Source organism: Solanum lycopersicum, chromosome 8 (genome assembly GCF_036512215.1).
Source record: "Solanum lycopersicum chromosome 8, SLM_r2.1".
NCBI classification, from domain to species: Eukaryota; Viridiplantae; Streptophyta; class Magnoliopsida; order Solanales; family Solanaceae; genus Solanum; species Solanum lycopersicum.
In genome coordinates, this window is record NC_090807.1 from 56198091 (window position 1) to 56342269 (window position 144179).

Sequence of the window (144179 nt, forward strand, 5' to 3'; positions counted from 1 at the left end):
GGGTTATCGGGTGAACGAGGGTTCGCCATACTCGTACCAATTCATCCCTCCTCCTCCACTGTCGAGACATCCATATCTGCGGCCGCCTCCGCCGGATTCCTTGTATCCACAGCCTCCTCCTCCTCCACCTTCTCCGACACCGTGCCCACCTCCACCTTCTCCTCCTCCTCCTTCATCTTTTACTCAACCGTCTCAGCCACTGTTCTCTCCGCTAGTAAATCGGTATCAACCTTCGTCCCCTCCTCCACCTTCTGAGCCACGATTCCGTCTGCTTCCTCCTTCTTCGTGTCCTCACCCACCTTCTTAGGCTGTTCGATTTAAACAAACAGCTCCATTGCCAGTGAAAAATTCCAACGAGACTAGGGAAGAGAAGAGGTTGAGGAAGAAGAAGGAATTTGAAAAAGTGAGACAGAAACAGAGAATAAGGGAAGCACAGAACAGAATTGTGGAGAAAACGAAGTTGATATTTTTTGGTATGAAGGGTCATGGGTCAATTAGATCAGACAGAAATATTGCCCCTTTGCCAAGTGGTGGCATGACAGGCAACCTGTTGAAGAAGAAGCAGCTGAAGTAAGATGTTAATTCTGTATTTATAATTGTCAGCCATATTAATATGTTCCAATTGTTCTATCTATTGTCTGTTCCACTGGAGATTTAAGTTTTCAAGCATGCTAGTTGGTCGTAACTACTCTTTAATTTAGAATGCATCTACAATGTTACATACCGCTCGCGATATGCTTTGGTTTACCTTGCAATTAGACAGTAAGCATAGATTTAAGGGTGAATGTACTTGTCACTGGACTGTTGAAAATGGAAGAAGAGAATAGAGAAAGGAAGAAGAGAGTAGAGGAAGATAATATATTTGATCGTTTTCTCATTGATAGTACTATGAATATAAGTAATTGATAGATACAATCATAAGACGACACATGTTTGCTTCTTTAACAGAATTTAGGGCTGATAACATTGTAGATGCATTCTAAATTTTCTGTTCCGCTTTAATTTAGAATACATCTACAATGTTATATACCACTATATGCTTTGATTTACCTTGCAATATAATGATAAGCATATATTTTGGGGTTAACTTTAGACGTAAATTGGACAGTCCATCTTTTATGTGTGAAGTTGGTATTACTCTGTCAATGTTCGTCTTCGCAAATGTTCTGTTTTCTTATAGTTCTAAAATTTTCCCATATCCATACTGGGGCGGGCAATTTTTGCTAGCGGGAGACCTTTCGCTCCAGTTGAGTACAAAGGGAACGTCTTCGTGTCTGGTCAGGTCTGAAATGTTACAAAACATATGGCTTTACATATTTCCTAAATACATTTAAATTTCATAACATTAGGTATTCAATTTCTCTCTAGCGAAATAACGCATACATCTTCCCTGGTTTGGGTCTGGGGCTAATAATATCTGGTTCTATTCGTGTTCATGATGACATGCTCCTGGCAGCCTTTAAGTTGTGCAAAATGTTGTTCTACTATTTAAGATAATATCTGGTGCATTCGCGTTCTGATCAACTTCTATATCTCGATTTTTTTCTGATAATAACTTCTGTGCATATGCTGCTGTAAACGTTTTCCTTGAATTGGAATCCTTGATACCTTTACACCAAGGTGGTGCCTTTAATCCTCGTAAAATCTTACATTTCTATCTCCAAATTCTTTCATCTGAACAGCAGAAGCTTTAGCAGCAGAAACAAATCAAGAGAACTTGGAGAAGGGATTAATATACCAACCATTTGCCAACACAAGGAAGATTTCAGCTCACATTGCAGCCAAAGCATATGAACTTGGTATTTTTCGCCTCTACAATCTTGTCACTAGAGAACTTCATCACTCTTTTTTCAACATGTATCTATCAAATATAGTATTTATGTTCACTTCTTGTTGCTCAACAGGCTTGGCCACTCGTCTACCTCAACCGCATAACCTAGTAGCATATGCAGAGAGTTGCATGTACAGTCCAAGTTATCGTAGCTATCGCTAAGTCAAGGAAAATATATAAAATTAGTACTCATTTTTCATAGCTTTGAATATTAGTATACTTATGGTGATATGATGTTTTCAACAACCACTAATTTAGGAGGAATATATAGACAATTTTTTAGTTTTGTATTGGCCACCACTAACATCTTTTGTGTAATTCTGACCCATTGAGTCAGCACAGGGCACTGGCATTGGACTCTTAAAGTTATATTTCGAGTATGAAAAGAATCATGTTGAACTGAGATGAGTTCTACAACCTACAAAATTCAAATTTAGTTACTGCTACTCCAAACAAACAAAAAAAGACTAATTTTTTTTCCTTAAACTATTCGAAATGGGACAATTTTAATTAGATAGTCGTTGAGTCACTTGAATAGGTGCAGGGATATGTTGATGAGCAATTTACTGAGTTGGAAGAGCTACAAGATGATGTTACTCCTAACTTTGTGGAAGAAGTTGTTACTTTGTTTTATAATGATTCAGCTAGGTTAATCCATAACATTGATCCATCAATGTAAGTTTTAATTTTCTCTTGAACATATTTAATGCACTGATTAATTAATATAAATATTTAATTTGTTGGATATTTAAGGGCAGTAGTTCAAGGTTAGAAATTAACAAGAGGGTTATATGATAAAACTAGATGTAAATGATAACTTGTTAAACAACTTTTTTCATGATTAATTGTATGCAGCATTGGAGCCGAGAAAGTTAAAATTGAATGTACGAAGTTCATGGAATATTGCCGAGCTGAAAACGTAGAAGGGTAATTAATCATCATTAATATAAAGAATTTTTTACACTATCAATATAATTTATATGTATTAACATGTTACGATCAGTTAAATTAAAAAAATCAATATCAATTATCCAAACATTAATCCTGTAGAACGAACTTGTTGTAATTGATGGCTTGCAAGATGCTCTTACATGACTATTGGCTTATCTAGAATTTACTTAAATATGGTTATTTACAAGTCGATATTTTTGTGAAAGATAAAGAATATATCATAAAATATTCACGCATCACAAAATTGTATACTAATCATGTTTTATCGAGGCATATATTTTTTTCTTTTCATACCTCATCGTGAGATTACGTGATTAATTTTTTCGTTTATTTTAACTTCACCGTAAATTAAAATAGATGTAGAAGAACTTTTCAGCAATTAAAGAGAGAATATAAGGTACGCAAAAGGAAGCTAGAAGTTTATTATAAGGTAACAACAAGTATACTCGAATTATTTATGCTAATTAGTTGATTAATTAAAATGAGTGTGATGAAATTTATTATTGTATATATGTGGTAATGCAAGACAAGTTGTACCAACTGAAACGACGTCATATCGCCCAAAGTAACTATGTTAGAGATATAATCTAAGTGACACCATATGCAAGTTGAAAATGCATAATTCCTTGTGAAATGTAATAATAAAGGGAAGAATTTGTATAAACATTAATTAGAGTTTATTAATGAACAACTTTCACGTATAGCAAATATAAAAATTATATTTGTATGTTATAGTTTTAATTAAAATTTGCTAGGGAGCATCGGATTGTATAACTTGCTGGCTCCTCTTTAGATTTGTATAATTTCGCTAGCATGTCATTTGTGTAAATCGTTGTCAGCCTCTCGTTTGTATAAATCATTGGCAGCAATTCAATTTTATGTGTTTGTACATAAGCATAAAATTTGAATTTGTATGTAATTGCATCAAAATAAAACGTTTGTATATCAAATCTCTCTCACACACACTCTCACTCACTATGTACAAACATAAATTATACATTGTATTTTCTATAATTTGTGTTTGTATAAAGAGACAAGGACAACAGAGAACAAGGTGGGAAAATATAAGTATTGCATAATTATACATGTATTGAACAAAAATATATGTATATCGATGTGTATATAAATTTTTCTCTCGCTTTATATAAACATAAACACAATTTATACATTTGTGTTTGTTTAAAGCGAAAGCGGCGAGGGAGAGACTGGTGAGCGAGAGAGGGAGAGTGGCGAGGGAGAGATTGGAGAATGCCGGGAGAGAGAGAGGGAGAGTGGCGAGCGAAAATTTCAGGGAGAGACGAATTGACAATAGTTTGCTATGAGATACAATTAAATTAAACTGTAGTTATATTATTTAATTTAAATTAACAATTTGCTATTATATATAATTTGCCCTTTATTAATTAGAGTTAAAATCTTATAATATGTTGTGAATTCATGAGTTTAACATTTGAAAAGTAAGGTCCATATATTACTTTTGACTGTTTTTTTCTTTGTATAGCACGAAATGTTTAGCCCATAAAACCACATTTGGGCTTAATTGAGTGATACTTTAGATTAAATATTGTTATTTTAAAAAGAATGGAAAATTATATATAATAGCAAACTAATAACCTAAAATAAATGGAATAACTAGGATTTGATTTAATTGTGTTTTATAGCAAACATTAGCTAAAATTTGCCAGCGTCTCTCTCCCAGAAATCTCGCTCGCCTCTCTCGCTTTACACACCGAAGTGTATAATTCTATTTCTGTTTTGTATAAAGCGAGAGAAAATTGTATATACACATGCAAAAATATATATCTTCGTGTTATACACTTAATTATACAATTTACAAACATTTTACTTCAAATATTGCAGAGAAAAAGGCCAACAAATTATACAATTGCAAATTATACAATTGCAGTGAAATACAATTTTCTCTAGCTTTATACAACAGAAGTGTATATATTGTATTTCTGTTTTTGTATAAAGCGAGAGAAAAACATATATCTTCTTGTTATACACTTATAATTATGCAATATACATACATTTTAATTCGATTTAACTGTATGCAAAACAATTTTTATAAAAATATTGCAGCGAAATAGGCAGCGAATTATACAATTGTGCATTATACAATCGTAGCGAAATAGGATAGCGAATTATACAATTCCAGCGAAATAGGCCAGCGAATTATACAATTTAGGCCAGCGAATTATACAATTGTATATGTATAGCAAATTATACAGTTTTATGTTTGATATGGAGCGCAATTATGCAAACTTTGCTATAGCATACAAATATGAATTTTTTGTTTGCTATATGTGAAAGTTGCCCTAAAAAGAACAACATTAGAAATTAAGTAGTTTTAATATGAAATTACAATTTATCCTTAAGTTAGATTGTAATTACATTAATCCCTAAAAACTAAAATAAACGAGACACATAATATGTAGCTTGGATACATTAAAAACTAGCTCTAATACATTATAAAATAAACTAAATTACATAATATGTAGGTTGAACACATTATAAAATAATTTAGAATTAGGAGAAATACGGAATTTTAGAGATTTTTAGAATAGAAGAGAATATTGAAAAACAAAGGAAACATAAGACGTGTATAACCCAAATTTAATTGAACAAAACTTTGTTGAAATATTTTCTTTTTATTTGATATTCATATCATATAACAGTCATAATAAAAAAATTAAAATACTCAACTTTGTCATTTAGAGCTGATATACCCTTTGTTATGAAAGTGGCTCATATATACCCCTACTTGTAAACAAATGGCTCATATATGTCCTTTTCCTCTAACGGAAATGAAAAAAAAATAATTTTAATCTAAATTTATATTATTTTTTTCTAAAAAATATAATCCCATATGAGTAAATTAATCCTCGCCAAACATATCTTTTGACTTTTTTTTTGTTTCAATGACTAATTTATAATTATTATTTTGATAATCAAATTTTATTTATGTTTCACTAATATTCTTGTAAAACTTATTGTAGATGTCCAAATTTTTTCTTCGAATACGAAATTAAATTACAATAAACAAAAAAAAGTTTAATTTTTTATTCTTTAAACTAAGGAATGAAAGAAAAAAATAAGAATAAGAAATTCAAATAATTATAATAAAAGAAGTCAAAAAATAATTTATGTATGAAAAAAATTAAAATATACCTTGAACTTTGATAAAAGAAATATATATACCCTAAATATTTTTAAAAAAAATAGAAGTAATAAATATAAATTTAAAACTAATTTTTTAACTTTCGTTAAATGAAAGGTATATGTGAGCCATTTTGTAACGGCAGGGATATATGTGAGCCGTTTGTATAATGGTAAGGGCATATATGAGCCACTTTTATAACGAGGGATATATCAGCTTCAAATGACAAAGTTGAGGGTATATCAGACCCTTTTCCCTTCTTCAATAGACAGAATGAATTTCCAACAGGCTAATGAACAAATTAATATATTGCAAGAATTATTGCGTGTGGGACATGATTTGGTTAAAGATCTCAATTTTTATATTATAGTTAATGTTTTCTAACTCCTGATTTATCCTCAATACTAGAAGTGGTTTAATTAAATTGGCCTTTACTTTACTTTTTCCTAAATTAAAAAACATATTGCAAGAATTATTATAAGTTAGAAACTTGAAGATCATCTTTTCTTACAAAAAAATTATCTTTTCATCTTATTACCTCATTCAAATTTCGAGAATTAAACTTTTAATTTTAATTATAAATTTTAATTTATAATATTTAATTTTTAAAAAATAAAATTTACACATTTAAAAAATTAATTAAAAATCTATAAGTCACAAGGGTAAGGCTAGGAGTAGCAGAAGGGTAACGTTAACAACATAAGCAAAATACAACATTTTTTTTTCATGTTATACTCCAACCATCTAGAAAATGAATCCTTAAACCATGTCTCTGAAACTAACTCTTGATTGAGAAGAACTATTTTTTTTCAAAAATCTATCAATCTCAAAGCAAAAGAATCAACAACAAATTATTGTAAAAAAATAACTTATAGAGAAAAACTTGTCAATTTACACAGAGATAATAGGAGTAGGACTTTAATTTTGGAGTCTTATATTTGGTTAAGAATTGTGTTAGGGAAAATTATTTGTTTTTAAATTCAATTTGAAAAGAATGAAACCGGATGACAAAAAAGGTAGTTAAGAAAGGAGGTGTGGCCAAATGAGGCGGCAAAAATGAGTTTTAATTTGGGAATGATTCTTTGCAACAAATCACTTTTTTATATATATTCTTTGGAATTTCTAAGAAAGTGAAATTTGATTGAGATGAAAAAGGAAAAAATGGAAAAACTTTTCCGCTATGGCTTAGAAGTGGAACGAGAAAGCTTTTGGATTTATTTTTTAGTAGAACTCAGATTTAAACTTAACACAAAATTTTGATGACTTTTTACTTTTAGGGAAAAGATCAAATTGACTATATGGATCATGCAAGATATATTAAGGATCAAAATAAGGCAACCCCCACATATTAGAGACCATTTATATGATTTTCTCAAAGAAAATGCTTTAAATTTTAAGTTAAAAAATATTAAGGACCATTTTGATCATTTTCTCATAGAAAAGGCTTCAAAATTTTAAGCAAAAAATTGTTGCTTCCGCTGAAAATCGAACTGCGCAAAGATTCGCGCATTCAACCAGTGTACCCATAGCAAATTTCGGTTGTTAAGGTGCACAATTTAATATATGTTTATTTTATCAACTGTCTATACATATATATACGAGTTTTTCAAAAAAGTTACCGGATGCACGTGCACCCTCATAAGTGCATGTGGGTCCGCCCGTGAGGAAGAACACTGCTCATCAACAAGGAACCAGATGGAGTGCTAAAGAGTCTTGTTGTATTTAGAGCTTAGATGCTTCCGCTGAAAATCGAACTGCGCAAAGATTCGCGCATTCGACCAGTGTACCCATAAAAATTTTTGGTTGTTAAGGTGCACAATTTAATATATGTTTATTTTATCAATTGTCTATACATATATATATACGATTATTTTAAAAAAGTTATCGGGTGCACCTGCACCCTCATAAGTGCATGTGGGTCCGCCCATGAGGAAGAACACTTCTCATCAACAAGGAACCAGATGAAGTGCTAAAGAGTCTTGTTGTATTTAGAGCTTAGTGTCTTATGCACTTAATGTAATGACCTGTTTAGTCGTTTTGAGCAGCAGATTTTATTTCTGGAAAAACAGGCTGAGGCGACGGACCCCACGACGGACCGTCGCAGGGTCTCGTTTCAAAACACTTAGAAAAACTGAAAATTGGGTACTGAAATCGACTCTCTGAACTTCGTAACGGAATGGCAGGACGGACCGTCACAGATTCTTCAGAGAAATTGAGTCTCTGAACTCTGTGACGGGCAGCAGGACGGACCGTCGCAGGCGCGACGGGCCGTCACAGACTGCGAAATTCCAGTCTGGGTCGGATTTCTTGATACGTTTTAAGGGACGTTTTTGACTATTCTTGCCTTAATTATAAAGTTAGTGGGTTAATGTTGATAAGCCTAATTACTTGGGGGTTAAAAGAGACAGAAAAAGAAAGAGAACGAGTAGAGAGAGAGAGAGAAACGAAGAGGATAGCAAGGATTTTGAGAAGATAACTTGTTGATCGCAATTCTTCGGTGGAGGTAGGTTATGGTTTCTCTTACGATATTCGTAGTAAACTCTTAATAGAGAATGATATGTATTGATAATATTGTAAACCCTGCTATGTGCTTAATTGTATGCTTGCATGAATGTAATTATATAATTGTGATTATATAAGCATGATGAAGTTATTGAATCCCAAATCTTGCAAAATCTTAATCTCTTTGTTAATAATGAGGCCTTGGTATAAAAGAAGGCGTGATGAACTAAAATAATGGGATTGATGATGCCTTGGTAAGAAAGAAGGCTTGATGAATTGATGGAAGGAGATTAGGGGATCGGGTTTCACGAACCGACACGTAAAATTAGGGGATCGGGTGTCACGAACCGACACGTAGTATTAGAGGATCGGGTGTCACGAACCGACACGTAGAATTAGGGGATCGGGTGTCACAAACCGACACGTAGATTTAGGGGATCGGGTGTCACGAACCGACACATAGATTTAAGGGATCGGAGTGTCACGTACCGACACAAGAGGATTAATGAATATTGAGGGAGCGGAGTGTCACGTACCGACACAAGAGAAATAAAGATAATGAATCTTGAAAGATGTTAATATACTCAATCTAATGAACATGATTCCCAAATGAGTATGGTATCGAGGCTTGAGTCCTCATGTGTGAACTTGACGGTAATTGTTAATGATATAGTATTTGTTGATTGCTACATGTTGAGTATCATAGTTGATTTTATGATATTACTTGGTATATATTGATTTCTATTTTGAGTTGGCCGATGATATCTACTCAGTACCCGTGTTTTGTACTGACCCCTACTTTTATGTTTTCTTCTTGTTTATTTGTGGAATGCAGCAAATGTGCCATCGTCTTCAACTCAACAGTAATTCAAGCCAGTCTTACTACATCGGAAATTCAGGGTGAGCTAATGCTTCTAGCTTGGACTGGATCTTCTTCTTCAAGTCTTGATGCCTTGAACTTCCGGCATGGACTAGCTTCTTATGTATTTTAGCTTCTTAGAAACTCTTAGAATTAGTAGTTTAAAGTAGATGTTCTTGTGGTGATGACTTCCAGATTTTGGGGAATAATAGATGTTGAATTTTAGAAGTTAATGAATTGGTCTTTATTTAATGAGTTTAAGTCTTCCGCATTACTTTCTGTTGATATTATATTGAAATGTGAAGGTTAGATTGGTTGGTTCGCTCACATAGGAGGGTAAGTGTGGGTGCCAGTCGCGGCCTGGATTTGGGTCGTGACACTTAAATTGTAAATCTGATCATAATCTACAAAGGAATCAGATTGTTTTGGTTTGTTGAAAAACCTAAGTTAGTTGTGTCCAATTGATTTAGTGGGCAACCTTGTGTGTTGCTTAGTCAAATTCTAAGTCATCCGGAGTGTGGTGATTTAGTGGACAACCTGCGTGTTGCTTAGTGAATCCTAAGTTGTCGAGTAGTGATAGCTTAGCGGGTAGAGTAAAATTTGCTTTGGCTCTTCAAGCAATAGAGTTGTTGCTTGGTTGTGAGATTAATAACTTCTTCTCACTTGGTTGTAATCGGATTTCACTTTTGCTTGTGAAGACTAGTGAAAACGATTGAAAATCATGTGTGATAGGTCATGGTTTACTCCCTTGAGCAAGGAGGTTTTCACGTAAACTGCTTGTGTTGTTTTATGTGTTTTCCTACTTTTTATTCTTATTTCGAGTGTGTCAAGAGACTTGGTCCATTGATCAGTGTATGCACGTATTCTAACAAGGAGATGGGAAATTCTCCTCTGATATAGTTGGTTTTCAGGTCTATCAAATATACAGGCTTTTGAGTTCACATAGGATTGGTGGAATTGTTCACATCTTGAATAGAGATGCTTGTAACAGAACCATTTCTGCAGCCTATACCATACCAACTGCAGTGTGAGGAATTGGAATCCCATAATTTCTGAAATCCCCATAGTTGGTTCAGCTCCAACATAATGTTCTTCTCCTTTTCGTAGATGTCACTCTGTAAACAGCCCTGGAAATGTGTTAAGGCAAGTAACGAGACAATGAAAAGGTAAACTTGTTTCCTGGGAAATGAAAATGTAGATTTTACAACATGAATATGATCAATTTTCATGGTTCCTTTGGTTTGATTGTACTCTTTTTGTGAAGTATATACTACCTCATTCTCTACAATTTCTTTGTTGTATTTTTATTTTTCCAAGTGTTTGATTGGATCATTAATTAGCTTTGAAGAAACCGTGTATCATTATCATACAACACAAGTCAGTGAACATGTTATGAATGTTGTAGTCGACACTGAAACGAAAGTGTTAAATTTTATAAAAGAAAAGAAACAAAAGTTGACTTGACTGACCTTTGTGGCCAAGAAAGAAATAGCAAAGCAAGAAGATCTTTGCCTATACCAGAAAATGATGATATGAAAGGAAACATTCTCCACGAAATATTTTTCAATTTTTTCATGTTTGATTGACTTAAATGTTTTTGAAAACATTTTTTCAAAACTATTTTTCAACCTCACACCTCAACTTTCTACCCTAACTCGATATCTATTCTCCATACTAATGCGGGATCCAACTCCTGATTCTTGATTTGAGACTCGATTTCCTATCTCAAATGGAGACCCTACTCTCTGAGTATATCGCTGTAGTAAGTAGTAATTAACTACCTCATTATTCCCTACAACCTCTTAGCTTTGAAGAAACCGTGTATCATACATCACAAGTCTGTCAACATAGACAAAAATTATAGCTGACTGTGAATGGTAAATGCCAGCAAAGTTGACTTGTTATTTGTTAATTGGTTACACATGCTATTCCTATTCCAGTCCCCACCCCCAATGGGCGTTGCATTATCTTTTTTATTTGCTTGCTGTTTCAAGGGACAGCTACTAGGTTGACTTGACTGTTCGTGTTCCACACAAATTTTATTATTGAAGTCTTTATAAATTCATAACCAAATGAAAAGGGAAGCATTGGTCAGGAGTTTCATGCAACAATGACATGGTAGTGACACAATAAACTCTTGGAGAAAAGAACATTACCAATAATATGTGAGCTCAACAACCTTACCTTCATTGATCTCTCCAACAACATCATTTCAGGAACTATACCTGTAGGCCTGAAAGATTGCTCAATGTTGCAACATTTGGACTTGTCCAAGAATTTTCTGAGCGGCCGCATACCAGGTGAGTTATTTGGGATGAAACAATTACTCAGTTTGTATCTTAATGGTAACATGTCTGGTGAGATACCAAAACGAATATCATCTCAACTGGAAAATATTGATCTTTCTGAGAATCACTTGAACGGTTCGATACCAGAAGATATTGGGAACTTGAAAAATCTTTTGAAATTAGATCTGTCACATAATTCTCTCAGCGGTTCGATTACAAGCAAGTTATTTCAGTTGCATAATTTGCATCACCTGTTGCTAAGTTCCAACTACTTGTCCGGTGTGATACCTGATGAAATGGACTTGTTTAGTTTGTATGATATGGATCTTTCACATAACCAATTGACTGGTTCTATACCAAATGAACTTGCAAATTCAGCTGAACTGGATGTTTTGGATTTATCGTATAATCAGTTACAGGAGATATTTCAAAAAGTATAGCACATCTTAGGCCTAGAAATACTTTAAGGCTTTGTTCCAACAAATTCTCAGGAAGGATTTCTTCTGAATTTGTTAAGCTAACATATGAAGTGAATTGCTTTGATGAGTCCAATCTTTCTTCTTCATCCAACAATCGAAAACTTTTGAGATCACAACACTTGATTATTCCTATTGTAGGAGTTGGGGTAGTTATACAGTTATCATGGATCTTTTACAGAACAAGAAAGCATTGGTGGAAAACAAAGAAGCACGATGTCAAAGATGACATGAAGTTCATTTCATTTCAGAAGTTGAAGGTGACTATAGAAAACATTTTATCTAGTTTGAAAGATGAAACCATAATAGGAAATGGAGGATCAGGGAAGGTCTATCTAGCTGTGATCGACCAAACAGGCAATACTTATGCTGTTAAAAGCATCGGGCATGGAGAAAAATCAGGTGGAAGACCCCAAAAGGAGTTCCTGGCAGAAGTTAGAACACTTGGTAGCATTCGACACAACAACATTGTCAAGCTCATGTGTTGCATCTCAAGTTTAGACAGAAAGCTTCTAGTCTATGAATGCTTTGAGAAACAAAGCCTCGACAAATGGCTTCACAGAAAGAAAAGTGCAGTATCATTGGGTCAAAGTAGTACCCCGGCCCTGGATTGGCAAAAGAGATTAAAGATAGCCACTGGTGCAGCACAAGAACTCTGCTATATGCACCACGACGGTACTCAATCCAGGCAGGGTTACGCAGACTGTGACGGCCCGTCGTGCCTGCGACGGTGTTGACACCCAATTTTTGACCCGCGTCGGTATAAATTAATTATCGAGCTTCGTGAGTTTTTCAAATTATTTAAGTTAATTAGTTTTATAAATCTTGAAAATATATATATATATATATATATATATATATATATATATATATATATATATATATATATGTATGTATATATGTATATCTTAAATTTAGAAGGTATTCTATTAAACTAGTTTACTTTAAATCACAACTATATTTTGAATCATTATTTTATAATTTAAATAATTATGTTAATAAATAATTAGGCTCGTTAATAAATTTATATCAATTTCATTTTAAATCGATTGACTCCTCTTAAATTTGACTTGTTTTCCCTTTTTATTCTCTTTAGAGCCGAAATTGGGCCCTTCTCCAACCTACCAGCCCACTCCAATTTCCCCCCCTCTCCTTTCCAGCCGCCCCAGGCCCAAAGAATGAGCGGCCCATTTCCCTTTCCCCTTGTCAACCCCACCTCAATTCTGAGGCCCACTCTCTATCCAACAGCACAAATTTCCCTCAGCCCAAACCCTTTAAATCTTTACCCGACCCAACCCATTCGACCCGATCCGACCCATCCCCCTTCTTCTTCCCCTTTCCTTCGTCCCAACAATTCCCAAAAAGACAGAAAAAATGTCAAGAACAGAAAACCCAAAAAAATGCAGAAACAACAGACCCCCCCAAAACGGAAATCTCCCTCCCCAAGATGCGACCTGTCCTCGCGTCTCTCCCTCGCGTCTCTATCCGTCTCTCTCCCTCTCTCCCATGCGACCCCTCCTTCCCTTTCTTTCCCCATAATTCCCAGAACAGAAAAACGCCAAAGAACCCAGGAAACGCAGACAAAAACGCAGAGGAAGCAGACTCCGAAAACGAAAAAACTTCCCTCTCACACGTGACCTCTCTCCCTCATGCGTCCCTCTCTCCTCTCCTCTCGCCAGTACGCCGCGTAGCCTGTCAGTGCTTTCGGCTGTGGCAGACCTGCTCGTCCTTGCGACAATGAGACGAGGACACGTCGTTTGCAAGGACGATAGCCTCAATTCGAGCCGTCCAACGATGTCATTCTTCAGAGGTTTGGCAGCCTTTGGTACAAAACCCAGCTGGGGGAGGATTTTGAATTTCGAATTGAGGGGGAGAATTTTGATTTTGCCCCAAACCTTTCCTGAAATTCCCCCGCCCTCCTAACCCCTAAATCTTCTTCCATATAAACCCCACCCCTCTTCCGAAAAAGGGGTTGGCGATTCTGAGGTTAGAGATTTTCATCGAAAAAAATTTGGAAAATCAGAACTTAGGTCGGACATTTTGGTTTGAGAATTTAGAGTGTTGGAATTTTGTGAAAAATTTTGAGAAGCTTTTGTGTTTGATCCTGCTCCTGTTGTCTAACCATGAAGAACAGTTGAGAAATTTTGAGAGAGAGTTCTCTTTCTTTCTCCGCTCGCTCTAAAGAAATTTACGGACAATAGTAGACTCCGCCTGTGTTCCATTCGTCTCCCCTCGCTTTGTCTCGTCGTCTGGATTGCTGTCGAGTTCCCCCTTTTGTCTGAAGCTGAGTTCCGTTCGAGTCACCTGTGACGTGAAGTTGTCGCTCTTCAGCTCGTCGTCCCTGTTCGCTGCCTCAAAGAAGGTATGTTTTCCATTTTTCTATCAGTTTTCTAAGCGGAACTCGAAACTGTGGTTTGTTCGCTGAAAATATGAGATGTTACACCTTGCTCGCTCATTTGAATCCGCAATGTATCATGCGTCATAGCTCTGTCTCATTTCGATTTGCTCGTCATGTGTTGTTTTCTATTGTTATAAGTTTGCCGTGGTAGAAGTCTTATCATGTTGGCCTTGACTTGTTCGTTTTGGAGAGCCACCGTTGAATGTTAGTTCGCATGCTTTGGCGTTTCATCGAGTTTAGCTTCTGTTAAGTTTCAGTTTTGTTTAAGTTGGAAATTTTCATGGTATAATAATTTTCTGGGAAGGTTTGCTAAATATGAATGAATTCTCCTCTTTCCCTCAAGTAGTTTTGTGATGCCAAGATTGATTTTGAAGTATTTTCCTTAGGTTGAGTTCTTTGTCTAGTCATGATGTGGCTCTGTATGTGATATTTCTTCTTATGAAATTTTACTCACGGTCTGTGTCTATGTGTTCTTCCATTTGCTTAGAATGTGTTACTCTTTTACTTATTCGCCTCGATTAAAACCTTCATTCATTTATCTTCTCGAATCATTCGTCTAGGTCGAAGTAAACTACTGTAGGTTGTGTATACGTCCTTTAGCTGGTATCACGATCGATTTTTCCTTTTGCTGTCGTTTTTTTTGTTAGCATGTGAGTTTAGGTATATTACAGTTGTGTCTGTTGCATGACTCTCTTGTTTGATTGCCTCAAGTGTGATGTTTTGCTGACTGAGTATCATATGCTTTTTTTCCTTTCAATATTTTGAATCTACTATTGGTCTAGGATTAGAAGGCTTTGAAGCCCAAATGTTTTGAGGAATGGGTTACTGTTTAGAGTTAGTTTTGTTTACAAACTTGGTTTTTTTAGTCTGGAGATATCCATATACTTTGGTTGTTACTTTCGATATTGTTAAGTCCTTTGTAGATCATAGAATGTATGCAACCATGATTATGATTATAGCTAGTAGCGTGCGCATTTTTCTATTTATCTTTCTTCGCTTTTATATATGGGAGGTGCCATGTTTGGATACTTGGGTTTCCTCTTAAACTGAACTTTCTTGCACATTATTTATTGCTTAATGGTCTGAAAGTTTGTTTAGTTCGAAACATGTTTCGCTCGCTATTAGTTTGTCGTCTCAAACGCTAATGTATTTTCGTTTGGTTTGCATGTAAAATTCCTTTCGAGCCTTCAGGACTCCATTCTCTTTATGCCTTCGGAAGAGCTGTAAAGGCTCAAAATTCTATCATCCGAGTCAATTCGTCAAAACCGGCGTAGGAAGTTAAATTCCAATTTCAGGGAGATCGTGGAAAATCCGAAGAAGAGGAATTAGAAGACTTTCCTTTTATTCTTTGTATTTTTGTATATTTTTATTTGTAATGGGCATAAGCCCTTGCCCCTTTTATTTTTCTTGTAATTATTTGTTTGTTTAGATTAGGACAGGTACAAAATGGGTCAAAAACCCCAAAAGCAGGTGGGTTCGAGTTTCGGCCAAGGCGAACAGCATCCGAAACTTGGACCCGAATCTCTCCCTCTCTCTCTCTCTCTCTTATTTACTTGCCTATGTGTGTGGTCTAAATGTCGTTAGTGTTAGGATTAGAAAACTCCAAACCCCATCGACGCCTTCTATTTTATCAAACTTAAAAAATAAAAAAATTGAATCTCCAAACAATGAATATTTTAACTTGTAGAATTAGCCTAGATAAAAATCTTAAGAAATTCAATTGCAAAAGTTAACAAAAATAGTCAAATAAGTTAATCGCTGGAAAACCGTGTTTAACGGAGTGTCTTAGGTGCCTTACACCTTCCTAAGACACTAATATGAATTCCGAACCCCCTTAAAAGTGTTTCAAAACAATTTTTTCTGTTTAAGTTGTTTAGAAACAAGTTTTCTTGATTTTTCTTAAAAATTAAGTGGCGACTCCTAAAAGTCGAAAATACCCTTAAAAACAAACAAACTCTTTTCGAAATCAATTTTTTCGATAAGACAAAAATGGCGACTCCGCTGGGGACGTTTTGGAGGATTCTAACCCTAAGACTAACTTATTTGACTACTTGTAATTAATTGTTTAGTTGTTTAGATACTTAGTTTTTAGAAATTGCATTTCATGCCATAAATTCCGCCAAACGGCAAATAGTTGCATTAGGAAACGGAAGTTACGCGGCTTACCGCGACTTCTCTCAGAAATACCCCAAGAATTTATTTGGGAGTATCGAATAAATAGTCGGAATGCGGTCATCCGGCGTTATTCGATAGCTCCACCCCGATGTTTGTCCAACTCGGGTAACCGTCTATTTGAAAACAATTCTAGAAAAGCCTAAGTTAGAGCGAAACCAAAACCCAAAATTAGGCATTAGCCTAGGACGACTTAATACCCAAGGCGTATTAAGTCCATTTTAGTAGAAAAACCGCCAAAAATCGCGTCTAAGGTCTTCGACCTCACGACGCATCATATTATTTGACATTCGAAAGTGTATGTGTGAAAACCAACTTGGGGGTAGGGAAAAGACTAACGGGTTTCTGTTTTGCAGATATGGAACGCTTCCCCAAATTCAACATGGTCATCTCCGCGCCACCCCAACTAACAATGTGGCACAACGACTTAGACGGAGATCATAGGCGGACTCTCAACAAGTATGTGGGGGCCTTAACCGAGCTAATCAACATGGACGGTTGGCCAGAGTTGATAGAGGTACTCACGGGGTATTGGGACAGCCAAAGAATGGTCTTCCGTTTTGGAACGGCCGAAATCACCCCTACATTAGAAGAGATAAGGGATTGCATAGACACGGTGGGAACGGGCCTAGAAAGAAGAGCCCGAAAACAAGAGGACGTGTTTATCCCCAACAAACCTTCCGTTGAGGACATCTCGGATTGGTTAGGACTAAGAAAAGATTTCAATTATTGGTGTCAAGATTCCCACATAATGTTCAGAGATCTGTACGTTAGATTTGGACACGCGAGTTTCTATGCCGCGTATAATCGGGAATTTAGAATTTCCTACAGGGAGTGGAACGAGCTCCGCCCGTTGGCGTTTGCCATAGCCTTGTTGGGAACAATGGTCTTCCTGCACGGCCCGAGCCTGAGTATCAACACCAGAGTCATAACACTCGTCCAGACGCTATTCAAAGGGTACGAGAATCAAGGAACGACAAAGTACTACTCCGTAGCCCCGGTCATATTGTCAGACATATATCGCGCTTTGGGTAAGTGCAAAGAGGGACATCGGTACTTCCAGGGGTGTAATCTGCTCCTCCAATGGTGGATTCTCAGCCACTTGGCGAAGGGTGCTGGAACTTGAGAACTGCACACTCTCGACAACAAGAACACCCTCAAGGACCTGAACGACTTGTTATTCTGGGCAAACATGAACAATCGGAAAACGAGAGGGAGATGGGCCCAAATTTTCTCCGAGTTGAGAGAAGAGGACCTCCAATGGATGCTTGACCGCTTCATATCCAAAGAAGTTGTCGTAGAAAGTCGAAGATGTGTCGTGCTTCCTCTACCCGGTATTCGAGGGATCCGCCCTTACGCGCCATTCCGAGTCTTGCGACAGTTCGGAAGGAAGCAGACTGTGCCTAGAGAAGCGTATTATGGTGCTTATGTATATGACATCGGAGACGACAGGGTGGACGACGCTACAGAGATGCTCAGAGAATGGAAGAACGCCAGGCGTATGGGTAAAGACACTATCGCTCCTGACCGATTCAACGCTGGATACGATGAAGGTTACAAAGCATGGTTGAAAAGAGATATACAAAATACCTCCTTTCAGATTCCGCGTAGCTTTCGCAGCGTGACAGACAAAGAGGCCAGAGCAGAGGCCGAATTGCGAGAGTTAAAGGAGGAGGCTAATGAGGTCTATGCCAAATTCGTAGAGAATCAAGACGCACTCGAGAGGGCAACTCAAGAGATCGAGAGACTGAAGCAAGGGTATGACGAGTTCGACAGCTGGATCCAGCAGAAAATTGAGAGGATGCGATACGAGAGTCTGGAAGACAAAGGTCGTCTGGGTGAAGGTTTTCTGTTGATGCTAAGGTACATGTTCCAACAGCACAAAAACCAGAAAGGCGACGACGGAGCAGGACCATCCGGAGCAGCGTAGTGGACATCGCCCCTGCGCGGGTTTTTCTTTCTTTGTATTAGCATTATTTTAGCCCTTGCGTGGGCCTGATATTAGCGCACTTTCTAAATAGCCCCTGCGTGGGTTTGTCTATTTCTCTTTTCGAACATTTTACTCATTATTAAGTATTGTTTTGGGGGGAATATTTTAATTTGGTTTAAATTCACACGTACATCATTCGAATGCGCTAGGCCTACCCTTGGCACAAAAGGGTCCCCATGCATGATTAGGATACGATATATATGTATTTAAATGCTTATGTGTTACGTTGCTTTGAATGAGGACATCGTAAACCCACTCCTAGCCAAAACTCCAAAAAGTACACAGAAGTCACTATTACAAACGTCCGACCAAATTCCCTAGTCTCAAGTTTCTCACTTAAAAATCCATCTCCTATACCATGAATCCTAAATACTGCCCTATCATCCCAGGGAAGTTGAATCACCGCTATGGACAAAGGCAAGAACGTCCAGACGGATCTCACTGAGGAGGAACTACGAAGAAAGATCGAACGAATCACTCGAGAGATTCAGAGGGTTAAAGAAGAAGGACTCAAAGTAGACATGACCACGACGATCTGCAAAGCTGCGGTCACAACCTTGGATGAAGATCTGGCATCACAGATAAAGAGAAAGAAGGAGGTTGAGATGGAAACCGAAAGTCTAAGGAAAAGGTTGAACTTGCTTCGTTTGGAGATACACGAAGGAAAGGCGAGAGAAGCGAAAATAGATATCGAGACTGCCGTGTCGTTGGCCAGAAGTGCGACACTCGACGAAGAATTGGCAACCCATAACAACTTAAAAGGCGGAAAACATCCCGCCCGTGAACAGGGAACAGATAACAGTAGCCCCGGCTATGAAGTAATTGAGGAGGACGATGAAGAAGAAATCGTCTACAAGCCTCCATTTTCGACTGTCTGAAAGGAAAGGAATGACGCCACCACAAGACAAGAAATCGCCAAATGTTGTTTTCCAGAAATTTCAATGTTGTTTTCCAATTCCCTTGTAATCACAATGAAAGAATGAATGAAAAATTTTTCATCCTTGTATCCGAACTACGTTGGGCCTGAATTCTCCTCGTGAGATACATAGGCAGTCTTTCCCGGCCCGGCCCCTATTACCAAAAATTTTCATTCTCCTCCGTGTTTCGGAGATACGAAGATAAGATCGACGTCCACGAAGATAAGATCAACGGATGTCGAAAAGCAGCTTCAAGAAGACCGTAGCTTAACGTGATTTATCTTTCCCGAGATGACGTCAAAACAAACAAATTCCTGTTTGTTCAGAATATATTTCCGTCCTCATTCGTGGGTTAAGATATCTTCAAACAAAGTGACCTGTGTGTTTACCTGTTTTATGTGCGATATTATGCATTTTGTACTCTGGATATGCCCTAACAAATTTGCCTTTGAGTTGTTTTTACATCTCAGGTACCTCTTACTGATCTGTGTCGATAAAGCTGGTAGATCACCACTACTTCACCAGATCAAAAGGTCGCGCAGATTCCTTCCCCAGGTCAAACGCAAATACAGACATGGGCGACAACAATGAACAAATTAGCCTCACAGATGTCGTGGTGGCTCAGCCAACTGTGGCAGAGCAGAATGAGCTTATTGCGCAGTTGATGCAGCAAATAGCTGACATGAGGGTGGAGATGCAACGGAGGCAAGACACCCCTCCGCCCGGATTCGGCCCCAACTTTCTCGACGCAAGACCCCCTACATACTTCCCCTCGTCCAGCTCGAATCCTACTCAGCAACGTCCATCGACACCCGTGCACAACCCGTCTGGGGTAGACATGACAACCCAAAACCCCCAATACGCGTCGGTCTCCTATCAAACTCCCTCACCACTTCCAAACAATCCTCCGCAAATGCCACCACATCCCCAAAATACTCAAGCAGCCCCACTACCCCAAAATCAAACCCAAAATCCCACCACCTTCAATTCCCAAACACCACACCCCCACTTAAACCAAAATACCAATCCCCAAAATTATCCGCAAAACTATCAAACCGCACAGAATGTCCCAAGCCCTTCCATAGCCGCACCCCTCCCCAAAAGAACTACTTTCCAAGTCCCTGTCCCGACCGAGCATGAGGTGCACGGCTCCGAGTTGGACCATTATGAGGAGCAAGAAAGAGAGTGGAGAGCGAGGGAAGAAGCGAAGATAGACATAAAGGAGGAGATCAAGAGGGCGATGAGAGAATTGCAATGTACTCCAGACGTCGCTGGGTTAAGCTACGCAGAACTATGCATCCACCCAGACTTGAACCTACCTGAAGGGTTCAAGATCCCGAAGTTTGATACCTTCGGAGGGGTGGGCAACCCCATGGCACACCTGAGAGCATACTGTGATTAACTCGTGGGAGTTGGTAAAGATGAAGCCTTGCTGATGAGGTTATTCAGTCGGAGCCTATGCGGTGAAGCCCTGAAGTGGTTCACGTCACATGAGACTCGACAGTGGCCCAGTTGGAGTGCACTGGCTAAGGATTTCATCGACAGATTCGCATATAACGTCGAGATAGTTCCTGATCGGTACTCCTTGGAGAAGATGAAGCAAAAGCCCACAGAAAGCTATCGAGAATTCGCGTACAGGTGGAGGAAAGAGGCGGCAAGGGTGAGGCCTCCGATGACAGAAAAAGAGATTGTGGAGGTGTTCGTGCGGGTGCAGGAGCCCGAGTATTATGATAGGATCATCTTGTTAATCGGTGCCAAGTTCGCCGAAATAGTCAAAGTGGGTGAGACTATTGAAGATGGCCTGAAGTCGGGAAAGATAGCCCGAGTGTCTGCATCGCCTGAATCTTCCGAACAGGTAAGGAAGAAAAGAGAGGAGGTTAACGCTATCTCGCACGGGGGAAGAAAAATCCCCAAAAACTTACCACGTCCCCAAGGCCGCTCCAATCCTCCATCAAAGCCTCATCGAGCCTACCATCCACACTCAAGTCACTCCGGCCACTACAATGCTGCCCCCCATTATCCAGATGCCCATATTGTGTCGTATCAAAATCCACCCCCGATTCCCCAAAATTTTCCCTCCACATATCCAAACTACCCCCAAGCTTATCAAGTACCTCCCCATTACCAAAATGTTGCTCCTAGCTGCGCTAATGTACAGCCAAGCTATCGAGCACCATCTCCGGCATATCAAATACAAACCCCAGCATATCAAAACCCCCATCCGAATTATCGAGCCCCAATGCCAAACTACCAAACAAATCCCCATCCCAGAGCCCAAGCTCCACGACCAAATGCCCGCAGTTATCAACAAGTCCCTCCCCCACAGCAGGGCGGGTATGATCCCCCTCCCCCAGGTCTGAGAAGAAGCCCTCCAGAAGCTTCACCGTATTGGCTGAAAGCAGAACTAAATTGTTCGAAAGGTTATCCGCGGCCGGATATATCCACCCTGTGGGCCCCAAGCCCGTGGATGTCAATTCCAGATTCTACAGACCGGAGCAGAGATGTGCTTACCATTCCAACAGTGTTGGACATGATACAGAAGATTGTATCAATCTCAAGCACAAGATCCAGGACTTGATTGACCAGGAAGTGGTCTCTCTTCAGCCCGCGGCGCCAAACGTCAACACGAATCCGTTGCCAAATCATGGGGGTGGAAACATCAACATGATAGAAACTGACGAAGATGAGCGTGAAGCCAAGAGAATTACTCATGTTGTTCAGGAAGACTTGGAGAGGGCTGTCGCTTCTTTGAGCGTCAGGGAAAAAGGAGAGTTTGTCATTCTGACACCTGCAAAGGCTGTTGCCTTGGTGCCCGCAAAGACTCTCGCCAAGCCCAAGTTCGTTATAGAAACGGCCGTGGCGCAGGGCATGACTAGATCTGGAAGATGTTACACTCCTGATGAGCTTGCTCTCGGAGGACAAAAGAAAGATCATGCCAAGAGACCGATCAGCGAAGCAGAAGCTGAGGAGTTCTGGAGGAGAATGCAACCCAAAGACTACTCCATCATCAAGCACTTGGAGAAAACTCCAGCCCAAATTTCAGTGTGTGCCCTGCTGATGAGCTCCTGGTCCCACAGACAGGCTTTGATGAAAGCCCTGGATGACACATATGTGCCCTCGGGTACGAGCAGCGACAATGTAGCTGCTATGATTCACCGAGTCATTCAGGGACACCGTATCAGTTTCTGCGACGATGAACTGTCGGCCGAAGGGAGAGCCCACAACAAAGCTCTACACATCACCGTGATATGTCACGGAAAGGTCATCAACCGTGTTCTGGTAGACGACGGATCTGGTTTGAACATATGCCCCCTGTCCACATTGAAGCAGCTGAGGTTTGACCTCAGAAAGTTGGAGCAAAACCAGGTCAATGTGAGAGCATTCGACGGTGTGCAGAGAGACACGTTGGGAGCTGTGAACCTGACCATCCAAATGGGCCCCGCAGAGTTCGAGGCAAAGTTCCAGGTGTTGGACATCGACACCAGCTATAACCTTCTTTTGGGAAGGCCATTCATCCACGCGGCTGGGGCCGTCCCCTCCACTCTCCACCAAATGATAAAACTGGTGTGGAAAAATGAAGAACTAGTGATTCATGGTGAAAAGGGTCAATCGGGAAGGCAAGTGCCGGTCTCGGACGAGACACCGCAAGGTTCGGACTTCTACACGGTAGAGTTGATAAATTCCACTCCTATGACGGCCGTGTACAAAATGATCGCCACGGTAATGCTGCAGAGCGGATTCGAACCAGGTTTCGGATTAGGAAGGAATGCGCAAGGGATCATCGAGCCAGTTCTGGTCTTTGCTACAGGATCAAGGTATGGTTTGGGGTACATCCCCGCAGATGATGATATGAAGATGAAGAGGAAAAGGGATCAAGGGTTGACTAAGCCGATCCCGCATCTCTATCAATCCTTTCCAGTCCGGGAGTGTGCCGAGCCTGAAGACGATGGGGAAGGGATCTGTGACCTTTTCCAGGAGATCAATGCCATCATCGAGGAGGAGGCTGAGCCAGCTGGCATTCGTGACGCTGAACCAGGGGAGATGCTGCTGAATTGGACATCCACGCCAATCCTGATGTCCCGAACTCTGTGGTAGAAAGGAGTTATTTTGTGCATATTAAAATCGGTGGTAGTTCGGAAGAGGCCCGAGACCCACCATTTCTGCATTTTCTTGATTTTGAATTTTGTTATGATGTTTAAAAGGCAACATGGCCTCGCGCCATGACCCAAGTTTGCATTTTTTATTCGATTTAAATGAAAGCCTCCTTATTTTGACTTTGTTTATTTAATTGCGAGTTATATTTTACTTTCCTAATTTTGTCTGTTTATAATTTCAGTAACGTAAGTTACAAACCTGCTAATGTCATGTTATGTCATGGGTTAAATGAGCAAAACGAGGAAAATGACGACGACGTCGATGACCACGACGAGGAAAATGGGGAACCGGACTATGTGGCCGAAGAATTCCGACATTTCGAGAACCAACATAAACCGAACCTGGAGGAAACAGAGACGGTGAATTTGGGTGATTCAGAATATGCCAAAGAGGTTAAGATCAGCATTCATTTGAGTGACACTCAGAAGGAGAGCCTGGTTCGCCTGCTTGCTGAATACCATGATGTGTTCGTTTGGGAAGTCGGTGACATGCAGGGGTTGAGTACTGATGTCGTGTCTCATAAGCTGCCTATCAATCCAGGGTTCGAACCGGTGAAGCAAAAGACTCGAAAGTTTAAGCCTGAATTGAGTCTGAAGATTAAAGAGGAAATCACCAAGCAGATAGAGTCCCGATTGGTAGAAGTGACACAATATCCCACCTGGTTGGCGAATGTCGTTCCGGTCGCCAAGAAAGATGGAAAAATCAGGATTTGTGTTGATTACAGAGATCTCAACAAGGCTAGTCCAAAGGATAATTTCCCGTTGCCAAATATCCATATTCTGATTGACAACTGTGCCAAACATGAGATGCAGTCATTTGTGGATTGCTACGCGGGTTATCACCAGATTCTGATGGATGAAGAAGACGCGGAGAAAACGGCCTTCATCACACCTTGGGGGGTATATCACTACAGGGTGATGCCGTTTGGGCTCAAGAACGCCGGTGCTACTTACATGAGAGCCATGACGACCATCTTTCACGACATGATTCACAAGGAAATTGAAGTGTACGTGGACGACGTCATAATCAAATCCCGCGAGAGTTCGGATTATTTGACACACCTGAGGAAATTCTTTGAACGTTTGCGTCGGTACAACCTAAAGCTAAATCCCGCCAAATGTGCTTTTGGAGTCCCAGTTGGGAAGTTATTGGGGTTTATAGTCAGCAGAAGAGGTATTGAGCTCGACCCTTCCAAGATCAAAGCAATTCAAGAGTTACCTCCGCCGAAAACGAGAAAAGAGGTGATGAGTTTCTTAGGGAGGTTAAACTATATCAGCTGGTTTATAGCACAATCGACAGTGATGTGTGAGCCTATTTTTAAGTTGCTGAAGAAAGCCGCCCCGACTAAATGGACTGAGGAGTGCCAGACCGCTTTCGACGCTATCAAGAGCTATTTGTCTAACCCACCAGTATTGGTTCCTCCGTGAGAAGGGAGTCCTTTGTTGCTATATTTGTCTGTTTCAGATAACGCCTTTGGATGTGTACTTGGTCAACACGACGAGACAGGGAAAAAGGAAAGGGCTATCTACTACATCAGTAAGAAATTTACTCGTACGAGTCTCGCTACACTTTACTGGAGAGAACATGCTGTGCTCTGACGTGGCTTGCCCAGAAGTTGAGACACTCTTTGTCGTCATATACTACATATCTTATCTCCAGAATGGACCCATTGAAGTACATTTTCCAGAAAGCGATGCCGACCGGGAAGTTAGCTAAATGGCAAATGTTGTTGAGTGAGTTCGATATCTTGTATGTGACTCAGAAGGCAATAAAGGCACAAGCTTTGGCTGATCATCTCGCGGAAAACCCCGTTGACGAAGAATATGAACCACTTAAGACGTATTTTCACGATGTGGAGGTGTCATTTGTGGGTGAAGATATCTCTGAACCTTATCCAGGTTGGAGATTATTCTTTGACGGAGTGGCGAATCACCAGGGTAAAGGTGTTGGAGCAGTCCTGGTATCAGAATCTGGTCAGCACTATCCTATGGCGGCTAAACTACGATTCAACTGCACAAACAACATGGCTGAGTATGAAGCTTGCATTCTCGGTTTGAAAATGGCCGTTGACATGAATGTTTACGAGTTACTGGTTATCGGAGATTCAGACCTCTTGATTCATCAGGTTCAAGGAGAATGGGCTGCGAAGAACCCAAAAATTGTACCTTACGTACAGTACGTCCAAAATCTGTGCAAAAGGTTCCGCGGGATTGAGTTCAAACATACTCCCAGAATACAGAATGAACTAGCTGATGCTCTCGCAACCATCGCTTCAATGATCAAACATCCAGATACTGATTACATCGACCCGTTGGATATAGACTTGAGGGAACATCCAGTCCATTGTTCACATGTTGAATCAGAACCAGATGGTTTGCCTTGGTATTTCGACATAAAGAGGTACCTGGAGTCTGGGACATATCCAGAAGACGCCACATCTAATCAAAAGAAGTCGATACGTCGTATGGCTCTCAATTTCTTTCTAAATGGAGAAGTCTTGTATAGGAGGACTCCAGATTTGGGTCTTTTAAGATGTGTAGATGCTGCTGAAGCTGTGAGGCTTATTGAACAGATACATGCTGGAGTTTGCGGTACACACATGAATGGGCTTACTTTAGCAAGAAAGGTTCTTCGAGCTGGTTATTTCTGGATGACTATGGAGAATGACTGTTGCAAATTCGTGCAAAAATGCCATAAATGTCAAGTGCACGACGATTTGATACGGGTGCCACCTCACGAACTTAATGCTATGAGTTCACCTTGGCCATTTGTAGCTTGGGGAATGGATGTCATCGGTCCTATAGAGCCAGCCGCTTCTAATGGACACAGATTCATTTTGGTTGCCATCGATTATTTCACCAAGTGGGTGGAAGCAGCCTCTTACAAATCAGTAACCAAGAAAGTGGTGGCCGACTTTGTATGCAACAATCTGATATGCCAATTTGGAGTTCCAGAATCCATCATCACTGATAACGGTGCAAATCTCAATAGTCATCTGATGAAAGAGATATGTGAACAATTTAAGATTATTCACTGAAGGTCAAGTGCTTACCGCCCTCAAATGAACGGAGCTGTAGAGGCCGCCAACAAGAACATCAAGAAGATTCTGAGGAAAATGATTGACAAGCAGCGGGGTTGGCATGAAATGTTGTCGTATGCTCTACTGGGTTATCGAACGACGGTCAGAACATCAACTGGGGCTACTCCATACTTGCTAGTATACGGAACAGAAGCAGTCGTACCTGCTGAAGTCGAGATACCGTCACTGAGGATCATCCAAGAAGCTGAGCTAAGTAATGCTGAGTGGGTTAGCAAACGGATTGATCAACTAGCTTTGATTGATCAGAAGAGGATGGTCGCTGTTTGCCATGGCCAGTTGTATAGACAAAGAATGACTCGTGCTTTTCACAAAAGAGTAAGAGCCAGAAATTTTGAAGTTGGTCAGTTGGTTCTTAAGCGTATTTTTCCTCATCAAGACGAGTACAAAGGAAAGTTCGCACCAAACTGGCAAGGTCCTTACATGGTTCGCAAAGTACTATCTGGAGGTGCTTTAGTCTTGTCAGAGATGGATAGCGCTGTATGGCCCAAGCCTATCAACTCAGATGCTGTCAAGAGATATTACGCGTGAAGTTCGTTTTGCATTTTCCCTCATTTACTTGTAATCTTCTGTTTGCTTGTATTTGTTCGAATTTGAATTCTTATCCCTCCTGTAACGAACTAAGTCTGACCTGAATTCTCGAGAACGAGATACGTAGGCGGCCTGTGTCGACTTCGGTCACCCCATTTACCCCCTTAATTATTTCTTTGCATTTGAACTACGTTCGACCTGAATTCTCAAGAATGAGATACGTAGGCGGCCTTTGTCGGCCTCGGTCGGTTTCTTTGTAAATTTTATTCTTGTTAACCTTTAAGGGGAACTACGTTTGACCTGATTCCTGCCCCAATGGGATACGTAGGCGCCACAAGGGCTCGGTCATATCTCTCGTAAGATTTTTATTTCCCTTCTACAATAGAAACTGGGACAGAATTTTTGAGAGGGACTCAAAAATTCTCCAGAAGAAGTCTCCTCTTCAGCAAGTCAAACTAAAGATATTTCGAGATTTGCGACTGGGATAGAATTTTTGAGAAGACCTCCAAAATTCCGCGATCTGTTCGGTTACAACGGAAAGATGAGCAAGACAGTAAACTGGGATAGAAATTTTGAGGATGGCCTCAAAATTTCGTTATGGGTCTTCCCTACAAGTCCGGAATGCCTCTGAAATTCATTCGACAAGCGTCGGACTCAAAAGAGCTCGTTAAGCCGGACATGACATGACTTGGCGGTGACTTTTTCAAGATACTATTTCTTAAAAAATTTCTTGTTTCTCTTAAAAATTTCCCTTTTATATTTCATCTGTTTTGGCATAAGATATTTCCTTATCTATCAAGAGTCGGGAAATCGGGAAATCAATTGGAGACATCAAGACAAGGAGCAAACAACCAAAGAGATCGACACAGATCAGTATGTTTAAAACTGACAATTTTTCTGTGGATGAAGGTTTATAGCTTCGCTTCGAAATCGTCCGAATTCTTCCGACTGATGAATACGGAGAAGGAGAAAACTATCTCCAAAGCCAGTGATTTTATTGAAAGCAAGAAGCATTTCATATCGTTTATGCCAAGATGCTTGTGAATGTGTTTGTTTATTTCAAGCCATTCCCCAATACATGAAATTTACAAAGTGCCTGGCCAGATTCAAAGGTGAATCAAAAAGGAATCTCAGCGAAGATTTCACGATTTCTATAGAAGACGCTATTTGCATTGCGTTATCAAAGCAAGATGATTATTGTCGATCAAGACAATGCACTACCTCAGAAGAGACAGCTATGCTATTATTATTTTTATCATTATCGATCAAGTCAATATATTATTTGGAGGTCATCTTGCCGTTACTATCCACGGGGGCGATATAAATATTCATGCATCGCGGGATTTATGCCTCGCTGGAATTCATGCATAGCGAAAATCATGCATCGCGAGTCATTAATTATGCACGACGAGAAGATTTCATGCCTCGTCAAAATTTATGCATCGCGAGAAGACTTCATACCTCGCTGGAATTTATACATCGCGAGAAGAATTTATGCCTCGCTGGAAATCATGCATAGCGGAATCATGCATCGCGGAATCATGCATCGCGAGTCATTACTTATGCACGATGAGAAGATTTCATGACTCGTCAAAATTTATACATCGCGAGAAGACTTCATACCTCGCTGGAATTTATGCATCACGAGAAGAATCCATGCCTCGTTGAAAATCATGCATCGCGGAAATCATACATCGCGAGTCATTAATTATGCACGACGAGAAGATTCCATGCCTCGTCAAAATTTATGCATCGCGAGAAGACTTCATACCTCGCTGGAATTTATGCATCACGAGAAGAATCCATGCCTCGTTGAAAATCATGCATCGCGGAATCATGCATAGCGGAATCATGCATCGCGGAATCATGCATCGCGGAAATCATGCATCGCGGAATCATGCATCGCGAGTCATTAATTATGCACGATGAGAAGATTTCATGCCTCGTCAAAATTTATGCATCGCGAGAAGACTTCATACCTCACTGGAATTTATGCATCACGAGAAGAATCCATGCCTCGTTGAAAATCATGCATCGCGGAAATCATGCATCGCGAGTCATTAATTATGCACGCCGAGAAGATTTCATGCCTCGTCAAAAGATATGCATCGCGAGAAGACTTCATACCACGCAGGGAATTTACATATTGCGGGAAGATATTTATGCCTCGCAAGAGGACATACACGGATAAAGAAAGAGCAATATTTATCCATCGGCCTCAACCACATTCCTTATTTTGATAAAAGAAAACATCAAGAAGAGCATCGAAGATAACGACAAAAGAGACATCAATATCGCATCAACATTTATTTATTTATTTTAGCATCAAATGAAGAGTACACTGAAGATTTTATTTACAAAGCACAAGGCATGATCTTTATTTGCTGAACGTCAGACCGATCGAGTCGACGTCGAATATTGAGGAGAACAATGAAGTGTCGACATGGTAAAAGACACTGTCTCCCTTTCTAATTGCATTTTAAGCTGACGAGTTTTATCTCAGTCTTTGTCGAGGGCATCCAAAAAGGATGAATTCTCCAAAAACCACAGGTGCGGACAACATCAAAAAGGATGCAGCACAACGTGGAACTTTTTCTTAGCAGCGAACTGGGACATAGTCCGAAGGGGAATGTCAAACTCTTTGGACGCGAGCAGAGGAGCGGCTTCCACCACAATCGAACCACCCTCTCAAGACATGCGGGTTTTTCTCTAGTTCTGTCAGTTTCGGTCTCGCATCCGGAAGTTTCAATCTTTCAGAAGCAAGTTTCCAATTTGAGTGACAACTCGCCAAGAGCCTTGGAAGTTATGTCCGTGTAAGTTCTTACCTATGGATGTGAAGAGCTCCACATTCATGGTTAAGAGATTACAAGCCTCTTTTGCATACTCGTTTAATTTGTCACTTGTCCAGAACCGAAGATTATCTGGCATAATAGATTTCCTTCTCCACCGACTGAGTCGAACTACACACAGCCTGATTCTGAAGGTTTAGGGATATGTAGGCGGATTTAATATCGAAACTCGGCTGTATCCCAATATTCGCTCTTGAATTCTGTTCTCAAGCATTTCGGCCCTTCATAATTTGGTGTCGATGTGGCTTTTAGAATTCTTTCAAAATCGTGCGTTGAATCAAGCTTATCGAACTACAAGTGGCCCGAATTCTCATATAGCCTGAGATAGGTAGGAAACCCATTTTCAAGGGTTCGGCCATAATTCCTAAACCCTTTGTCAAATACTTCCTTTAAAATGAATAGGGTTGGCCAAAATTGGTGGTCAATTTCATTTTCCTCGAGTTGCTTGCATCAACCCAAGTAAAATGAGGGACAGTTGTTGACACCCAATTTTTGACCCGCGTCGGTATAAATTAATTATCGAGCTTCGTGAGTTTTTCAAATTATTTAAGTTAATTAGTTTTATAAATCTTGCAAAAAAAAATATATATGTATATATATATATGTATGTATGTATGTATATATGTATATCTTAAATTTAGAAGGTATTCTATTAAACTAGTTTACTTTAAATCACAACTATATTTTGAATCATTATTTTATAATTTAAATAATTATGTTAATAAATAATTAGGCTCGTTAATAAATTTATATCAATTTCGTTTTAAATCGATGACTCCTCTTAAATTTGACTTGTTTTCCCTTTTTATTCTCTTTAGAGCCGAAATTGGGCCCTTCTCCAACCTACCAGCCCACTCCAATTTCCCCCCCTCTCCTTTCCAGCCGCCCCAGGCCCAAAGAATGAGCGGCCCATTTCCCTTTCCCCTTGTCAACCCCACCTCAATTCTGAGGCCCACTCTCTATCCAACAGCACAAATTTCCCTCAGCCCAAACCCTTTAAATCTTTACCCGACCCAACCCATTCGACCCGATCCGACCCATCCCCCTTCTTCTTCCCCTTTCCTTCGTCCCAACAATTCCCAAAAAGACAGAAAAAATGTCAAGAACAGAAAACCCAGAAAAATGCAGAAACAACAGACCCCCCCAAAACGGAAATCTCCCTCCCCAAGATGCGACCTCTCCTCGCGTCTCTCCCACGCGTCTCTATCCGTCTCTCTCCCTCTCTCCCATGCGACCCCTCATTCCCCTTTCTTTCCCCATAATTCCCAGAACAGAAAAACGCCAAAGAACCCAGGAAACGCAGACAAAAACGCAGAGGAAGCAGACTCCGAAAATGAAAAAACTTCCCTCTCACACGTGAAGTCTCTCCCTCACGCGTCCTTCTCTCCTCTCCTCTCGCTAGTACGCCGCGTAGCCTGTCAGTGCTTTCAGCTGTGGCAGACCTGCTCGTCCTTGCGACAACGAGACGAGGACACGTCGCTTGCAAGGACGATAGCCTCAATCCGAGCCATCCAACAATGTCATTCTTCAGAGGTTTGGCAGCCTTTGGTACAAAACCCAGCTGGGGGAGGATTTTGAATTTCGAATTGAGGGGGAGAATTTCGATTTTGCCCCAAACCTTTCCTGAAATTCCCCCGCCCTCCTAACCCCTAAATCTTCTTCCATATAAACCCCACCCCTCTTCCGAAAAAGGGGTTGGCGATTCTGAGGTTAGAGATTTTCATCGAAATTTTTTTTGGAAAATCAGAACTTAGGTCGGACATTTTGGTTTGAGAATTTAGAGTGTTGGAATTTTGTGAAAAATTTTGAGAAGCTTTTGTGTTTGATCCTGCTCCTGCTGTCTAACCATGAAGAACAGTTGAGAAATTTTGAGAGAGAGTTCTGTTTCTTTCTCCGCTCGCTCTAAAGAAATTTACGGACAATAGTAGACTCCGCCTGTGTTCCATTCATCTCCCCTCGCTTTGTCTCGTCGTCTGGATTGCTGTCGAGTTCCCCCTTTTGTCTGAAGCTGAGTTCCGTTCGAGTCACCTGTGGCGTGAAGTTGTCGCTCTTCAGCTCGTCGTCCCTGTTCGCTGCCTCAAAGAAGGTATGTTTTCCATTTTTCTATCAGTTTTCTAAGCAGAACTCGAAACTGTGGTTTGTTCGCTGAAAATATGAGATGTTACACCTTGCTCGCTCGTTTGAATCCGCAATGTATCGTGCGTCATAGCTCTATCTCATTTCGATTTGCTCGCCATGTGTTGTTTTCTATTGTTATAAGTTTGCCGTGGTAGAAGTCTTATCATGTTGGCCTTGACTTGTTCGTTTTGGAGAGACACCGTTGAATGTTAGTTCGCATGCTTTGGCGTTTCATCGAGTTTAGCTTCTGTTAAGTTTCAGTTTTGTTTAAGTTGGAAATTTTCATGGTATAATAATTTTCTGGGAAGGTTTGCTGAATATGAATGAATTCCCCTCTTTCCCTCAAGTAGTTTTGTGATGCCAAGATTGATTTTGAAGTATTTTCCTTAGGTTGAGTTCTTTGTCTAGTCATGATGTGGCTCTGTATGTGATATTTCTTCTTATGAAATTTTACTCACGGTCTGTGTCTATGTGTTCTTCCATTTGCTTAGAATGTGTTACTCTTTTACTTATTCGCAGGGTCTCGTTTCAAAACACTTAGAAAATCTGAAATTGGGTACTGAAAATCGACTCTCTGAACTTCGTGACTGTCACGACCCAAATCCGAGCCGCGACTGGCACCCACACTTACCCTCCTATGTGAGCGAACCAACCAATCTAAACCTTAACATTTCAATATAATATCAACAGAAAGTAATGCGGAAGACTTATGCTCATTAATAAAAACCAATTCAATAACTATTATTTCCCAAAATCTGGAAGTCATCACCACAAGAACATCTACTTTAAACTACTAATTCTAAGAGTTTCTAAGAAGCTAAAAATACATAAGAAGCTAGTCCATGCCGGAAGTTCAAGGCATCAAGACTTGAAGAAGAAGATCCAGTCCAAGCTAGAAGCATTAGCTCACCCTGAATTTTCGATGTAGTAAGACTGGCTTGAATTACTGTTGAGTTGAAGACGATGGCACGTTTGCTGCACTCCACAAATAAACAAGAAGAAAACATAAAAGTAGGGGTCAGTACAAAACACGGGTACTGAGTAGATATCATCGGCCAACTCAAAATAGAAATCAATATATACCAAGTAATATCATAAAATCAACTATGATACTCAACATGTAGCAACAACAAATACTATATCATTAACAATTACCGTCAAACTCACACATGAGGACTCAAGCCTCGATACCATACTCATTTGGGAATCATGTTCATTAGATTGAGTATATTAACATCTTTCAAGATTCATTATCTTTATTTCTCTTGTGTCAGTACGTGACACTCTGCTCCCTCAATATTCATTAATCCTCTTGTGTCGGTACGTGACACTCCGATCCCCTAAATATATGTGTTGGTTCGTGACACCCGATCCCCTAAGTTCGTGACACCCGATCCCCTAAATCTACGTGTCGGTTCGTGACACTCGATCCCCTAATACTACGTGTCAGTTCGTGACACCCGATCCCCTAATACTACGTGTCGGTTCGTGACACCTGATCCCCTAATACTACGTGTCGGTTCGTGACATCCGATCCCCTAATTCTACGTGTCGGTTCGTGACACCCGATCCCCTAATTCTATGTGTCGGTTCGTGACACCCGATCCCCTAATACTACGTGTCGGTTCGTGACACCCGATCCCCTAATTTTACGTGTCGGTTCGTGACACCCGATCCCCTAATCTCCTTCCATCAATTCATCAAGCCTTCTTTCTTACCAAGGCATCATCAATCTCATTACTTTAGTTCATCAAGCCTTCTCCCTTACCAAGGCATCATCATTAAAAAGAGATTAGGTTTTTATCAAGATTTGGGATTCAATAACTTCATCATGCTTAATATAATCACAATTATATAATCACGTTCATGCATGCATACAATTAAGCACATAGCAGGGTTTACAATACTACCAATACATATCATTCTCTATTAAGAGTTTACTATGAAAGCATGAAAACCATAACCTACCTCCACCGAAGACTAGTGATCAAGCAAGCAAATTCCCAAAGCTTTGTGTTTTCCTCTTTGTTTCTCCTCTCTCGATCAATCCTCTCTCTCTCTTTGTTCTTTCTATTTTTCTTTATTCAAACCCTCTTTCTTTTACCCTAATTAGTATATAATTAAGAATAAAAGATAGCAATAATGACCCACTAATTAACTTAAGGTTACCTCTTTTAACCCCCAAGTAATTAGACTTATTAACATTAACCCACTAACTTTATAATTAAAGCAGGAATAGTCAAAAACGTCCCTTAAAACGTATCAAGAAATTCGACCCAAACTGGGATTACGCAGTCTGTGACGGCTCGTCGCGCCTGCGACGGTCCGTCCTGCGGCCCCGTCACAGAGTTTAGAGACTCAATTTCTTTGAAGAGTCTGTGATGGTCCGTCACACCTATGACGGTCCGTCCTGCCATTCCGTTACGAAGTTCAGAGAGTCAATTTTCAGTACCTAATTTCAGATTTTCTAAGTGTTTTGAAACGAGACCCTGCGACGGTCCGTCGTGCCCATGACGGTCCGTCGTGGGGTCCGTCGTTTCTACCAGTTTTTCCAGAATTGAAGTCTGCTGCTCAAAACGACTAAACAGGTCGTTACAATAGATATCAATTTACCCATCGTTCGTCCCCGAACAATCACAAGAAGGAAAACAAGGATGAAAAGGAGTACCTAAATCTGTAAACAGGTGTGGGTATCTTTCTCGCATATCAGCCTCTTTCTCCCAAGTGGCTTCTTCAACGGGTCGATTCTTCCATTGAACTTTGATGGATGCAATTTCCCTTGATCTCAACTTGAGAATTTCTCTATCTAGAATGGTAACAGGCTCCTCCTCATAAGTCAAATTTTCGTCAAGCAAGACTGAATCCCAACGAATAATATAGTTTCCATCCCATGGTATCTTTTCAACATAGACACAAGAAATACCGGATGCACTCCGGACAGCCCTGGAGGCAAGGCTAACTCATAAGCCACCTCCCCTACTCGCTTAAGTACTTCAAATGGACCAATATACCTTGGGCTAAGTTTACCTCGCTTACCAAACCGCATCACCCCTTTCATCGGCGAAACCTTCAACAAGACTTGTTCACCCTCCATGAACTCCAAGTCTCTAACCTTTCGATCTACATACTTTTTCTGTCTACTTTGATCCGCTAACAACTTTTCTTGAATAGATTTCACTTTATCTAACGATTCTCTCAGAAGGTCAGAACCCCAAGGTCTAACCTCAAATGTATCAAACCACCCAATGGGAGACCTACATCTTCTCCCATATAGTGCCTCAAATGGGGCCATATCAATGCTTGAGTGATAGCTATTGTTGTAGGAGAACTCTGCTAAGGGTAAGAAGCTATCCCACTGACCACCAAATTCTATCACACATTCACGAAGCATATCCTCCAACACTTGAATCGTTCGCTCAGACTGACCATCGGTCTGAGGATGGAACGCAGTACTAAGGTCCAAGCTAGTACCCAATTCCGCATGCAATGTTTTCCAAAATTTAGAAGTAAACTGCGTACCTCTATCTGATATGATGGATAGTGGAACCCCATGCAACCGAACGATTTCTGAGATATAGATCTTGGCTAACTTCTCGGCATTGTAAGTCACCTTAACCGGAATAAAATGAGCAGACTTAGTTAACCTATCAACAATCACCCAAATAGAGTCGTACTTACCCATCATCTTTGGAAGACCAACCACGAAGTCCATTGCGATTCTCTCCTATTTCCATTCCGGAATGGGCATCCTCTGATGTGTTCCTCCGGGCCTTTGGTGTTCATACTTTACTTGTTGACAGTTTGGACATTTGGCAATAAAATCTACAATATCACGCTTCATTCTACTCCACCAAAAGTGTTGCTTTAGGTCACGGTACATCTTGGTTGCACCCGGATATATTGAATACCTTGAACTATGAGCCTCTGTCAGAATGGTGTTGATCAAATCATCGACGCGGGGTATACATACCCTTCCCTTAATCCTCAAAACACCTTCCTCATCGATTATCGCTTCTTTAGCCTCTCCTTGCAACACTTTATCTCGGATCCGGATCAATTTTTCATCATTAAACTGCTTTCCCTTAATCTTGTCAAGGAAGGAAGATCTTGCCTCCACACAAGCCAACAATCCTCCCTTCTCATTTACTTCTAATCTCATAAGGTCGTTAGCCAAAATCTGAACTTCTCTAGTCAATGGGCGTCTAGAAGCTTGCAAGTGAGATAGACTTCCCATGCTTCCCGCCTTTCTACTTAAAGCATCCGCTACAATATTCGCCTTCCCCGGATGATACAAAATAGTGATGTCGTAGTCCTTCAGTAGTTCCATCCATCTCCTCTGTCTCAAGTTCAAATCTTTCTGAGTAAAGACATACTGTAGGCTACGATGATCCGTATAGACCTCACACTTAACCCCATATAAATAGTGTCTCCATTGCTTTAATGCAAACACTACCGCAGCCAATTCCAAATCATGAGTTGGATAGTTACGTTCATGCACTTTTAATTGCCTTGAAACATAAGCAATCACATTCTTCTCTTGCATTAGCACTGCACCCAAACCATAATAGGATGCATCACAATAAACAATGAAGTTCTTACCCTCTACGGGCAAGGTGAGAATGGGTGCGGTAGTCAACAAAGTCTTGAGCTTCTGAAAGCTTTCCTTACACTCATCCGACCATACAAATGGAACATTTTGCTTAGTCAAGTTCGTCAGTTGGGAAGCAATAGAAGAGAATCCCTTGACAAATCGGCGGTAGTAGCTAGTTAACCCAACAAAGCTCCTTATTTCTGACACATTAGTAGGTCTTACCCAATTCTTCACTGTCTCAATCTTAGAAGGATCCACCATCACTCCATCCTTGGAAACCACGTGCCCCAAGAAGGACACTGCATCTAGCCAAAACTCACACTTAGAGAACTTGGCATAAAGCTTTTTCTCCCTCAACATTTCCAATACCATTCTCAAATGCTCCTCATGTTCTTTCTTGCTCTTTGAGTATATCAGTATATCATCAATAAATACGATCACGAAGAGGTCCAAATATAGCTTAAAAATCCCGTTCATCAAGCTCATGAACGCAGCAGGGGCATTCGTAAGGCCAAAAGACATCACTACAAATTCGTAATGCCCATACCTCGTTCGAAAAGCAGTCTTTGGCACATCCGTTGCCCGTATTTTCAATTGATGATAGCCGGATCTCAAGTCAATCTTAGAGAAGACACAAGCACCTTGTAACTGATCGAACAAGTCATCAATGCGAGGAAGAGGATACTTGTTCTTTATGGTTACCTTGTTTAGTTGTCTGTAGTCTATACACATTCGAAAACTCCCATGCTTCTTCACAAACAAAACCGGAGCACCCCAAGGAGATGCACTTGGTCTAATAAAGCCTTTGTTTAACAACTCTTGAAGTTGGGCTTTTAACTCTCTTAACTCCGCGGGAGCCATTCTATAAGGGGGTATAGAAATGGGGCGAGTACCCGGTTCAAGGTCAATACAGAAATCAATATCCCTATCTGGTGGCAAACCAGGAAGATCTGCAGGGAACACATCCAGAAACTCACGGACCACCGAAACCGACTCAATCGAAGGTACTTGGGTAGTGTCATCCTTGAGATGTGCCAAGAAAGCTAAACACCCTTTACTAACCATTTTCTTAGCACGAAGAAAGGAGATGATACGCACCGGATTGGAAGTGTAGTCACCCTCCCAAACTAACGGATCTGTCCAAGGCTTGGCTAACGTCACCGTTTTAGCATTACAATCCAAGATCGCAAATTGCGGAGAAAGCCAAGTCATACCCAGAATTACATCAAAATCATCCATTTCTAAGATAACCAAATCTACATAAGTATTGCTCCCCACAAAGTTCACCAAACAAGACCTATATACCTTTTCAACTACCACAGACTCACCCACCGGAGTAGAAACACGAATAGGCATATCAAGTAATTCACTATGTAAATTTAGACCATTAGCAAATGAGGAAGATACATAAGAAAATGTGGATCCAGGATCAAACAATACAGAAGCCATGCAATCACAAACCAGAAGATTACCTGTGATGACAGCATCAGATGCCTCCGCTTCAGACCGCCCAGGGAAAGCGTAACAATGGGCCCTTTCGTTTGTTTGTCCGTTGCCCCTACCATGTTGTGATGCAGTGGCTCCAGTTTGCCCATCACCTCGACCATTTTGGTGACCACCATTACCTCGACCACCACGTCCTCCAGAATAACGACCTCTACCATGACCACCTCTACCTCTAGCCATTGGGGGTCTATAACTCTGTTTTGGACAATTTCTCCTAATATGTCAGTCTCCCCACATCCATAACACTCTCTAGAGTCAAGCATTGGTCTCTCAGAGAAGTGTTGACCGGTCTGAGGTGAACCCCCAACTACAGTCTGTAGTGAAGACAGAATGGGTCGAACTGAGTAACCTCCGGAACCCTGTCCTCTAGAGTAAGAACCATTAAACTCACCTCCCTTTCGAAACCTCTTTGATGTCAATGCCATGGTGAATTCATCTGGCTTCACTCCTTCCACCTCTACCACGAAATCTACCACTTCTTGGAAGGATTTGGCCGTAGCCGCTACCTGTAAGGATGAAATCCGCAACTCTGACCTCAACCCCTTCACAAAACGACGAATCCGCTCTTATGGACTGAAACAAAGTTGGGTGGCATATCTGGATAGTGCACGAAACTTAGCCTCATATGCATTGACCGACATCCTGCCTTGCTCTAGGCTCAAGAACTCGTCCCTTTTCCTATCCCTCAATGTACGAGGGATATACTTCTCCATAAACAAGCTAGAGAATGAGGCCCAAGTCATAGGTGGTGCCTCTGTTGGTTGACACTCAATATGTGACCGCCACCACATTTTTGCGTTCCCTTGAAACTGATAACTCACGAACTCAACACCAAACCATTCTACTATACCCATCTTGTGTAGTAGCTCATGACAGTCAACCAGAAAATCGTAAGCATCCTCAGATTTCGCACCCTTGAAGACTGGAGGTTTCAATTTCAAGAACTTACTGAAAAGTTCATGCTGATCATTTGTCATTATAGGCCCAGTAGTCAGACGTGGAAACTTGCCTATGTCCAATGAGGCATCCATACGAGGAGCCATAGTGGCTGCATGTTGTACCTCTGAAACTGGAGGTGTTGGTGCAGAAAACACTGGAGGTGCCTGACCCTGATCGGACAACCCACTAAGATAAGCGAGCACCTGATTTATCATCTCTGGGGTAGGCTGGGGTGGCAATCCCTCATTCTGCACTTGTTCATTTTCCCCATCCTCCCCTTCTCTTATTACTTCCTCAGTCGGTGGAGGAGTCACTGTCGTAGTATCAGATGGGCTAGGTGCTCGTCCTCTTCCCCTAGAGGACGTCCTCCCACGACCTCTACCACGGCCTCTTGCCGCTGCTCTTCCTCGAGCTACAACCCCAGTGGCTGGCTCAGACGCACCATGTCCCGCTGGTGCTGGTGTTGGTGTTGGCGTAGTCGTTGCTCTAGTTCTAACCATCTGCGAAATAGAGTGAAGATGGTCAGATACCAATTTGTATCACCTAGATACCAATTGGACCCAAGTAATAGCACGAAAGAAGAAAGAAAGAATGGAATTTTCCTAAAGTCTTATAGCCTCTCAAGGAAAAGTAAAGGCGTCCCCCTACTGTTCCTTAAGACTCTACTAGACTCGTTCTTGTGTGATGAGACCAACGAACCTAATGCTCTGATACCAAGTTTGTCACGACCCAAATCCGGATCGTGACTGGCACCCACACTTACCCTCCTATGTAAGCGAACCAACCAATCTAAACCTTAACATTTCAATATAATATCAACAGAAAGTAATGTGGAAGACTTAAACTCATTAATAAAAACCAATTCAATAACTATTATTTCCCAAAATCTGGAAGTCATCACCACAAGAACATCTACTTTAAACTACTAATTCTAAGAGTTTCTAAGAAGCTAAAAATACATAAGAAGCTAGTCCATGCCGGAAGTTCAAGGCATAAAGACTTGAAGAAGAAGATCCAGTCCAAGCTAGAAGCATTAGCTCACCCTGAATTTCCGATGTAGTAAGACTGGCTTGAATTACTGTTGAGTTGAAGACGATGGCACGTTTGCTGCACTCCACAAATAAACAAGAAGAAAACATAAAAGTAGGGGTTAGTACAAAACACGGGTACTGAGTAGATATCATCGGCCAACTCAAAATAGAAATCAATATATATCAAGTAATATCATAAAATCAACTATGATACTCAACATGTAGCAACAACAAATACTATATCATTAACAATTACCGTCAAACTCACACATGAGGACTCAAGCCTCGATACCATACTCATTTGGGAATCATGTTCATTAGATTGAGTATATTAACATCTTTCAAGATTCATTATCTTTATTTCTGTTGTGTCGGTACGTGACACTCTACTCCCTCAATATTCATTAATCCTCTTGTGTCGGTACGTGACACTCCGATCCCCTAAATCTATGTGTTGGTTCGTGACACCCGATCCCCTAAGTTCGTGACACCCGATCCCCTAAATCTACGTGTCGGTTCATGACACTCGATCCCCTAATACTACGTGTCAGCTCGTGACACCCGATCCCCTAATACTACGTGTCGGTTCGTGACACCCGATTCCCTAATACTACGTGTCGGTTCGTGACACCCGATCCCCTAATTCTACGTGTCGGTTCGTGACACCCGATCCCCTAATTCTATGTGTCGGTTCGTGACACCCGATCCCCTAATACTACGTGTCGGTTCGTGACACCCGATCCCCTAAATCTACGTGTCGGTTCGTGACACCCGATCCCCTAATCTCCTTCCATCAATTCATCAAGTCTTCTTTCTTACCAAGGCATCATCAATCTCATTACTTTAGTTCATCAAGCCTTCTCCCTTACCAAGGCATCATCATTAAAAAGAGATTAGGTTTTTATCAAGATTTGGGATTCAATAACTTCATCATGCTTAATATAATCACAATTTTATAATCACGTTCATGCATGCATACAATTAAGCACATAGCAGGGTTTACAATACTACCAATACATATCATTCTCTATTAAGAGTTTACTATGAAAGCATGAAAACCATAACCTACCTCCACCGAAGACTAGTGATCAAGCAAGCAAATTCCCAAAGCTTTGTGTTTTCCTCTTCGTTTCTCCTCTCTCGATCAATCCTCTCTCTCTCTCTTTGTTCTTTCTATTTTTCTTTATTCAAACCCTCTTTCTTTTACCCTAATTAGTATATAATTAAGAATAAAAGATAGCAATAATGACCCACTAATTAACTTAAGGTTACCTCTTTTAACCCCCAAGTAATTAGACTTATTAACATTAACCCACTAACTTTATAATTAAAGCAGGAATAGTCAAAAACGTCCCTTAAAACGTATCAAGAAATTCGACCCAAACTGGGATTACGCAGTCTGTGACGGCTCGTCGCGCCTGCGACGGTCCGTCCTGCTGCCCCGTCACAGAGTTCAGAGACTCAATTTCTCTGAAGAGTCTGTGACGGTCCGTCACACCTGTGACGGTCCGTCCTGCAATTCCGTTACGAAGTTCAGAGAGTCAATTTTCAGTATCTAATTTCAGATTTTCTAAGTGTTTTGAAACGAGACCCTGCGACGGTCCGTCGTGCCTATGACGGTCCGTCGTGGGGTCCGTCATTTCTGCCAGTTTTTCCAGAATTGAAGTCTGCTGCTCAAAACGACTAAACAGGTCGTTACAGTGACGGAATGGCAGGACGGACCGTCACAGGTGTGACGGACCGTCACAGACTCTTCAGAGAAATTGAGTCTCTGAACTCTGTGACGGGCATCAGGACGGACCGTCGCAGGCGCGACGGGCCGTCACAGACTGCGAAATCCCAGTCTGGGTCGGATTTCTTTACACGTTTTGAGGGACGTTTTGGACTATTCCTACTTTAATTATAAAGTTAGAGGGTTAATGTTAATAAGTCTAATTACTTGGGGGATAAAAGAGGTAACCTTGAGTTAAATTGTGGGTTATTATTGTCATCTTTTACACTTAATTACATGTTAATTAGGGTAAAAGAAAGAGGGTTTGAATAAGAAAAGAATAGAAAGAACAAAAAGAAAGAGAGAGAAGGGAAACGATAGAGAGAGAGACGCTCGAGAAGGGGGAAAACACAATGCTTTGGGAAAATTTGCTTGCTTGATCACGAATCTTCAGTGGAGGTAGGTTATGGTTTTCATGCTTTCATAGTAAACTCTTAATAGAGAATGATATGTATTGATAGTATTGTAAACCCTGCTATGTGCTTAATTGTATGCATGCATGAACGTGATTATATAATTGTGATTATATTAAGCATGATGAAGTTATTGAATCCCAAATCTTGATAAAAACCTAATCTCTTTTAATAATGATGCATTGGTAAGGGAGAAGGCTTGATGAACTAAAGTAATGAGATTGATGATGTCTTGGTAAGAAAGAAGGCTCGAGGAATTGATAGAAGGAGATTAGGGGATCGGGTGTCACGAACCGACACGTAGATTTAGGGGATCGGATGTCACGAACCGACACGTAAAATTAAGGGATCGGGTGTCACGAACCGACACGTAGAATTAGGGGATCGGGTGTCACGAACCGACACGTAGAATTAGGGGATCGGGTGTCACGAACCGACACGTAGAATTAGGGGATCGGGTGTCACGAACCGACACGTAGAATTAGGGGATCAGGTGTCATGAACCGACACGTAGAATTAGGGGATCGGGTGTCATGAACCGACACGTAGATTTAGGGGATCGGGTGTCATGAACCGACACGTAGATTTAGGGGATCGGAGTGTCACATACCGACACAAGAGGATTAATGAATATGAGGGATCGGAGTGTCATGTACCGACATAAGAGGATTAATGAATATGAGGGAGCGGAGTGTCACGTACCGACACAAGAGAAATAAAGATAATGAATCTTGAAAGATGTTAATATACTCAATCTAATGAACATGATTCCCAAATGAGTATGATATTGAGGCTTGAGTCCTCATGTGTGAACTTGACGGTAATTGTTAATGATATAGTGCTTGTTGTTGCTACATGTTGAGTATCATAGTTGATTTTATGATATTACTTGATATATATTGATTTCTATTTTGAGTTGGCCGATGATATCTACTCAGTACCCGTGCTTTGTACTGACCCCTACTTTTATTGTTTTCTTCTTGTTTAATTGTGGAGTGCAGCAAACGTGCCGTCATCTTCGACTCAACAGTAACTCTAGCCAGTCTTCGTCACATCAGATCTTCAGGGTGAGCTAATGCTTCTAGCTTGGACTGGATCTTCTCCTTCATGTCTTGATGCCTTGAACTTCCGGCATGGACTAGCTTTTAATTGCTTTAGCTTTTTAGAATACTCTTAGTTTAGTACTTTGATCATAGATGTTCTTGTGGTGATGACTTCCAGATTTTGGGGATAATAATAGTTATTGATTTTATTAATGAGTTTAAGTCTTCCGCATTACTTTATGTTGATATTACATTGAAATGTTAAGGTTTAGATTGGTTGGTTCGCTCACATAGGAGGGTAAGTGTGGGTGCCAGTCGCGGCCCGGATTTGGGTCATGATAGTAAATAAATATTATAATAGTACATTTAAAAATGAATCTAAATGTCAGAAATTAGTAATTTCAGCACTAATAAAAATAGACTTATAACATTCATAATTTCAAAGAAGATTATATTAAAGAAGTATAATCGGTAAAGAATACAAAAAAATTAAACAGATAAGAATACATACAATATTCATATCCTTCTTAAGACTTTTATTATAACAATATATATAGTAAAAGAAATACACAATGAGTAAATTTTTTTTTCTCCCATAACAAAAAAAAAAACAATCTAAAATAGTAAAGATAAAATTTATGATTCAAAATATCATTCTAATGAGGATCAACAAATATTAATATTTCAAAACAAAAAAAAGTACATGTAAATTGCCTAATAATTCACATCAACACGAGGCAAATGGTAAACAACAATTATTTTTAAATGATACATATATATAGCTAAAGATTCATTGGATAAGATGAAAAGGTGAAGAGTTGTTTAAGTTAATTTCAGTAGTTGAATGATCTTAGACATGCGGTACAGGAAAGGTGATTGTTTTTACTAATAATTCAATACATTTAATTATACTAACTACATAGAGAGGATAAAAAATTTAATCATTTAACCACATCAATTATAGAGAAAGAATTAATAACTTTTATTTTTTTAAAAAAAAAAGTAATTCCTAACAATTTCCTATGAAATAATTTCTAACAATTTTCTATAAAATATTTTTGTCTTTCAAAGTTTGACTTTACACCTTCTTAGTTTTAGTATAATATAATATTACTTAGTATGTAAATAATTAGAATTTAAACTATTGTGTCTAGATGCATGTATTTAAATATGATTATTTAATATTAAATTAATTATAAATTAATATTTAATTTAGTTTAGGGATAAAATAAGGGCAAAATGTTAATTCAACTTTTAAGTTAAGAGCTTCCCACTTATAATAATAAGAGTATATGTTATATCATCAAAAAAAAAATCATCTACCAGACTAAGTACAAATATGTCATAAATATTTTCTTGGGATAACTTAATATATATAGGTTGTAGACTACTGAACGTGAATATAATCGAAGACATCTATAATCTTTTTCAACACGTCGCATTAGTACCAATTTATACTCTATCAATAGTCATTTCTCCAAACTCAAAAGAGAATTTAAGAAAATTATAAAAATATTGAACCAATGATTTCTATAATCTGACCATGTACAAAATTACACTAATAACTTATTTTTAAGTCTAGCAGGGCACTCTTATAATCAAAGGTTCTGATACCATCATTCTGCTATCGAAAAAGAAAAGCATATCAAAGAAATCATAAGAGTTTTCAGAATGTTCATCTATGTATTTTTGTTTGTACCAACAAAATTAGAATATGCAAAGATGAAACAAAAAGAAAAGAAATAATACATACTTACTGGAGTATCTCCGATAAACATATGAAATTAGGAAGATGGTAGATTAGATTTTTGACTGATTAACATAGAATAGTAAATGAGACTCTTTGTTTCCCTTGTCTGTTATGCCTTTTCAGTTGCATCATTTATATATGTCTTCATTATTATATGATAGAATTACTGAAGGCTGAAACTAATAATTATACATTGTAATTAAGATACTATAAATTAAAAGTTTTATATTTAATATTAAAAAATAACTCCAAGAAATTGAACAAATTACAAAAAAAAAATCTCATTAAAATAATTTTCTCACCTATTAAAGCATCAAATAAGAATTAAGGAAACATAAATTAACACATGTAAAAAAAATTAACAATTAATTAATTTATAAATAGTCTAAGAGATAAACTTCAAAAAATGTAAACTATTTTTAAAAAAATAATAACAGGAAAACGTGTCTTTAAGATAATTAAACTTTATTATATACTTTATATACTAATATTTTACTAATAACCAATTAGATGATTTTTACTATTTCAATTTAAGGATAGGGGTAAGACTTTTGAAATTTAAAAATTAAGAGTAATTAAGTTAAGACTATAAAATAATTAGCAATTTATTTACTAATATTTAATTACTTTGATTATGATGTAGTACAGGGGCAAACTAGTAATTCAACTTTTGTCTAACATTCTTCCCACTTATAATAATACTAGTATATGGATACGTGCGTTGCACGTTACTTCATATCGATGAATAAAACGATAAACAATTTAACATTTAAAAAAATGTTTGTAATGTACAATTAACTTGAAGAATTTTTTTTTTTACATTTAGTCCTCCCTTTATTATAATTTTGATATATAAATTATATATTTGTTTTAAAAGATAAAATAAAGTAGCAAAAACAAAAATAGAGGCACACTATCTTATGATTAACTTTCTTAAAATGTCTTTTTTGTCTCATAAAAATGTTGAAATTAAATTAATATTTATACATTTCAAGAAGATAAAATGTTTGACATTAATTCATAAAAGATGAAATTCTCTTTCTCATTAAGTAGAATGCAATTAAGTAATTAAAATTTATAAATAAAAAACTTATTAGAAGAAAATAACTAAGATTTAAAGTGCAATGATTGATATTTAAATTATGTAATTATACAAATAAAATATTAATATTAATTAAATAAATCAGATTTTAATTTAATGGAGAGTCAAAATGACAATATTAGTATTCTTAAAGTAAAAATTTGTTGAAATATATTTTACATTTTTTTGTTAAAAAAATAATAGGAGCAATATTTGGTCAAAGGATAAAAAGATCTTCTAACTTATTAAGCATTTTGGTGTATCATTTTTCGACTTTGGAATTTGGATCTCATGATAATTTTAATGAAAATTGTCGAAAAACTAGAAATTTTATCCACAAGCACATGTAAGAATGATTCTTTACAAATATTTAAAATTTAAAATGTAAAAATATAATTATTAATATTTGAAATTAGAATATCTTGTAAGTATTAATTGTTCTGCATGTCTTATACACTATTTTTATGATTGTATTTGTCTCATTTTCTAAAGCAAAAAATACACCCTTCAATCAAATATATTCTTAAAATAAAATTACAAATACAAAGAAAAAGTATCATATATATAGGAGCAAGTTTAGCATAACGCAACCAACGAAAAATAGAAAAATGCTAAGACAATCTTTTTTCTGTTTTTTCTTGATAATGCAAATAGAAACAACGTTATAGTAATCAACATTCAACTTTTGACCATAAAAAATTAAAATATTTGGAAGACAAGTTAATGGAAGTGATATTCAACTACATAAATGGAGGGGTCTTACCATAGTTCTGATCTCGACAAATAAGTAAAAATAAATAAATACATCAAGCTTCGATATTTTAGTAATTAACATTCATTCTATAATCACATTATGCCTTGTAATCTTGACACAAATCCTCTTACCTTGAAATTTTCTTCACTTGATTAAAACTTCTCTAGTCTTCCACACACAAAAAATTGTATCACATGTAAATCTTTCTACAAAAATAATATTAAAAGATTGTATTTATAGGAAAAAATATAGCTTTGGAATATGAACATTAACTTACAAAGTTGAAAGTTCAAGTGTTACAAAAATTAAAAATTAATATTAATTAAGAACATAAATTAATCTAGAAGATAAACCATATTCATGTATCTATTTAAAGGGTAAATATTTAAAGAAGATAAATTAAATAAGAATTAATCTAAAGAAGTGCAAAAGTCATTAACATTTCTATTAAAATAATATAATTAAATATTTAAATTAAATAATAAAATATTTTTATATCATTTTAATTTATAATAAGGGTAAAATCGTAATTCAACATTCAACTTTTTTGGTTCCCTCTTATAATAATATACTAGTTTCCGAGAACGTGCGTTGCACGTTTATCCTAAAATCCTTCATATAAAGTTTGTACTGCAAAAAATAAATTTAGACTATATATATATATATATATATATATATCAAGAATTAGCTATTATCACATTTGTTACCGACCCAAAGGTATATATGTACATTTCACAAATTTCGTCAATAATTTATTTCCTCGTAAATTTAAAGAATAAAGTTACAATGGTTCATATCAACGTATAAGACACCATTGAATCTCTTCATCTTCATTTTTATTCTCTTCATGGTAATTTTTTTTTAATCTTTCTTTAATTTTTTTGTTAGTGAGTTGGATTCACTTGGACAGAAATCACATCAACTTTTTGTCTTGTAGGATATTCCATTGATTTTCATAAATGCAGTGAGTAAGTTAGAAGTCTTTCTTCTTGTCCTTGTGTAAAAGACTCTTTTTTTTATTCGAGAATCCAATTAAGTGTTCCGTCTCAACTTCTATATAATGATTTTTGTATAAAAATCAAACAAAAAATTTATTAAGACCACATCAACTTACATAGAAGCAATTAATTGCATGTCAGGAACAATGATATATTACCTGGAAATCGATACCACTTGAAACAGTTCAATGTGTGTTGCTTCACTTACTACATCATCATTGTGAAATATTAACGTCATTTCTTAACTGTATCTTCATAAAAAAAAAGTCAAATTAACAAAATTCTTTAGTAGTTGAAATATTCAACAAATAGATGAGTTAAAATAAAGATAAACAAAACATTGAGCATAAAAAACTCATAAAAAAATAATAGAGATAACATGATTACATGAGAAAGTAGAATACATAGTATAGGAAAATGGAGAATCTGCTAATAGAAAATTAAAACGTTACAAATTAAGTGATTCAAGAAGTGACCTTTTGATATCTTTAACCTAACACCTTAATATGAATTTTTTTTTATAAAAAAAGATGACAATGGTTTAAAGAGCATAATAAAAGTAGGTAACTTAAAAGGCTAAATTATTATTGCTATATTTTTGAAATTATTTATTCCAATGCATGTATATTTTTTTTATCTAGTAAAATTTTATCTAGAAATCAATTATGAATGAAGGACAATAAATTTCCACTTTAAGAATTAAATTAGGTCTTTATTATGTTATTAATTTCAATAAGTATTATTTAATAATATCTATCATATGAACTAATATCTAAAACATAATTAACTATTATAGGGGTAAAATGGTAATTCAACTTTGGGTTTTGGAGCTTCACACTTATAATAATATATGATGATGATATATGATATATATATATATATCTTTTTTTTTTTAATTCTTCAGAATTCCCCAAGGAAGCTTTGGAACAGGTTTGATGAACTGCAAATGCCTCCTTTCAAACGTAAATCCTTCTCATGATAATCTTGTAGGAAGTCTAGTTCTTGCAGCAGAGGTTGTAACGGCTGCGGATTATCGTGGGGTTCCAAAAAAAAATCCAACAGTATTACACAGTTGATAAAAGCTAAAACCATTGACTAGAGATTCATTAAGGGTCTAGGCTAACTTAAGTGATTGGAAAATGAAATGTTCCTATAAGGGATCAAGTTTTTCTACTCGTCAATTCTTTTGGTACTTGTTTTAATTAGTTTGTTAGAATTGTTCTGACCCTCAGTGATACCCTTGATGGAGCAGGGTCAAGTAGGACTAACACACTTCTAGGTTCACAATCTTCAGAAGATGAGGTGAACATAACATCTTCGACAAAGAAAGTAAGGAGCCCCGAGTCCTAAGGGGAGAGGGTGTATATGATGGCCCCAATGGAGGGAGGGCTAATGAGGGTACAGGATCAAGCAAGATGTCAAATCCCTGTTAAATGTGGCAGCAGCAACACTGCAGAAGCTCAAGCAACATATTTTTGGTGTTGACTGGTGCATCCAAAATGGATTCAGTGGTTTCACCATTGAACTGGATTCACTTTTGGTTACCAACATATTAAAAGATATAATAAGACTCCCAACTTCAAGGTGAAGAATATCATTGAAGACGTTTCCCAAACGATGAACCAAGCCAATGTTACAGGCTACAGCTAACAACTGCTACAGAAAGGCAAATCAAGTAGCAGACGTCCTAGCTTAGCTTACTACTAAGAATTTGTTAGGAAGAAGTAGTAAGGCTACGTAATAGAATTTGCAAGACTTCCTTCATGGAAGGCCTAGCGGAAGGGATAGTGCTGGTGCAAATAAGCCCCAACTTGAACATGGAACTCATTTCGTTCAAGAAACATGCTTCCTTGATTTCTTCATCAATAGCATCAACCACTGGATTGCCTTCTTCATGGTGGTTCCATGCCCATTGTGCAAGGTTTATGTGCTCATCTCCATTTATTGGTTCTCTCCCGGTAACCAGCTCCAATAACACCACACCAAAGCTGTAGACATCAATCTTGGCATTCACTTTCGACGTGTATGCATACTCTGAAATTCCAATTAGAACAACAAGGTATTAGGATAAAATCAATAAGAAACACGATACAAACGTACACTCTGGTGTGTTGTTGTCCATTTAATATGTGAACAGTGAAATTTACCTGGAGCTAGGTAACCAAACGTGCCAGCGATAGCAGAAGCAGTCTCTGTCTCTCCCCACTTAGCCAAAACCTTAGCCAGTCCAAAATCTGCAATTTTGGCATTCAGCTCATGGTCTAAAAGGATATTACTACACTTAATGTCACGATGAATGATTGGCGGGGAGCACTCGTGATGCATGTAACATAGACCTCGGGCAGCACCAACTGCAATTTGCAGTCTAGTATGCCATTCCAAGACACTATGTGCTGAAGCAGTAATAGCTTTTTCACTTCTTCTCTTCTGATGCAACCACTTGTCTAAGCTTTGATTTTCCATGTACTCGTACACCAAAACCTTTGAGTTTCCACTAGAAATGCAACATAATAACTTCACAATGTTAGAATGTCGAATGCTACCCAATACTTCAACTTCTGCAAGGAACTGTTTCTCAAGTCCGTAATCTAAATTCCTCTTGTTCCATATTCTCTTAACTGCCACAAAGTTCCCATTCGGATTGACACCAACTCGATAGACCTTCCCGCATCCTCCACTTCCAATCAAATTTTCTTCCGTCATATTCACCAGAATTTCGGATTCTGTGAATCGTAGCTGCTGGAAAGAAATGAACATCCACTCAGGGTCTTGGTTCTCATGCCTCTTCTTCCTCCGCATGAGTTGGTCTGTGGAGAAAGACCAATTCTTTTTACATGTATAACATAGCAATGTTACCATGACTAAAAATGCAACAGGGGCCACAACAGCAATTACAACTCTTGTTTTTCCACTGCAACGTGGAACCTGGATGTAATGGTTGGTATATTTGCTACACAGATTCAGATTATTTCTAAAGTTGTATTCTTTCTTGTCATATTCTTTTGGAATATGTCCAGAAAGCTGATTCGACGAAAGATCCAATGTTCTTAATCTCAAATTTCCAGTTATACTAGGTAAATTCCCGGAAAATTGGTTATCCCCCAAAAGAAGAGATGTTAAATTCTTCCAATGAAATAAATAGCTTGGAATTGAACCATTTAGGCGATTTCCCGAGAGATCTAAGACTTGGAGACCAGAAAGATTAGAAAACATTTCTTGATTTCTCCCCATCAATTCCATATTTGCATCCAACATTGGTAACCTACCAGAAAATTGGTTATACTCCAAATGAAGATTTGTCAACTTGTTCCATTCAAACAAGTAACTTGGGATAGACCCCTTTAAGTTATTGCTTGAGAGATCCAAGACTTGGAGAGCTGAAAGACCGGAAAATGTTTCTGGAATCTCCCCTATCAAATTTGACTTTACAATGAAAAGGGATGTCAACTTCTTCAGTCTTCCTAATTCCCCTGGAATTATAACCTGCTTAAAGCTGTCAATATAGGATATATCCAAGGTCTCAAGCTTTGATAAATTTCCAATTTCTCGGGGTATCGAAGTGTTGAAATTATTGAACTCAAGAGATAGATATTGCAATTCAGAAAGCTGACCTATAGCTCCTGGGATATTACTGAAGCTGTTTCCAGCAATATTTAAATTATATAGCCTTGACAAACGATGAAGGTCACTAGGCAGTGGTCCATGGAATTGATTCCAAGAAATATCAAGATATTCCAGGTTTGAGCAGTTGTACAAGGAGGTAGGAAATTCTCCTCTGATATAGTTGGTTTTCAGGTCTATCAAATACAGGCTTTTGAGTTCACATAGGATTGGTGGAATTGTTCCGGTATGTAGATTCACATCTTGAATAGAGATGCTTGTAACAGAACCATTTCTGCAGTCTATACCATACCAATCGCAGTGTGAGGAATTGGAATCCCATAATTTCTCAAATCCCCATACTTGCTTCAGCTCCAACAAAATGTTCTTCTCATTTTCGTAGACATCACTCTGTAAACCGCCCTGGAAATGCATAAAGGCAAGTAACGAGACAATGAAAAGGTAAACTTGTTTCCTGGGAAATGAAAATGTAGATTTTACAACATGAATATGATCAATTTTCATGGTTCCTTTGGTTTGATTGTACTCTTTTTGTGAAGTATATACTACCTCATTCTCTACAATTTCTTTGTTGTTATTTTTTTTTTCCAAGTGTTTGATTGGATCATTAATTAGCTTTGAAGAAACCATGTATCATTATCATACAACACAAGTCAGTCAACATGTTATGAATATTGTAGCCGACACTGAAAGGGAAATGCTAGCAAAGTGTTGACTTGTTAAAAGAAAAGAAACAAAAGTTGACTTGACTGACCTTTGTGGCCAAGAAATAAACAGCAAAGCAAGAAAGATCTTTGCCATTTCCAGAAAAATGATGATGGGAAAGGAAACAATTTTTTACCAACTATTTTTCAATTTTGTCGTGTTTGGTTTGACTTAAATGTTTTTGAAAATATTTTTCAAATCAACAAAATGACTTACCTCGAATACATTTTTCCAAAACTATTTTTCAACATCGCACCTCAACTTTCCACTTTAACTCAAGTCTTGGTTGCCAATTCTCGATACTAATGCGAGATACAAGTCTTGATTCTTTATTTGAGACTTGATTTTCGATCACAAATCGAGACCCCACTCTCGAGTGTCGGATCGGGTCACTGTTGCAGTCGAAATCCAAATTTGAATGTTGTGTCTAAGATTATAAAAACATAAATAATCTAATCATTCATAAACTCTTTATCAATTATTTACCATCGTAAAATTACGTGATTTTCACACATAGTAGGAATACATACTCGAAGAAGTCATAGTATACTTTGGAAATCTTCACTAAAATTAAATGAAAATCTTTTCTTTATAGATCTTGTTTTTCTCCTTTACCTTACGTTTCATGAATAATTTTGATAAATAAGACTATACTTTACGAAGAGAATGAGGGGACCATTTAATGGATTCCCACTTTGCATCATCCTGAATAGTGGGTATGGTGTATAGTTTTAAAACTACCAGGTCTCCATCTTTATGGGTAGTTTAAAGTTACTACAGGTCTAGGATTATACTTATATTAATTTTAAACCAAAATTATAATTATGTGGGTCATAGAAATTTACAATATATCAGGTCAGGTTTCGAGGTCGGGTGTCGGAGTTGGATCCCGAGTCAGCTGTTGGGTGGGGTTTCGAGTCAAGTGCTAGAGTTGACTTTTCAGGTCAATGTCGAGTCCTAGGTCATGTGTCGGATTCGGGTGTCAGAGTTGGATTTCGATTCGAAAGTCTTGGATCAAAATATTTTAGTCTTAAGTAAAAAATAAAAATATTTTCTAGAAAATGATTTTCATTCACCAACCAAATAATAAAAAATATTTTTCATTTATCAACCAAACTTGAAAAAATAAATTAAAGACAAACTTATTTTTCAAGAAAACATTTGAAAAATATGTGACTATCTTTTTGTTTGTAATCTAAAGAACTGCCAATTATTTGAATCAAATTAAAATAGGGAAACAAAATTAGCTCAATTCAACCTAATACTAACAAGAAATAATTTTCTAACCTAACTCAACACAAAAATGAACTCATAATCCTACTACAATTTTTGTGCAAGTATCAAAAACTTATGCACCCACTAGTATTAAATATTAAATCGACAGAATGTGCAACCTTTTATTCTTAAAAAATTGCTAACAGATCATATGAGCAAATATAATAATAATTTAAGATAAATTGACACGATGTACTTTAAAATTGGTACACATCCCAATCCAGTCCTCATCCCAATGGTGTTGCACTATTTACAAATTCATTTAATTTTCACATATTCTCTTTCTGACTTCAAATTTTTTCTTCTGTTTTATCATTTTATTCATATTGAGAGTATCAAGTCATTGCGGATTGTTCCTGGGATGATCCAATATCGATTCTTCTCAATATCTCTGTATAGGATTTGTACGTCTCATATATTATTTGTAAGCTATTATATAGTACGATTATTATCGAGCATCAAAAAATATACAAAATCATGGCTGGTAAATAGAAAGGAAGAGGAAGGAGTAAATTACTAGCTTGACTTGGTCAAAAGGAGACAACTCACCAATTATTCTTCAAAGCCAAATAGTTGGCTTTTAGTTGACTATTTTATTGTTGAAATATGAGTTGTTTATTTATTTCATACTGACTTGACAGACTTCATTATCAAATGAAAAGAAGCACATGAAGGAAAATAAAACATCAAATTAACATGATCCAAGCAAGCTCTAAACTTTTTTGGCTCAATATGCAAATCTTCTTCCTAATTAGCCTGTCTTTCCAAGAAACCTTACAATTTTCAGGCACGGAACGGTCCATATTACTAAACATGAAACAACACTGGAGCGATTCGGAGTTTTTCCAGTCGTGGAATTCAAATTCTTCAGAATGCACTTGGCCTGGAGTTTGGTGCATCGATGACAGGGTAGTCACAGAACTACATCTTGGAGGAAAAAACATAACCGGAACAATTTCATCGATACTATGTGAGCTCAAGAACCTTACCTTCATTGATCTCTCCAACAATAATATTTCAGGAATCATACCACTAAGCCTGAAAGATTGCTCCATGTTACAACATTTGGATTTGTCCAATAATTCATTGAGCGACCGGATTCCAGGTGAGTTGTTTGAGATGAAACAATTACTCAATTTGTATCTTAATGGTAATATGTTGTCTGGTGAGATGCCAAAAGAAATAGCATCATCCCAGCTGAAAAATCTTAATCTCTCTGAGAACTACCTGAACGGTTCGATACCAGAAGATATTGGTAACTTGAAAAATATTGTGAAACTGGACATGTCACATAATTCTTTAAGTGGTTCAATTACTAACAAGTTGTTTCAGTTGCATCATTTGCGTCACCTGTCCCTAAGTTTCAACTATTTGTCCAGTGTGATACCTGATGAAATGAACTTGTTTAGTTTGTATGATATGGATCTTTCACATAACCAATTGACTGGTTCTATACCAAGGGGATTTCAGTATTTACCTGGACTGCATGCTCTGGATTTGTCATATAATCAGTTATCAGGAGATATCTCGCAAAGTATAGAGCATCTCAGGCCTAGAAATACTTTAAAGCTTTGTTCCAACAAATTCTCAGGAAGCATTTCTGCTGAATTTGTGAAGTTAACATACGAAGAGAATTGTTTTGACGAGTCCAATCTTTGTTCTGCATCCAAGAACTTATCCGTACCTAGCCTACCAAACTGTTCCTCTGGTGATGAGGTTCAAAAATCTTCAAGACCAAAACACTTGATTATTATTATTCCTATTGTAGGATTTGGGGTAGCAATACAGTTAACATGGATCTTTTACATGGTCAGAAAGCATTGGTGGAAAACAAAGAAGCGGAATGTTAAAGATGACATAAAGTTCATTTCATTTCAAAAGTTGAAGGTGACTACAGAAGACATTTTGTGTAGCTTGAAAGACGAAAACATAATAGGAAATGGAGGATCAGGCAAGGTCTATCGAGTTGTGATCGATCAAACAGGCAGTACTTATGCTGTTAAAAGCATAGGTCATGGGGGAAAATCAGGTGGAAGACCCCAAAAGGAGTTCCTGGCAGAAGTTAGAACACTTGGTAGCATTCGACACAACAACATTGTCAAGCTCATGTGTTGCATCTCAAGTTTAGACAGAAAGCTTCTAGTCTATGAATACTTTGAGAAACAAAGCCTCGACAAATGGCTTCACGGAGAGAAAAGAGCAGTATCACCAGGTCAAAGTAGTACCCCTGCCCTGGATTGGCGAAAGAGACTAAATATAGCCACTGGTGCAGCTCAAGGACTCAGCTATATGCACCATGACTGTACTCGACCCATCATTCATAGAGACATTAAGTCCAGCAATATCCTTCTGGACTCAGAATTCAATGCAAAAATAGCAGATTTTGGATTAGCAAAAATACTATCGAGGAGAGATGATAATCCTGAGACAGCTTCTGCTATTGCTGGAACATTTGGTTACATTGCACCAGGTATATTACAGTTCAAATATTTATCGTACCTCAAGAATTCTCAAAATAATTTATCCAACTGTAATATTAAATTTTAATGTTTGATCCTCTCAGAGTATGCCTCGACATTCAGAGTGAATATAAAGACAGATATATATAGCTTCGGAGTGGTGCTATTAGAATTAACAACAGGGAGACAACCCATTCTTAGAGAGGAGCAAATGAATCTAGCACAATGGGCTCAACAGCGTTACAAAGATGGGAATTACATTGTTGAGGCCCTTGATGAAGAAATCATGGAAACAAGTAATGTGGAACAAATGAGAGATGTTTTTAAACTAGGACTAATGTGTACCGGAGCATCACCATCTAGTAGGCCGTCAATGAAGGAAGTCTGCAACATTCTTCAAAGTCTCAGAGACCCCATTTTTTGAAAGAATAGAATGTTTAGCCTTACATAGATAAATGTAGTTGTATTTTTTTTAACAGAATGAGAAAGTCATGTTGATAACAATTTCTTCCAGCAATGTATACTTTAGTAATACTGTCACAGGACATTTTTTATCCTCAGACAGATCAATAGCCTCATCTGGTTTAAGTGGTGTCAAACACAACGGCGTGTAAGCTTTACCTTAGAATGTAATTCCTTGTTCATAATTGAGATGTCGCGATGCAAGAGCTAAGTGTCCTGGTAATTAGATAGATTTTAAGCACACTGAGCATTAAGGTCTAACAATGCTTTAGGAAGGGTAATCATGTTGTGGATGCTTTAGCTAAATTAGTCGTAGAGGTTAGAATCATTATCTTCTTCTTCTTTTCTTAATTCTTCATAACTCCCTAAAGTAGGTTTTGGAACATACAGGTCTGACGAACTGCAAATGCCTTCTTTCAAACATAAATCCTTCTCATGATAATCTTGTAGGAAGTCTAGTTCTTTTAGTTAAGTTGAATGGGATCGTCCATTTTCTGAAAGGGGGCACAACATGAAGGCATAATTGATTGGAAAAAAATAGTCAAAAGATATAGGAGAGTGTTTTTTAAATGAATAAGTCCTTATTGTAGTTGAGGAGATGATAATCAGCTTCAAGAAGAAGAACTTCATCTCAAAATACTCAAAAAAAGTTTTTCATACTACCAATGTTATTGAATTGCCTCTGCTTATGAATATACTTCATAATAAATGTGGACTCCTTACCGTGAATCTGAATTTAGTTAAACCTTGATACATGTACCGGATATTGGGTGAAAACAAAAAAAGGATAGTATAAAAAACTATCCCAAGTGTTGCAAACCTATTAGCTGGAGCTATCCACTGAATGTAGAAATGCAATATTGATGGCTCCTCTAATGAAAATCCAGACTCCGGCTCGTGGATCTTTATGTATCAGAGATATTATGGGAGAGTTAATTTATGCTACTACTATTGTCATGATTAACACTACTAGCCTACGTGCTGAGGCCAAAGCAATAGAAAAGGAGTTGGAATATTGTGTGAGCCATCAATATCTACAAATCTTCATGAGTACAACCAGAGTAATAACAAAATACAGATGGTCAAATTAACTTGCAAATCCTCCAAATATTTTCTTATCAAAAGTGGTATCAATCTCAAACGAGGTTCAATCTTTTGGGGAGGAAATATTAGAGGACTATCTCAGGGTTTTTGACACTTTACTAGCTTCTCGGAAACTATTTTGAGGATGGTAACATGTTGTACCCCAACTTAGGGATGCAACTAGCACCTAGTGCGACACTTGACCCTGAGTCGATCCTTGCTGGACAACTAATTACCAACATAACACCAACCACAAAATCAAGAAAACAAACAAGTATATTTCAACTTCAAAGGCCTCTATCTGCAAGGACCCTGTCAACATAATCTTCAATAAACTCAACTACTTCCAGCAATTCATATAGAACAGAAACTAAATCATTTATGGCCCGTCGAGGTCACCGTTATATCTAGAAACATATAAATGAACAGATATAGTCATATATGATTAAGGCCAACAGACCACTGAGCTAAAAGGGCAAAACAAAAAGCCCAGCATAGCCGACAACACACATCTATCCAATCTAATGTCTGCAAGCCTCTAAGAGTAATATACTTGGTCGGCACAGGGCCACAACCTACCCAACAGTTGAATATGACAAAACACTAGAAAACTTTTAAATTTGGCTACTCTAGAAGAAATAGAGCTGACCAATCTTCTGCAACTCGGGACCTGCATGCAAAAATGCAGCACCCCCGGGCCGGCCCCAGGCATGAGGCATCATTATGAAATGATATATAGAGTATGAAAGACAATAGAATAACTGAGCAGGTATCATAATGTACTAAAAGTAAATCAGGTAAGAAAGTCAAAAATAAGATGAGTGTACTTACCTGTAACACCTTAGAATTTGGTAAGTATGGTTTGGAAAGTGTCATGGTGGTTTAACGGGCAGGTTCAAGGACCATGAAGTGGTCCACGACCTGTCAACCCATCCGTGAACCCTACTCCCTAAGGTTTAGGAGAACTTGATCCCTCACGGATGCCTAAACGTCCTATTAAATTAGGTCTTCGGCCTAACTCACAACCTTAGCTTTTGGGGTGTGTGTTGCCCAAGACCTAATTTCAACATGGCATCAGAGTAGGGTCTGTCTCTCCCGATCTTGGGCCTTTAAAAAATTGTTCCAACGCACCAGATGCTAAGCACTGGCGTGAGTTGGGGTGTTAAAGAATGACAAAAGTCTCACATCAGTGGTTAATGAGATGGTTGAACTCCTTATAAGGTTTGGGCAATCCTCCTCCCTTTGAACTAGCTTTTGGAGTGTGCATTACGCCTAAAATCTAATCTAACAGGTCCATGTAAGGGTAAAGGGCCAGTTGATAGGGTCGTGGTGATTGGCAATAAAATCCCAATGTTTCCCTCTTGTTCACAATCACCTTCACGGACCTTGAAGTGATAAACGGTCTGTGAAGGCCTCCGTACAGGTCCCATCAGCTTTTAAGTCAGGACTATTATAATATTTTCCTATGCGTCTAATATCTAAGTTATGTTGTTTTGACCCCTATTCTAAGACCTATATTAGTATTTTAAGTCCTAAAACTACCCATTCTAAACTCATTCTCCTACAATCCTAAATTCCCACCAAGTTGTTCTCCCAAAATTCCTTTCTCGCGCAAAGAAAGAAGAAGCTAGGTTTCACTTCAAGGTTTCCAATTCACCATTGTTTTTGGGACTTGATCATCAAGATATGTTAGTATTCACCTATGGAGTCTTTCTTCCCCATTGGGTTCCCAAAGGTCCCAATTCTACAAGTTCAATTCTCAATTCAAAGTTAGGGTTTTGTTCAAATTTCATGGATTTTTCTCAATTATGATTCAATTAGTCAAGCCTCCAATTCATGAATTAAAGTATTTACATGATTTTGAGTTGAATTCTTATGAACTCATGCACGATCGATGATTTTTACTACGAACAAATGATAGAGCTTATGAACTATGCAATATGAAGATATGCATGTTTAGATGAACTTAATGTATATGACTTGAGTATGCTTTAGATGAAAGTATTATTGAGATTGTGAAAGCTTTTCTCATATGCTACTATGATCATGATTTTCAAAGGTTTTCTTACCCAATGATTCATAAGGTTGAAAGGTTTTCTTACCTAAGTTGAATCAAGATTTAAGGAGTTATTCTAAAGGACTTTAGCTTAGATTGGTAGCTTAGATGTATCTTTCCATGGATAATGAAATGAATATGATTAATGACTATTTCATAGGATTTTACTTAGCATCGAGATGATATTGAGATGGAGGCTCCTAATAGTAGAGGTCTGGTCTCTAGTAGTAATTTCATTGTCCCTAAGTATGTGCCCCTGTCGGATTTCTTAGCTAGTAATCCACATAACTAGAAGTTTATGGTCCTTGCCTTGGCAAGTAGGACATCTATTTTCGGTGTGTGATAGACATCAGCTTTCATGTGTTTAGCTCACATGGTCCATGTCGGTTAATGGTAAACGTCCCACAATATTGAACTAAATTACTTTCAAAGAATCTCACCAAGTGTTTTAAATATGTTAAGCTTGCATTGACCATGATTGTGACTTGTGTTTCTAACACCTTATCTTATGTTTTAGATTGGTCATTGCATATCATGTAAAATCTTTTTAGCATGATTTCATATCATTTGTGCATTGTTATCTTACTTGGTACATTCCATGTAATAATGCATATTTGTGCCTATATTGTTTCTCTAATGTAGAGTTTGACGCTCCTATCTCGCATACTTGTGGCTACTTGATCTCTCTTGTCGATTCAAAGATTGGTGAGACCTCATGTTTCGAGGACCATGACATTTTTATAGCTTTTCTTTATTTCAGTTTTCAGACATTGTATGTAGCGTATGAGTGTTACGACCCAATTTCGAAAACTAAATGATTTCGAAGCCGATTCCACAACTTTGGCAAATTTTGTCAAAAGGTTTTGGAAAAATTTATAATTTGGGAAGTCTCCACTTGATTTTTTAGAAAAAAAAAATAAGAAAACCATTAAAAATGAATTTTTAAAAGAAAAATATTTAAATAAACCAGAGTTGGGTAAGGGTTCAAATTATTCTCTAAGGAAGAGTTTAAGCACCTTACAGAATCCGCTAACTCGCGGTTGACCGATGAATTTTAGAAGCTTGGCTAATTTTGTAAAAAAATTAAATTAAAAAAATTCTTATTATATTATTATTTTTATATATTATATTATATATTATATTATATATTATTTTATATATTATATTTTATATTATATTATATATATTAAAAGTGAAAAGCTCTTTCGCGCAAAGTTAGATTACCAAAATGCCCATAAAAAATTAAAGTTTTATACCCTTTAAGGATTAAATTAGACATATAATATTAATATAAATATATCAATAAATTTCTTAAAATTAATAATATTGCTTGAATTTTAAATAACTTAATATATCATTTATGTGAAGTCTTTATAACTTCTAAAGTAATACTTTTCAAAATTCTTATACCTTTAATCGTTTCCACATTTTCTTTCAATCTGACATTAAAATTAGTAAAGTTTGCTTTCAAGAAATGAAAATTTTCAAGATTACTTTTCAAATTCCTATACCTTTAAAATACTAATCATATTCTATCTTATTTAATAAATTTCATTAAAGATTAATCCATAAAATCTTTAATTTCTTATCAGTTATCCCTTGCTCCACAAGTTCAAGAGCTTTTTTTTTTCTTTATAAGCTTCTCTGAATCTTTCACCCTTCCGAGCAAGCTATCTCATTGTTTGACGAGTTTGTATCCCTTCTCTATAGACTATTAGCTTGTAAGAATTTTTTTTGTTACGACTAATCGTTAATCAGATCCTATTTTTGTTGTACTTTTTAGTTGTCAATGTCACTAATCATTGTTGATTATTTCTTTTGGTTTTAGGTGTTTTCTCTTCTTTTACCTATTGACACACTCTAAAAATCTATTTTATTTTCTTCCTTCCACATATTTACGATTAATTTCTACCTATGTGGTTGAATTTTGAAGCTCTTCACGGCTTGTCAAAATGATGAGGGAGATAGTAAGTTAGTTATCAGTTTTTCTATATTTTCACAACCTTTTACCATGTAGTTTGTTCTAGTTAAATTGTGTTGATTAATGTATTGATTATGTAGATAGCTTGAAATAAGAATGTAAAAGAAAAAAAAGGACAAGAAGTACGTAGTAAACTATTTGTATATGAAATAGAAAATGCACTTGATTCATGTATTTCATTAATTAATATGTGAAAGGTGGACAGGGAATGGCCAAATATCATTGTAGCCCATCAAAGCACTATAATTCTTATAGTTATTTATTGTATATAAGAAAAATAATTTAAATATAATTGGTATTTTATTTTAATGGGAAAAGGGTCTGATATACCCCCAACTTTGTCATTTAGAGCTGATATACCGCTTGTTATGAAAGTGACTCATATATACCCCTACTTGTAAACAAATGACTCACATATACCCTTTTCCTCTAACGGAAATGAAAAAATAATAATTTTCAATCTAAATTTTTATTATTTTCTTCAAAAAAATATAATCCATATGAGTAAATTTAATCCTCGTCAAACATATTCTTTTGACTTTTTTTTGTTTCAATGACTAATTTATAATTACTATTTTGATAATCAAATTTATTTATGTTTCACTAATATTCTTGTAAAACTTATTGTAGATGACCAAATTTTTTTCGAATACGAAATTACATTACAATACACACAAAAAAAAGTTTATTTTTTTTCTTTAAACTAAGGAATGAAAGAAAAAATAAATAAGAATAAGAAACTCAAATAATTATAATGAAAGAAGTCAAAAAATAATTTATGTATGAAAAAAAATTAAAATATACCTTGAGCGTTTATAGAAGAATCATATATATCACTAAATAATTTTAAATTTTTTTATAAGTAATAAATATAAATTTAAAACTAATTATTTAAAATTCTGTTAAATGAAGGGTATATGTGAGCCATTTAGTGAGCCGTTTGTATAACGGTAAGAGTATATATGAGCCACTTTTATAATGATGGGTGTATCAGCTCCAAATGACAAAGTTGAGAAGTATATCAGACCCTTTCCCTATTTTAATTTCTAGCAATATCTCAATAATTGTATTTGTAGATGGTAGGTTTTCAAGTTAATTATGCATCATTTACTTTAAATGCAATAATCGCTAAAAAAAGCATTAGCAGAATAATTCAGAATGTATTTGATCTATTTAAGTAGTCTTATTAAATACTAAGTATTGGCTACACTATAACATATGTAAAAGGAAAAAATATGTGATAATGATAAATCACTTTGGCTGTTTGTCATTGATATGCAATTCAAAACTCAATATAGAATCTAATTTACAGATTAATATTGACATGTTTGCCTTCCTAATAAAGCTTCACTAAATATATATTTAACTGTTTGTCATTGATATGCACTTCAAAACCTAATATAAAATCTAATTTACAGATTAATATTGACATGTTTGCCTTCCTAATAAAGCTTCACTAAATATATATTTAACAATTTATCATCCCATTATATCTCCTTCAATTAGAGAAATCTGATCATACTTATAATTCACTTATTTTGACATAATAAAAATACGAAAAATGAAGTGTTGTAAGTATAATTAATTATAATATTAGTAGAAGCTATAGAAAACTTTTGACTTCTCTATCATAATGCAAAATATTATAAAATAAAATACTATAGAGTTCTTTTAAATATATTATTTAAAAGTGCAAGTCAATAATTTTCAGGTCTCATTTTAATTCATTATGTATATTAATGTTATACCTTCACTAACTCTTCATTAATCTTTCACACTTGTATAATCTTTTCCACATTCTCAAGAAGTTAATGTCATTTAAAATACCCTTTGATTTTACTTAATAATATCCTATAAATGGTAGCGTTGTATGCATCATGAAGAGACTTTGGCCCACTTTAGTGAAACAAAAAAAAAAGGTCAAATCCATCGATGATCCCTTAAAATTGGCATCAAATTTTACTTAGACACTTTAACTGAGTGATATTCATTTTAGACACCTCATGTGGGTCCCGTTGTGCAATTTAGACATTTTTTGCTGATATGTCAAAGCGAGTGTGATACACAATAATAGCGCGTGAAATGCTTAATTTAGCTAATATTTTATTTTATTTTCTCTTCTTCTCCAATTTTCAAGTCACCAACTCCCACTATTTTTTCAAGCTTAAACTCCTTCAATGGAAGTCAATCTTTTTATTCAAATCCGTTTTAAGTCATTTTTTTTATTTTTAACGAAAAAGGGCCTAAAATACCCTTGAAGTATTGAAAATGGTACAAAATTACCCTTCATCCACCTATTGGCTCCAAAATGTCTTTTTCATCCACCTATTGGCTCCAAAATACCCTTGTCATCTACCTTTGAGTTCAAAATTGACCACTTATTTAATGATTTTAAATTTAAACTATTTAAATATTTTTAAAAATACATGATGCTCAACTATTGGTTATAATTTAATTTATTTGTATCATTTATAAACCAACTCACTACCCACTCATTACTAACTAAACTCCACCCAATTAATAATCCAACTATTATATCAAAATCGTCATACACACTACTAAAACACGATGAAATTATAGATTCATGAAAATGACATCTAAAATTATTCGAGTCCGAATTAAAGCCCCAATTAAACTTATGTTGAGCCGCTTATTTAGGACACTTTCAATAGGATTCTCTTTCAAGATTGAATTAGAAATTTATGATTAAATGTAAAGAATTAATATATCCCGAATTAATTCATGCACTTTTTTAAAATATACTTTTACAAATATTTATGATTTGTTTTAAAACCTTTAATATATTAGTTTGAAAAAAAAGATATCTATGAAGTAACATCACATAATTGAGACGTAAGAATAATTAAGATGAACATAGTCAGACTTTTAACTTTGTCGGTAATTTTTATTTAGACACTTGAATGTATGATAAATTTACTTCTATATATTGTTATATCAAAAAATTGATTTTCGAAAGGAGTTTGATTTATTTTAAAGGGTATTTCGACTTTTAGAAGTCGCCACTTAATTTTGAGAAAATTAAGAAAAAAACTTTTGTTTTCAAAAGACTTAACAGAAAAATCGATTGAAAAATGTTTAAGGGTTTGGGATTCCTATTAGCGTCTTAGGAAGGTTTCAAAAAAGCACCTAAGACGCTCCGCTAACTTACGGTTTTCCGACAACTAACTTATTTGACTATTTTATTAACTTTAAGTTTGCGAATCTTTGAACTTTTTTAAGATTTCTATTTAAACAAACTTTAGAAGTCTTGACATATTCATCATTTTGAGATTCCATTAAAGTTAAAACTTTTAGACTTAACTCTAAGCGACTTTCAAATTCTAACATCTTTAAAGCTTCAATTTTTTAGTTTCGAGTTTGATAAAGCGAAAGGCGTTTGATGGGGTTGGAGTTTCTAACTCTAAAACTAACGACAATTCAAACAAACACACAAACAAGTAGCGAGACAAGAGAGAGAGAGAGAGAGATTTGGGTCCAAACTCGGGTTCTGTTCGCCTTGACCGAGTTTTGGACCCACCTGTTTTTCGGGTTTTGACCCATTTTATCACCTGTCCTAATCTAAGCATACAAACATAAATACAAGAAAAATAAAAACTACAAGGGCTTATGCCCATTACAAATAAAAATACGAAATAAATAATAATAAAAAAATAAAAAAAAAGATCTTCCAATCCCTCTTTTTCCAACTCCTTCAATTCTTCAACCTAGTTCAATTTCGAGGATCTATACGCCGGATTTTATGACTTCGACTCGGTGGAAAAGGATTTAGAGTCTTTATGGCTCTTCCGAAATGCGAGGATGAACGTTGGAGCTCGGGGTGAACCCTCCTAAAAAATTTCACACATAACACAGAAAATGGCGAAATATATTAGCAAATATTCTCCAAAATGCTTACAATCAATTTAAAAACCAAAGCTACATAATCAGAATACTAAACTAGTATTACGCCACATTTTATTAGATATACTCCCCTTTTACCGACCTCAACAGTAGCTTTAGCATACGTTTGGTAACTTAACAAATGCCTTCAAGAGGGCCAACAATTTAACTAAATCTTGGCAATATTAAAAGCAGAAACTGCATTAATACAAACAATTCAAATGCCCAAGAACATTATGCAATTCAAATTACTAAACATATGAAGCATCCGAAACCCGTTCATTACTAAATAGAGGCGACAATGTGAAACGGAACGAGGAAAGATTATACTTGAACATACAAAAGCATTTGAACAAGACGAAGACGCAACACATGAACTTCGAAACAGTCAAACGCCACAGAGTAAATCCAGATTTAGACATCGCAATTCATTCTTTCAACTTGAGGTGAAAGAATGAGGGATACGACATCGAGTGTTTAGCACTCATTCAAATTTCAACTCGAGTTTTCTCAAAGAAAGTTATCGACTGTTCTTCTTAACTCACGATTTTCACTGCTCCAAATTGTTTCAACTGAAAAAAATTTCAACCCAAAATCGCTAATGAAGATCGACAACAGCCAAGTCGAAAGACTTTTCGAGAAAATTTCCTACCCCCCCAAAATCTCTAACCAAACTTCTAACTCCAAAAATCTGACCCCAATTCTGCCTTTCTGAAATTTTCTTCACAAAATCTCTAACCTAAATTTTCAAAGATTTTCTCAACTCAAAATCTTTCCACCGCTCAAAATTTCGACCACCCTTTCAACGTTTTCGGAGGGCGTAATTATAGAGGAAACTAGGGTCTCTTTTGGGTTAGGAGGGCGGGAGAAAAAGGAGAAAAGGTTGGGGTAAAATCGATATTCTAGGTCTCCATTTGAATTCGAAACGAGTGAGAGGGACGTTGCGGGAGAAACGACAAAAGACAGCAGGTGTCCGTTGCTAAATCCTCCATCACGCGCGATAAGAGAGATGAGGGAAGGGAGACGAGACGCGTGAGGAGAGGGGGTCGCGGAAATGTTGTCGCGTGAAGGGAAGGGACTTCGCGTGGGGTTTTCCGCTTTTGGGTGTTAATTTTGTTGGGTTTTGTCGCGTCTGGGGTTTCTGTTTTGCTGGGTTCGCGCGAGGGAGGGAGTTTGGGAGAGAGCGTGGGGGAGACGCGGGTGAGAGAGGGACGAAGAGGGAGGAGGGTCGCGCTGGGGGGGATTCTGTTTTTTCTGTGTGCGTGAGGAGCAGGGGAAGAGGAAGGGGAGGGGCGCGTGGGTTCTGGGAAAAGGGAAGAAGAAAGGGAGGAGTTGGGTCGGGTCGGGTCAAAAGGCGGGTTATGGGTTTAAGTTTAGTGGATTGGGTTGGAGGTTTGTGCCTAGGTGTTGGGCTTGAACTATTAAATTGAATGGGTTGAGAAGGGAGTGGAGTGGGCCTGGGTAGAGAGGAAATAAAGATGGGCTGGAGTAGAATTAATTAAGACATGGGGAAGGAAGTTGAATTAATTTGACGAATGACCGATTAAAATGACGAATTCGCATTAACTAATTAATGAGCTCCTCTATTTAGTAATATAATTAAAACGAGTGATTCAAAATCATAATTTTAAACTAAAATGGCATGATCATCAAAATTGAAATATTTTGGGATGATTTTCGAATATACACAAGATATACCGGCTATATACACAACTATGTATACACTATATCGTTATATTTTTGCAAAATTATAAAACTAATTAATTTAAATTATTTGGAAAATTTAGGAAGCTCGATAATTAATTTATACCGACGTGGGTCAAAATTGGGTGTCAACAACTGTCCCTCATGTTACTCGGGTTGATGCAAGCAATTCGAGGAAAATGAAATTGACCAAGCCAATTTTGACCAACCCCATTCATTTTAAAAAGAAGGATTCGGCAAAGGGTTTAGGAATTATGGTCGAACCCTTGAAACGGGTTTCCTATATATCTCAGGTTATATGAGAATTCAGGCCACTTGTAGTTCGATAAGCTTGATTTACTGCATGATTTTGGAAGAATCAAAAGCCACTTCGATACCGAATTATGAAGGTATCGAAATGCTTGAGAATAGGATTCGAGAGAGAATGTTGGAATACAGCCGAGTTTTCAACATTGAATCCGCCTACATACCCTTAAACCTTCGGGATCAGGCTATGTGTAGTTCGACTCGATCGGTGGAAAAGGAAATCTATTATGCTAGATAACCTTTGGTTTTGGACAAGTGACAAATTAACGAGTATGAAAAGGAGGCTTGTAACCTCTTTAGCGATGAATGTGGTTGAGAACCTTACACAGACATAATTTCTAGAGCTCTTGGCGTGTCGTCACTCAGATTGGAAACTTGCTTCCGATAAATCGAAACTTCCGGATGCGAGACTGAAACTGACAGAACTAAAGAAAAACCTGCATGCCTCGAGAGGGTGGTTCGATTGTGGTGGAAGTCGCTCCTCTGCTCGCGTCCTAAGAGTTTGACACTCCTCTTTGGACTGTGTCCCAGTTCGCTGCTAAGAAAAAGTTTCACGTTGCGCTGCATCCCTTTTGATGTCGTCTACACCTGTGATTTTTGGAGAATTCATCCTTTTGGATGCTCTCGACAAAGACTGAGATAAAACTCGTCAGTTTAAAAAAAATGCAATTAGGATGGGAGACAGTGTCTTTTTACCGTGCCAACACTTCATTGTTCTCCTCAAATCGATGTCGACTCGATCGGTCTGGCGTCCAGCAAATAAAGCTTATGTCTTGTGTTTTGCAATAAAATCTTCAATGTACTCTTCATTTGATGCTAAAATAAATAAATGAATGTTGATGCGATATTGATGTCTCTTTTGTCGTTATCTTCGATGCTCTTCTTGATGTTTATCTTTTTATCAAAAATAAAAGATGCAGTTGAGGCCGATGGATAAATATTGCTCTTGGGATACACGATTTCCCTTTCTTTATCCATATATGTCCTCTTGCGGGGAATGAATATCTTCCCGCGATACGTAAATTCCTGCGAGGTATGAAATCCTCTCGCAATGCATAATTTTCAGCGAGGCATGAAATCTTCTCGCGATGCATTAACTCCAGCGAGGTATAAAGCCTTCTCGCGATATATAAATTTGATGAGGCATGAAATCTTCTCGTCGTGCATAAATTCAAGGGCGAGGTATAAAGTCTTCCCGCGACATATATATTTGACGAGGCATGAATTCTTCTCGTTGAGCATAAATTCCAGCGAGGTATAAAGTCTTCTCGCGATATATAAATTTGACGAGGCATGAAATCTTCTCGTCGTGCATAAATTCCAGCGAGGTATAAAGTCTTCTCGCGATGTATAAATTTGACGAGGCATGAAGTCTTCTCGTCGAGCATAAATTCCAGCATGGTATAAAGTCCTCTCGCGATGTATAAACTTGACGAGGCATGAAGTCTTCTCGTAGAGCATAAATTCCAGCAAGGTATAAAGTCCTCTCGCGATGTATCAATTTGACGAGGCATGAAATCTTCTCATCGTGCATAAATTCAAGCGAGGTATAAAGTCTTCTCGCGATGTGCAAATTTTGACGAGGCATGACTTCCTCTCGTCGTGCATAATTGTTGATTCGCAATGCATGACTTTTCCGCGATGCATGATTTTCGCAATGCATGACTTTTCCGCAATGCATGATTTTCGTGATGCATGATTTTCGCGATGCCTGTTTTTCCACAATGCATGATTTTCGCGATGCATGATTTCCCGCAATGCATAATTTTTGCGATGCATGTTTTTCCGCAATGCATGATTTTCGCGATGCATGATTTCTGCGCAATGCATGATTTCCGCAATGCATGATTTTCGCGATGCCTGTTTTTCCGCAATGCATGATTTTCGCAATGCATGATTTTCGCGATGCATGTTTTTCCGCAATGCATGATTTCCGCGATGCATGATTTTCCGCAATGCATGATTTTCGCGATGCATGTTCTTCCGCAATGCATGATTTTCTGCAATGCATGATTTTCGCGATGCATGATTTTTTGCAATGCATGATTTTTAACGAGGCCTGGATGGCTCAATAATGTTCCAACTGTAACGAGGTGGATGGCTCGACAATGTTCCACTGTAACGAGGTGGATGTCTCGATAATGTTCCAACTGTAACGAGGTGGATGGCTCGATAATGTTCCAACTGTAACGAGGTTGATGGCTCGATAATGTTCCACTGTAACGAGGTGGATGTCTCGATAATGTTCCAACTGTAACGAGGTGGATGTCTCGATAATGTTCCAACTGTAACGAGGTGGATGGCTCGATAATGTTCCAACTGTAACGAGGTGGATGTCTCGATAATGTTCCAACTGTAACGAGGTGGATGACTCGATAATGTTCCAACTGTAACGAGGTGGATGTCTCGATAATGTTCCACTGTAATGAGGTGGATGTCTCGATAATATTCCCACTGTAACGAGGTGGATGTCTCGATAATAGTCCAGCTGTAACGAGGTGGACGGCTCCATAATAATCCAACTGTAACGAGTGGATGGCTCAATAATAGTCCTGCAAGATAAGAAGAAACTTGTTTATAAATCACTTGAGGCAATATAAAGAAATAGAGATAAATTGAGATGGAAGATTTTCTAGGTTTTGTTGAGGAGTCCACGATGGGTGCAAGTGACGCCTTTTGTCATTCTTGACAGCTTTATATAGCCATTTTTTGACTTCAATGTTCCTGCATCCAAAGAAAAATTCTTAGTTTGAAAGACTGATTTGTGTTGGTTTTGTCTCCATGCTCCTTCTTGCAGTTGGCTTGCACACTCGCCCATTCTTTATATGACATATTTGATGGTATTTTTTTAGGACCCTCCTCAAAAATTTGTCCCGGTCTAAAATATATAAGAGCTCTCATAACTTGCTCTGTTAACTCTGAGGTTGCTCATTCTGGAATTTTGGAGGCCCCTCCTCAAAATTTTGTCCCAGTTTACCTTAATAAGTAACAAATGACATTTGTGGAATTTTTGAGATCATTTCGAAAATTCTGTCCCAGTTGCAAGCTAGACTGTCGTAATTTTTGAGATCCACCCAAGGCTAATCTCCGTAGAATTTTGGTCTTCTGTTTTGACTTTGTTAAAGAAGTCCAACTTCCAATGAATTTTTGAGATCCTCTCAAAATTCTGTCCCAGTTTCCATTATGAAGAGAAATGGAAATCTTCTAGTTGTATGACCGAGCCGTTGTGGCGCCTACGTATCCCGTTGGAGCAGGAATCAGGTCAAACGTAGTTCAGACCGTAGAATTTTGGTCTTCTGTTTTGACTCGTTAAAGAAGTCCAACTTCCAATGAATTTTTGAGATCCTCTCAAAAATTCTGTCCCAGTTTCTATATTGAAGAGAAAATGGAAATCTTACTAGGTATATGACCGAGCCGTTGTGGCGCCTACGTATCCCGTTGGAGAAGGAATCAGGTCAAACGTAGTTCCCCTCTCAAGGGTTAACCAAGGAAGTTTTGATAAAGAAACGACCGAGGCCGACATAGGCCGCCTACGTATCTCATTCTTGAGAATTTAGGTCGAACGTAGTTCAAACAAATGTGCGATACATTTTCAAAAGAAAGGTAACAAAACTTCTTATGCAAAATTTGGTCAATGTTGGGCATTCTTCTTCTCGACCTTTGATGATGAATACCTTCAAACGACTCAATTCAGAAATGTCTTGTACTCACTCTCGAGTATCCAATACGCCATCCATTCAGGTGGTTTCCTCAATATTGATCAAGTTGTTGTTGATCATGTTTTGTATCTTGTGCTTCAGAGTTGAACAATTCTCTGTGTCATGTCCGACAACTCCTGAATGATAAGCACATCTGTGGTCAGCTCTGTAAAATTTTCCCAAAGGATTGGCTGGTCTTCCTTCTATAGGATAGAGCATACCCATTGCTTTCAACCTTTCATAAAGTTGAGTTTGAGATTCCCTTAACGGTGTAAATACTTTAGGAGCCTTTCTGAATTTTGGGCGAGGAAATTTTTCCTGATCGACCTTATGGTTTTGGTATTTCCTTTGAGAAGCTGGCCTTATACAGGTAGTCGTGACCATACTTACCTCCTCCACCTTTCCTTTTGATTTATCTATATCACTGATTCTAGTAGATTTTCCATTAGATCGCAATGCGGTAAGTTTGGTGAGCTTTCCAGTCTTGAAACCATCTTCCAAAGCTTTTCCCACTTTGACAATCTCGACGAACTTTTGTCCCATCATACACAACATTCTTTCATAGTACTCAGGCTCTTGAGTACAAATGAACATTTCAGTGATCTCACGTTCGGACATTGGAGGTTGAACTCTTGCGGGCTCTTTTCTCCAACGAAAAGCGTACTCTCGATAATTTTCTGTAGACTTCTGTCTGATCTTATCCAAGTAGTAGCGATCTGGGACATCTTCTATGTTATGTCCAAATCTTTCCGTGAAATCCTTTGCGAGTGCATTCCAACTTTTCCATTGTTTCAGCTCCTGTGATGTAAGTCACTCCAGAGCTTCTCCACTTAGACTTCGACCGAAGAGACGCATCAATAATGCTTCATTTTTGCCAACTCCCACGAGTTGGTCACAGTAAACTTTCAGATGTGCTAGAGGATTTCCTGTTCCGTTGAAAGTGACAAACTTTGGCACTTTGAACCCTTCTGGGAGGTCGAGATTCGGATGGATGCATAAATCCTCGTAGCTCAATCCATCGACTTCGGAAATATAGTGCAACTTCTTCATGGCTTTCCTGATCTCTTCTTTCATATTCACCTTGACTACCTCTTCTTTTGACCTCCACTCTCTCTCCTGTTTCTTATAGTGATCAAGCTCGGAACAGTCGGCATAAGGTTCGTTTGAAGTCGGGATTTGGAAAGTAGTCTTCTGAGGTATGGGTGGAGGGATTCTGGGTATTTTGAGTGGATTGATAATTTTGGGGGAAATTTTGAGGATCGGTATTTTGGTTTTGAAGATGGGGGAAGGTTTGAGCATCGTTCGTATTTCGGTTTTGAGAGGGATGAAGGATTTGAAGGTTGGTGTTTTGAGGAGGATGTGATGCTTGAAACGATGTGGTAGCGTGACGGGGATTGGGGATAGTTGAGTCAATGATTGGAGGATTTTGAGTGGAGTTAGAGAGAAGGTTTTGAACCTGTTCCGTGCTTGGGGGAGGAAAGTGGAGTGGAGGTCTTCCATCTCTTGGAGGGTTGAAAGATGAAACTGGATTAGATCCATCTTGCATTCTTTGCATTTCGACCCTCATTTCGGCAATCTGTCGCATCAACTGCATAATCAATTTATTTTTATCAGCGGCGGCGGGTTGAGCCATGACAACATCATTCACGTCAATCTCTTCATTGTTATCCCCCATTGCTGTCTTTTCCTTTTGCAAATTTGATCAGGGAAGGAATCTTTTAGGGGCCTTAGACCTTGTGAAATACGAATGATCAACCAACATAGATCAGTTTTAAATACCTGACAAATGAAAAAAACTCAAAAGACCAACATGTTAGTGCCTGGAGATGGTAAATAATACAAGAATATCACATATAGGTGAAGACACATAAGAGTTGTTTTATCCGAAAATAAACTAGCTCACCAACATAGAGAGATGATTAAATAGACAGGAATTTGTCTACTTGACTTTGGAATTTAGTAAATAAAATGACGAATTGAGTCGAGACAAAGTTAACGGTATCTTTCATCACCGTACTTTGATTTTTGATTGAGATGTAACTCTAATTTCCTTGTAAGAGTTGGAAAAGATAAAATTTCTCAAAATTCTTTTGATTCGAAATGATGAATCATTTTCTGGTAATAAAGAAAAAGGAAGTTCATTTTTTTTCATTCGGAAACTAAAGACTCGTAAAGTATTTGGACGCACTTTTGATAGTGACTTGATATTTATGCTTATGGGTTCTAAAAATATTTGAAGAAGAGTGAGCTAGAATATCTCCAGATAAAACAACATATTCACATAAACAGTTATAACACATAAACAAATATTGCGCGTTCTAAACAGATATGTGACCCTTTTGTGCCAAGGGTGGGCCTAGCGATTTGAGGGATGTACACGCGATTTGAAAACCGTATACATCCTTCAAATTTAAACGCATAAATATGAACGTCCATTTAGGCCGTGGGCCGTTTTGGACTTAAGGTGGTCTTCTAACGGGCCCAATACGCCATGGTTATTGGGTCATCTTAGGCAAATGCACTATTTCGGGATTTGGTTTAGCTCTATCCTAGGTTTACTAAAATTGTCTTCAAATAGACGGTTACCCGAGTCGGACAAACATCGAGGTGGAGCTATCGAGTAACGCCGGATGACCGCATTCCGACTATTTATTCGATACTCCCAAATGATTTCTTGGGTATATCTGAGAGAAGTCGCGGTAAGCCGCGTAACTTCCATTTTCTAATGCAAACTATTTGCCGTTTGGCGAAAGTTTATGTCATGAAAGAATGCAATTTTTCAAAAACTAAAGTATTTGAACAATTTAAACAAGTAGACAATTATCGCAAATAGTCAAACAAGTTAACCTAAAGGTTAGAATCCTCCAAATACTCCCCAGCAGAGTCTCCATTTCTGTTTTATCAAAAAATTGATTTTCGAAAGGAGTTTGATTTATTTTAAAGGGTATTTCGACTTTTAGGAGTCGCCACTTAATTTTGAGAAAATTAAGAAAAAAACTTTTGTTTTCAAAAGACTTAACAGAAAAATCGATTGAAAAATGTTTAAGGGTTCGGGATTTCTATTAGTGTCTTAGGAAGGTTTCAAAAAAGCACCTAAGACACTCCGCTAACTTACGGTTTTCCGACAACTAACTTATTTGACTATTTTATTAACTTTAAGTTTGCAAATCTTTGAACTTTTTTAAGATTTCTTTTTAAACAAACTTTAGAAGTCTTGACATATTCATCATTTTGAGATTCCATTAAAATTAAAACTTTTAGACTTAACTCTAAGCGACTTTCAAATTCGAACATCTTTAAAGCTTCAATTTTTTAGTTTTGAGTTTGATAAAGCGAAAGGCGTTTGATGGGGTTGGAGTTTCTAACTCTAAAACTAACGACAATTCAAACAAACACACAAACAAGTAGCGAGACAAGAGAGAGAGAGAGAGAGATTTGGGTCCAAACTCGGGTTCTGTTCGCCTTGACTGAGTTTTGGACCCACCTGTTTTTCGGGTTTTGACCCATTTTATCACCTGTCCTAATCTAAGCATACAAACATAACTACAAGAAAAATAAAAACTACAAGGGCTTATGCCCATTACAAATAAAAATACGAAATAAATAATAATAAAAAAATAAAAAAAGATCTTCCAATCCCTCTTTTTCCAACTCCTTCAATTCTTCAACCTAGTTCAATTTCGAGGATCTGTACGCCAGATTTTATGACTTCGACTCGGTGGAAAAGGATTTAGAGCCTTTATGGCTCTTCCGAAATGCGAGGATGAACGTTGGAGCTCGGGGTGAACCCTCCCAATAAATTTCACACATAATACAGAAAATGGCGAAATATATTAGCAAATATTCTCCAAAATGCTTACAATCAATTTAAAAACCAAAGCTACATAATCAGAATACTAAACTAGTATTACGCCACATTTTATTAGATATACTCCCCTTTTACCGACCTCAATAGTAGCTTTAGCATACGTTTGGTAACTTAACGAATGCCTTCAAGAGGGCCAACAATTTAACTAAATCTTGGCAATATTAAAAGCAGAAACTGCATTAATACAAACAATTCAAATGCCCAAGAACATTATGCAATTCAAATTACTAAACATATGAAGCATCCGAAACCCGTTCATTACTAAATAGAGGCGACAATGTGAAACGGAACGAGGAAAGATTATACTTGAACATACAAAAGCATTTGAACAAGACGAAGAGGCAACACATGAACTTCGAAACATTCGAACGCCACAGAGTAAATCTAGATTTAGACATCGCAATTCATTCTTTTAACTTGAGGTAAAGAATGAGGGATACGACATCGAGTGTTTAGCACTCATTCAAACTCAACTACATATAAAGAAAGACATACTCGATAAGAAGAAGAAGATGGAGTCATACTCGTAAAAGTCTGCGGACATTTAAATCATAACCACACCACAGATTTACTCGAACGAACCAGCTAAGAACACACGAGTTGTACACGTAATTTAAACAATCCACGAACTCCAGCAAGCATACCAAAGATGTCAGTCCCAACAATATTAAATAACCCATTAAGCGCCAACGAAAGAAAATATAAATCCTCCCTCCACCACATCGGACTCGAGAAGAGAAGAAGAAGACTATGTGAAGGGGGTGTTTACCTATTGGCGAGCAGCAATTGGGACGGGTGAGCAGGAGCAGGCAACAACGAGCTTCCACCACCACGAACGCGAACGAGACGAAATTCCACAACTCGAGCCTAACGACGGAATGCGTTTCCTTTTTCCTCACTCGAGTTTTCTCAAAGAAAGTTATGGACTGTTCTTCTTAATTCACGATTTTCACTGCTCCAAATTGTTTCAAGTGAAAAAATTTTCAACCCAAAATCGCTAATGAAGATCGACAACAGCCAAGTCGAAAGACTTTTCGAGAAAATTCCCTACCCCCCAAAATCTCTAACCAAATTTCTAACTCCAAAAATCTGACCCCAATTCTGCCTTTCTGAAATTTTCTTGACAAAATCTCTAACCTAAATTTTCAAAGATTTTCTCAACTCAAAATCTTTCCACCGCTCAAAATTTCGACCACCCTTTCAACGTTTTCGGAGAGGGTATTTATAGAGGAAACTAGGGTCTCTTTTGGGTTAGGAGGGTGGGGGAAAAAGGAGAAAAGGTTGGGTTAAAATCGATATTCTAGGTCTCCATTTGAATTCGAAACGAGTGAGAGGGACGTTGCTGGAGAAACGACAAAAGACAGCAGGTGTCCGTTGCTAAATCCTCCATCACGCGTGATAAGTGAGACGAGGGAAGGGAGACGAGATGCGTGGGGAGAGGGGGTCGCAGAAATGTTGTCGCGTGAAGGGAAGGGACTTCGCGTGGGGTTTTCCGCTTTTGGGTGTTAATTTTGTTGGGTTTTGTCGCGTCTGGGATTTCTGTTTTGCTGGGTTTGCGCGAGGGAGGGAGTTTGGGAGAGAGGGAGAGAGCGTGGGGGAGACGCGGGTGAGAGAGGGACGAAGAGGGAGGAGGGTCGCACTGGGGGGGATTCTGTTTTTTCTGCGTGCGTGAGGAGCAGGGGAAGAGGAAGGGGAGGGGCGCGTGGGTTCTGGGAAAAGGGAAGAAGAAAGGGAGGAGTTGGGTCGGGTCGGGTCAAAAGGCGGGTTATGGGTTTAAGTTTAGTGGATTGGGTTGGAGGTTTGGGCCTAGGTGTTGGGCTTGAACTATTAAATGGAATGGGTTGAGAAGGGAGTGGAGTGGGCCTGGGTAGAGAGGAAATAAAGATGGACTGGAGTAGAATTAATTAAGACATGGGGAAGGAAGTTGAATTAATTTGACGAATGACCGATTAAAATGACAAATTCGCATTAACTAATTAACGAGCTCCTCTATTTAGTAATATAATTAAAACGAGTGATTCAAAATCATAATTTTAAACTAAAATGGCATGATCATCAAAATTGAAATATTTTGGGATGATTTTCGAATATACACAAGATATACCGACTATATACACAACTATGTATACACTATATCGTTATATTTTTGCAAAATTATAAAACTAATTAATTTAAATTATTTGGAAAATTTAGGAAGCTCGATAATTAATTTATACCGACGTGGGTCAAAATTGGGTGTCAACATATATATTTTCGTCTCAAATTTTTTAAAACACTCAATTGGCAGTAGCTAATCTGTTGTTGCATTAATAATGTGACGGGTTTATTAATTTGGTGTATTTAATTAGTAATGGGTGGGTAGTGGATTGATTTATAAATTATACTAATAAGTTAAATTATGACAATAGTTGAGCGCCACGTATTTAAAAAAATATTTAAATAGTTTAAATATAAAACCGTTAAATAAGTGGTCAATTTTGAGCCAAAAGGTGGATGACAAGGGTATTTTGGAGCCAATAGGTGGGTGGGAAGGGTATTTTGAAGCCAATAGGTGGATGGAGGATAATTTTATACCATTTCTAATACTTGAAGGGTATTTTAGGCCCTTTTCCGTATTTTTAATTGTATTACTTTTATAAATTACCATCATCTCCCTCTACCTTTTTTGTCGGATCAATGGATACCAATACCTATAAATCATATTTGATCTCTCCTTCTTCTCTTCCCACAAAACAACATTAAAAAGAAAGAAAAATACTAAAACAAAAGAAAAAAGCACAAAAAAGATTAAGTGTATGAAAAAAAACTATTTTCAATTCCATCTTTTTCACCGAAAAAATGAATTTGAACACTCATATTTTATAATTTTTCTTTCTTCCTTTCCTTGTCTCCCTCCTCCTCCATTCCTTTCTCTCAAAACAACACTAAGATAGAAAAAAAAAAGAAAACAATTTTAAAGAGTAAATTAAGAAAAATGTTGGGTATAGTAGAGAAGACAACTGCATATCATCAACGAGTGTATTACACTCTCCTTCAGTTTTTTTTTATTTGTAAAAAAAGTGTCAAGAAAATATAACGGGACCCTACATGAGGTGTCTAAAATAAAAATTGCACAGTTAAATTGTTTGTGTGAAATTTGGTGCCAATTTTAGGAGGTCACCAACGAGTTTGAATTTTTTTTTATCTCGAATTGTCTCTATTTTTCTTTTGATTTTATCTTTTAGTATTATTAGTTTTCGCTTTCACTTTAACATGCTAATCACTTATTTACTCCTATAATTTTTTTTGCTTACAGAAACAAAATGTAATATGTACAAATTCTTAGTACTTATAACGGAGCTTGCATTTAGAGAAGGCTTTGTGGAATCTTCAAGGAAGCTGAAATCAATCTTTTGACGATGGAGTTGGGATGTTCACAACTTAATTATAACTACGATTATATTTTATATGAAAGTTGGGCTTATATAAATTTTATACAATAGTAGGGTAAAAGTGCAACACACGTTTTCAAGACTAGTAATATATATATATGTAACTACCATGTTTATGTATCAATGATTGTGTTTGTATATCTACATAAACCTTAAATTTGTGTACAATTGAATCGAAATAAAACATTTGTATATCAAATCTCTCTCTCACTTTATACAACAAAAATTGTACATTGTAATTTGTATAAATCGATGAAGAGAGAAATGCAAAAGAGAACTGGTAGGAGAAGATCTATAATTATCAGTATAGAGAACGAAAATGTATGTATTTGTATATAAAGTTTTCTCTCGCATTATACAAACATAAACACAATATATACATTTGTGTTTGTATAAAAATGAGAAAGACGAGCGAAATTAGGAAGAGAGACGAATGACAAGGGTTCCCTACAAATTAGAAATTATAAATGAAATTGTGTTTATAACATTTAATTTAAATCAATAGTTTGTAACCCATTTTGTACAATTTTCTCTTTATTTTATTTTATTTCAAAAAGAATAGTTCATATGAATTTAAATTAAACAAAAACAAAAAATTACATCATTAAAAGGAAATGAAGGAAAAATAACTAAAAAAAAGCAATGAAATGGTGAAATGCATTTTGATTTTTAGCCTTGTATATGCCAATAGAAGCAAAAAAGAAGAGTAAAGTTGACTGTAGTCCAAACATTTTGGTAACACCGTAGAAGTACGCCGACACTTGCCTGTCGCCTCCTCCCCGCTTCACGACGGCGATTTCGTCCTCTTTTCCCGACCAAAGGTGACTCCACATTCTCCACTCCGTTGTCATTTATACTCCGATGGCGACGCACAACTTCACAATAGTATACACATGACTTATACTTCCTGCCATTTTTGTTCGTCGTTTTCGTATGTAAATCGATAGATTCGAAGCTTTATTATACTTTATCTACTGATTACTGCGGAAATTTAAAAATGTAGCATATTTATTTCTATACATGTTCCATTTTCTCAATTATCTATTCGTGGTTCATTTCTATGTTTAGAGTTCATTATTTTGTTGATTGAATTGTGGATCTCTGATGTAGTTATGTTAGACAGTGTGATGTTTGTAATCGAAGACACTTTCTTTGATTGAAAGACATTCTTATCTTACAACACTGAGACCAATGAAATTGATTTTCCCTAATTCATGTTATCTCTATAACTCTCTACCAATAGTTTCCAAGTGTGAAGTTGCAAGTTTGCATGGAGAAAATATTTTAACAATATCAGGTATCGAACATAAAGTTTGCAGTAAAGCGTTTTCTGTGCTTAAAAGCGAAAATTACGATTAAAAGAACTTGCTTGTATCTGCATTGAGGTGAAATGTGTTTAAAATGTCACTTCATAGTTGATAGTCGAATATATACTGTGTTTTTGGATTACCTTTCGATTGTAAGACTTAATATATGCTACGGTATTTTTTTTTTTATAATTTGTCTACTACTTTGCTGTCTGAGAATTTTCTTGTGTTTTGACTGCTTTCTTTTTCAGGGAGTCCATTGAGTTTGAAATAGATGGACCAGGTAAAGGAGTTATTATCTGCATCTTTAGACTTTAGTTGCTTTTGGGTATAGGGTTAGTCTTATGTTGATAATGATTTGGGAGTAATTGCAGTATGAAAAAGTTGAGAAGATTGGGGAAGGAACATATGGTGTAGTGTACAAGGCTCGTGATCGTGTAACTAATGAAACTATTGCACTGAAGAAAATAAGGTTGGAGCAGGAAGACGAGGGGGTACCAAGCACAGCTATTAGAGAAATATCTCTCTTGAAAGAGATGCAACATGCTAATATTGTGAGGTATAATTTTGTGATATTACTATGCAATTGTATTGTTGTGATTGACATAGAGTGTAATTTGGACCCTGCTTTGGTTTCTTGTGGTTATGCTATCAATGCAAGGCTGATTATATGTGAAATTCGTTTTATTTCTATTTTCTAGTGATCCTCTACTAAAAATTTATGCAGGACCTTCATTATTTTAATTTTCATATAGCTTTCTGGCCTCGGTGCTGTTCCTTTTTACCAATTTGTGAAAATTTCTCTTAAATACCTATTTTCTTTGAATACTGTAACAAGGAGTCCCTGATGAAGATAATCTTTTCCCATGCATCTTATTTTGGGCCGTCGGGACAAGATCTAGCCGTTGAAATTTGTTGCTTTAATTTATCTGGAGGAATCCTCAGGGATATATTGTTTCTCCATTTTTTACCACTCTATATCCAACTCTTGTTCAAGTTTGATTGGGTTTGATAACTTCTACTTTGTAATGGTCACACTCCAATACTTTGTAGGCAACTTCTAGTATGGAAGGTAAAGCCATAAGGTATAACTTGGATTTTACAATTGTAAACTTTAACAACTTATTTAGTTTTGAAGTACTGTATACATTGTTCATGTTTGTATCAATACCACATCTACACATTTTGGGTCCTGCAATAGCCAATAACTTTTTTATAACCGTGGTGTCCAGACCAACTTGCATGCACCTTAACTAATTCCACGGGATACTTACTATAATTCGTCATCACATGTATCTGGTAAAAATGTCCACCAAGGTTGCGAGAGATAGTAATTCACCTAGTGTTTGCATTTGTTGGGATGTGAATCTGAGACCTCATTGTACTCAACCCACTTCATTGACTACTAGACCACATATTTTCTTTTGAAGGTAGAATATTTGAAAAACCAAGAAGTTCATCAGTCATTCTTCCATTAGTGGATAAAAATTTTTTAGTAGTTAAGCTTTTAGTTTTTCCCCTTAAATGTTTGTATATTAGCTAGAACTTGTTTGTCTTGTGGTTTTGGACAACAAACACGATAATATAATTTGGAGTTTGTATATCTGAAAGGTTTAGAAACAGTTGACCTTATAAGAGTAAGGTTTAGAAGCTGGTTGAAATGTTCAGTTGTTTTCTGAATGATGATGAGAAAAGAGTAGAAGTAAAAGTAGAAAGATTCTTGGACTGCCATTAGATTATTCTTTTGAATGATAATTGTTATTGCAAAAGGGACCTCCTTAGGATGGTGTGTGTGTGTGGGAGGGATGCCATAAGTAGAAGCCAGAAGGTCTGCGTGATGTGGGTTAGTCTTCTTCTGTTTAGCAGATTGAATTAAAATAAATTAGAGAGCAGATAACAGATTCATAGAGTACACATCTGTACCTTCAGTTGCAATGTTAAATCATTTTTTTTGTAACATGGGAAAAGCTGTTTTTCTAGTTTGTAACAGTATCTTCTGCAAATCCAAGATAGTTCCTTTTTTTTCTTATTGGTCACAGGTTGCAGGATGTGGTGCACAGTGAAAAGCGATTGTATCTAGTGTTTGAATATCTTGACTTGGACTTGAAGAAGCACATGGATTCGTGTCCTGAATTCTCTAAGGATCCACGTCTGGTTAAAGTGAGTAAAATCTTTATTATAGATTGGAGGTTTGCTTTTTCACTGTGTTAGCCATTTTTTGTTGCTTCATCAGGAAGCTGGTCATAACTTACAGCTCTATTTACAGTTTTAACTTCAAGAGGGAGGGTGATGAGCTAAGAAAAATACTTGAAAACAAAGATTATTTGATTTATAATTTGATTAACTGCTACATGAGTGGTTACATTTATCAGTTTCACAGGCTTCTTGCTTGTTGTCAGCAATTAAGTGATTTTTCCAATTCTGCAGATGTTCTTGTATCAAATACTCCGTGGTATTGCTTATTGTCATTCTCATAGAGTTCTTCATAGAGATTTGAAGCCTCAGAACTTACTAATAGATCGACGTACAAATGCTTTAAAGCTGGCAGACTTTGGTTTGGCTAGAGCATTTGGTATTCCTGTCAGAACTTTCACTCATGAGGTATAAACATGCTTTTTTGTTCTCTCTAAGATGCGCTGGACCTTGTCTTATTGTTATTACCTTATCTCATATTCCATTTCAAGCCCGAGGGGAAGTGGTTATCTATGACTCAGCAGCTTGCTTCATGTCTGATATCTTCTTTAAGATTTTATCCAATTTGTCTAACTGAAAAAGTTCTTTCTCTATGTAGTATTCCTTGAACATTTATGGCTTAAGTTATTCTGTTAGTTTTGCCGATAAGTCAAGAATTAGCTTATCGACTCCCCAAACAGTACTATAAGAATTGGTATTGAACATCCCACCTGTAATTGTACCGGCTACATCACAATAACATATTTTTGTTTAATACTATCTCCGGGTCCATCACTTTAGGGCTATCTCTCACCGTTGATAGTCATGGTTCAATATGCCACTGATGCTTCAAAAGGCGTGGAGCCGTAGATTCTAAGGGCTCTACTAAAAGCTCGCCTAGCCATTTCTTATTAACATAATAATGACACTGGGCCCTTATTTCAACCTACTTTACTGAATCAACTGCTGTATATTTTATACCAACAATTAAGAATTGTTTTTCCCTGGGATTCCAAGCTTTGTCCATTTATTGTCTAAAAAGTAGAGTCTATATCTTTTATATTTGCTTCTTTAAGATCCAGAACCCATTTGATGGTTTATCCATATGTTGTCTCATTTTAACTTTGATGATTGATTTTCATGTTTTAGGTGGTGACATTGTGGTACAGGGCACCAGAAATACTGCTTGGATCACGCCATTACTCTACTCCTGTTGATGTGTGGTCAGTTGGTTGCATATTTGCTGAGATGGTGAATCAGCGCCCTCTGTTTCCTGGTGACTCTGAGATTGATGAACTTTTCAAGATTTTCAGGTGTCAATATATACATGTCTTTTTGTTGATGCTTTATTACTGACAAACAAAATGTACACGCTAATGCTTTGATGATGGTTAGTGACATGGTTTCATGAAGTAAAATTTTGTTTCCTGTGGTTGACCGTTCCAGTTCCTTCTCAAAAGGAGATGAGCATAAAACTTTACACTTCCCTTGTCATGCATCATTGTCCAAAATCCTTGACTAGATAAAGGCAAAGGGAAGAACAAAGGTGATTGGAATGGGGTTTCTGGACAAACTTTGCTTTCAAGTTCTTTGTAACATTAGTTTTAGCTGTTTAATGTATGATTGTGATCTTCATTTGTTCATACTAACCAGCATATTTATCTGTCAATAAATTTTATCTTTTCTTACTGCTCTATGGGGTTTAGAAAAGTTTCAAAATTGGGTTTATGCTATGGTTTATCTTTTTGCTGTATAGGTTCATGGCTATAATTTCTATGTAAAAAATGATCATAAGTTCTTAGTGAGCTTTCTTGTATTAAGGAGTTTCAGTGTTTTGTTTCTTCTGCTTTACGTTATTAGATTTCCCCCCTTATTTGATGTTCTCTAATTTCATCTGTATGAAGAGTGATGGGTACTCCAAATGAGGATACATGGCCTGGAGTGACTTCTCTGCCTGATTACAAATCTGCCTTCCCAAAATGGCCTCCTAAGGTAATCTATTTCTCTTTGTTTTTACTTGATTTTCCTGTCCATATTTCTAGGATCTCACTCTGCAAAGTACTTCATTGGATCCCCTCATACTTGCAGGACCTGGCAATTATTGTACCAAATGTTGATGGAGCAGGCCTTGATCTTCTTGGTGTAAGTTTGTTTATAACTTACAAATGAAAGATTAAAACGTCGGGATTTTCTTTTCTATCTTGGGAGATGTGCCAATCTTTCTCTCTGAAATATGTTCCGGCAAAGTTTCCTATGTTTAAAACTCCATCATTTTTTAGCACTCATGGGAAGCAAGGCCTATTTCTTTTCATGGAAAAATGTTTTGAACTTATCAATTCAGGGGATGGCTGATTCGTATTAATCGAAAGAAGCAGGAGAATATCAAGATGGATTAAAATAGGCGAAGTAAACTTTACATTCTAAAAATAAATAAATAGGCATAGTAAACTTTAGATGAGTATGAGATACTCTCAAACAAACATCAAAAGGAACGGGGAAATATTACAGACGATGGGGGAGGAAGTCACAAGCATACATTTACTGAGCCTTTCTAAGTTTCAATTTTAACGGCTGATACATTCGAATTGAAACATTGCTGGTAGACAGGTGATCAAGAATGATTATCCCGGAGCCAGATTACACTTTCTGTGGAAGAAAACATCACGCTGATTCAAGCTGGTAAATACGCGAACGAGGTCTTATTTTGACACTGCTAAGCTTACACAATGACCGATGATGATGGAATTCCTCACGATGTCGGTCGATTATATGGTCAAGGTTGCTCTTGTCGAGATGCATAGTTGGAACTGTCAATAATCCATTCAATCACAATCCCAACAGGAAAGTGATTAAAATTGTTTTTGGACAGATGGAAGGTCTGCACTGGTATGAAAGTCATTTGTTTCACTCACAACCAATTTCTTGTTGAGGGTACACCACGATTGGTTGTGGAATGGACGGCGTCTAGCTTTAGAATGGTAGTCCCCAGTTACAGCCCTAAGTTGGTCAGCCAGATTTCATAGAATAAATGGATGAGGCTTTTGGGGTTCCTTTTATGCATGGAGACTAGATTTCTTTAAACTATTGAAGACCTCTACGGTGGTTTAGGATACAGAGCACCAGAATCATCACCTTTGGGTGAGTATCTGTGTCAATAACTCTGCATATAAATGCCCTGGGAAAATTGAGCTAGACATAGAGCACTGGAGGTATGAAATTTCAATTTCAAAAGACATCGTTCCACACCAAAGCCTATTAGTGCCTCAAAACTGCCGGAGAAAAAGATATTGGGGAGTTGATGGTCAAAACAGTGGCAAACACATCAGAGTTAGCGGATGAAGTGTCCTGTCCAATTGATGTATGTGGTAAACAGGTGGCCAATGAGCACTTTAGTTCAAATCAGCTGGGTCGGGTTTTAAATAATATCTGATCCACTGAGCATAGTGGTCTAAGTAAGGGCAATGAGAAATCCAAATTGGGTTGTGGTTCAGATTACCTATATTACTTTAAAGTCCCAAGAAGGAATGCCCATACAAAGATCATAAAGGAAAGTCCGTACTGAAATAGAGATCCAAAACAACTTTGGCCGAACCATATTATCCAAAATAAGTCCAAGAAGCCTCTGATTACTAATAGGAATTATGCAAACTTAGGCTGAAAGCAACATCATTATCGAACCACCACTGCATGTAATTATCAACGTTAATCACCCTGAAAGCAGATAATGAAACTGAAACCTTCATTAACAACCTCAAGGGACTTTCAACTTGATATGTCTGATATTGCTTCAACTGTTTTAGCTTATCATATATTGACTACAATTTTTCTTATAGCGATATGCTCTCAGCTTTCGTACCTTGGCATGAAGACGAACAATTGCAATTGCAAGAAAATTCAGCAACCTGCAGTTATTGAGACTTCAAAATGTGCTATCTAGTAAGGAGAACAGCATGCAAGGCATTGGATATTAATGTAGTTGGCTGTGAACATGAGATTCTAGATTTAGTTCTGAGAGTGGATTAGAGGCGAGACTCAAATACAAAGAAGAGGAACATTTATTATGTTCTATTAGTTATGTTGGTGGTAGTAAAAAAGAGGGTATGTACTACAAGGCAGAGTCCGATGAAAATCAAAGTTCTCAGCTGGAATATTAGGGTTCTACGTTACAAGAATAAAGGCTCTAGTTTGAAAAGGGAAAACAACTGTATTGTGTTTTAGGAAACCAAAATGGACAATATGCCAACAAATATGACCTATCAAATACGAGGGAATAGGTGGTCTAGTTGAGGGGAACTGAAGGTATTAAGCTATGTTACATGTGATTTGGATGATTAACAAATATTATACAAGAACCATTTCTAAACATGTCTCAGAAAAGGACCGGTAGTGTTTATAACAAACAACTACTGAAGAACCAGTTCCTTAACATGTCTACAGGAAGAACTGGATTACAGAAGTACGCTGCATGAAGTGAAAGAACCAGGTCCTTCATAGTAGACTGGAGAAGACTATTGATCAGATGCAAAGTAGATTCCAAGTGCTATAGAGCTATTGATAATCTTATAGCAACTGCCACTCGACTTGACAAGACAAAAGTCCCTTGGTTGAAGAAAAGAAGTACAGGGGTGTGATTGGATCTTTGTTATAGCATTCTTGATATTGTATTTAGTGTTGGTCTTTGTGCCAGATTCAATATTGTCCAAAGGATCCTCATATGAAAACTGGGAAGAGGATACTTAGGTATGTTAAGGTACATAGGACCTGATCCTTTAGCACCCATCTGGAGGACCTTTTGAGCTAATAGGATATGCAAATGTTGTCTATGCTAAACGCTTCAAGGATAGGAAGAGTACGTATAGGAAGGCTTACTGTCGAGGATCATGCTTGATTTCTTGGGCAACAAATATGCAAAATTCTGTGGCGTTCTCTTCTATAGAAGGGTAGTATGTAGCTATTGCTTCTTGTTGTGCACAACTATTATGGATCAAACAACAACTTAAGATTATGGTGTGATGATTAAATGGATTCCAATTTTTGTGATAATACGAGTGTCATGAACATGGCAAAAAACATAGTTCGTCACAAAAGAATAAAATATATTGATGTTAGACACCACTTTTTTGAAAACACAATGAATTGAAGACACATCTTTATGGAATTTTGCAAGATTGAGGAACAAATTGCTAACATATTCATTAAAGCTTCGAGTCGGGACCACTTTGGAAGAAATCGCTTATAGCTTGGACTGCTCAAGATGGATTATGGACCTTCTCATCTCTCAATGATTGGTTTCTCTGTCATAGAAGATGCTTTTAATGATGCCAAAAGGGAGAAATTAGAGGGTCACTCAACATGCAGTAAATTCCATGAGGACACAGATGCAAAATTTCAAGAATGTTGTTAATCAACAAACTTGGTCCCTATGCAGGGTTATGACTAAATATGATTAGGTTCCCATAACCTAGCCACCTACTAGGTTGCAATGAGTTGAAGGTTAGTCTGTAGATGAACTTTGGTAAGATCACACATCTTACTAAGTCATATGCTGATCTAAGTTAGATTGCACTGTAGTACACATGCGACTACTATGGTTTTATTATGGGTTTGTCATCATCAAAAAGGAGAAATAATGTTGAGATACATTACATGTGAAGTTTTCATGATTAACAAACATAACAAACATGATTCAATAACCAAATTCTGAACATGTCTCAAATAAGGGCTGGTACTGTTTATAACAAACTACTTGAGAACAAATTCCTTAACATGTCTAAGAAAAGAACTGGATTGCAAAAGGTCATTGCACAAAGTGAAGGAATCGAGTCCTTCATGGTAGACTTGAGAAGACTATAGATCAGATGCAAAGCACATTCTGAGTGCATGAAGTACTTCTTGAGGAATTTGGTTTAACGACTGAACCCATGGATCAAATAACAAGACATAAGAACCGTTATCATATTTGCACAAATGTAAAGGCCTTCGAAAATTGGAGAAAACAAGTGGAGGCTGACATGTGAATGGAAACCAACATAAACCTGGATTAGGTTCTTGGATTTTTGAACCAATTCTTCTTTGCATTTGGAGGACAAGAAATGATTATTCCTACTCCTACATGAAGTACCACAGTGATGCTGTTAAGATATGCACAAGAGACACCACTAGAAAAATAGAGAATATATTCAGAATGTCTTCGTGAGAGGGAGTCAACTGACAACATAGAAGAACTTGTTCTTGAGAAAATTATTGCTTACTATTGTTGTCTCCTTTGATTCTTTGCTCTGAAATTGCAATCTCTTACATTCATAGTGGATTTGTATTATGTGTTGCATTGAGTTGTAAAGATCTTTCTTAACTGGGGTAGAGACTTGAAAGAAGTAACTATAATTAGGGAGATTGTATAAAGGAAAGGTACTATAGAGTTAGTTCCTTTGGTTATAGAGTCGTAATCTAAAACCACTCAAGTTCTTAGTGAAGATTTGAGGGGAATCCTATTGGGATAAGTCATGGTTTTTGACTCCTGTGAGCAAGGATTTTTTCATGTAAAATCTTTATGTTGATTAGTTCCACCTTTACTTCATTATTGTTGAAGAGTTCTTTATACATAAGTGACTATAAAATAATAGAAGGTGTGTAGCATGGGTGGTATCGCAGTACAAGACTTTGAAAATCCAATGAATGTCATCAAACCCTTATCTAAAAAAAAAGAGGCAACTTCTCTATTGCGTGTTTCTTTGAAAGTCTTTTAAGATCTCCGATGGTCTTTCGTAGGATTGTATGTCCTCATACCAATACAAAGAGGAAAGTGTTTTGAAAGGAACTAGGAGCAGTGAGAGGCATCTGGAATAATCATTGGGTTGTTTGAAGAGACTTAAATGTATGTCGATTTGAAAAGAAAGGCATTAGAAGATCTTAAATATGAAGAGCTTTATCAAATACTATTATAGACTTGTACCTAAAAGATTTACCTCTCCGGGGGTACAATGCACTTGGTCAAGGGGGAGGGATCATGTCAAAGCTTATCAGATTGATAGGTTTCTTATATCCACAAAATGGAATGGAAGTTTCAAAATAATCAAACAACTGGCTGTATCAAGAGTTATATCTAATCACAAACTTCTTTTGTTGGAGAATGAGGAGTGGTATACAACACATCTTGTTTATAAAATATTAGAATTTAGGGCTGCAACAAGAAGAGTTTATTGACATGAGGAAGGTGTGGTGGAAGAACTGTATGATCAGTGCCAACCTAGATTTTATCCTCGTACAAAAATTGAGGAACTTGAAAAAGGACAAGCAATTAGACCAAAGATGTCTTTGGCAAATTGGAAGCAAGAACAACCAAGGTCCTGGAAGAGCTTTCAACTTACAAGATTAGGCAACAAACAACATAGTTTTAGCACATCTAAAATGCAAATGGTACTGAACCTGAAAATGGAGCTGATGCAACTTGCTCATGATGAAGGAATCTTTTGAAGACATAAATTTAGATGCATGTGGCTCAAAGGAGAGGGGAATACAAGATACTTCCAAACAGTTGCAAACTCACACATAAGGAATAATAACATTGACAAGCTCAAAGTGCATTATGAAATAACAAATGATAAAGAGGAGATCAAAATAGATATTTTGAACTTTTGTCAATTTCTTTTTATAAATATTTTGAACTATTATCGGAACCTGCATGTATGATGAGAATGAAACTTGGAGGGCAATGGCAAAGTTGATTATGTAGTCATACCTTACGGAAAATAGCGAGATCTTGGCAAAAAATTTTGAGGAAGAAGTGCAATAGGTTAATCATGTCTTCCAGATAGCCTCAGGCCCAAATGAGTTTATTTTTGGCAATAATAACATATACCTCGTGTACTTCCACAAGTGAGGTCTCGGGGGGGGGGGGTAGGATGGACAGAGACCTTACGCTTGCCTTTTTGGGGTAGAGAGGTTGCATTTGAATAGATCCTCAACTCAAAAGAGAAGTTATTTGGAGTAGGGCTGCAAGAAGAAAAACATGACATCAAAATATCAAGATACACAACACAATGAGTCAATAGATAGTAAACCACATTAAAGAATAAGCAATTACGCGATTACTAAATACTACTACTACTAATAAGGTGGAGAGTGGATGAGCCTAGCCCTCTGCCCTCCTACCTAAAGGATGACCACACTCGGCTACATACTAACTTTCTACCTAATCCTCGACCCATATATCTTTCTATCTATGGTGATGTCCTTAATAGTCTCTTTCTTAAAAATCTTAGGACTTTATCAAGCCAAAGGTAATGAGGGTACTTAATTATTTCCACCACTGCTACGGGTGGATCATGTAATGCATCTTTCATAATTGTGCAATTAGACTTACGGACTATATGTGAATAAGTCATATTGGTAGTGTATAGAAAGTCATAACCAAGTTACTAGCAGAAAGATCGAAGAGAGTAATTGACAAGTTAGTACCCTGGTCATGCTTTGCATAAACAAATAATTGACTCAATACTCATTGCAAATGAGGTACTTGATCGAAGGATTAAACATGGAGAGCCTGAATGTGCAATGTGCAAGGTGGATATAGAGAATGCTTTTGACCAACTCAATTGGACTTACCTAATGATTATACTAAAGAAGATAGGATTTGAGGACAAATGGATTAAGTGGATCAGATGTAGTATTTTAACAAAGAAGTATTCAGAGGTCGTTTGGTAGAGTGTATTAGGAAAAATAATGTATGTATTAGCCTTGTGTATTACTAGTACCTTGTTTCGTACTCTTTTTCAATCTATGTATAACTAATGCAACACTCTATTGTGTATTAAGGTGTGCATTGCTAATACCATGGATTTCTTGGTATTAGCAATGCAATGGTTTCAATGCATGCATTAAAATTATAGAAAACTCAATTATCCTTAAATACCTTTTTTTACATCTTTTCCACCATAAAGTTGAGGGTATCTTTGTAAATAAGTTTTTTAATGCAATACATACTATTTTTAATGTATCAAAACATACAATGCATTACATAATCTATGTATAATTAATGCTAGCATAGAGGACATGTGAGTTTGTTCTCAGCTCATTAAGTGATCAAGCAGAGAACCACTCTCGCCTTTCTTGTTCAAAATTTAGCCATGGATGCACTTAGTAAATGTTGGAACATACCTAACAAATGTAGTGGATCCATGGTTTTAGTATTGGTATAAATACCGGGAATACATAATATCTCATCCGTCGTATCAGCAGTGTTATCAAAGGCAAAAAACGCAAAAAAAAAAAAAACTCTTTAGGTCCATGGGGGCTTTAAGCGCAAATAAAGCGTGGGCTTAAATGAAAAAAGGCGCAAAGGGAGAAAAGAATACAAATATATATGTTTAGTCCAAGACTAATAATTATAAACATTAATGACAAATATATGACCAAAGAAATTGAAAAAAGTGTATGGTTAAGTGAAATATCAAATATTTAGTTTCACTTCTTCATAAAAGAATCATTGGGAAGGAAAAGCTTGCCTTAGAACCTTTATGACGACATTGGAGCGCACATATAGCGAGGCAAAACGCTCACGTTTTGAGCCTCGCTTCAGGGCTTAAGCACGCACCGTTAATAACACTGGTTGTATGTAGATTGTACTTTTATTTTCTGTTGGGCAAAAGATCACCTGAACGTGAAACTATAATTTTTTTTCAAGTGAAGCGAAAGATTACAATTTTTTACCTGTACGTGTCACTACTTTTTGAAGCTTTATCGGGGCTGCATGGCCAACAAGCTAAAGAGCATCATCTATCGAATAAACAATGTTTGAAAGGTGCTAAATATAGAAGAACACTAACATATCATGGGTTGAACTAATAGGGTACTTCCTACCACTTACTTAGGTCCCCACTGGAGTGATTTCATTGACGGGGAGATATGGAATGTGATCATTGAGAAATTTGGAAAGAGATTAGCATCTTGTTAGAGGCAGTATTTGTCAAGTGGGTGGCAAGTTTAGCTCTCATAAATAGTGTTCTTGACAATATTCTTACCTATTATATATTTTTCTTTTGTATCTTTAAAAGGTGCAACATTATCTGGACAAAATCAAGATGAATTTTTATGGATGAGAAAGACTCACAAGTTTCACCTAATAAAGTGGATCAAAGTCATGTTATAAAAATGCATGGGAGGTTTGTGAATCAGGATTTGGCCATCCATACCAAAAGCTTACTAGTGAATCAAGTCTTTGGAATGAGGTAATCATTACTATACATAGGATAAACGACAATTGGAGCATCAAAATTGCTAATGTACCTTATGTAGTTTAGGCGTTGGGCCATGGAAGTATATCAATAAATTAGGGAGTGGGTTTCCCATAATGCTCATTTCAAAGCTTATAATGGTGTTTGCATAAAATTCTGGGAATACAAAATGATGTGAAACATTCCACTCATGTTTGAATACCCTTCCCTATCCCAAATTTCCCTGAATAAGGACTTCTCATTTCCTAGAATAGACTTGGCAATATTGGGATGTGTAACTTCGAAGTCTACACAAGATTGGGAAAAGGAAAGCTTGATGACGTGAGCCAACATAAAGAGGTTCACCATTTATGAGAACTTATCTAACACTCATAATTGGGGAAAGAAGAACATTCTCACATTGGAAGATTGCCACAAGCATATTAGTACTCAAAATAAGGCTAATGGCGTCTGACCATAATTGTTTAATATGGAAGACAAGGTTATATGCTTCGGTTAAATTGCTCTAAATGAAGCATGATTAATGCAAGATAGTCTCAAGCAAGCAAAGTCCAAAAAATGTCGGTCACTTATCCCTTCGTTGCCCCAGTGACCACTAACCACTAACCTATGAGATATACTTTATTGTAGTTTTGGTTTGAATGTGTCATGCCAGAATATATTAGAGGTATGTTTAGGTTGCAGTCTATGGGGACCGGTAAGGCCTTCAAGAGTATTTGGTTGATGATTATTGTAGTTATTTTCTGGTGTTTGTTGGATAAAAAGAAACCATAGATATTTTGATAAAATTTCAACTCCAAAATCACTTTCTTAAAGCAATGTTTTCTTAACCATTTTTTATGGTCTAAGTTGATCCCTATAAGTAGCAACAACATACCTGGTTGTAGTCTACAAGTGGAGTCTTGGGAGTGCAAGATTTTTTGCATATCTTATCCTTACCTTTGTCGATAGAGAGACTGCTTTTGATACACCCTCGACTCAAAAGAGGTGTAATCAAAGCAAGATTAGAAGGAAGATAACAATGCCAAATAACAAGATAAACAAAGTGTTAAATTAGGTCTAAGGCCTAACTCACACTCCAAAAGCTAGCTCAAAGGGAGGAGGATTGTCCAAGCCTTATAAGGAGTCGACCTATCTCATTAACCACCGATTTGAGACTTTTTGTCATTCTTTAACTCCCAACCTCAAGCCCAGTGCTTATTATATGGTGCGTGGGCAATTATGATTTTGGGCCCCCCACATTGGGTGAGATAGGCCTCACTCTGATACCAGGTTGTATTGTGCAAGCAGTTGCTGAGTGTTGCCTTGATGTTTGATACTGAAGGTAGTCATTATATTCTGCTCTAGTTAAAACAGTTAAAGTGATAGATTGAGATGATCATCTATTATTTGTCATAAAAATGAAGCAACTAAATAAGATATGACACAAATACTAAATAATACTACTTAATAAGAAAGAGAAGAGGAAACTAGCCCATTGCCTCTCCCACCTGAAGTACAACAATACTCGATTACCTACTACTATTCTACCCTAATCCTCGACCTCCATGCCATCCTATTTAGGATTATGTTCTCATTAAGTTGAAGATATGGTATGTCTTATCTAACCTCCTTCGGCTTTTCTTCTGCCTATCTTTACCTCTGCTGAAACCTATGATAGCCAATCTCTCACACCTCTTTTATTAGTGCATCCTCACACCTCCTCATCATTTGCCTAAACCATCTCAACTTCTTTTTCTTGGCCACTCCCACCTCGTCTTATAAAATTTTGTTCCTAATACTAAGTCTCATCAGTATGTTCACACATCCTCATCTTTACTATTATTTTCAGAGCGTGTGCGTTCTTGACTGACCAACACTCTGCCTCATACAACCATGTAGGTCTTCCATTAGTTGGTAGAACTTACCTTTAAGCCTTGGTGATACATTCTTATCGTAAAGTACCTCAGACACGAGCCTTCATTTCATCCATCCCCCTTCAAATCCAATGTGTGTGATACCATTGTCAATCTCCGTTATTTTGGGATTATAGACCCAAGATACTTGTAACTACCTTTCATGGGTATGATTTGTGTATTGACCTTCACTTTCACCTTTGCTTCATGCTACATAGTTGAACTTGCACAATAGATACTCTGTTTTTCGCTTGACCTGAAACCTTTAGCTTCTAGGGCTTGCCTCCATACTTTGAGCCTATCCTTACCTCCGCGTTGCTTCTCGTTGATCAATACAGTGTTGTATGTGAATAACGTACACCACAACACCTCCCTTTGAATATGCCGCACCAATTTGTCCATCACTAGGCAATAAAAATGGGCAAAGGGTTGATCCCTAGCTATATTGCCAAACTCTCCATAATTGTTGCCGAACCCATGTTGGATTCTCTAAAATGCATTACTTTTGGTGTATCAAACATGCACCCATTGCCATTTTTAAAGAGTCTGAGCAACATACCATGTGCAACCCCTTCATGGCTGAAAAATTCTGAGTAACCTCCCACTATTCTTTTTGGGTCTTTCACTCCGTTGTACATGTCCTTAGTTTCCCTAATGTAAGCCACATGTACATCTCTAACAAACTCTTTCTAAATGTTATTTGTATTTACGCTTTTGTAATTTTGCATCTCTTTGATGCCTTTCCTTATGAAATACCATTACTTTCATTAATAAACACTTACAAATGAAAGATACATCTTTAGAATATAAAATATTAATATTTGGTGAATTTTGAATGAATCTCCAGCATATAGTGATTAATTTTCATTGAGAACTATTCTTGTTGAGATGTTTATAGAGTTTCCAGAACAAGCTGATTATGTTGAAATTCTAGTTGAGATGTTCATAGAGTGTCCAGAACAAGCTTGTTATTTTTTTTCAACAGGTAACATATTGGTATATTATAAACATGAACCAAAAAGTGTAGTTTCATATACTTACAAGTGAGATGTCTATCACCAAAAACCTATCAAACTAGACTCTCATAAGTAATCTAAAACCTTAGGAATAGACTTTGCTTCTTAAAGATATACTTCTGTACACACCAAAAAAAGGGGGGACTAACAGAGAACTAGCGGGCTATTTGAACCTTTAACCATGAAGTTGCAATGTCCAGTTGACATTTGAAGCATGCATTGCCGCAAGAAAATTTTCAAAGAGTAGAGGAAGTCAAATTGCTGCACTCATGTTTACTGTTTTCTCATTTTCTTTTCCAAACATGATCTTATTCACATGTTTGTTTCAGTTTCCTTAAGTCTATGCCTTTCACTCCTATTTAATTGTGTCCTTGTCTGCCATTTTTTATTTGAGTTGTGCTTCCCTTAGGCATGGATAATGATTAGGTGTTCTTAATTATACGATATTTATATTCACAGAATTCATTGTTTTCAGAAATCTCTTGCCCCCATGTTACTCATGCCATCCCTTGTTATCATACAGAAAATGCTCTCCTTGGATCCCAGTAAGAGAATCACCGCGAGGAATGCCCTTGAGCATGAGTACTTCAAGGATATTGGGTATGTGCCGTGATTGTCTGCCCCTTCATCCAGAATGCTATTGTAAATTTGGTATGTCATCTACAAGGTTTTGTTCTGGAGAATCTGTGTGATCTTTAGGGCCTTTTTTGGCCCCTCAAAGTTTTTATTCCATTGTGTATCCTGTTCCAGCACATGTGGTCACAATTCGTGTCCACATGTTGTAGTATACTTTCCCGTGTAATATCCATTTGGTTCTATTCAGGGGTTCAGTATCCTTGTACAACGAATGCTTATTTAGATACAACAATGGATACTGTAATGTTAAATAGATTGGATTTGGTGTGTCATTAGAAGTTTTGCATAGTTTTGCCTGGAGTGGAACAAAGCTTGAGATGATTGTCCGACTCCTAGGTTATGCCAGTGCATTTCTTGATGACGCAGGCTGGTTATATCAAGTTCTATTTTGATGTTACATTCAGTTTCTGTTGGTTCCAAAATTCATATTTCAAAAACTTCCCTACAATGTACGCCAATATCTGTTGCTGAGAGACTATGCAATTATCTCATCTAATTAGCATGGGGCATATAAATGTGAAATGTTTCCAAAATGATTCGTCTATTGTGCTTCCGTTTTTCAAGTCACGCAACATGTCCTTAGTCTAGCACTCCAAGATACATCGCATTGTCAAAATATTTGGTGTTATTTCCGAAGAAAAATCAATGAATTGCTTCATGACTGTTTTGAATTACTTCAATTGGTGAATGCCAAGAAACGGAGGAGGTGAAAATAGTCATAAAAGGAGAAAGATTAGTCATCAAAGATCATGAATTTGTTTTAAACCTAAGAGGTCGTTTGGTTTAATGGATTGAGTGATGTGGTGGTATAAAATTTGGTTTGTTTTCTGAGTCAAGTATTAGGTAAATTTGCTAGAATTTAATACGTTAATTGATGTATTATTTTATACTGAGACCAATGTGGCGTAACAAAACAATAGTTATGTTATACAAGGTTTAACATTCAAAATGCCAAAGAACTACCATTTTGTATTCCCTCAAGCCCTTGTAGTTTTAAACCACACACAAGTGTACTTAATACTTGTATTTTCTGTCTTTCAACTTTGGGTTTACACAAGTAAATATTAAACTTCTATAAAGTTGAACAACTAAACACATGTGTCCTACATAGTGTTTTATGTGTATTATGTCATGTAAGACACATGTATCTACTTGTTCAACTTTATATAAGTTCAAGTTTTTATATGTCCACACCCAAAGTTAGAGGGCATAGATGTCAGTTGAAGCTAAGTAAAATGACATGTTTGTGTATTATATCAACAATATATGTATAAGGTTAACCCGTGGGAAGTCTATAAATACCCCTTTGTTGACTGTTAGTCATTTTTTCCTAACATTTTCGAATACTTGAAAGCCTTGGAGTGGGATTTGAGCCATTGGTAATCGATATCCAATCAAAGTGAGTTTATATTCATAATTTGTCTTAACTAAAATTGATTAACATTAGTATTAATAGCTTTAATCAAGAATATTTGTTAGATAATATCCTCCAAGAAATCAAGAAGGATATTTCCTTAGCCTGACTTGCTGCTAAATTTGAAGACCGAACAATTTATGTGAAATCTTTATAAAAGATTGAGCATCACTACGATTTTGAATAAAAGCAACTCATCTCAACAATTTTATTTTAACTTTGAAATTTCTGAATAATAATAATAATAATAACTGAGTTTGAAATCATCTGAAAACCAGGACTCAATTAGCTCCTTAAACTTGTATGAGTAAGATTCACGGCTATTATGACTATTCTACTAGCAATAACTAATAATTAAATGAATTGAACCAGCTAAACTGGAGCTCTCTAGAAGCAATAAGGTGTCACCAAAAAGCTGATGGAAAGCGATCTTGCTGAAGCATTTGCTGACGATCACAAACACCTGAATCTGCATGCTCCAAATGGCCTCTGTATATGAAATGTACGGTATGTAAAATAGTTGAATGAACAATTGACTAAACTGAGATGAATGAGCAACTTTCTAAATATAAGCTAAAATAAAGTCAAACTGAATAGTAAATCATGTAAGTACTTTAACAATAAAGCTTTATAACTGAGATATATGCAATAGTAGCAATACTGAAAATAATATAACTTAACTTTTCTAGGAGAGTTTGTCTAACACGTTAGCTCAAGATGATACAACGTCTTGCCTACATTGTCAGGGTCATTTTATACCTTGCTTAGGAAAAGGACAAACTTAACTAATTGAGTCAATCTCTCAGCCCTTACCAAGGGATTTCTGAGGAGTTGTCCGAATCAACAACGTGATCTTATTCTATGCTAGCCGTGTAGTTCTAAGTTTTGAATTATTTGAACTTTTATCCAACTCGATGCCTAATACAAACCCTTAAACAATGCAATAACGCTCAATAATGGTATGATATCCCATTTAGAGAAAATATCCACGTTGGAAGAAAAAAATTGATAATTTTTATCTTGAGTTAATGCTAATACTTTTTATAACTATAATGAACTTGCTTTAAAAGAAAATGCTTTTATGAACAACTGATGTACTTTCTTGAAACTAAGATATGATTTCTTTAAAGCTAAATGTTTTTCTTTATGAAAATAATGCAATTGAAGCAATTCGTGCTTTCTTGAATTCTTTCTTAAATACTACTTTATGATTTAAAATTTACTTTACTCATGAAAATAATGCACATGAAATAGTATATCAAGATTTTTAAATACTTCTTAACAAAAAAGGATGTTGAGATTCATTAGGTGCTAACTAATTATTTGATGTATGTAAATTAGTTAGAGTTGCAGTTGTAGGAAGTTTGTTATAAATTTTAGTTAGATGGTTAGCTGTCACATGGTGTAGATATTTTCTTATTTTCATACACATGTATAAATACTGAAAGGAGGAGGAATAGAAGGCAGTTTTTCTTTTTCCAAATTATAATCACGTGTATCTTTTTCATGTCACTCTATCGTCTTCAATCATAAACACAAGCTCCATTAATGGAATTCTTCAGCTGCTGAATTACAATCTTAACATGGTATCAGAGCAATAAGTGTTTTTCTTTTCCTTCTACAGATTCTGCTACATTTGTTCTTTCTCTGTTTTGATTCATATTCCATTTTTTTTGAATCCTCGTTGCAATCTGCTCTCGATTGTAATCATTTTTCAGTTTCCATTTTGATTGTAATTTTTTTTTCTTGTCAAAGTTTCCTTCAAAATCATCATGGCTCCAACAGATGAAACGAATCCAAATCCCACTAATCCAAATCTCGCTCAACCAACCATCAATTACAGTGATCCTTTGTATATGCATCCATCGGAGAATGCCGGATCTTCAATTACTCCAGTTCTTTTTGATGGATCTGGATATAGATCCTGGAGGCGTGGAGTTCTTCGAGCTCTTTCTGTGAAAAATAAGATTGTTTTCATCAATGGAAAACTGCAGAAACCAGATCCAAATTCACCTATATTTGCCCAATGGGAACGTTGCGACGACATGGTCATGTCGTGGATTCTCAATTCATTATCAAAGGATTTAGCCGACAGCTTGCAATACGTCAACAATGCGAAGGAATTATGGGACGAATTAGCTGATCGTTATGATCAAACCAATGGTGCAAAACTTTTTCAGCTCCAACAGGAGATTAATGACCTTGCACAGGGAAATCTAGATATCACTGGATATTACACCAAGCTTCGTCGACTTTGGGAGGAGCTCTCTACTCTGGACGTCAATACTTAGTATACATGTCTATGCGATTGTGGTGGTAAAATCAAAATGCATAAGGCAGAGCAGGATCGCAGACTGATTCAATTCTTAATGGGACTAAATGAGGTGTACACTGTGATACGAGGTAGTATTTTAATGATGAACCCATTGCCGACTATGCCACAAGCTTTTTCCATTCTAGTTCAAGAAGAGAAACAACGAAAAGTCAAGCCTTCTGCTCGCATGTCTTTAGCCTCGACTTCTCTCAAGGCTTCCACATCTCTTAGTGCTCTTTCTGGAAGTAATGGTTTCAAAATGAATTTTTCCAGAAATAAGCATACAAATGGAAACAATGCTTATGGAGGACCTACAAACCAGTTTCAGAATTCTAACAGGAACAACAATACTCATCCTTTTCCAGATATCAACAGAGCTAACTTGTTTTGCGATTACTATAAGAAAAGTGGGCACACAGAGGCTAAGTGCTACAAACTACATGGCTTTCCCCCAAATTTCAAGTTTACTAAGGGTCGACATTTTGGTGCAGCAGCTAATGTTCACTCTACTTGTGATGATTCTAGTCAGGGAACTCAAGGTTTGACTTAAGTTCAATAAGACCATTTGGTGAAATTGCTTGAAAATACTCAGATTCAGGGAACAAGTGGGAGCTCAAAAGAATCTGCACACAACATCATGAGTGGAGCTGTGAACTTCGCAGGTATCATGGCTTGTCACTCTTCTATTACTGAAATTGGTGATCTTTCATGTAATTGTTCCAAGCTTACTGCTGAATCCTGGATTATAGACTCTGGAGCTTCACACCATATGATCTTTAATAAAACATTACTCACCAATGTTAGACCTTTACTTTACCCATTCCTAATCACATTACCTAATGGTTATAGAGTTAGAGTGACAGAAATTGGGGATGCACATTTAAATTCAACACTGATTTTATACAAAGTATTGTTTATACCTACTTTCAAGTTCAATCTTGTCTCAGTACATTGCTTAACTTCTCATCTCAAAAGTACAGTCAATTTCAATGATATTTCGTGTTCTCTACAGGGCCCTTCACTAAAGAGCCCTCTGGTGATTGGTAAAGCAAGGAATGGTCTTTACTTCTTGTGCTCAAAATGCCACAATGCTGCTATTTCAACTTGTTCTTTTGGTTCTTATGTTTCATCTGATTGTCCTCCTCAGCATAATGTCAATAAACAAGTATCACATTTTCCTACCAATGTAAGATTTACCCATTCAAGTAATAAAAATACTTGTTGTAATACAAAATCAAATGTCACTTCTAGAAATATTTCTACACCTTCAGAATGTTTTTCTCTTTGCACATCTCATGAAAACAGTGTAGATTACTTGTGGCACACCAGGCTAGGACATGTTCCTTTTGTCAAAATGAAAGGTATCCATACCATACCAGTTAAATTTTCCCCAAAACAACCCTTTTTGTGCACTATCTGTCCCATGGCTAGACATGCAAGGTTACCTTTTCCATCCAATACTACCACCCTTTCCACCAAGGTTTTTGATCTCCTCCACATAGATTTATGGGGACCATACAATATACCAACTCATGATAATTACAAATATTTCATCACAATAATTGATGATTATAGCAGGTCAACTTGGACTCAACTGATCAGTTGCAAAACCAACACTCTACAGTCCATAAAGGCTTTTACATCTCTAGTAGAAAATCAGTTCAACACAACCATTAAGGCCATTAGAACTGACAATGGTCTTGAATTTGTCAATAAAGAAACAAATTTGTTCTTGCAGGAAAAAGGCATCACACACCAAAGAACTTGTCCATATACACCACAACAAAATGGCGTGGTGGAAAGAAAACACAAATACCTACTTGAAATTGCAAGAAGTTTGTTGTATCAATCAAAACTTCCCATGAGATATTGGGGGGAATGCATATTAACTGCAACCTATATTGTCAATAGACTCCCCTCTACAGTCATCCAAAACAAAACTCCTTTTGAAGTCCTATACCGAAAACTACCCACATACTTACATCTAAGATCTTTTGGTTGTCTTTGCTTCCCTACCACCCTTAAAACTCACAAAGACAAGTTTGAACCACGATCCACTCCACATGTTTTCATTGGATATCCTTTCAACACAAAAGGTTACAAAGTTCTAGATCTGATCTCCAAGAAAATACACATTTCAAGAGATGTATTGTTTCATGAAAACATTTTTCCTTTTGTTCTTCCTTTCCCTGATTCTACTTTCAGTTCTGTACTGAGACATCTTAATTCTAATACTGATTTGCTTAGTCCTACAAACAATATTTTGAATAAAACTCATCTTGATTTAAATGAAGACAACCCCACTACTGTCACAAACAACACTATTGAGACCACCATGTCAAATGCTACACATAAAAATATCACTAGGGACTCATCTGATGAGACCACTCCAACATCAAACCTTCCAGAAATAATTACTGCATCATCTCATCCAGAGATACCTTGTTCACCTCAGATTCCCACTACTACCACTTCCAGCTCACATCATCTACCTGCACCTAGAAGAACAAGTAGGATCCATACTGTGCCAGACTATCTCAAAGAGTACAACTATATACTTCCTAAATTACAGCCTCAACAATCACCATACCATCCTCCTGATATCAATGGTCAACAACATGTTTCACTCACTAGTTTTAATTCAGAGAGTCAGCAATTAGTTAGGAACATCATTCATGATAGTGAGCCAAATTCATATGAGGAGGCAATCATGAGCCCTGCTTGGAAATCAACAATGACACTTGAATTTGAAGCTTTATATGCTAATAATACTTGGAATCTAGTTCAATTACCTGAAGGAAAAAGGGCAATTAGATGCCCGTTGGTTTATAAAATCAAACATAAGGCTGATGGGACAGTGGAAAGATTCAAGGCTAGACTTGTGGTAAAGGGATACACTCAACAAGATGGCATCGATTATACTGAAACATTTTCTCCAGTAGTTAAGATGACTACAGTGAGGATTTTGATTAGTTTGGAAGTGAAGAAGGGCTGGGATTTATATCAATTAGATGTGAACAACGCATTCTTACCTGGTGATCTAAATGAAGAAGTCTATATGGATCTCCCGCAGGGACTCCAAGTTGGTGAAAAGGGACTTGTTTGCAAGCTAAACAAGTCTTTATATGGCTTGAAACAAGCTAGTAGGCAATGGTATGAGAAATTGGCAGAAACTTTGTATTCAAGAGGCTACTCACACTCCACCAGTGACTATTCTTTGTTTTACAAAAGGGACAAGTCATCTGCAGTTCTCGTAGCAGTATACGTTGATGATGTAATTTTAACAGGAACTGATTTGGCTGAAATTACATCCCTGAAGTCTTTCCTACATGATCAGTTCAAAATCAAGAACTTAGGGAAACTCCATTATTTTTTGGGTTTAGAGATTCTTTACAAACAAGATGGTGTACTTATTACACAGAGAAAGTGTACTACAGATTTGATCAAGGAGTTTGATTGTCATCATTATAGTCCAACTTCATCTCCTCTCGATGTTGTTGTCAAATTAAGGTCACATGAGGGCACTGTATTAAAGGACCCAACATATTATAGAAAGTTGGTAGGAAAATTAAATTTTCTTACAAATAATAGACTAGACATTGCATTTAGTGTGCAACATCTTAGTCAGTTTCTACAAGCACCAAGAGAGCTTCACCTGAAAGCTGCTCTTCATGTGTTGAGGTACTTGAAGAATAATCCTACACTAGGGATTTATCTATCTAAGGAGCTGAACTATACTATCATTGCCTATATGCGACTCGGATTGGGCTGCATGTCCTGACTCCAGAAAGTCATTGAGTGGATATATAGGGCTCATAGGGAACTGTCCAATAAGTTGGAAATCCAAGAAGCAAACGACTGTCTCACTTTCTTCAGCAGAGGCAGAATACAGAGCAATACGAAAGGTAGTTGGAGAGTTGGTTTGGACTGAACGATTGCTTCATGAGTTAGGAGAAGGACCCTCCCAACCTATATCAGTTTTTTGCGACAGTCAAGCAGCTATACATATCGCAAAGAATCCTGTCTTTCATGAAAGGACTAAGCACATTGAGGTTGATTGTCATTTCGTTCGAGATAAGCTTCAAGAGGGACTTGTGACTCTTCACCATATTCCAAACGTGGAGCAATTAGCTGATATATTAACCAAGAGTCTTACTGGAGCCAAGCATTCGACCATTTTGCACAAGTTGTCTAGAAGTATCTCCCTTCCAACTTGAGGGGGGTGTTGAGATTAATTAGGTGCTAACTAATTATTTGATGTATGTAAATTAGTTAGAGTTGCAGTTGTAGAAAGTTTGTTACAAATTTTAGTTAGATGGTTAGCTGTCACATGGTGTATATATTTTCTTATTTTCATACACATGTATAAATACAGAAAGGAGGAGGAATAAAAGACAGTTTTTCTTTTCCCAAATTATAATCACGTGTATCTTCTTCATGTCACTCTATTGTCTTCAATCATAAACACAAGCTCCATTAATGGAGTTCTTTAGCTGCTGAATTACAATCTTAACAAAGGATTCATGTGGTATATTAAGCATGAACAATACTCAAAGATCATTAATAATGTGAAGTCCTGAAATGTCTATATAGAAATCAAGATTAAATAATGGAAATATAGAGAGAGTTTTGAACATATTGAATTTTTGAGTAAAAACTCTAGTTTTTTTTATACGTAGATGTAGGCCATGAGAAAGATCTTGCTTCCTCACTATGATAACCCTACATACTCCACAGAATTAGAGTAGATTTTTGCTTCTTGATTCTTGCTCTAAGCTTGGGAGATATTAGGGGTGGACATAAATACCGAACAATCAAATCAAATTGAATTTTTTTGATTCTTCGATGTTTCAGTTGGTGTCAGTTTTCTTTTTTCGGAACTTCGATTCGTAGTTCAATGCAAGGGTCCTGAAACTATGGTGCCGAAGAATCAAAGTTTTATTTACTAAATTTAAAAATATTTAAATTATATTGCTTAATTAATAATAGTTATACACTTTTGAATTTTGACTCAAAAAATTTACATGACCCATTTAAATTTTCAGTTTTTAAATGACAACAAATATAATTGTTGAACGTGGTTGTTTATGTACAATTGTACATTGTGAGTCCTTATATTTTGGATGTTTGAAAGTTCATCGTGACATCGTGCTTGCTAAGCTGCTTGCTCTCTTCTTTATTCATTCAGCATTCCGGTATGGGAGAAAGCCTTAGGGCTTTAGCAAAATGACAACCATCTATGCTAGGAAATAGAAACAAATCCTTTGACATCTTTGCTAAAAAATCATTTATGCCACTTTATTTTTATTAAATACATGATGAAACTCTTTAAGACTTTATTATATTCCCTCTTTATTTTTATTCACACCGAAAAATTGATTTAAAAACACCAAACTAAATTGAACCGAAGTAGAAAAAACCGAACCAAATCGATCTAGTTTGGTATAAACTATGGTGCACACTTTTCTAAAACTGAATATCGAAGAATCGAATCAAAATTTGATTAAACAGAACCGAAGAACCGAATTCCAACATCTAGGAGAAATATATGAGAGTTTTGGAGGTAATGATATAATCCCCAATTAGATACTAAAACATCAAGTTTTACGCTTAGAAATGTTGGGAAAACGCGGACAAGCACAAAAGTATATATGGTAAAAGTAATGAAAATAAAATGAGAAAATAACGACACCAATAATTTTACGTGGAAACCCTTCTGATTAAGGGAAAAAACCACGGGCCAAGCGGAGCAACTGATATTACTATAGTAAGGAATTTTACACTATGTAGTCACGAATACAACACTCAAAGTGACTACTACACACTCAAAAGGAACAACACTCTTTTGGTTTCCGTCTTACTAAAATATCGCTCACACTCTATTTTTCTTCACAGACTATTTTCTTACATAGTCTATGGAATACCTCACTTTGCTCTCAAAATGGTTTTTCTCTCTAACTTGGTGTGTTCTACAAATGAGCAAGAATGCTCTATTTATAGAAGGATAAAACCATACCTATGTCACTAATGACATATGTAAACATAGCAAAGTCAAAAATGGTTGCAAATCTTACCAATTTGCCAACTACCAAATCTTTTCTTTTCAACTCCAATTACTATTCCTTTTTAACAATTGCTTGTACCATTTGAATAGCTAAAGTTGACTAAAACAATGGGATGGATTCAACAAATCTCCCCCTCCAGTCCCATTTACTGGAAGAAGGTATCTTCAACTTCTTTAGAGAGACCTCATACCCACAAGTTCTTTGCGTAACTCGAACTTGTCTTTTGGTATCATCTTGGTCAGCATATTTGTAGGATTTTCATTTGTGTGAATCTTTTTGACGTGAAATGATTCATTCTCCACTTTCTCACGAATCCAATGATATCTGACATCAATGTGTTTTGTTCTTGCATGGTACATGGAGTTCTTGCTCAAGTCTATTGCACTCTGACTGTCACAATAGACAATATACTCCATCTAATTCAAACCAAGCTCTTGAAGAAATCACTTTAGTCATATCATCTCCTTGCCGGCTTCAGTAGCCACTATATACTCAGCTTCAGTTGTAGATAGTGCAACACACTTCTGCAACTTTGACTGCCATGATATAGCTCCCCCTGAAAAAGTAAACAAATATCCAATAGTGGATTTTCTGTTATCAAGGTCACCTGCCATATCAGAATCTGTATAGCCTTTCAAGATTGGATTTGATGCTCCAAAACACAAGCATTCATCTGAGCTTCCTCTAAGATACCTGAGTATCAATTTCACAGCTTCCCAATGCTCTTTTCTCAGATTTTCGAGAAATCTACTGACAACACCAATTGCGTGAGCAATATCAGGTCTAGTGCACACCATTGCATACATTAGACTTCCGACGACGGAGGAATATGGAACTTTGGCCATGTTCTCTTTTTCCTCCCTAGCTGTAGGACACATCTTCTTGCTCAACTTCATATGACCAGCAAGAGGTATACTCACAGGCTTCTCATTCTTGAAGCGCTCCAATACGCATTCAATGTACTTCTTCTGGGACAAATAAATCTTCCTTTTATCTCTAAGACGAGTAATTCTCATGCCCAAAATTTGCTTGGCATGACCCAAGTCTTTCATTGAAAAAGACTTACACAACTCTTTCTTTACCTCATCAATCTTGGAAGTATTTTTGCCCACAATCAACATATCATCCACATACAACAAAAGGATGATAAAATCATTGTCAGAAAATTTTTGTACAAATACGCAATGATCTGAAGAAGTCTTCTTATAGCCTTGATCCCCCATAACATATTCAAACTTTTTGTACCACTGTCTAGGATCTTGTTTTAGGCCATAGAGACTCTTTTTGAGTTTGCATACAAAATTTTCTTTACCATCTACTTTGAAGCCCTCAGGTTGTTCCATATAAATTTATTCTTCTAGGTCACCGTGAAGGAAAGCCGTCTTCACATCCATCTGCTCAATCTCTAAATTAAGACTAGCAGCCAAACCTAAAACTGTGCGAATCGAGGACATTTTCACAACAGGAGAAAATATTTCGTCAAAGTCAATACCTTTCCTTTGACCGAGTCCCTTAACAAACAATCTAGCTTTGTACCTGGGCTTCAAGTTGTGTTCTTCAACTTTAACTTTGAACACCCACTTGTTCTTCAAAGCTCTCATGCCCTTGGGTAATTTTACCAACTCATAAGTGTGGTTCTCATGCAAAGACTTCATCTCGTCTTGCATGGCTTCAATCCATTGATTCTTGTGCTCATCTTCCATGGCCTCCTCATAACATTTAGGTTCTCCCCCGTCAGTGAGTAACACATACTCATTGGGTGAAAAATGGGAGGAAGGAAGTCCCTGTCTTGTGGACCTCCGAAGCGGAATATTTGATTCGTCCACAACTTCCCGAGCAACAGGATTATCAATAACAATATCATTGTTATTATCAACATCAACATGTTGATTCAATACATGATTTTGGGCATCACCATGATTATCAAACCCAACAACATCTTGCACACTTGTGTGAGGAACTTCATCATGATGAACTATACCATCAAAACTTGAAGATTCTACCTTCTCTTCTTTGTCAATATCTTCAATTGTTTGATTCTCTGTGAAAATAATATCACGGCTTCTCACAAGTTTCTTTTCAATTGGATCATATAGCCTGTAACCAAATTCATCTAGGCCAAATCCAATGAAGATGCACTGCCTTGTCTTAGCATCTAACTTTGACCTCTCATCTTTCGGCACATGTACAAAAGCTTTGCAACCAAATACTCTCAAATGGTCATAGGAAGCATCATTTCCATACCAAACACTATTTGGTACATCACTTTGCAAAGCAACAGCAGGAGATAGATTAATAACATGTGCAGTGGTCAATAAAGCCTCACCCCAAAATGAGTTCGGCAACTTTGCTTAAGAAAACAAACATCTAACTCTTTCCATCAAGGTCCTGTTCATCCTCTAAGCCAAACCATTAAGCTGAGGAGTCTTGGGAGGAGTCTTCTGGTGTCTAATACCTTGATGGTTGCAGTATTCGTCAAATGGTCCACAATATTCACCACCATTATCAGTACGAATACATTTCACTTTCTTTCCAGTTTCTCTTTCAACTGAAGCCTGAAACTGCTTAAAGACACCTAGCACTTGGTCTTTAGTCTTCAAGACATAGACCCAAAGTTTTCTCGAGTAATCATCAATGAAAGTGACAAAGTAAAGTGCACCACCTAATGTCTTTGTCTTCATTGGACCACATAAATCAGAGTGCACTAACTCAAGCAACTCTGTCTTCCTCGAAAGAGGGTAGGACTTAAAGGAAACTCTATTTTGTTTACCAGCCAAGCAGTGCTCACATTTTTCTATTTTAGCACTTTGGAAATTTGACAATAATTTCTTCTTGGCTAGATCATTAAGTCCTTTCTCGCTAATGTGGCTAAGTGATATACCGTGGTTTCACGGTATAATTAATACCTTTTTCCTTAAGTTTATTGTGTCCGAAAGCCTTTTTGTGCTAATTTTGATATAAGTTTTTCTTTATTTTGCAGGAAATCTGTATAAAGCTGAATGCGGAGATTTTGAGCGAAAAATGCAGAAGAGACCACCTACGGAGCTTATGACGGTCCGTCGTGCTTGTGACGGTCCGTAGGTGGCAGCGTAGAGAAGCTACTGAAGGAAGATGGGGAAGTCTGACCAAGTGTGGGATTACGAAGCTTGTGACGGTCCGTCATGGCTATGACGGTCCGTCCTGCAGGTTCGTCGCGAAGATCAGAGAAGTGATCCCAGTACCCAGATTCCAAGAGTTGAAGTATTTTATAACGAAGACCCTTGACGGACCGTTGTGCCTATGACGGTCCGTCACACTTGCCGTCGAGGGGAATGAAGAAAGCAGCAGAAGAATTGCACCAAGTATGGGGCGACGGAGCCCACGACGGTCCGTCATGACCACGACGTTCCGTCGCGTGGTCCGTCGACCCAGCCGCATTTTGACAGATTTCCAGTAATTAGAATCCTTGTTTAATTAGGTTTTTGTTTTTTATAAATAGTTCGAAAAACCTCGTTTTTGAGGTTAGACTCTTGGAGATTAAACATCATTTTATTAGACTTTGTTTTTCTGAGTTGTTGATTGTTGGAGATTCTTACGAGTAACTCTTGTTGATTAATCAAGCAAATTTTCTAACTTTATTCTTTCTCATTAAAGTAAGTACATGAATTCTTGTTTAATATATTTGAATATTGTGTTTATGGCTATGAGGAACTAAACTCTATAACTAGGGTTGTGGGAACCATAGGCAAATAATGAGATAAACCCTAGCTAAAATAACAATTCTAGAACAGTGTCTTGCATGCATTAATAATTCTTTCGTATAGAAGTCTTTTTAACGGATGATCAACGTTAGAACTCACCTTAATGCTACTTGCCGGACCAAAGAGGTAGATAATAGGAAAAGAATTATTAACACAGATTTAGTGTATACTATCTAATAGACTAGTATTGATTGGTACGAGGTAATAACTGAGTCAAATATCGAATATGATGCTTAATATGAGGTAAGGATAAGGGTTAGGAAAGCAACACACGTAGCCGGACCAAGGTGCGGAGTGAGATTTTCTAGATGCCGGACCAAGGATTTAGAAATACATAGCTTATCACTTTGCATGCAAGATACTAGGAAAGAATTGTTATAGCTAGAATTATCAAGTTATGAACCTGTGGGGAACACGTAAACCCTAGTTACTTTGATTACTTGATTGAAACTCAACATTAAAAGTTGTTAAGTGTCTCTGTCAAGTTCGTTAGTTATTTCTTTTATTTTCTTAGGAAGTACAAAACCCCCCTTTTATGCTTTTACTTTTTAAGGAAGTCATCAACCGAACAATAGTAATAACAAGTTGGAGTTAAGTCTAGACTATTTTCCTCGTGGGAACGATCCCAACCTCACTAGTTGGGTTATTTACTTGACGCGACCGCTTTACTTCTCATTTGAGAAGTAAGTTTGAGCGTATCAAATTTTGGCGCCGTCGCCGGGGAATTTAGCTTTTAGATTAACTTGAACTTCTTACTATAGTTTAGCTGATATTTTCTTGATTTTACTTTGTTTTATTGTTTTTGATTCCTTTTCAGAATTATCCTCCTTGTATGCCAAATACACGGAGAGGAAGAGAACCGTTGTTTTCCTACGATCACGAGCTAGAACGTACACTGCGAAACATGAATCGTAACTTGGGAATCAATGATGAGGATCCAAACTAGAACATCCCAGCTCTGGCTGATGTTCATGGTCAGATATTACCCGATGCTCCGGGTGAACATCAACAGAGGGGACAGAATCCCGCTCCATGGCCCTAAGCATACTACAGAGGCTATGATAACATAGCAGATTTGGACGGGCCACTGGTTTTGCCTCCTCTACCTACAGGCCACACTTTTGTGGTAACTAGTAGTCTAATGCAAATGCTCAGTGCCAGAGGTTTGTTTTCAGGGCTACCTTCTGAGGATCCACATGCCCATATAGCTAAGGTAAGGGCAGTGTGTAAGAGTTGTGTGGGGAGGCCTGATTTGGACCTAGATGTAATAGGTCTCAGAGTGTTTCCTCTCTCACTGATGGGAGAGGCTGCTATGTGGTTTACTGAGCTTCCATACAACTCTATTATTACTTGGAACCAACTACGGGATGTCTTCTTAGCACGCTACTATCCAGTCTCCAAGAAATTAAACCACAAAGACAGGGTGAATAACTTTGTGGTACTACCAGGAGAGTCAGTTAGTAGTTCTTCGGATAGATTCACCTCATTCTTGAGAAGTTTCCCAAATCACCGTATTGATGATGAGTCACTAAAGGAATACTTCTATAGGGGATAGGATGATAACAATAAAACGGTGTTGGACACTATAGCAGGTGGATCTTATGGAGAATGCCCTTATGCTGAGATTGCGGAGAAATTAGAGAAAATCTCCCGTAACAACAAAGCTTGGAGTACTAGGAAGTCCGATACAGGGAGAAACACCTTCGCAGTGCAGTCCACCCACAACCCTGCCACAGATGATATTCGGGAAGAAATGGCTCAGATGAGAACTGAGCTTGGGTTGGTACTAAAACATGTCACTGGGGGTGCAGAAAAGGTTAATGTAGTCAACTACTTGGCTAAACCACCACCTCCAATTGATGAGTGTTATTATGAGGAGGATTCCTATGCAATAAATGAACAGATGGGGGGTTTCCGACCAAGCGCCCAAGGCTCAAATCAGGATAATTGGCGCCAAGGTCAAGGGAACCAAGGTCGGAACTATGGTAACTACAACCGTGAGGGTCATTATGTCCGAGATGGAAACTACAATCGCGACAACAACTTCAACAGGGGTAGCTATGGTAACAGAAACGACAGAAATGGACCTTATGTTCCTCCTCAAAATCGTGAAGTTACTCCTAGGGATGGTGGAGGTAGTATGTCGCGAGTTGAGGATATGTTGCATAAAATGATGAGGAGGTTCGATGCTAGTGATGAGCAAAATAAAGAGTTGAGGAATGATCTAGCGGGTATTGGGCAAAAAGTTGATATCCATGCAATATCAATTAAGCAACTTGAGTTACAATTGGCTCAATTATCTGCAACTGTGAACACACGGCAACCGGGCACTCTTCCTAGCAACACTGTCCAAAATCCAAAAAATGATGGACATTGTATGGCAATTACTACTCGCGGTGGCAAGCAAGCCATTAATCCACCTATGCCATCTGATGAGACTAAGGTGACAATAGAATCTGAAAAAGTGGTAGAAGTTGATTCTGAATTAGAGGATAACACTACAAAAGATGCTGAAGTGCCTAAAAAAGTAACTCCTATGCCTAGGCCACCACCCCCATTTCCTCAGAGATTAGTGAAAAAGACCGAGGATGGTAAATACCGGCGTTTTATAACAATGTTGAAGCAACTTTCTATCAATGTCCCTTTGGTAGAAGCTTTAGAACAAATGCCCGGTTACGCTAAATTTATGAAAGATCTGGTTACAAAGAAAAGATCGGTCACTTTTGAGGATAATGATAGAATGCAGCATTGTAGTGCTATTGCTACAAGATCTCTGGTCCAAAAGAAAGAAGATCCGGGCGCATTTACTATTCCTTGTACAATCGGGCTATTACATTTTGCGAAAGCATTATGTGATCTGGGGGCAAGCATAAATCTCATGCCCCTCTCGATTTACAAGAAGTTGGGTTTGGGTGACCCAAAACCCATGGCGATGCGGCTACTGATGGCTGATCGAACAGTAAAACGACCTATAGGAATACTCCACGATGTGCTAGTAAAAGTGGAGTCATTCATCTTTCCAGCCGATTTTGTTATTCTTGATTGTGAAGTTGATTTTGAAGTGCCTATTATCCTTGGGAGGCCATTCCTAGCTACGGGAAGAGCCTTAGTAGACATGGAAAAGGGGCAGATGAAATTTCGATTGAACAGTGAGGAAGTGACCTTTAATATTTGTAGGTCCATGAGGCAGAGTGATGAGCTCCAATCGGCATCTGCTATATCCTACAACATGGGTGAGACCTTTGAGACACAAATAGAAGAATGTCTAGGTGTCGAAGCATTAGCGGCAGTGATAATGAACTTTGATAGCAATTGCATTGAAGAGTATGAGTCATTAGTAGCGGCTCCTGACCGAGGTGATGTTCGGTTTAAACCGAAGAAATTTGAGCTTGATATGAAGAATCGCAAGTCCCCACCCGCTAAACCATCTATAGAGGAAGCTCCAAAAGTTGAATTAAAAGCTCTTCCACCTCATCTTAGGTATGAATTCTTAGGAAATGGTGACACTTTGCCGGTAATCATTGCATCAGACCTAGATGAACAACAGGTTCAGAGTTTGGTGAAGGTACTAAAAAGGTTCAAAAGAGCTATTGGGTGGACCATTGCGGACATTATTGGGATCCCTCCTGGTATTTGCTCTCATAAAATCCAACTCATGCCTGATCATAAGCCGAGTATTGAGCACCAGAGACGCTTGAATCCTCCTATGCAAGAGGTTGTGAAGAAGGAAATTATCAAGTGGTTGGATGCTGGAGTAATCTATCCAATCGCCGATAGTAGTTGGGTATGCCCGGTTCAGTGTGTACCTAAGAAAGGGGGAATGACTGTGGTCCCCAACGAAAAGAATGAACTTGTTCCGATGAGACCGGTTACTGGATGGAGGGTGTGCATGGATTACCGTAAACTGAACTCATGGACTGAAAAAGACCATTTTCCTATGCCCTTCATGGATCAGATGTTGGATAGACTTGCCGGAAAAGGGTGGTATTGTTTTCTTGATGGGTATTCGGGGTATAATCAGATTTCTATCGCACTAGAAGATCAAGATAAAACCACTTTCACTTGTCCATATGGAACTTTTGCGTTCAGAAGAATGCCGTTTGGGTTGTGCAATGCACCCGCAACCTTTCAAAGATGTATGATGTCAATATTTTCTGACATGGTGGAGGATACTATAGAGGTTTTTATGGATGATTTTTCTGTGGTTGGTGATTCATTTGAGCGATGCTTGAAAAATTTATCTGAGGTTCTTAAGAGATGTGAACACTGCAATCTGGTACTAAACTGGGAAAAGTGTCATTTCATGGTGAAAGAGGGTATTGTGTTGGGTCATCGCATTTCAGAAAAGGGTATAGAGGTTGATCGAGCTAAAGTTGAGGTAATAGAGAGACTTCCCCCGCCGATCTCTGTGAAAGGTGTGAGAAGCTTTCTTGGGCATGCAGGTTTTTATCGGAGATTCATCAAAGACTTTTCAAAGATTGCACACCCATTGTGCAAATTACTGGAGAAAGAATGTAAATTTTGTTTTGATGAGTCCTGTCTTAAAGCATTCAGTGAGCTAAAAGAGAAGTTAGTGTCTGCACCTATCATTATTTCTCCGGATTGGAACAGTCCATTTGAGGTAATGTGCGATCCTAGTGGGGTGGCTCTTGGTGTAGTATTGGGACAGAGAAGAAACAAAATCCTTCACCCAATTTACTATGCTAGTAAAGCCCTAAATGAAGCCCAGAAGAACTACACAGTGACTGAGCAAGAACTCCTCGCAGTAGTCTTTGCTTTTGAGAAATTTTTCGCTCCTATTTTCTAGGTACTAGAGTCATAGTGCATACTGACCATTCAGCACTGAGATATTTGATGGCGAAAAAGGATGCGAAACTAAGGCTGATTCGTTGGGTATTACTGCAGCAAGAATTTGACTTTGAAGTGCTGGATAGAAAAGGGACTGAAAATCAAGTTGCTGATCATTTGTCCCGTCTAGAGGATGAAGCTATGAGAGAGTTAGGGGATAAGACTGACATTGATGATACTTTCCCCGATGAACATGTATTGGCTGCTTCACAAGACTTGATTCCATGGTTCGCAGATTTTGTGAACTATCTGGCTAGTGATATTGTTCCATCAGACTTGTCCTTTCATCAAAGGAAAAAGTTCATGTACGATGTGAAGAAGTTCTTTTGGGATGAACCATACTTGTATAGGAGTTGTGCCGACGGGCTTATTCGGCGTTGTGTGCCCGAATATGAAATGTTGAGTGTATTGGAGGCATGCCATTCTTCACCTGTTGGCGGACATCACAGTGGTATCCGAACCGCTCACAAGATATTGCAATGTGGCTACTATTGGCCAACTCTTCATCAAGATGCTTATGGGTTTGCTAAATCATGTGACAAATGTCAACGAGATGGTGGTATTTCAAGAAAGCAAGAGCTCCCTCTAAACCCCATTCTTGTGATTGAGTTATTTGATGTGTGGGGTATTGACTTTATGGGCCCTTTCGTGAGTTCTCATGGGATGAAGTACATTCTTGTAGCAGTTGATTATGTATCTAAATGGGTCGAAGCCATAGCTCTCGCAAACAATGAAGGGAAGAGTGTCACTGCATTCTTCAAAAAGAATATATTCTCCCGTTTTGGCACTCCAAGGGCCATTATTAGTGATGGGGGTTCCCACTTCTGCAACAGATTGTTCAAGGGGTTATTGGAGAAATACGGTGTTCGCCATAATGTGGCCACGCCTTACCACCCTCAAACTAGTGGGAAAGTTGAGGTATCGAATCGGGAGATCAAACAGATATTGTCCAAAACAGTAAATGCTAGTAGAACAGATTGGTCAAGGAGGCTTGATGATGCTCTTTGGGCCTACCGGACAACTTATAAGACTCCCATAGGTATGTCTCCATACCAACTTGTATATGGGAAAGCTTGTCATCTTCCGGTTGAGTTAGAGCATAAAGCCATGTGGGCTATGAAGAAGTTAAAATTGGATTGGAGCGAAGCTGCAGAGCAACGGTTAAATAGGTTGAATGAACTTGATGAATTTCGCTTAAAAGCCTATGAAAGCTCAGCCCTATATAAAGAAAAGATGAATAAGTATCATGACAACAAAATTGAAAAACGAGAGTTTATGGTCAGGGATTTAGTGCTTCTATTCAATTCCAGATTGTGCTTGTTTCCAGGCAAACTCAAGTCCAAATGGATTGGTCCTTACACGGTTACCTAACTATTCCCTCATGGAGCAGTCGAGTTGGAAACTAAGGAGGGTGTGCGGTTCAAGGTGAATGGACAACGCATAAAAATCTATCTAGGGCATGCTGAATCGGCGAATGAAGTGATCGAGGCATACCATCTTGATGAAGTCTGAGTAATCAAGTGGCCCCAGTCGTGCCGCGACGTTAAATCTGGCGCTTGTTGGGAGGCAACCCAATACTTGTCATCTTTTTAATAATGGTAGCATTTTTCTATAAATGGGTTTTAAATTTGCAGGCACATCACCAGGAAATTCTGCAGAAAACTACTCCGCAGTAGCCACTGACGGATACAACGACGGACTGTCGCGAGTGACACGGACCGTCGTATGCACCGTCACACCAGGTATGTATTTCTGTCATTTTTGAAATTAGGGCACACACGACGGAAACCACGACCCGGCTGGACCCCTTTTCAAAATTTGACCGTTTATACTCCCCACCCCTCCATATTCCACCCCATTACTTCCACTTCCTCTCATCTCCCCTCTCTTTTCCACTTCCACACTTCCCCCACTGATCATTACTTCCACAATCTCCCCAACCTTATTACTATCAGTTACTTGTCGGTGCTGCTGTTTTTGGTATCTACCTTGCCACCTGAATCATTCCACACTTGTGTTTTCTCCATTTCCAAGGTATGTGTCTCTAAATTTGTACTCATTTCTCTTGTATTTTTGTTTATTAGTTATTATTAGATTTGTTCCTAGTCGTATCTTGTTCCCTTGATATGATTATGTCTAGACCTAGGCTCTAAATGTTTGAATTTGCCATGATAATAACCCCAGACATAGGTGATTTCACATTAATAGTTTCCTAGGTAGTTGGGGTAGACACATAGAGGTCCACAACACTACACGACCATATGTGTTCATTGGGGTTGCTTAGGGTACCTACAGTTCTGTCTTTGATATTCAGAACGAGACCCCGATGACGGTACGTCGTATTCACGACGGACCGTCGTAGAGTCCGTCGCATAAGCCCTAGCACCCTCCCCAACGACGCCTGTGATGGACCGTTGTCTTCACGACAGTCCGTCCTGCACGGTCGTCATGATGGTCAGAGACCCCTTTGAGAAGGGTCTCCAAAAATTTTCCAAGTGTCCAACGACGGACACTTACGACGGACACTTACGACGGACCGTCATACACACGACGGTCCGTCCTGCACGACCGTCATGATGGTCAGAGACCCCGATGATAAGGGTCTCCAAAAATTTTCCAAGTGTCCAACGACGGACACTTACGACGGACCGTCACACCCACGACGGTCCGTCCTGCACGACCGTCATGATGGTCAGAGACCCCTATGATAAGGGCCTCCAAAAATTTTCCAAGTGTCCAACGACGTACACTTACGACGGATCGTCACACCCACGACGGTCCGTCCTGCACGACCGTCATGATGGTCAGAGACCCCTATGATAAGGGCCTCCAAAAATTTTCCAAGTGTCCAACGACGTACACTTACGACGGACCGTCATACCCACGACGGTCCGTCCTGCTTAACCGTCATGATGGTCAGCGACCCCTCCTTCAGGGTTCCTTATATATACATATACCAAGTATAACATGACGGACCTCATGACGGTCCGTCATATTCACGACGAGCCGTCATAGGTCCCGTCATGTGGTACAGTTTCAATATTACTAACACATTTTTTTTAAAGTTTCATGTCATATGATCTTGCCTGATTTGATTGCCACTACTCATACTAATATTGTCCCTTTACAGGTACTATCGACTATGGCACCCAAGCAAGACCGCACTTATGCACGCGGGCGATCTAAGTCTGTCGCCCCGTATGCACGCTTGATCATCAGGTCTGATGATGAGCGAGACCCTGAATACATGCCCCCAGGCACCTCCGCCCCTTCCCGTGCTACACGTTCCCCAGAGCCACACCCAAGACGGTGGCGTCCGGCGTAGTCACTGCCTCCCAGTCTGATGAGGAGCGCACACTGATCGGCACACCCTCTGGGTCGGCCACAAACGAGGAAGGAGCGTCTGGCTCCTTGGGAGCATCCTGGTCCGAGGAAGCTTCAGGATCTGCTGAGGTTTCCGCACCCGCCACTGCTGCAGCGTCGACCTCGTCTGATGAGGCTGACAGTTCAGACTCCACATCCGGCGCACCAGCCCCGGTCCCCACCGCAGCCTCTGACCAGCCAAACCGGTGGTGCGTTGAAGGCCAGTTTCAGGTTTACTCCGACGCGAAGTTCTTGACCGATAAAGGAGTAATGACTCGAACACTCACCCTGGAGCGGCGGGTACGTACAGGGAGTCTCCCCTCGATGCCGGAGATCCACAACATATTCACCAGGCATCGCCTAGAGTGGACAGCCCGTCCCTTGGGACGATACAGTGAGGAGATGGTCCGAGAGTTCTACGCGTCCTACGTAGCGACTCTCCGATCACAGATCGACAGGCGGGCTGCTCCCGCAAAACAGGCCCCATTGGAGCAGGTTCTAGTCCGGGGCGTGCAGGTTGACATTTCCCTGCCCGCCATTCGCCGGTTCCTATACGGCGAGAGTGTAGATGCTACTCGGACCCCCATCATTGCCGAGTTTGACTACCGCTGGCAGGTAGTGAAGGATGGACAGTTCCTGCGAGAGCCAGCACTGAGGGAGACCACCAAGCGGTGGATGGCCCTACACTTATCAGTTGACGGAGAGGGTGCAGATTGGGGTCACCGAGCCGAAGGGGGCCATCAAGAAGGCCAACCTCACGTTCGTTGCCAAGTTCTTGTGGCTGCTCGTGCGTCACTGCCTTTCCCCCACAGCTGCTGATAACATAGTCACTTGGGATCGAGCAGTGTTGATGGCGGCGATGATAGCCGGCTTCGAGGTGGACTATGCATGGCTTCTCCAGGCAGTCATGCACGAGAGGGCATTCAAGGTCACCACCACCTACCCCTTTCCGTGCAAGATCTTTGCCCTTTGCAGGTCTGAAGGTGTGCCCATATGGCACGTAGATCAGTTGAGGACCCCGCCGAGTACCGTTGACGTCGGCCTCATCAGAGACGAGGCCAATGAGTTGGCCCCACGTCGAGGGCCCTGTCCAGAGCTGCCACCACTATCTGATGACCTTGCGGATACGGTGGCCCAGGCTCGCACAGCTACACAGGCATCCACGGACACTACCCCGGTCGAGTCTATCCCGGATAGCAGCACAGCCCCTCTACCGACACCGGCCCCGCTTGCCCGAGTCCAAAAACTGGAGGCACAAATGGCCACTCTTCTGCATCATATCCAGTCGTGGATGCAGAAGTCTATTGCTGAGTCTGAGGCGCGTATGGAGAGGCAGATGCAGCAGAAGATTGCTGAGGTTAACCAGCGCCTCGATGCCTTTGAATTGAGAGTATTAGCTCGACCAGCCCCTCCGGTAGATGTGTCGACTCTCCAGGCTGCAGTCGCCAGTCTTCGTGCAGATATCGACACGATCCTAGCGACAAGAGTGTCAGAGTCTGTCGAGCCTGCTGAGGATACTGTATTGGCGGCTCTGTTTTCTACTCCAGACATTTCCCCATCTTCCCCGAGAGAGAGTGCCAAGAGGCGGAGGGGTCGATCAGAGGATGAGGCGCGAGCAAGAAAGAAGGAGCGCCGAGAGATGGAGGCCGTGAGGAGAGCCTCACTTGCTGAGGCGGAGGCACACCAGATCAGAGCATCACAGATAGCGGCTGGGGCGTCTAGCTCCCACACTGTAGAGACAGCAGGAGGCACTACTGAGGGTGCAGTTGTTGCTGAGGACATCACTGAGGGTGTCCAGATTGCAGAGGATGTGGGTTCTGGGAAACCACACCCACCAACTTGTTGATCGACGGCGCTATGCGCCACAGGTTTGCTTCACCTACCCCTCTAATCTTTAGATTTTTTTATGCATTGGGGACAATTGCATGCTTTTTTGTTGGGGGTGGGGTAAATGGAAAGTGAGTGTTAGGGTGAAGTCTGAGTAGCCCAACTCACTATCCTCTTTTGGGGTTTTCTTGCCTGTGTTCTTTTTCCCCAAAAGACTGATTACTTTTTCTGTTGAACCGGCACGTTATATCTTTTGTACATAGTTTAATTCTGAAGCATGATGGCTGAAATGATATCCCGATAAAGCTGGAAAAGGTTGCATGAAAAGGCGTAGTAACTGATAATTGTGTGAATCTAAACATGAAATAGAGTTACACCATTGCACTACCCTAAACCTTCAAGTCGAACTAGGTGTCTGATAATCTGGTATAGTGATGAGATGTCAAGTGAGTGTGAGGAAAGTTGAATAGTCCACTACTGATACTGAGCTTGAACTTGCCTGGTTAGTCCTGCTAAAAGTAAGCTGTAACATACAATTAGGAAAGGATCATAGGCCCTTATTCAATATAGCCCATTTCTAGCCTAAATAAAAGAAACTAAATGAAAGTTATCCTTCGTTGATCCAAATAATTTGAGCTTAAAATTAGACCTTTCTTTTTCACCCCAACTGATCTTTTCTGGGAACAATATGTTGGCCCTAGTCCCTCCTTGGACATGTGCACCTCAGCTTATGCCAAAAGCATAAGTTGAGGGTGGCTAATGTATAAACAACCTTCGTTATGGCCCTGACCCAACTTTGGGTATTGTGTACCTTGACTCATGGCAAAGCCATGAGTTGAGGGTGGCTGTTTTGAGGAATGCTCTGGAAAGTGGGGTTGAAAGAACAAAGAGAGAGAAAGAACAAAAGTAAAGTGACTCAAGAACTCGTTGAAAAAAAAAGAAATATTCAAGAATTACAAACAAGAAAAGAAAAGAGTCACTTACACAAATGAAGAAAGAAGGGAAACAGCAAGGTGAAAGAATAGGAGAAACTGGGCGAAATAAAGTGATATAGAGCGGAAGGTTTAGACGATATGTCAAGGAGGAAAAAAGTCACTAAAGTATACCTAAATATACCCTACCTGACTCTGAGCCTACTTTACAAGCTAAAAAAGTCCTATCGTGATCCTAAGGGTTGTATAGCGAACTTAAGCCAGTGAAAATAAGGGCAAGCTTATGGCAATAGGTATGAATGAGTGTGACTTTGTTCTGAGAGCGAGTGTTGAAATGTAATCCTTATACTCAAACTGAAATCATTGTGTGAAAAATGAGGATTTTGTTCTAAAGTAAGGACACTAGTTGCAATACCGAAATTATTAGCACCTCGGTGAGAAATTGAAGAGGATAGGTGTTAGTGCATGGTGAGTCTGTGTCATGTTCGAATCCCACAAAAGTCAAGCCTAATAGTGATAGCATGCATAGATTTGATGGGATTAGTCGGGATTGATAGCCAAATGATTGCAAAGGATAAAATATGAATACTATTGTACAAAGATTGTGTAGTGAGTCATAGTGCGTCGCTTGAGGACAAACAACGAATTTAAGTTGAGGGTGTTGATATACCGTGGTTTCACGGTATAATTAATACCTTTTTCCTTAAGTTTATTGTGTCCGAAAGCCTTTTTGTGCTAATTTTGATATAAGTTTTTCTTTGTTTTGCAGGAAATCTGTCTAAAGTTGAATGCGGAGATTTTGAGCGAAAAATGCAGAAGAGACCACCTACGGAGCTTATGACGGTCCGTAGGTGGCAGCGTAGAGAAGCTGATGAAGGAAGAAGGGGAAGTCTGACCAAGTGTGGGATTACGAAGCTTGTGACGGTCCGTCATGGCTATGACGGTCCGTCCTGCAGGTTCGTCGCGAAGATCAGAGAAGTGATCCCAGTACCCAGATTCCAAGAGTTGAAGTATTTTATAACAAAGACCCTCGACGGACCGTCGTGCCTATGACGGTCCGTCACACTTGCCGTCGAGGGGAATGAAGAAAGCAGCAGAAGAATTGCACCAAGTATGGGGCGACGGAGCCCACGACGGTCCGTCATGACCACGACGTTTCGTCGCGTGGTCCGTCGACCCAGCCGCGTTTTGACAGATTTCCAGTAATTAGAATCCTTGTTTAATTAGGTTTTTGTTTTTTATAAATAGTTCGAAAAACCTCGTTTTTGAGGTTAGACTCTTGGAGATTAAACATCATATTATTAGACTTTGTTTTTCTGAGTTGTTGATTGTTGGAGATTCTTACAAGTAACTCTTGTTGATTAATCAAACAAATTTTCAGACTTTATTCTTTCTCATTAAAGTAAGTACATGAATTATTGTTTAATATATTTGAATATTGTGTTTATGGCTATGAGGAACTAAACTCTATAACTAGGGTTGTGGGAACCATAGGCAAATAATGAGATAAACCCTAGCTAAAATAACAATTCTAGAATAGTGTCTTGCATGTATTAATAATTCTTTCGTATAGAAGTCTTTTTAACGGATGATCAACGTTAGAACTCGCCTTAATGCTACTTGCCGGACCAAGGAGGTAGATAATAGGAAAAGAATTATTAACATAGATTTAGTGTATACTATCTAATAGACTAGTATTGATTGGTACGAGGTAATAACTGAGTCAAATATCGAATATGATGCTTAATATGAGGTAAGGATAAGGGTTAGGAAAGCAACACACGTAGCCGGACCAAGGTGCGGAGTGAGATTTCTAGATGCCGGACCAAGGATTTAGAAATACATAGCTTATCACTTTGCATGCAAGATACTAGGAAAGAATTGTTATAGCTAGAATTATCAAGTTATGAACCTGTGGGGAACACGTAAACCCTAGTTACTTTGATTACTTGATTAAAACTCAACATTAAAAGCTGTTAAGTGTCTCTGTCAAGTTCATTAGTTATTTCTTTTATTTTATTAGGAAGTACAAAACCCCCCTTTTATGCTTTTACTTTTTAAGGAAGTCATCAACCGAACAATAGTAATAACAAGTTGGAGTTAAGTCTAGACTATTTTCCTCGTGGGAACGATCTCAACCTCACTAGTTGGGTTATTTACTTGACGCGACCGCTTTACTTCTCATTTGAGAAGTAAGTTTGAGCGTATCACTAAGCCTCTTGTGCCATAATGTTGAAGAGTTATCGCTCTCAACTGCATTCACCATATCAACACAAGCAGAGGCCATAGTCCAGTATAGACGACGACGTTTGTTACCACGAGCCACAACCAAGGAACCCTTAATGAGCTTCCATTTTCCATCACCCTAGAAACAGTCTCATTACCCATACTCAAGGTTCCAAAATCACCAGGAGTGTAGGAAGAGAAAAAATCCTTCCTTGATGTCACATGAGATGCGTCACCAGTGTCCACAACCCAGCTTGACTCATCACAAACAATATTTATCATGTTTGCATCAAGAACGGTAACTATATCTTCGGTGGTGACGGTGGCTAGACAATTTTCATTGCCATCTTGTTTAGTTTCCTCTTTGTTATTGTTCTCCCTCTTCAACTTCCTGCAGAACTTCTTTGTGTGCCCTTTCATGCCACAATGATAGCACTCAATATCCTTAAGTCTGCCATTGGATTTTCTCCTATTTTTTTCTCTATGCTGAGAACCACGAGTTTTATTTCTCCCCCTGGGGCCAGTTATCAGGACATCCGACGAAGAGAAACCTTGAGTTTTTCTTCTCATCTCTTCGTTCAAGACACTGCTCTTGGCGGAATCCATAGAGATTACACCATCCAGAGCAGAATTTGACAATGACGTTCTAAATGTTTCCCAAGAATCTGGTAGGGAACCAAGAAGAAGCAAGCCTTGAATTTCTTCATCAAATTTAATGCCCATAGCAGATAATTGGTTCATAATCCCCTGAAAATTAGTCAGATGGTCTGTCGTCGGAGAACCATCATGATACTTCAAACTCAACATCTGCTTTATTAAGAACATTTTGTTGTTGCCAGTCTTTCGAGCATACAAACTTTCAAGATGCTCCCAAAGGGTTCGAGCATGTGTTTCTCCAGAGATATGATTCAACACATTATCGTTGACCCATTGCCTAATGAATCCACAAACCTGTCTATGCAACAAACTTCACTCTTCATCTGTCATATTATCAGGCTTTACAGTGGTAAAAACTGGTTTATAAAAATTCTTAACATAAAGCAGATCTTCCATTTTCCCCTTCCAAATGGCATAATTAACACCATTCAAAGTAACCATTCTACTTGTGTTGGCTTCCATTGTTTTCCCCAAAAAATAAAGTTATCACAAATCAAAGTAAATCTTTTCTGATGTGGAAGTTCAGATTGTGCTGCAACCACAGAGCATACTCAGATAAAACCTTGGCTCTGATACCAGTTTGTTAGGAAAACGCGGACAAGCACAAAAGTATATATGGTAAAAGTAATGGAAATAAAATGAGAAAATAACGACACCAATAATTTTACGTGGAAACCCTTTTGAATAAGGAAAAAAACCATGGGCCAAGAGGAGCAACATAGGAATTTTACACTGTGTAGTCACGAATACAACACTCAAAGTGACTACTACACACTCAAAAGGAACAACACTCTTTTGGTTTCCGTCTTACTAAAATATCGCTCACACTCTATTTTTCTTCACAGACTATTTTCTTATATAGTCTATGGAATACCTCACTTTGCTCTCAAAATGGTTTTTCTCTCTAACTTGGTGTGTTCTACAAATGAGCAAGAATGCTCTATTTATAGAAGGATAAAACCATACCTATGTCACTAATGACATATGTAAACATAGCAAAGTCAAAAATGGTTGCAAATCTTACCAATTTGCCAACTACCAAATCTTTTCTTTTCAACTCCAATTACTATTCCTTTTTAACAATTGTTTGTACCAATTGAATAGCTAAAGTTGACTAAAACAATGGGATGGATTCAACAAGAAAGAATAGGAAAAGATTGAAATAACCCTTACTAAAAATTTAACGGAACATTCCATGAGGGCAAACCACGGTTTGCGGTTTAATCTACAGCCCATAGACTCCATTCGTGGAATTCAGGTCAAAATTTGAGTCTCTGAAGTTCATTCACGAGCTCAAATTATGGCTTATGGTTTGATTAAAGACCCGTGGTTGAATCCGAGAAAAAGACAGACTAAAAATAGACTTTCTGAAGTTTATTCCACAAGTTCGATCTATAGTCCGTGGATTGATCCAAAACCAGTAGATTGGGTCTCTCGAGATCAGGCCGACACGTCTTCAATCCGAAATAAGTAGATGCAGAATCTCTTTGAAAGGTAACTTGAATTAACAGTCGGATTGTGAACAATTGTCACTCGTTAGGCCTCCCAATGTAATGGATTCGAAAGATTAGTTTCTCAAGTTTGATTTCACGAGCTCAATCTATGGTCCGTAGTTCAATCCATGACCCATAGTTTGAGTTTGTAGAAATCAGGTTTCAAATCTCTATTGGGAGTGTAGCTGGTAAAATAGTAATTACTTTTTACTCAGACTCGGGTTGATGCAATCTTGGTGGCGTTGAAAACAAGACTCATACACCTTTAATTTGGTAGGTCATGGCCACCTAACTCTTAATATGTTGAGAGATGTGATTATTTGAAGCTTAGTCTTGCACTAATTCATACGAAAACTTAGCCAGTAAAAAAGCTATGAATGCAACTTGGTGCTAGAAGTCCCTTATGATACTAAAACACATACGATACTATTCCTACACTTAGAAATAAACCTTAAAACACATGTACAAGTATGAAATCAGCCGATCCAAATTTATATGCTTGCGACGAATATTCAAATCCTTAACAGATAATTTGTGAGATGTTACAATTAGTAGTAGCAAAAGATTATTAATATGAGGGATGAATCATAAGTGAAAGATACTATTCATAAAGATTGGTATCATTATTGTACATTAGATATTTGATAAATGTTTACGTGATGTTGTTTTCTGAAGGGGACAAGTCAAAAAGATATAATATTATTGGTTCTGGGTAGACTATGTCGTATTGGCCTTGATTTTCCTTGAAGATATAATATTCTTTAACGGAAAATGAATTTTTACATCTTTGAGTAATGCTCTAAAAAGACAAGTACACGCGCATATATTTATATTGGAATAAATCGCATGTTATTGTTTGCATATGATTGGAAATTTTTGTTTGCTCTAACATGCTAACAATGAAATGATTAAAAAATTTTGAGGAGCCATATTAACATCGAAATATTTGAGTGAGATAAATTTAATTCTTGTGATACAACCAAATCAGATGAGCAAACTTCTATTTGTTGAAAATGTGAAAAACAAATTATTATTTGCTAAATCAACCATGGAGGATGAAGTAAGAAAAAGTGTTGCTAAATCAACCATGGAGGTTGAAGTAAAAACACATTTTTTTTTAGTTTTAACTAGTGAAAAGTAAGTTTATTTTCTTTTATCGAACACTTCATTTTTGAGATTTTTTTTTAATTTCGATTAATTATGATAGCATCAATATTATTGATGGAGTGCAGAATCGTTATTATGACGATAAATCTAGACTGATGAGGATAAAATACAATATTGCGAGATCATATTAATTAGTGGTATATCATTTATATTATATGTGTTAAAATTTGTAATAATCTTGCAAAAGAACTAATCAAGGTCATCATAACAAGAAAGTTTGGGACACATCTAGGGGATGAAATCGAAGCTCATAAGTTCTGATTCATATATGAGGAAACTCAACCTCTATTTTAGAGATCCTACAATTAGGTTCAATGAAAAAATAAACCATAAGACGGCATGTTGTGAAATGCATGTATTATAGATTTCTTTTATTCTCTTTAATTTTATGATGTGAGTGCTATTATCTTGTAATGATTTGTGGAGGTTGAGTTTAAGAACTCTTAATAAGAGTTTATACCTCGTACAGGTGGAGTGTCGTAATTATAGAAGCACTCTTGAGAGATTTCACTTATGTGAGTGTGGAAGTAGGTCGTTTCTTATGAGAATTGGGCTTATTCTAAAAATTACTTATGAAAATCGGGATAACACAAGACTGTAAAATACTGGCTCAAAAGACTTATGTCAACACCTTGATTATTGTGTGTAAGCAGTGATACTGTATTTCCCTTAAACACTCATAGGTCAAATTTGAGAACACTACTGACTTTAGGCTAAAGGTTACCTTTATATACTAAAAGAAGGTTCAATTCAGTACACACTTTCATTATGCATAATAGATTCCCTTCAATTAAATTGATAAACCTCTTATCTGAAATTTTTGACTAAACTAAACCATTATATAAAGCAATATATCAAAATAATACATTTTTCTAAAATTTTACAAAACTAGTATAAACGTATTTCACAGTAATGTTTTAGGGTATATTTCGTTTTTCAAAAACTAACAACGTTAGGTTAATATATGTTACTGTAAGTACGTTTTACTTCTAAAACGTTACTGTGAGTAACGCTTTAGGAGTAAAACGTTACTGTGCGTGACGTATATCAATCTAATGCCATTAGCTTTAAAAAATAAAATATACCCTAAAACGTTACTGTTAAATACGTTTATACTAGTTTTATAAAATTTTAGAAAAATATATTATTTTGGTGAATTGCTAATATAATGACTTAGTTTGATCAAAACCTTCTATATAATCTTAAAGTGCACTAGTTTAGTGGATATAAATCGATAAGAATGTAGTCAGTTATTTTTTATATAGATAACGTAACCACTAAGTCATGTTTTACCTCATTATGCCTTGTAACTCAAGTAACCTCTAGGTCATTTATTTACGAACTTTACTACCTCCAATCTTCTAATTCATTGCAAATAAGAATTCCTCGCATATAAATCGTGATCACCTTCCATTGCACTGTCACTATGTACAAGAATATATATATATATATACTAAAATGTAATATTTCTCATCCACTTCTCATCATATATATGTGAAATAGAGAGTTGAGACAGAGAAATTATTCAAACTTTTGGACACAAAAGATAGTAATATTATATTGAAGGAAGGTGTTCTGATGCTAGAGTTTTGAAACCTTCAATTAATTCGGAGTTATTTGAGTTATACAACATTATTGCATTGTTATATCTTAGAGGGGACAAGTCAAAATATATATTATTGAATCGATGTAGATTATATCACAATGAACTTATCTCTTTAAATAGAGAGATATATGTACCTCAACTTACATACTTTTTATTCATTTTTCGTCATTTTATTTTTCAAGTTTTATTTATGGCATATAACACCAACAATTTTAACTAGAGCTCAATTTTTATAACAATTTGTAGATACCACGATGGGAAGAACTCAACACTATTCCCCTTCAATATCTCGAGATCTCTTCAAGAGATGGAGTAGAAGATATGGACATGTATAGTATTTTTCTTCTTGCTCAGTTTAAGTGAGGAAAAGATTAATTAAAAATTATATAATATTCTTCATAAATAAAGTGATGCTACTTTATGAAAAAATATGATATTAAATTCTAGAGATGGTGAAAGTTCATGAATGAAGACAAAAATATTATTGAAAATAAATTTTTACATTTTTCAGTAATACTAAAAAAGAGAAGTGCAACTGGATATATTTATTAGGAAAAAAATCACCTGTTATTATTTGCATATGATTTGATATGTTTTTGGCTCTAACATGCTATCAAAGAAATGATAGAATAAAGAAAATTGAATACCAATAATGACATGAAATATTTGGGTGAGACAAATCTCATTAATGAAATGAAAAATAATATGTGATTTTTTTTACAAGTCACCTTATCTCAAACAATAAAATTGTGAAATACAACTTTGTTATTGTATGAGTCTTGCAAATTTTTTAAATTCAATTGTGTAAAATTTGTGTGACAAATAAAGAAGTTCAATTTTTTAGTCTAATCGAGTTTTTTTTGTAACTGACAATTTGACTTGATATTGTGTTTATAGTAAAAGTACTTAGTAGATACAAACAAATGAGATGAGAAAATTGATGTTATTTGTTGAAATTTAAATTATTATTTGCTAAATCAATCCGGACGTTGAAGTAAAATAACTTTTTTAGTTTCAACCGGTGAAAAGTGAACTGATTTATTATATTAAATACTTATTTTGAGAAATTTATTTTTTAAATTTGATTAGTTGTGATAATCTTGCAGATGAACTAATCAAGTTGTTGGCTAAAAAAATAACTTTGAAGCACATCAATGAAATTGATGCTCATAAATTTTGAGTCATATATTAGGAAACTCAACCTTTGAACTAGAAATCTTATAACTAGGTTTAATGAAAAAATGAATCATATGATGACTTGTTGTGAGATGCATGCACTATAGTTAATTATTTTATCTCTCTTTATAATGTTAGTGTGTTTATCTTGTAATGATTTGTGGAAGTTGATCAGTTTAAGAACTCCTAATGAAAGTTTGTACCTTGTATGGAGCGGGTGTCATAATTATTGGAATAATCTTTACAAATTTCGTCTATGTGAGTGTGAAAGTAGACCACTTTTTATGAGAATTGAGTTTATTCTCAAAAATATATATGAAAATCGAAATAACACAAGACTGTAATGTGCTAGCTAAATAAGATTTATGTCTAACACCTTAATTGTTGTATGTAATTAAGGAGTAATACTTTATTTCTTTTATACAGTCATAGTTTAAATCTAAAACCACTACTGCTTATGGAGTAAAGGTGACTAATTTAGTAAATGAAGGCTTAATGCAGAGCACACCTTCATTATGCATAATAATCTCTTTTTAATTAAAATGGTGAAACTCTCATTTTTACTATTAAAATGAGTGGGAGAATGTTGGAGAATAATATTTAAATATTAAATTTGAATATTAAAATGTATTTTTTTTAGTGGATATAAACTGACAAAAATGTGGGCAATCATTTTTTATATAACCTATAATTTTATTAACCCATAATTTTTCTATTCATTACAAGTAAAAATTCATCATATATAAATAGTGATATTGTCTGTCATCATTGCTTTGTGTCTATAAATATATACAGAAAAAAGATGACAAATGGATTAGACATATTTTATTATTAGTATAATGAAAGAGAGAACGGAGATAAAATATTTTTTATGAATATTAATTCATATTTCTTCCATCTAAAATATTACTCATCAATTCATTAAAATATGAACTCGTTAGATAGATTATTGAAATGTAGAGTTATTTTACATTTGAGGGTTTGCTGTTTAGAAATTGAGGTTACAACTATTTACTTTGATATAGGATCTTGAAGAGATAAACAAAAGATTTTTTATTAATAAACAGCACCAGCAAGTAAATATTTATAATCACACAATGCCCTAACATTTTTTTACAATATCCTGCATAATTTTATTTGATTATAACATGTATATAATTTACTCTTTTATAGATACTTGATGCAAGACATGGAACTTATTTTGTAAACCCTGACCAGGATTCATTCAAGAGGCTTCTCTTGCTGCCTACAATTAAAATTTTTAAAAATTTAGCGGCAATAAATATATATACATATATTAGGGAAAATGCACAAGTATCCCTTTAACCTATGTCCGAAATCTCAGAGACACATTTATACTATACTAAGGTCCTATAACCCTTGAACTTATTTTATAAGTAATTTTCTATCCTTTTTCGACCCACGTGGCACTAACTTCAAAAAAAATCAAACAACTTTGGGCCCACAAGATAGTGCAACGTAGGTCGAAAATGGGTAGAAAATTATTAATAAATTAGTTTAGGAGGGTAATAGGATCTTAGTATAGTATAAGTTTGTCTTTGAGATTTTAGGCATAGGTTGAGAGAGTACTTATGCATTATCCATATATATTAAGAAATAGTGTTAAAATCTTTATCGGTATTAATTAATATGCATTGCATTCACGAGAAATATATGAAGGGTGAAACCTGAAAATAAGCATCAAGTTTAGTTTTAAGAGTAGCATATTCTTGTTTCACCCCTTGGAATGCCCTCTTGCACCTGAAATATGTTATATATGTGTGTAAAAAAATCGATTTTAGATTTTGAATTTGTCTGTGCACATGATCAATCGCTAATGTGAATATCGAAAAAATATTTACCCATCGATATTTCTCTCATTGCAATACTCCTGGAATTGAGAGCACTCTCTTTTCACTCTTTTGGCACCAATGCTGCAGCAAAATTTGTACCATTAGATAATTGTGCTTTCACTTGGTAAAATTAATTTAAGTTAAATACACGATTAGAGTAATTTAACTTGTATTAAGACGTTATTTACATTATTTTCTTCACCACATTATATTTTCTAATACAATTTTAAGTAATTTAACATGCATTAGTAAATCATTTACCTTTTTGAACAATAAGCCGTGATTAACAGTATTTGCAAAAGCACTCCTTCCATTCTAAATTAGTTGATATATATACTTTGTTATTTCAGAATCGATCGATATAAATTTTGATAAATATTTTTTAAATAATTTTTCATTACCTTAATATAAAGTTACACCTTGTAATAGGGTCTAGAGCGTACGCAACTTAATCCTATTTTTGCCGGGTGTATAAAAAAGTAAAACGTGACAGTTATTCGCGTATTAACGTTTATTTGTGCACTATATTAAATGCATATTTTTTCTTTTAGTTGTTCACTATAAAAATATTATTTTTTGTTTGACCCTTGACATTAATTATTTATTGTATAAATCTTTTGTCAAGTCCACTAAAACTATAATGAATTTGGGTATTATGATAAATACATACTTTATTTATTATTTGTTAGGAGGTTATTTTAATTGAAAATAAGGAATAATAATTTTAAAATAATATATAAATTATTTTGTCTCAATTTAATTACTAATTTAAAAATAATTTTTTTATTAGCATAATATGATAACTATTTCAAAAGAAAAAAGCTAATCTCAAAAAACATATTAATTACCAAATATTCTAATTTATCATACCACATGACAAAAACACCATATAAGATGTGCAAAAAAAGTTAAAAGTGAAGGGGTAAAGCAGGAATGGAGGGAATGCATGAAATGGCTTTAGAATATACGTCAATAATAAACAAAAACAAAGAAGAAAAAAAGGAATTTTGGAATATATATGAAATTAAAAAAAAAAAAAGATTGAGAGGGAAATATTCATATTCATGATCAAATGATTTTCCACCACAAAAAATATGTCTCTTAAACTAGGAAAATGTTTTTCTTTTTTAGGGTAACAAAACAAACCCAACTTTATTTTCCTTAAAATTATCCCAAATTGACATTCTTTAACGTGCACGTGTTCCTTCTTTAATTTAAATACGCAAGAAATCAAAATATATAATATTTTTTTCGTATAGTTTTTAAATATTTAAATTTTTTTTGTTTAAAATATCGAATTAATGAAATCAAATTTAATTTTAAAAATTAATTTTCGAAAAACGTAACATAAAAAAAATAAACTAAGATCGTACTAGACATAGGATCCCGTGTATAGCACACGCCCAAAAATATTTATCTTAATTTATTTGATAAAGATAAAATTTAAAGAGTCAATTAATATTTTAATATTTTAAATTATTATTAGCGTCATTTATCATATATTTTCTTTTACTTTATTTTCAAATACTATATCCATGTCGTCCCAAATTTCGAAAGTTAAACTAAAATTGTTAAATATATTAAATTGATAATTATGAGACAGACTGACGAAACTAGCCTTCTTATATAAGAGAAAATAATATTAAAATAATTAGTTTGATTATACCTTGAGCTGCTACCCTTGAATTGGTGCATCAAATCATCCAGTCTTCCAAAATCGTAAGGTTCATTTGCCCTAAAAACATACAAAATTCATAATTATTTCCATCAAATAGTAATATTATAATACTTTTTCTATTTCAATTTATGTTATATTTTTCGAATTTCGAAATTTAAACAAGATTATATTTAACAGTAAATTTTTTATGTATATGTTAAATATTTTGAATTGTCAATTATTGTGTACTTTTTACGTAGTCTACAAATATATAAATTTTAATTTTAAAAAATTTAAATTTTTCGTGAGCAACTTTTTAATCAAACATAAATTGTATGACTCTCAAAAAGTGAAATATGTTACATAAATTAGAATATAACTTACAGAGCAATATCAACACTACCAATCAACCTAATTGAATCCGTGAAAAATAGGTTAACAACTTCCTCCACGAAGTTAGGGTTATCATCATCTTGTAGTTCTTCGAGCTCATTAAATTGTTCATCTAGATAGTCCTATACACAAATATATATATAGAGAGTTTCAATGTACAAAATAAAATAAAATTTCCCAAATATATGTTATAATATGAAAGAAAATAAGACCTGGTTGAAGAGGTTTCTCTTCATAGATGCAGCTTGATGTTGCATATTAATTAATTTCAATACACAAATAGAAGTTTTCCTTCCAAAAAATGGGGTATATATGTATATACTATGCTCATGCAAAAGCTATATATATATGCATAAAGAGAGATGAAGGGATTGGAAAAAGTCACCAAGGACAATAGGAGATATTCAAGTTATAAGAGGTGGTCCATCAAAAGGGTATGATTCCAATTATAGCATAATCGTATAGTTCTTCTTTTTTTTTTTTTATAAAAAAATGCAATGAATGATCTCATCACAAATATGTGTTGGACCACCCCAACTTTTTGTGAACTATAAGTTGTGCTACCTTTTTTTTTAAACTACGAAATGTTGTTGGGTTTAAGCAAGAGGTAAATGAGAAATAAAAATGAATGAGAGATTGAAAAATGAAAAGTGATCTCTCTCATATTAGCAGAAGAAAGAAAAATACTTATCTTATATTAGGATATACTGGTTTTATCTCTTAAAGGATTAAGTAGAAGGACACGCTCGCGATGCCGTCGTCTTCGTCGCTCGGCTTCGATATCTAATTGATTGATAATTTTTTTAGGCAAAATTTATTTAATCAATCTCATTAAATTAATTTCTTTTTTCTTAAAATTGATTCAAAATATTAATTGATTAATTATATATCATAATTAATGTCGCATAACAAACTTATCTGAAAATTTGTGTAACGGTAAAGCCGCTCAAAAGGGAGATGTTCCTTCCGAACTACATTTCTTTTGCCAAAAGACATAAACATCCTAAACAAATATATCTTGTTTGAACAGGTGCGTTCACACATTTTTTTAACACGGAATTTTTTCTCTCTTCTGAATACATTTTCTTACAAATAAAATTTTCGACCAACCGAGTCTATGTGTGCGCTATTGTTTCTGATTTTTTAGTTCGCTGAAATTATTAAAGTCTGAGATACAAAACTACTCTTTAATAATTAATTTGTTTGATCTTAGGAGGAATTAATCTACAACTTCGGGTACTTGAGGGCATTAAATTTCTTAAGGATACACAGTGAATTCTATTAACTCAGATTGTTTAGTTTTTGCCTTTCTATTTCATCTTTTATGTTTCTGTTTTTACTAAATACTGGAGATAACAAGTTTAAGAAAGTTACAATATTTGCTTATGTATTTGAGGCTTCTGGAGATTAAAAGCTTTCTGATTTTCTAAGCTGTTCGAATTTAAAACTGATTCAATTGACGACTAGATGAATATACAAACTTCATTTTTAAATTAGAAATATGTTGTATAAAGATTTATTCTTTACAATAAGTATTTTAAATATTTATACTACAACAAATTCAATTATCAGGGACAAATAATTTCGTCATTAATAAATCAATTTTCGTCACTAAATGTCTTGTGTGACAAAAAATAATTCGACACTTAGTCGTCACTAAATATGTATCTCTAAAAGTACACAAAGACGATTTAGTGCTTCTTCGCTAAAAGTATTACATCAACTACAAAAAGAAAAATCGTCCCCAAATGCTTAAACATTTGTGACAAATTGATTTGTTGTAAAAAGTATATTTTTTGTAGTTAATAGTTTGCTTTGTCACTAAAAAAGTTATTACTACCTATTAAATTATATCCTCGCTAATTATTTTACTTCAATAAGTGACGAAATCAGTTGTATCTAAAGTTATATGTATTTCGTAGTTGAACAAAATCTAACTTCGTCACTAATGAATATATTTTACATACAAAAAGTTATTTTAGTCTTATATATATATACATATATATATATATATATATATATATATATATATATATATATATGATAAAATTTATCATCATAAAATAGTTTATGTATAATATAAAATGTATATGTCTCCTATCAAAAAAAATTCTACCCTAGCTAGGAACTCATACATTATGTGCTCTTGGAGAATCAAACTCACAACCTTTATGTTGGAAGTGAAGAGTATTTTACCATCATATCAACTCTCTCTTGTTGTTTATTTTTGTATTATTTTGTACTTCATTTACTTCTTTCAAATTTAGTTTTTGTAGAAATAATATATTATATGATTATTTATACTAATATACAAATGTATGAAATTTACAATCCACAATTCATTCAAATGAAGATTATTTTGATTAAACCGTGTATTTTCTTAAATATCTTTAAATATATTCAGTACGATTTGATTATTTTATTTATTTATTTTGTAAATCTTAAAATTATTCACTACAATAATAAATTTTATTTAAAATTAAACTTTTGATTTTATATAAAAAATGAATAATTGATTCAAGTTGAACATCGATAGCAATGACTATAGTACTTCATCATAATATATTTAAAATCCTCGTTAGTTCATTTCTTTTATTTGTGCTTTCACTTTTTAATTTATTTCAATTTTCACACTGATGGGAAAAATTAATAGAAATTCATGAAATATACTGCACCTTTGCAAAGTCTAAGTTTGTAAATTGATGTTATCTATGTATAGTTACTCTATGTACGTATGTGGAATTACTATTAAATATGTAAATAATTATAGAGAGAAGCAAATAGATCGACTTAATCTATGTAGTTTACCAATCAAAAATCAATAGACATGCATAAAAATTAGCACAAAGACTTGACAAGTTATTTTTTTTATCGTGCTTATCAATGAAAATGTATCAAACAAAAAATAAAAGTGCTAAACAAACAAATATAAGTGATCTATTGGTGAAATTGTGCCCCACTCACAATACTTATGATCTGGATTGTATTTTTCAAATGATGCATTTTATAATTGGGTAATTTAAGAAAATTGATGAATCAAACTTTTTCATTTTTACAAAACTGACAGAATTCGTTGGTTTTAGTATTTTCACTTGTCAATTAATAAATGAACTCTGTCTACTTCTTATTAAGCAGTCGTATTATTCTTTTTGTAAGTTATCACTTGTAATTATGAACAATTGTAGCAAAAAAAATGTATTTAGATATGAAATTTTTTGAATTAAATACTTTAATTATCCACTACAAATTTAAAGTCGACGCTATTTAACACCTTACATAATCTGTGACAATTTTTTTGTTGTCACTAAATCATATATTGATTAGAGAAAATAAAATATTTGTCACTAATTATTTATATTATTAGTGACGAAATAAATGTCATAATTAAATCTAAATTTTCATAACAAAAATTTATAATGTTTAACTACGAACTCTAATTTTTCGATATTGTAACATATTTATTTAGCTGAAATTTTTCTGTATCGAGAATTTAACAAATTACAAGACAAAAAATATTTTGTCATGAATTAGATGCATTATTAGTGACGAAATAATGTGTCACTGATAACTTTAAATTCGTGACTAACATTATTTAACAAACAACACCAATTAATTTTTTGGTGGAAAATTTTATTGGACAAAACTTTGATACGGATTTTTATGTTTCGTCACTAAAAGTATGTGTCTCATATATTTAAGCACGAAAAGTAATTTTTTCCACTAAAAGTGAATAATTAGTGAGAATTTGATGTCGTAGTTTGTCATGAATCACATATACTATTAGAGATGAAATAATGTGTCACCGTTAACTTTAAATTCGTGACTAACACTATTTAACAAAATGACTCCAATTAATTTTTTGGTGGAAAACTTTAGTGGACAAAACTTTGCTACGAATTCTTATGTTGTCGTTACTAAAAGTATGTGTCTCGTATATTTAAGCACGAAAAATAAATTTTGTCACTAAAAGCGAATAATTAGTAACAAATTTGATGTCGTAGCTAATAGTTTCGTAGTTATATATTGTTGTAGTGTTATTCTTTACTGTTAGTATTTCATATACCAAACTGACAGAAAAATGACTAATTCAAGTCAAGTTAATGTTGGGACAATGAGTGTTGCAACATCATTGTTGCACCCAAATCGTTCAACTTCTGCTCCTGCACCGACTGAGAAACCTACAAAATTTTCTATAGTCAAATTCAAGAGACGGCAGCAAAAGATGTTCTCTATCTGACTGCGTTGAGCCTGCAAAAGTTTATCGGTGAGAACGTTCCTACTATGTCGGATGAAATTTCGGATGAAGAATGATTTTGGTAAGAGAAGAACGAAGGCACTCAGATTTTTTGTGCAAAAACTACATTCTAAGTGACCTGCAAGATGATCTGTATACAGTCTGTACAAAGATATGAAAACTTCAAATGCACTCGGAGATGTTTTGAAAAAAAAGTACAAAACAGAGTATATCAAAATGAAGAATTTTATTAGGGAAAAGTTTTTGCACTATAAGGGGTCGTTTGGTTGCTGGTTAGAGTTATGCATGTATTAGTAATATACATATTAGTTATGCAGGTATTAGTAATGCAGGTATTAGTTTTGCAGGGTTTTAGTTTTGCAGCGTTCAGTTATGCAGAGTTTAATAATTTCTTGGGTGTTAGTTTGTTATATTAAAAATAAATTAATTGTTATTGTTATATATTAGACCTTTCTTACCATTGTATTTTTATTTATTTTAGACAGAAACTTGAATGCCACATTTTTCAACTTCCTCATATAGTTGAAAACCGACGTAGATATATGACACATGTTAATACGGGATTAATATTGTAATAGTTGAAACTTATTGATAGATTAGTACATATAATTATATGTACATATAACAAAAATAGATAATTATATATAATTATTGTAGCAACACCGCGTATTAATGCTTAATTTTATATTTGGAGCATTTAATTCAATATTCTATAGTATATAAATGAGGAAGTTTGATTTTTTTTCTATTTGATGAAGGATATCATATTTACAAAAATCTTGGCAAGCACTAGTGTAAGCTCTAGCAAAGCTTACTTCAAGCAAAGTCATTGATATGCACATTAGTAAATATGATTTGCTTCCAATAGCAAAAAATATTGATAGAGAATGCTTACTTCCAACAAAACAATCTATTGCTGGGCACTATCCTCAATAATTATCGACATTGTCCTCACTATAGACAATATACTCAACAATTTGAATGTTTACTTAATTTTCAAATAATAATAGAGTATATTAACCTAAATTTTAGTTTCGTAATACTAAATAATTCAGTTACAACTTTCACATACTGCCATATCCTAAAATTGAGAGTATGTTCAAGCAACAAAAATCTAAATTTTAGTTTTGTCATACTAAATAATCCATTTAGTTACAATTTTCACATACTGCCATATCCTAAAATTGAGAGTCTATGTTCAAGCAACAAAACAGTGATAAAATTAATTTTATAAGATGAAAAATACAACAAATCTAACACATACCTTTGAGACAAACTTGAAATTCTAGTACTATGGCCTCATGAAATCAAACTAGACTCACCTTCATTAAATGTGAAAGAAACCTACATAATTCATTGTTAAAATTATATAAACTGGCACATAAAACACAGGAAAAATAAAAATAAACTAGGTCATGGTTATACCTTAAGTAGCTACACCAAAAACCATTCAAAGGTTTAAATTTTATCATCTGTGATCATTTATACAATAGTGTAAAGATCAAGTTCATCGATTCTTAAAAAACAATTTATGAACTTTGTGTTGCTCCAACTGATACAGGTTCACCTCTTTTCGACAAAAATAATAGGAAATTTCACATGTCATTAGCAACTTCTTGAGCCTCAATTCTTTCTATTTCTTCAACATCAACTTTTGGCCCCTCGATAAATTGTCATTTTAAGCTTTTAAAAAAGAAGAAGTCATCCCAAACTAAGTAACTAGCTTTAACTTACCAATAATTTAAACAACTATAAATCACCTTTATGAAGTTATTCCAAGCTTTTGAATTGTCAACCAAGATAGTTTTACCGTTGTATCGAAATCCTAAGCCACTTCGACTTTTTACCAACGATATGGTTACATAATGCTTTTTCCACCCTCTTATTTTTTTAAAAAAAAAATTGCGGTACACCTTGCAATTCGCAATTAGGATGACAAACATTCATGTGTTGTTTTAGTTCCATCAAATATCCTTGTTTAAAGGTTTCATTTTCTTTTTTTTTCAATCATTAGCACAAAATTTTTTAGTCCATCAACCGGACTGAGTTCCTCTTCTAGAGTCCACACTGTTATTGTCCTTTTTGAGACATATTATACCTTCTTTTAGTGGGACTATCAATTTTAATCTGTAAAAAAGTGGGAAAAAAACACAATGTATACTAATTATGATTCACTACAAAAGTATACTAAGTTATTTTATATATATTGTATTTGTCTCTCACCATATTTACAAAAGAGAAAAAACAATATGATAACAAGAAGAAGAAGAAGACATAAGAAAATGTTAAGATTTCAAACGTTTCTAACCTCAAAGAAAGAATTTAGATTTGAGCATTCTTAAACATTTGCCTCTTAGAAGATAATAAGATTTTAGATCTATAAAAAGGCATATAAGTGTATGATTGTATTTAATTAGAAGTGATGAAGGGTCACAACTATCTATCTACCATACACAATTGAAATGGTCAGCATTGGAGGTAATAAATTCATATGTGATTAATGCAATTCTCTAAACAGTGAAGACCAATTGAATGTAATTCTGTTATGGATTTTGAAGTTAGACTTTGAGCAACTAATGACACAAATAGGTTAGGCAGATTTGAGAACAATTAGAATACCATTTGGAAAAAAATTTCAAGTTAAAACGCCTTATCACACAAACCCAAAACGAAAGCCTCAAAATCTGAATCAACGATCCTACTAGACCAAAAATGACTTTTTGAATCGAATCGTCGGACGGAATTCTAAACAGATCATATTTTACCAAGGACATTGACTAAAGTCGAACTTTGACTAAATTTTTAAGTTAAAATGCTTAATCGCACAAACTCAAAATGAAAGTCTCAAAATCCGAACCAACCATCCTACTAGATCAAAAATAACCTTTCGAATCTAACTGCGCAGACGGGATTTTTATCCGATCACATTTTACCAAGAATATTGACTAAAGTTGAACTTTAACTAAATTTCAAATAATCGCACAAACACAAAACGAAAGCCTTAAAATCTGATTCAGCCATCCTATTAGATGAAAGATGACGTTCTGGATCTAACCGTGCTGATACAATTCTCATCTGATTCTCATTTATCAAGAATATTTACTGAAGTAAAATTTGGTCTAAAATTTGAAGTCGAAATGCCTAATTGCACAAACTTAAAATTGAAGCCTCAAAACCCAAACCAACCATCCTACTAGACAAAAAAATGACCTTCCAGATCTAACGGCGCTGACGAGATTCTTATATGATAATGTTTTGCCAAGAATATTGACTGAAGTTGAACATTGACTAGATTTCCAAGTCAAAACGCTTAATAGCACAAACTCAAAATGAAAGCCTCAAAATTCGAACCTGCGATCTTACTAGACCAAAAGTAACCTTCTGGATGTAACTGCGCTGATGAAATTCTCATTCGATCACTTGAAGTCAACTTTGACTAAATTTTCAAGTTAAAACGCTTAATTGCACAAACTCAATACGAAAGCCTCGAAATATGAACCAGTCATCCTATTACATGAAAAATGACCTTTTGGATTTAATGGCGCTGATAGAATTCTCAACTGATTCCTTTTTACCAAGAATATTGACTGAAGTCAAACTTTGGCTAAATTTTCTTGGTAAAATACCTATTTGCACAAACTCAAAATGGAAGACTTGAAACCCAAATCAACCATCCTACTAAATAAAAAATGACCTTCCGGATCTAACTGTGCTGACCAAATTTTCATTCGATCACTTTTTACCTAGAATATTAACTGAAGTCAAACTTTGACTAAAATTTCAAGTGAAAACACCTAATTACACAAACTCATAATGGAAGCCTCAAAATCCAAACAAATCATCCTACTTGATAGAAAACTTTTGAATCTAACAAAGCTGACCTAATTCTCATATTGTCACATTGTCACCCAAATTCAGGAGTTGTAGGTCATAATTCATTATCTCCATTCCAAAGTTATAATTTTATATAATACTTACGTTAAACATATAAGAGCTATTTTGAACAACCTTTGTTGTTATTTAAACCTTAAATATTATAGTTCTACATTCACTTTATTTGTCTCTAGATTATTGTAACGACGGGAGTACCCCTTAAGCGTCACATGGCGTACTTGACCTCTCAGAGGTCTTATACAAGCCTCTTAGCATTCATTCATCATATAGGTATAAAAAGTAGTGCGAAATTAAAATATTTCACAATAAAGTTAATAAGGAAACTTTTTTATAAAACATAAGAAGAACTAAGTCTCGTCACAAGTCATCTTAGACACATCTTATTCTCGGAGGGTCATAGCCCTTACATCGAAAGAAAGATACTAGTCTTTATACAAAGTCTTTAATGAAAGGAAACTAGAAAAAACATGCACGTCCTCAAACATATGAGGACATACCAAGAGTCTTGAGAGAACAGTCTAATTCCCAAGCTTCAACTCTAAGATCCTCACTTTCCTCCACCTACACTTGTTGAAATAGAGAAGAATATGGAGTTAGTACAATTAAGCACTAAGTATGACAATCATGCAATGACACACTTTAAAGATGATATTTTAGTTGAAATATGATTTTAATGCTATCTTGATAAAATTTCATGAACCAAGTATAAAAGACATCATACAAGTCAATTATGAACATACAAAGTAACGCTCCCATAGTTCTCAACATATAACCATATCCATTAAGTAAACCATTAATCATTTAGACCTTCTATCCAAAGTTATCCTAAAAACCACCTACGTAAGACATGAAGAGACCTCCCATACAACCTCTTCAATACACACCTAAGTATTTCTTAAGACTACCAAAGATAAGAATACTCATTCAACATATAACCATATCCATTAAGTAAACCATTAATCATTTAGACCCTCTATCCAAAGTTATCCTAAAAACCACCTACGTAAGACATGAAGAGACCTCCCATACAACCTCTTCAATACACACCTAAGTATTTCTTAAGACTACCAAAGATAAGAATACTTCATTTCCATCACAACTCAACAAGTCAACATTCATTACTAGAAATACTAGAGGAAACATTCATACATTTAAGAACTTCACATAAAGACCATCCCCTGGGAAAACTCTAAGTTCCACTAGTGCAATGTGAAAGTAGCATCCAATTTTGCTACTCCCACTTAGTGCTGCTTTGGAACCACCCTAGACTAGGCACATCACATTCAACAAGTCACATAACCTTCATTAACAATAGACATAAGACCAACATATTTCATTAACATCATATAAAAACTCATTCATTAATTATCATTATAAGGACACACTAAGACTCCCTCCATATGTCTACTCGTGCAATGCATAGATGGCGTTCCATTCCACCACCTACTCTAAGTAGTACACCCTTAGGAAGACCTAGTACATTACATTATTTTGTGGGGGCAAGCTTTAATCAACATAGACTATGAGAGATTAACATGGAATCCTAATATTAAACCCTACCGAATGAGGGATCTCCTCTTGCCTAAGGTAGAGTCATTTTTTTAGCCTTTACATGGAATACCACTAGCTAGTCCTATGCGGGCGCATAGTTAAGGGATAAGGAGATTGCTTCTAGAAACTACACTTCTACTAATGGAGAGTACCCATCTCAAGAGATTGTTTACAAGTACCCGACCTCTACTCATGGGGGAGTACTCACCTCTATCATATCATGTTGGTGCTAAACATTAATCTCCACGGAGTATTAAACTTTCATTACATTCATTAGCTATAGGTTAAGGGATTGCTACTAAGTACTCTACCTCTACTTACGGAAAGAATATTCATCCAACCTATCATTCATTCATTGAAAAGCTCTTAGGAATATTTAGGTTGTTACTAGACACTACAACTCAACTCACAGAGAGTATCCACCTCAAAGTCCCTCATTCATTCATTACATTTCTATTAAGAAAACCTTTCACTGGACCCATCTTCATTACATTTTCATTAGCTATATTCATTTATTCATATGTGTATATGTGATAATGACTTTCACATAACCACCATCATTCATGACATTGTCTTCTAAACATAATCATACTACATTCATCATAATCCACACACAAACATACTTCACATTCACATTATACTCCAATTGTCACACTATCTACAAGAATCACATGCATATCTTCACAATACATCTCTATACATAAGCATCGTGACATTACTTTACTTAACATTCCATTCTTCAAGGCCATAACCACAATGGACATTAGCTAAACACCGCCACCATAAGTGGACCATACCACAAGAGCAATTCAATAAGAAATAGAACAGTTTAGGTCAACTTACCCTTCATCCAAGCCATGATCACCCTTTCTCAATTCTCCAAAAATTAATCATAATTAGTCATGGATAGTAATAGGTATCAACAATACAACACAATATAAACACAATTCTAATAATATTCAATCACATTTATCAAACCCATTTTGTAAGCCAATTCAGGAGATTTGGACAAAACATGGGTTCTTCAAGGAATTCCATTGACATCATCTTTAAAACCTTGATTCAACATTAATACGTTAAAATCATAACATAGAAACATTTTAACAATGAACACATGCATAGAATAGAAATTGGAAAAAAAATTGATCATTGCTTCACTTTTGAAAACCTTTGAATTGGACTCCTTGAATGAGAGGTTATTCAAGAATGAAGGATCATCATACCTTAGTACAATTAAGCGCAAGAAATTTGGATTGAAAACTTGGAGAATTGACCTCATTCCTTGAAACTTGACATTTCTTCAATGGAGGATTTGAATAGAGAGAGAATTTAGAGAGACGAGAGAGCTTTTGATTTTCAACTTGAGGGTTTTGTTTTTGATTGGTGAAGTGGGGTAAAAGTGACTCAAAAACGTTTATAATAAATCCTCAAAGTATCCAAGAAACCTTTACACTAGTTGGTCCTTTTTTATTAAGTCTAACTTGACTTTTAAACGACACAACCAAATTTGGGACAGGGCTACACGTCGCGGAGGCACTTTTCAATCTTGTTTTTGAAATTTAATTTGAGGCAGAAAGATTCGTGACAAGCTCGCGACTCATAGGCAACATTTGGCCTTTAAGTGTTGGTTGCGCGACGCGACTTGGGCTTCAAAAATAGCCTGCCTGCACGCTGCCTTGGCAACTTCTTGGCCAAAGCTTGGGTCCTCCTCAAGAAGCCTTTGGTTGGTCCTTGGGGAGTCGTGCCCGGATGTTTTGATCCTAAACTCGA

The 144179-nt window shown here is 36.8% G+C and overlaps 8 protein-coding genes and 2 long non-coding RNA genes across 11 annotated transcripts in view; 8 read left to right on the forward strand and 2 right to left on the reverse strand.

Moving 5' to 3' along the window:
* The window catches only part of LOC101246745 (uncharacterized), a 2440-nt gene extending 173 nt beyond the window's left edge, over nt 1-2267 (forward strand). Inside the window, exons 1-3 of the long non-coding RNA XR_742821.4 lie at nt 1-570; nt 1683-1799; nt 1905-2267. The exon at nt 1-570 is cut by the window's left edge and continues 173 nt beyond it. This is a non-coding gene — a long non-coding RNA (uncharacterized lncRNA). The remainder of the gene's footprint in view (nt 571-1682; nt 1800-1904) is intronic.
* Nucleotides 2268-20118: 17851 nt separating this feature from the next.
* Nucleotides 20119-20946, forward strand: LOC138338054 (uncharacterized). The gene has a single exon (XM_069288519.1). The coding sequence runs from the start codon at nt 20119-20121 to the stop codon at nt 20944-20946; it is 828 nt and encodes a 275-aa protein (XP_069144620.1).
* A 33-nt stretch (nt 20947-20979) lies between these two features.
* Nucleotides 20980-25126, forward strand: LOC104648914 (uncharacterized). Its single transcript, XM_069288520.1, has 4 exons — nt 20980-21929; nt 22025-23635; nt 23881-24436; nt 24512-25126. The coding sequence occupies exons 1-4, from the start codon at nt 20980-20982 to the stop codon at nt 25124-25126; spliced, it is 3732 nt and encodes a 1243-aa protein (XP_069144621.1).
* A 266-nt stretch (nt 25127-25392) lies between these two features.
* On the forward strand, nt 25393-26736 carry LOC112942066 (uncharacterized). The gene is made up of 2 exons (XM_069288521.1): nt 25393-26494; nt 26576-26736. Exons 1-2 carry the CDS (start codon nt 25393-25395, stop codon nt 26734-26736), a joined length of 1263 nt encoding a protein of 420 aa, XP_069144622.1.
* Nucleotides 26737-26760: 24 nt separating this feature from the next.
* Nucleotides 26761-27327, forward strand: LOC138338055 (uncharacterized). Its single transcript, XM_069288522.1, has 2 exons — nt 26761-27139; nt 27233-27327. Exons 1-2 carry the CDS (start codon nt 26761-26763, stop codon nt 27325-27327), a joined length of 474 nt encoding a protein of 157 aa, XP_069144623.1.
* A 22422-nt stretch (nt 27328-49749) lies between these two features.
* On the reverse strand, nt 49750-54085 carry LOC101247644 (receptor-like protein kinase 7). The gene is made up of 2 exons (XM_004245340.5): nt 50319-54085; nt 49750-50205 (listed from the first exon to the last, which is right to left on the reverse strand). The coding sequence occupies exons 1-2, from the start codon at nt 52420-52422 to the stop codon at nt 49886-49888; spliced, it is 2424 nt and encodes an 807-aa protein (XP_004245388.2). The 5' UTR covers nt 52423-54085; the 3' UTR covers nt 49750-49885.
* A 189-nt stretch (nt 54086-54274) lies between these two features.
* On the forward strand, nt 54275-56735 carry LOC101248899 (receptor-like serine/threonine-protein kinase At1g78530). Of its 2 annotated transcripts, XM_019215062.3 has the most exons (3): nt 54275-54877; nt 55541-56242; nt 56336-56735. In XM_019215062.3, exons 1-3 carry the CDS (start codon nt 54469-54471, stop codon nt 56653-56655), a joined length of 1431 nt encoding a protein of 476 aa, XP_019070607.1. In that variant the 5' UTR covers nt 54275-54468; the 3' UTR covers nt 56656-56735. The 2 variants fall into 2 exon arrangements, with proteins under 2 accessions (XP_019070607.1, XP_010325071.1); XM_010326769.3 differs by having other exon boundaries at nt 54275-56242.
* Nucleotides 56736-79385: 22650 nt separating this feature from the next.
* CDKA1 (cyclin-dependent protein kinase cdc2A-1) lies at nt 79386-96511 on the forward strand. Its single transcript, NM_001247447.2, has 9 exons — nt 79386-79541; nt 80279-80310; nt 80402-80586; nt 82067-82187; nt 82455-82628; nt 83349-83512; nt 84104-84191; nt 84288-84341; nt 95866-96511. Exons 2-9 carry the CDS (start codon nt 80302-80304, stop codon nt 95953-95955), a joined length of 885 nt encoding a protein of 294 aa, NP_001234376.2. The 5' UTR covers nt 79386-79541; nt 80279-80301; the 3' UTR covers nt 95956-96511.
* A 1053-nt stretch (nt 96512-97564) lies between these two features.
* On the forward strand, nt 97565-109388 carry LOC138337780 (uncharacterized). Its single transcript, XR_011211193.1, has 2 exons — nt 97565-97899; nt 108752-109388. It is a non-coding gene; the product is annotated as an uncharacterized lncRNA (long non-coding RNA).
* A 20447-nt stretch (nt 109389-129835) lies between these two features.
* On the reverse strand, nt 129836-133091 carry LOC101248225 (histidine-containing phosphotransfer protein 4-like). Its single transcript, XM_010326771.4, has 6 exons — nt 132922-133091; nt 132701-132831; nt 132326-132394; nt 130669-130740; nt 130495-130567; nt 129836-130052 (listed from the first exon to the last, which is right to left on the reverse strand). The coding sequence occupies exons 1-6, from the start codon at nt 132964-132966 to the stop codon at nt 130032-130034; spliced, it is 411 nt and encodes a 136-aa protein (XP_010325073.1). The 5' UTR covers nt 132967-133091; the 3' UTR covers nt 129836-130031.
* Between the last annotated feature and the right edge of the window lie 11088 nt (nt 133092-144179).

Coding starts and splice junctions, on each gene's coding strand:
- LOC138338054 (XM_069288519.1), top strand. CDS start 20,119: ATGGGCGACAACAATGAACAAATTAGCCTCACAGATGTCGTGGTGGCT.
- LOC101247644 (XM_004245340.5), bottom strand. CDS start 52,422: ATGGTTTCTTCAAAGCTAATTAATGATCCAATCAAACACTTGGAAAAA. Junction 50,206..50,318: donor GTTTGGTTACCTAGCTCCAG/GTAAATTTCACT, acceptor TTGGAATTTCAG/AGTATGCATACACGTCGAAA.
- CDKA1 (NM_001247447.2), top strand. Junction 80,587..82,066: donor CAACATGCTAATATTGTGAG/GTATAATTTTGT, acceptor TATTGGTCACAG/GTTGCAGGATGTGGTGCACA. Junction 84,192..84,287: donor TCCCAAAATGGCCTCCTAAG/GTAATCTATTTC, acceptor TCATACTTGCAG/GACCTGGCAATTATTGTACC.
- LOC104648914 (XM_069288520.1), top strand. CDS start 20,980: ATGAGGTTATTCAGTCGGAGCCTATGCGGTGAAGCCCTGAAGTGGTTC. Junction 21,930..22,024: donor AGCCCTCCAGAAGCTTCACC/GTATTGGCTGAA, acceptor TGTCAATTCCAG/ATTCTACAGACCGGAGCAGA. Junction 24,437..24,511: donor ATTACAGAGATCTCAACAAG/GCTAGTCCAAAG, acceptor CATGAGATGCAG/TCATTTGTGGATTGCTACGC.
- LOC112942066 (XM_069288521.1), top strand. CDS start 25,393: ATGCCGACCGGGAAGTTAGCTAAATGGCAAATGTTGTTGAGTGAGTTC. Junction 26,495..26,575: donor TTGGGGAATGGATGTCATCG/GTCCTATAGAGC, acceptor GGGTGGAAGCAG/CCTCTTACAAATCAGTAACC.
- LOC101248899 (XM_010326769.3), top strand. CDS start 54,469: ATGATCCAAGCAAGCTCTAAACTTTTTTGGCTCAATATGCAAATCTTC. Junction 56,243..56,335: donor ATTTGGTTACATTGCACCAG/GTATATTACAGT, acceptor TGATCCTCTCAG/AGTATGCCTCGACATTCAGA.
- LOC101248225 (XM_010326771.4), bottom strand. CDS start 132,966: ATGCAACATCAAGCTGCATCTATGAAGAGAAACCTCTTCAACCAG. Junction 132,832..132,921: donor AGAGAAACCTCTTCAACCAG/GTCTTATTTTCT, acceptor ATTTGTGTATAG/GACTATCTAGATGAACAATT. Junction 130,053..130,494: donor AACTTGATGCTTATTTTCAG/GTTTCACCCTTC, acceptor TTTTAATTGTAG/GCAGCAAGAGAAGCCTCTTG.
- LOC138338055 (XM_069288522.1), top strand. CDS start 26,761: ATGAACGGAGCTGTAGAGGCCGCCAACAAGAACATCAAGAAGATTCTG. Junction 27,140..27,232: donor AGCCAGAAATTTTGAAGTTG/GTCAGTTGGTTC, acceptor TGGTTCGCAAAG/TACTATCTGGAGGTGCTTTA.